This window comes from Notolabrus celidotus, chromosome 20 (genome assembly GCF_009762535.1).
Source record: "Notolabrus celidotus isolate fNotCel1 chromosome 20, fNotCel1.pri, whole genome shotgun sequence".
NCBI lineage: Eukaryota > Metazoa > Chordata > Actinopteri > Labriformes > Labridae > Notolabrus > Notolabrus celidotus.
In genome coordinates this window covers 6,893,614-7,028,858 of record NC_048291.1, presented here as the reverse complement: position 1 = coordinate 7,028,858, position 135,245 = coordinate 6,893,614, and the positions used below count along the sequence as shown (strand labels likewise).

The 135,245-nt window shown below is 39.8% G+C and overlaps 5 protein-coding genes, 1 long non-coding RNA gene and 1 other non-coding gene across 10 annotated transcripts; 2 read left to right on the top strand and 5 right to left on the bottom strand.

The window, feature by feature from the left end:
- Positions 1-14,619: 14,619 nt before the first annotated feature.
- LOC117831747 lies at positions 14,620-18,197 on the bottom strand. The gene is made up of 3 exons (XR_004635066.1): positions 18,120-18,197; positions 14,910-15,122; positions 14,620-14,792 (listed from the first exon to the last, which is right to left on the bottom strand). It is a non-coding gene; the product is annotated as an uncharacterized LOC117831747 (long non-coding RNA).
- Positions 18,198-21,469: 3,272 nt separating this feature from the next.
- trnak-cuu lies at positions 21,470-21,542 on the bottom strand. The gene has a single exon. It is a non-coding gene; the product is annotated as a tRNA-Lys (tRNA).
- Positions 21,543-22,839: 1,297 nt separating this feature from the next.
- copz2 (COPI coat complex subunit zeta 2) lies at positions 22,840-45,537 on the bottom strand. Of its 3 annotated transcripts, XM_034710540.1 has the most exons (10): positions 45,416-45,535; positions 38,030-38,098; positions 36,853-36,937; positions 35,949-36,040; positions 34,446-34,501; positions 32,654-32,731; positions 29,538-29,589; positions 27,668-27,706; positions 26,076-26,108; positions 22,840-23,924 (listed from the first exon to the last, which is right to left on the bottom strand). In XM_034710540.1, exons 1-10 carry the CDS (start codon positions 45,431-45,433, stop codon positions 23,877-23,879), a joined length of 570 nt encoding a protein of 189 aa, XP_034566431.1. In that variant the 5' UTR covers positions 45,434-45,535; the 3' UTR covers positions 22,840-23,876. The 3 variants fall into 3 exon arrangements, 2 of the variants coding, with proteins under 2 accessions (XP_034566431.1, XP_034566432.1); XR_004635062.1 differs by having other exon boundaries at positions 26,076-27,706; positions 45,416-45,537; XM_034710541.1 differs by lacking the exon at positions 26,076-26,108.
- A 3,726-nt stretch (positions 45,538-49,263) lies between these two features.
- On the top strand, positions 49,264-54,471 carry praf2 (PRA1 domain family, member 2). Of its 2 annotated transcripts, XM_034712198.1 has the most exons (4): positions 49,264-49,460; positions 50,978-51,195; positions 51,387-51,539; positions 52,023-54,471. In XM_034712198.1, exons 1-3 carry the CDS (start codon positions 49,282-49,284, stop codon positions 51,524-51,526), a joined length of 537 nt encoding a protein of 178 aa, XP_034568089.1. In that variant the 5' UTR covers positions 49,264-49,281; the 3' UTR covers positions 51,527-51,539; positions 52,023-54,471. The 2 variants fall into 2 exon arrangements, with proteins under 2 accessions (XP_034568089.1, XP_034568088.1); XM_034712197.1 differs by having other exon boundaries at positions 51,387-54,471.
- A 2,129-nt stretch (positions 54,472-56,600) lies between these two features.
- Positions 56,601-77,963, top strand: LOC117832862 (endoplasmic reticulum membrane sensor NFE2L1-like). The gene is made up of 9 exons (XM_034712167.1): positions 56,601-56,670; positions 59,286-59,589; positions 59,795-59,947; positions 66,617-66,760; positions 69,310-69,375; positions 69,461-69,601; positions 69,697-69,835; positions 74,105-74,746; positions 74,858-77,963. Exons 2-9 carry the CDS (start codon positions 59,308-59,310, stop codon positions 75,838-75,840), a joined length of 2,550 nt encoding a protein of 849 aa, XP_034568058.1. The 5' UTR covers positions 56,601-56,670; positions 59,286-59,307; the 3' UTR covers positions 75,841-77,963.
- Positions 77,964-80,189: 2,226 nt separating this feature from the next.
- LOC117832535 (trichohyalin-like) lies at positions 80,190-82,205 on the bottom strand. The gene has a single exon (XM_034711706.1). It carries the CDS (start codon positions 82,126-82,128, stop codon positions 80,269-80,271), a length of 1,860 nt encoding a protein of 619 aa, XP_034567597.1. The 5' UTR covers positions 82,129-82,205; the 3' UTR covers positions 80,190-80,268.
- A 3,806-nt stretch (positions 82,206-86,011) lies between these two features.
- LOC117832335 (chromobox protein homolog 1-like) lies at positions 86,012-97,370 on the bottom strand (the record flags this gene model as incomplete). The annotated part of the gene is made up of 5 exons (XM_034711426.1): positions 86,012-89,145; positions 93,253-93,347; positions 93,487-93,658; positions 94,004-94,299; positions 97,131-97,370. Coding segments are annotated over 5 exons (954 nt in total), but the record flags the coding sequence as incomplete, so codon positions are not given.
- Between the last annotated feature and the right edge of the window lie 37,875 nt (positions 97,371-135,245).

Sequence of the window (135,245 nt, the reverse complement as noted above, 5' to 3'; positions counted from 1 at the left end):
AGAAAATAAATAAAATAAATAAAACAACAGGACTCATTGGACACTATAAAAGTGTTTTCTTGTTGAGGTTTCACCATCTGCAGTCACTTTGGATGTCCTTTTCTGCTTCTGGGAAACAGACAGCTGCAAAGAGTCGACTTCTATCTTCATATAAACCTCTTTTCACAGATTCTGTCCATGGGTCTGGATTTAAGAATGAAAATTGCTCTGGTTTCCATTAGTAGAATTAGTACTGTCGACCAATCAGGGATCAGCAGTCTTTGGTGTGTGCAGGAAAAACAGTTTTTATGGAGAGCAAAATCCGACGGAACACAGTCCACCTTTCGCAGAAATCTGACAACGATTAATTTCTTTCCATAAACAGATATCTGCATGCAAGAGCTGCGAACAATCTGCTCTCAATCTAATATTTACACTGAGACACTAATCTGCTTCACACTGCAACCCTAAAGCCAATCAGTGTTTTGCTGTCCTGACTTCCTGGAATGCATCAGAAATGATGGATCCCACTTCCATTCAACAAACATTTGAAAAGGAAGACAGAACTGACAAAGCTAACAGTTTTGTCTCAGCAAACCTAAGACCTGTTAACTACAAAAGAAGTACAACAAAATCTGTTTCTTGTTCAGGTTGAAAACCACTAAAGTAAGCCAGAGTGAATAATCTGTGTCACTTACCATTTACAGTGAAACTAAGACTCACCCGAAACAGACGACACACTCACCTTTAAATAAACCCTTAACCTCTAGAGCAGGGGTTCCTAAACTTTTCAGCCCGCAACCCCCAAAATATAGGTGCCAAAGACTTGTGACCCCCACTGTCCCTCAATATTTATTGTGGCTTCATTTAGCTGGTCTGCAGAAATGTAGCCTACCTATATGAGCATGTGTCTGTGTTTCCTGTGCCGTTATGAATTAATCTACTGCTACTGATGCTTTTGATAATTGACTGTTCACTAACCCTAAACTTAGGAGTCATCTGGCCAAAAAAAGGCAGAAAACTGATTACATTTTCTATTTCCAAGGTTTTATTTCAAGTTTAGCTAACATTTCTGTCGATATATATATATATATATATATATATATATATATATATATATATATATATATATATATATATATATATTTACTATAAATTGGTACAATTTACTATTTTTAGATAACTTTTGTCATTCAACTTTTTTTATTGATTTTTTCAGTATTTCTTTGTTCACCAAGTTAACAAATTATATAAAAGTAATACAAAACCAACAAAGAAAAGAAAAAAAAAATACAGAAAATGATAATAATAATAAACAGATAATAATAATTAACAGTACAAACAAAAAGGAAGATACACATAAGAAAATGTAAATAAACAAAAATATATAAATAATAATAATAATAATAATACATATTTTTAGATAGATTTTTAATAATTCTGGAAGGCATCTCACGACCCCCATATTTCTGTCCCGCCCCCAAAGATGGTGCAAAAAAGCCAATAAACAGGAACTCACTGTTAACAGGGAAACTGAGACTCTTTCAAAGGAGATGAACAGGCGCGGCTTGTCTGAAAAAAAAAATCTGGTGATGGGTGCTCATCAGAGAAATTTTCTCTGGGGAAGTGATGAACAAATAAAAGATAGTGTCTTACTTTTTACATTGAAACTGAGACTTATTAAAAGGAGATGAACAAGTCGCTTTTGATCTAAACACGTGGTCGCTTCTCAAGTTACAAATTGGATTTTAAATGATGAATATAAAAATGTGTATTCTTGTACAAATTGTTTTCAAGTGTTCAGACTTAAGATATAATCTTTGCTTATCAAATTTGACAACAAACTGTTTTTTTGAACTTGTTCACACTGAATACCAGAACAGTTTTTGTGATTTAGTCCGAACAAAGTGCTAAGTCTGAATGTTGTTAATTATAAACCAAAAGAGACATAATTACACACGTTTTTAACTTGGGTAGATGTACAGCTGAGAGGAAAACAAATAAATAGGAACAACATCAGATCACAGGAAGTGAGTATGTAATTACTGCTAATCTGGAGGTCAAACACACACACACACACACACACACCCGTTCAAAGTTATCAGCCTTTATAGTGACATGTTAATGGATTAGCTTCATGTAACGCTGACAATGATAGGGTGGCGTGGGTGTGTGTTTGACAGACTTATTCTGTGTGTGTGTGTGTTTGTGTGTGCGTGTGTCTGATAAGCAGATTCAAATGACATATTGATTCTGTAGTACTATACAACTGTCAGATCATCCATTTGAGCTGTGTGTTTGTATATGTGCACACAAAGTATTGATCTCCTTTTTTATCTTTCTTCAAAAACATGATCATTGTTTTTAATCAAGACTGCTAAAGTCTTTGAATTAAAAAAACATATCTTCACTTAGAGATATATGTGACTGCCTAATGCAACGTTAATACAAAGACACAAATAGCAACAACACAAACAAAGAAATCCCACAATAAGATTTGCGTTTGAGTTGAATTTCTTATCTGAAGCTAGCTTGAGAAGGCTGGGACGCTGTGTTGAGTCCGACCACACTAAGATAATTCTGATGACCTAAAGATCAATTACAATAGTAATTCAAACTCTATTAAAAACAATCATTTTAAAGTTGTTTGCCTACCATCTTGCAGACAGACCTGACAAAGCTTGAATTTTTACTTTTTCACAAATCAGCATCCTGATGTAATTATTTCAGCATCCTTTCACTCGTTTATTGTAGTTAACCCTCCTGTTATGTTCGTTTCTTAGGGACAGCAATAATCAACTTGACCCGGGCATATTGAACGATCCAAGAGTGTCAGAACCCAAAAGAATCACAATAAGGAATTTTTAAATCTCGTTATTAACTCCATTACTAACCATTTAAATCAATATTTGGTGCAACAGTGTTCTTTAATCCTCACAGATCATGGTTCAATGAGGATAACTCACTCGTTTTTCATGAAAATTCATGTTAAAACTTTTTTTTATGTACATTGCAAAGACCTAAATATAAATAATTTTACATGACAGATTTTCGTTTATTTTATTAAACATTTTGAATTTTTTTTTTTTTAATGTAGTGATGTTGATAAATTAACACGAGACACCTCTTCTGTCACATGCTACCCAGGTTTGTATGCTGTATTTAGCTGGTTTGGACAGAATTTATTACCTAAGATGGAAGGAACCACTGAATACTACTAGCCTTTCATCCACAATATTTTTTACTTTTTTTTTTTTTTTAAACTTTAAAATGGGTCAATTTGACTCACAACATAACAGGAGGGTTAAATATATATGTTTGTTTCGGGTTCGTAGTGCTGTTGTAAGCCAGATTTCGGCCCCTTCAGTATGATTTGCTACATACAGTGAAACTGAGACTCAGACGGATAATCATGTGCTCTACAGCTGAAACAGAACACAAATAGAGCCAGGTGTGCATGTAGGTGCTTAATTTTCTGCAGACCAGCTAAGTAAGTATGAAACCACATTTGTTAACTTCGAGGGGTTTGCAAGTCTGGTACCTATTTTTGGGGGGTTGCGGCCTGAAAAGTTTGGGAACCAATGTTCTAGATGCTAGGCTCCATTGCTCTGCTGGACCATAGGTCAGTGGTAGTGGTAAAACACACCAATGCTGTGACATCCTTCTCTAGTTTCTCCTCCACGTTCAGCAAACAGTGCAGGTTTTGCCACATTGGAGAAATAATTGCCAGACTAAGTGGCATATCTTTTGTCCAATGTGTCCACCACTTTCCTGAAGTGCTCATTGCCCACAGTATTTGTAGGGTACATATCTTTGGCCAAATGATTGCATTAGTAATTTCAATCTGTTTTTAGGAGTTAGGTGTGTTGAATGCTTTGTTGTTGGTGTTACTGTTACAGATGTCTGAAGTTTTACTGAACAAAGACAGGGTGTAGCCACATTATCCCTTTTGGTTTTCATTCTCTCATCATACTGTACTTTGTGCTATTTTTCAGGTAGTTGAAAAAGTTAGTTGTGTTGCTTTAGGGTGCAGACAGGTTTCATGCACTCTTTGCTATTTTTTATTGCTTAGCATAACTAAAAACCTAAAAATGCCTCCTAACAACCAATGACAAGTCATTCCCCCCCCCCCCCAAGACATTTGACTTTTGTCCTCTTCCCCCCCACCAGTCCCTGTTGCTTACTCTTCCAGTTTCAACTACTGCTGAAAAATAGGCGTTCATGACATGACGGACATGTCAGCTACCCAAAAGCGAAGCCAACTCCTGGGGAGTGGCTGTTAGTTGATTTGATTTACAGCCAAGTTCTTTACAGACTGAACATGAAATTTAAACTAGCCAGTAATCAGATAAATATGAAGAGTTAATTTGCAAAAACAGATAACTCCGTTTTTATACATGTTCAAAAAACATATTTCTTTTTAGTACAGATATTTAATAAAGTTAAATTTTTAAGATGCCTCTAATTAGTAATGTCATTTTGACTTAGCCAAAGCCACCCAACTTCAGTTGATTGATAATACCTAGAGCTAATAATAGAAAAAAAATGTGTTTTTTGACACATTTTTTATTTATTTTTAAAAGTGAGTCATCTGTTTTTGCAAATGATCTCTTCATTTATAAAACCCTGGGAAGGGTGAATGTTTGATTAACTGTGTAGCCAGTAGGTACACCAGGGTACAAGCAACAGACACCCAACTGAACCCACTTAAACTCTCTTCGACGAGCTGAATACCACTTTAAAGCAGCGTGCACACCGAAAAGAAAAGCTATTTCTCACCCGATGTTATATCGGCTCCTTTACATGTGTGGGAAATCCAAACACCAACATGGCCAAAACATGAACCACCCTCTAACACAGCTCGATGAATCTCCCATCCTCCTCCATGAGATTTGTCTGGATGAACTTTTCAGCTTCTTCAGGCTAAGCGGTGCCCAGTTTGATGAGCTGTTAGCTAGGATCAGAACCAGGATTTCTGTTGCAGCTGTGAAGCACCCATCCATCAGTGAAAATCAAGCCTTTGTTTTGTTCACAATGTGTGACTTCACACTCAACATAAACACAGAATATAACTTCACAAATATGGAGATTTATTTGAACACATAAACAAATGTAACCTGGTTGAAATGAGATCCACAAATCTCTTTTCCATCAACAAAGTAACTTTTTCTCATCGTGTTTTTACTCACATGGAAACACTTTGATTAATTTCAATTTTTGAGTCACATTTTTTATCACCAACTTTTCCCAGACTGATCGAATACTCAGACAAATCAATCAATCAATCAAAACTTTTCTCCTCAGAAGAAAGCATGAGTGTTGTAGAGAGACAAGAGAGCATGTGTGCAGTCAACATTTATGTGCAGACATGAATTAAGACACACACACACACACACACACACATACACACACAAACATAGATAGAGAGAGAGACAGAGAGGCAGAGAGAGAGAGAGAGAGAGAGAGAGAGAGAGAGAGAGAGAGAGTAACTCTTATTAATGGCATCAGCAGAAGCTGCAGTGACAATGATGGATGGGGGTGGGACCAACTGAGGCCACTGGAATGACCTGTCGACCAATCGGAGGCCAGCAGTGTGACCTTTGGACCAATCACAGCACTTCCAGGTCAAATGTGTCCGCAGGGCGAGACCGTGACAATCTGTCCACACGGGCATGAATGGATGGAGGAGAAAATGGAACCAGGAAAATAAAAAGCTCCTCCAGATTATTTTATAAACTGTTCTATTTCATAATTCTTATTTTTATATCATACACATACTCAATGTTTACCTCCTCAGAATGCAGTACCTATCATTATTTTACACCTTTTTAAGCTTTTTTACATTCAGTTCAACCAACTTTATTAGTCCCTCAAGCAGCAAGGTTGGATCAGCTTTAGAAAAGTGTAAAAACACAAAATAAAAAATCATAAATTATACATAGGAACTAAAATCTGGAGTTTGGTCCAAAATAAAATCTGATATTAAATTGATAAATATATTTACAAACTAAATTAAAACAAAGGATCAGTCTTCTGTATTCTATATCAGTTCAAAAACCCTTAATAATTTATTTGCAACAACATAAAATCACAGATAATTATAAATTGGTCAAATGATATCTTTATATCTCTTAACAGAATAATTATGAAACAAAACTAAAAGAAAAACAAAGACACTAACAAGGTGTTACATGGCGCGTCTTTCCATGAAGAGAAAAAGTAATGGAGATGTTCACATTTATTCACACTCTGTGTTTCAAACCACTGAAACATGTTTAAACTAAAGATGATGGGAAAAATATAACTTACACTACGCTACACTTCAAACACCGAACCTCAGCTTTAAGCAGAGAAACAGCTCTGTATGATTTATTGAATGTTCCTAACACAGACTTATTTTTCTAAAATAATACTTCTATTATACTATAATCATTATATTTTGGATTTTTAAAAATGTGCACTAAATTATTTAAAGTTTTGGTATTAAGTTTTATAATTTTAAATCCATCCGTAGATTGTTTGGGCGAAACCAAAATTATTACGGCTAAGCGTCTGTACACTGTTCCTGTCGAAATAAACTAATAAATAAGAAATAAACATAAAAAGGTGAGGGAGACCTGAAGCTTTCTTTCCCAGCTCAGTTCAAACTTTTAGAATGACAATTTACATTATGTCCAAAAAGCAAAGTTTTCAATTATTTTAATCTCTTCAAGATTAAAAGAGAGGAAATATACGTAGTCTGGAGTTTTGTCCAGTTTTCCTTTATAAATGAAGACATACCAATACTTCAGCTGACACATACTTAAGCCTATCTAGAGATAGAACAGTGGATAGAGTAGGAAACTGTGAAGCGAAAGTTGGGGCCTCTGGTTGGATTCAAACCTGGGTTGCCAGCTTAGAGCATGGGGGTCACATTTTAACTGCCTGGCCAAACAGAGGAAAAATATTTCACATGAGTTTGTGCCTTTGCCTGAAGTCGTAATTCCCAGGCTGTGAAACCCTTGTTCTGACGTTGATGTTGTAATGATTTTAAAGCTGTTTATGGAAACAGCATGGATGCTAACGAAAATGCGCTTGCACATTTTGGAATCAATGCACATGACAAACACAAACTACTTTAACCCAATTACATCTGACGACTAATATTTGTGCAAATAAAGAAATGTGTGAATTTCATGTATGTCTCTTATCAAAACAACTCCATTACTTTTAGGTGTTATTTTTTTGCGAAATAAAACGTGCAGTTTGTCAACTCAAGATATTTGGTGTCGAAAATTGGCTTAAATTCAGTTTATGATCATTTAAACTTCATATTAATGCAGGGTGTGTGTGCGGGTGAGGAAAATAGCTTCACAATACAGCCATGTGTTAAACATTACAACCAATCAGAGAGGTTGACACACACACACACACACACACACACACACACACACACACACACACACACACACATACACAGATTGAGTAGGCAAATCATTGCATGTGGATCGCAAAACAGAGTGATTGATAGATGCCAGGACTACTTTCCTGCTTCTCATTCCACACACACACACACACACACACACACACACACACACACACACACACACACACACACACACACACACACACACATAGGTCTGTTTATTTACAGCTCCTGACTGCTTTCGAGATTGATTATAAATGAACACTGGCTCATGATTAGCTTGAACATGATGTTGTGTGTGTGTGTGCGTGTGTGTGTGTGTTTGTGTGTGTGTGTAGTATGACATAGAGGAGCTGCAGACCTCAGCCTCAAACAAGTGGTTGCAATTAACTTTATTTTGTTCATAAATTACACACATGTTCACACACTCACACAGCGGGACTCAATCACTCTGTCTCACTCACATCCACACAGAGCTGTCAGTCAAAGTGTCCATAACCACCACCATCATCATCATCATCATCATCATCATCATGATCTTGATCATCATCATCAGGCTATGGAGCAGCTCAGGTTTCTGTTTGCGTTTCTGTGTGGTGAGTTTATAATATTCTGGTGTTTCAAAAGATGTTTATAATTAATACTCTGTATCTCTGTGAGGGAAAGGGCTGTGTGAATGAAGTTATTACCATCATCATAATCCTTTCTTCTGATCAGATCACATGTTGCACCTACAGATGGAATTTATTGTTCATGTGCAGACAAATTTAATATGTTAGCTGTGAAGAATTAAAGTGTAAGCGTTCATAATAGAGAAACAAGAAAACGATGATAATGTCCAGCTGGTGTTTGTGTAGGAAGAGTTTAAAGATGTGTTCATGCTAAACTTGGATTAATTTCTAGTATGATAAAATTTCATCAGAAGATAAGAAAAGGACCCAGATTTACAGGTTCATGGTGTATGGGTTCAAATTTTTCAACAACAGCAACAAAATTTCCTGACACTGTTTTATCAAGGACAATCAGGGATCAGATTTCCCAACTTCCTTGAATGCGTCAGAAATGATTAAAAAACAAACTAAAAGGTGTTTCCTTCTCCTCTGGGGACAGACCTGACAACTTTAAATCTTACAAATCTGCATTATGATGTTATTAATTCAGGAAAAGCACAAGAAAATTATAATGTAGCCTCTGTGTAGCATACTTTTTACAGTGAAGGTGAGACTCACCAGGAACAGATGAGCAGGTGCTACTCATATAAAGCACAACACAGGTAGTGGGGTGCCAGCTAAGAAATTTACTCCAAAGGAATTGAGGAACAAAGAAACTACGATAACATACTACTAACAATGAAACTAAGACTCAACAGAAAGAGATGAATGGGTGTTACTTGTCTGAAAAAAAATGCTAGTAGTCAATTCCCATCAGAGAAATCTCTTCTGGAGGATTTGATGCACAAAAAAATGGCAGTAACTTACAGTTTAAAGTAGAGGTGTGAAAAATATCAATACAGCAATATATCGCGATACTTTGACCTCCGATATAACATTGATATTTCAACTCTTAATATCGATATTTTTTAAAGATAAAAATTCATATTGTAGCTGAGTTGGAACTAAAATACGACTTTAGTATTTTAAAAACAATAAAGTGGAAAAATTGTTTTCAATCAAATAGTTTTTGACTTAATTTGTCCTTTCAATTTTGAGTAATATTGTGTGATTTAAATATACACCATCTCTATTTTTTTCTTAGTTAACTTTAGAATATTACAATATGTCACAATATTGTGATATCATGATATATCGTGATACTATCGTATCGTGAGGTTCTTGCCAATACTCACCCCTAGCTTACAGTGAAACTGAGACTCACAAAAACAGGTGAGCTGGCACTGCTTGCGCAAAACAGAATGCTGGGATTGCATTCCCATCAGAGAAACCCACCCCAGGGGATGTGATGAACAAAGCAGTGACAGTTACCACTTTCTACGGTGAAACTGAGACTCACCAGAAACAGATGCATAGGTACTCCTCGTCTGAAACAAACCAGTGGTAGTGAATTCTTGTTAGCGTGAATGTCCTCAGTGGAAGTGATCAACAAAGAAATGGCAGAAGCTTACTGTTAACAGTAAAACTGAGACCCAACAGAAATAAATGAACAGATGTTACTAAACGTAATGGTCTTTTGTGTACTTCAAACCAACTTTATAATAGTTTTGAATTTCTTCTTAGTTTTAATTTTCATTTTGTTTTGACTTTTTTCATTTCAGTTTAGTTTTAATTTGTGTTTGTATGCAGTTGTGTTAAATTCAGTTTAACAGCTTTAGTGTAAGTTTTGGATTCTTCCAATATGAGATAGTTGTCAGGGGGGGATTGCAGATTGTTCTGGCTTATGAAATGTTACCATTAGAAAGTCTAGAGGCTATTTCAATCATTGTGAAGTTAATGAATGGTAGAAAGTTTTAATGTTAATTCAAGCTGTTTTAATGCAACAGTTTCATTTCAGCTTTGTTCTCAGAGTTTGACACATTTTCATCCTTTGTCACCCTGTCTGGTTTGTAACTTAAACACACATACACATATACACATCAACGGCAGACAGACTCCCACACACTCCACCCAGCTGCCATCACCTGTCAATCAAAGTCTGCAATGACCAATCAGAGCGGCCAGTCACTCCCTCTTTGTTCCACAGCCTTTGGTCATTTGAGACAAGCAGAACTGACAGCCATTCAATCCTGTGTGTGTGTGTGTGTGTGTGTGTGTGTGTGTGTGTGTGTGTGTGTGTGTGTGTGTGTGTGTGTGTGTGTGTGTGTGTGTGTCACCATTTGATCAAAGCTTCTGCGGGCTGCTCTGTTGTGGACAACACATAGCAACAAAACCGCTACAACAGTGCAGTGATGGATTTTACCAATTTTCTAAAAGTTACTCCACCTCTTATTAACACACACACACACACACACACACACACACACACACACACACACACACACACACACACACACACACACACACACACTGTTTAATGGTAAATAGACTTGTACTTATATAGTGCGTTTCTAGTCTGTCTGACTACTCAAAGTGCTACTATACATCATAGCCTTTTTTAACCCTCCTGTTATGTTGGTTTCTCAGGAACAGCAATAATGTTCCTGGGTCATTGTTCCAGAGCATTTTTAATTATCAAAAAGTGTCAGAACCCCAAAAAATCCCAATAAACATTTATTTAATCTCATTATTAACTCCATTGATAAGCATTTAAATCAATATTCAGTGCAATATTTAGTATTTGACACTTCTGAACCCTTTTAGCCTCCCACACTGCCGGGTCAAATTGACCCACAAACAGTATCTAAATCTATAAATGCTAGGGGGGCTGCAAATATGTGAAATCAACCATTTTCATTTTCATTTTAATTTTCATTTCACCTTTTAAGCCAAGCAGAAGAAGCTTCAACTTTAAAAAGGATCAATTTGACCACCAACATAACAGGTTGGTTAAATCCAGTTTTACTCCCTTGTTAACATCCAGAGAGTCATATACATGCTGGTCATTGTGCGAGGAAGCACAGGTCTTAAAGTAGAACAACAGTAACTTTGAGATGGTGGGTATCCCTCTTATAGTCGTCTGTACAACTTAGCATTGTACTTAAGTTTTTTTTTCTGTTTTGCAGTTAAAGCAACAGATGTGAACATTTTACAGACTGTTTAGATGTGCTAGAACAAAAGCAAACTAATGCTTTATGCTGGAAATAGACATGATCGACACATTTGGCCAAAATTACAGATATAACAATTAAATACACAGTGCATTGACAATTATTAGGTAGCTAATGACCAATACAAACATGTAAGTGTGTGTTAAAGTGTGCATGTTTGTGCATGTGTGATGTAATAAATAAACCTGAAGTACTCAGTTATTGATACACTCACATACACACACACACACACAGAGGCAGTGAGTGTTGTTTTTGGCTGTAAACTGGCTTTTTGCATCACCTGGTGGTTAAATTGAGGAAGTGCATAAATAACAAGAAAAACACAGATGCTGCAGTTTCAATGACCCATACACACTGATCTGATCAGCTAGAACATCACCATCACCTGCCTGATGATCACGTTGCCCCCCCTCTTCTCTGCTCAGGGCTGAAACAGTGTGGACTGGTCAGGACATGGGCTCCTCTAGACCTCCGAAGGTCTGCTGTGGTATCTGGCACCAAGATTTTAGCAGCAGATCATTGGGTTGTGTGGTGGAGCCTCCATGGATCAGACTTGGTTGTCTAACACATCCCAGAAAGGCTGGATTGGATTGAGATCTGGGGAATCTGGAGATCAAGACAACTTGTTGTGTTCCTCTAGAACACTTTCTTCCATAGCTCCAGTTCTGATGCTTCTCCATGCTCTCTGTTGTAGACGCTTTCAGTGGTGGACAGGGGTCAGCATGGATACCCTGACTGGTCTGCAGCTACACAGCCCCCATACACAACAAACTCTAATGCACTGTGTGTTCTGACACCTTTCCATCAGAACCAGCATTCCCCTCACTTTTTCAGCACCTTGAGCTCCAGCAGCTCTTCTGTTGGATCAGACCACACAGGCCAGCCTTCACTCCACATGCACATCAGTAAGCCTTGGTCACTTGTTGTCCTTTCCTGGACCCCATTTGGTAGGTACTGAACCCTGCAGACTGAACCCCCCAACAAAAGTTTTGGGGATGCTCTGTCATCATACCCAGTCCTCTAAGCATCACAGTTTGGTCCTTGTCAAAGTCGCTCACATCCTTACACTCACCTGTTGTTCCGGCTTCAACAAATTACATTCAAGGACAAAATGCTCACTTGCTGCTGAACATTTCCCACCCCTGACAGGTGACACTGTAAAGAAATAAGCAGTGTTATTCACACCATAAAGCTGCGCTGTTAAAAGCCTTTTAAAATTATAAATCAGAAGTAATAAAAAATTGTATCATCTGCAAATCTGGACATCAATGAAACAGTACACAAATGATTTAACATGAATAAAGTGACTACATGAAGATATTGAACTATTCTAACTAAAGAAAAGGTTAAATATGGAGTCTAACAGTAAGCAAACAGAAATGAAAGTATTTTATATAACTTACTTCAACTCTATTTCTCTGCTTATAAAGTGAAAACTGAAAAAGTGTTGAAATCTGAAATTTGAACCCTCTGAGGCTTTCCACTTAAAACCTATTTTTGATTGAAAAAGTCATAAAGTTGATCTCGAGCACTTCCCTGCCCTCCGATTTAGCCCTCCCTCTCCTCCCCTCTCCTCGTTTTTTTTTCTCTGACTTGTCTCCACATGTTTACCTTCTCTCTGCGATAAATGGCTTTTCTGTTGCTAATTGCGGCGGCGTGTTTTTCTGTGGGGCTGGTTTTGTGTTTCTCCAATCAGAGCTCTGAGATCCTGCACGGAGCGCGTTTGTTTTTTCAAGCTGGAGCATCATTTATTATGTGTATGAGAGTGTGTGTGTGTGTGTGTGTGTGTGTGTGTGTGTGTGTGTGTGTGTGTGTGTGTGTGTGTGTGTGTGTGTGTGTGTGTGACCTGTTTTTCTGTCTCGTGGGTCTGTAATGTACAGGCGGTCCAGAAGAATTATGACTATTTCACAGACCTCTTACATAAGGTTGGAATTACTCTCTAAAATCAGGGTAAATTTAGCGTTTTGGTCTTTTATCAAGACAACGTTTAAAGCCTGATTTTATCTTAAACTTTCTCATAAAGCTATAAAAGGATGTAAAATGTTATTTGTAGCTATTGGAAGCAGTAACTGTAAAGTTGGATTTTGATATGAGTGATTCATGTTGAAGAAAACAGATGATTTCTGGCCGGTTGGTGGCACAGGAAGCCTCTCAGTCTGCAGCAGGACCTGTTTTATATTCATCCAGTTTGTATTTATTTGAAAAGGAGGCATGAAGCCCAGCGGTACGAAGGCCATGTGCTGTGTTTCTCTTTCTTTGCTGCATGAGGGATGAAGGTGTTCGGCTATGAGGAAAACATTTTGGCTCGTTGGTTTGTCTCCACTCTGTGAAGGATCTGTTCCTAACTCATCTGAGACCTCAGAGCTGCTACAAGGGTGAACAAACCCATAATCTGATTTCATACTAGTCTTCTTCAGGTTGTTTGAGTCTGTTTCTGTGTCACCTTCATCTACACATCACAGTGCATGGAGTTTTGAAGACTCTCAAAAAACTCCTAAAATCTGCATGTATATATATATATATATATACAAATATTTTCAGCCTGACTTTAGCTGGACATTTCAACACCAGCTCCCCAGTAAAATCCATTCAAGCAAGCAGGCGGGGTTCATGACATTAATATCTTGCGATCAGTGTGAATCCTGAAAAGTGACACCTAACAGGATGAATAAAAAACATCTGACGTTGAAGAAGGAGAATCTTTTTCAAGATGAGAAAAATTAAGTCTGCACATTCGTCTGTGTACACGTAGCTGTGATATACTGTAAATGTAAAGACTGTCATCATTGTGTATGTCTCTGTTGCTTCATCCTCCATCATGGAACATTTCACTTTGACTTTTAAAGCCTTCAAAGATTTATCTCCCGTCCCTCATTGGAAAGGGAAGACTTCACGCTGCGTGGAACATGTGTGAACAAGCAACGTTGCAATTTCAGGGCCTCCTAGAATTTTGGGGAAAATTTCAGGAGTGCATGTGAGAAGATGCTAAAGTCTTCTATTTTCAGTAACTTCCCACATGCAGAGCCAGCCCTAACCATTTTGGTGCCCTAGGCAAGATTTTAGCTGGTGCCCCTTGTATTGCAGTCAGGTTCAACACCAATCAAAATATTCATAAACTTCAACAAAAGTTGCATGAAGAATAATAATTTACATATTTTTTAAAATATTTTAAAATGAAGCGTTATTTAAAAATAACTCTGAACAATCAACAATAAAATGTCAATAACAATAATACTTATCCTGGATAAATAAAAATAGAATAGAGCCTTTTTGAAGTAGTTCTGTTTTCTTGTCTTATTTTGTAACACTGTTAATTAATACCACAACATTTATATTAGATGAAATAATAGTCAATAAAGTGATAGATAAACACATTTTCTTTTTTTTCTTCTTCATATTATTATATTCTTAAACTTTTCATCCTTACTGGCGCCACCTTCGGACGGACGGAGCCCCTAGCATTTGCCTACACTGCCTATGCCCTGCCCACAAGCACTCATTAGAATTGACAGGAAGTTGTAGGATAGACTGTCCCTGCATTTTTCCAAAGGTTTCCAAGGTTCTTACATGTCCTTCACAGTCTGACATGCTCCCCATCAGAGCAGAGTCACACTTTATAAGACAGTTGTTGTCTTTGTGTCAGTCCTGTAACTGGACATATTCACAGACTGAGTGGAAAGGAGCACACTGAGGAGCAGAAAAAAGTATGAAGTGACTCCATTACAATCACAAATATCATCAGTTGACGATAAAAACATGAGGATAGCATCAATCACCAACCCTCAGTCAGGAAGGTAGACTCACTTCTCCTTTAGTAAGCTCTCTATGGTGGGCACTTCCAGAGTCTCTCAAGGCTTTCAGATGTTTGGTGGTCTCACGGCCCCTCTGGAGGTTCCTGCAGGCCGTGTCTGCCGGCTGTCGCTGGCCGTGACTCTTCTGCTGTCACTCCTCTTCTTATGGTGTCAGAGGATTTGGCGTTTTGAAGTTGCTAATTAATTCATACATGCAGGCGTCCAGCTGGAGCATGCAGCAGAAAAAATAACATCATTACGTGACCACTTCTCATTAAAGGTGACGGTTTGCAGACAGAACGCTTGGCTCTGCAGAGACCGGCTGAGTGGAAACCTAAAAACGTCACCTAGACACTGAAATGTTAGACCGCAACTCTGAGAAATACAAGTCATGATACAAGACATTACAGAATCACAGCAACAGAGACACAGCAGAGGGGAGCACTCTGTTGAGTTGTTAAATCCAAAACTACAATACTTAGACTTATCAGATCTGGACTAGATTATCTCAGAGAGTCCACAGAATTTATAAGTAATCTATGCAACCAGAAGTGCTTCACATGGGAACAGAAGGAGCAGAAATTCATGATGATACAATAGAATGTTGAATTACAACTAACAAAATTCAAATAATTAAATGTTATAAATTAATTCAAACTGTAAAGGTTGAATAATTAGACTAAAACTAACACCATGTGAAAAAACAAGACGAGAAACTTTGACTTTAATGCCGTAAGATTGCTACAAATGATGATGTTTTGCTATAACATGCAGCTTTGTTAAAAATTTGAGACCTCTCGGGGCACCGGTGGCCTTGCAGTCTAAGCGCATCCCATATCCAGTGGATATAGTCTTCATTGTAGAGGTCACTGGTTCGACTCCAAGCCATGATCATTTGCTGCATGTTGTTTCCTGTTTCTCTTCAGCTGTCCCGTCCATTAAAAGCAAAAAAAAAAAAGCCCACAAATTAAACTTAAAACAAATTGGAGACCTCTCTGAACTTCTACTCAAAGCAGCACCTCTACATGCATGGAAGCAATTGTATTCTAGTGTCATTTGAATTCAATTCAGGCTATTCAATGAGGTGCTGACATGGGGATCACCTGACCTGCCATCAGACAAAGCTGAGGTGTTTGAATGTTGTGCTAAGAGTGGTATAACATCACCCAACAGCAGCAGGGAGACAAACTGATGCAGGAGATGCAGAGATGCATGACAGCTGTGATTAAAACTCAGGGTTACCTGTTAGTCTAGACCAGGGGTTCCCAAACTTTTCAGCTTGGACCCCCAAAATAAAGATGCCAAAGACTCGCGACCCCCACTGTCCCTCGTAGTGATTCAATGTGGCTTCATTTAGCTGGTCTGCAGAAAATGAGCCTACCTATATGAGCATGTGTCTGTGTTTCCTGTGCCGTTATGAATGAACCTACTGCTACTGATGCTTTTGATAATGAATTGTTCACTAATACTAAACTTAGGAGTCATCTTGCAAAAAGAAAGGCAGAAAACTTATTACATTTTCTATTTTCAAGGTTTTATTTCAAGGTTAGCAACTATTTTTATCGATATTTTTTACTATGATGGGTAAAATTGACTACTTTTAGACAACTTAAAAATCAAAAAACAAAACCCAGGGGGTCCCGACCCACACTTTGGGAACCCCTGGTCTAGACAGACTAACAGATGGAATGATTATCTTTTAAAGTGTAAGAGTTACCAGATCTTTATTATCAACTAACAAAGAGACATTATGTAATTGTATTCTCATCTGTGTTTTTTTAAATCTATTTGTGTTTATTTGTTTATTTTCAATAACATTAGTTTGTTGCAATTGTATTTGTTTGTTTATTCATTTTTCTTTATTTACTGTTTGTTGATTGAAGCAGATACACAATATTTTTTTTCTGTTTTGTGCGTTTATGAAATTTTGTAAATATATGAATGATGCAAAAAGATGAAAAAGCAGTACAATTTTAAATCATAAAAAAAATAATAAATCAGGGTCACTCCCCAAAATACTGAGAACTGAACTCTCCCTGAGTTCAACATCAACACTCTGTTCTTTATGAACTTTTTTTCTGTTTTGGATAATTCACAACTTCAAAATAATGCATATTTTTGTTTTCTTTACTGGTTCTCATATTTTGCAAATAAAAGACCTAAATGGGGATATGTTTTTGGAAGCTGGGAGAAATGTTATGTGCAATAAAACAAAACAAAAAAGTTTAATTTTATCAAAACACAATTCAGAGAAAATTCTATTTCTGCAGTGGTGCCATGGATTTTTATGGAGCTGCTTTTAAATTCTTACATAAAACGATTTAAAAAATAATAAATCCTGCTTCATAAATGTTTCAATAATATGGTAACTCAGGATCAGATGCTTCAGAAGTAAATAAAGGGATGAAATCAGAAAGAAAGTCAAATATCTCAACTCAGGGGGATTTTTCATGCAAAAACAAATGTCAGTCTCAGTGCCTGCTTCAGAAGTGGTGTTATATGGCTAATAGGGAACTATTCAGATAATTGGTTGTTATGTACAAGGCGTAGTAATTGGTATTGTGCAGATGTCAGTCTGCAGAGATGTTTTTGCAGCTTTATCGTGAACATATTTCATCTCAGATCAAACAAACAGCAGCAAGTGAACCATCTGTAACAGAGCGCTGTATTTATACTGCAGGGACAATGACTGCTTTGTGTAAGAGCCTCCCTCTCTCTCTCTCTCTCTCTCTCTCTCTCTCTCTCTCTCTCTCTCTCTCTCTCTCTCTCTCTCTCTCTCTCTCTCTCTCTCCCCATGTAAGGTCTGTGTTGCTCTATCATTTCAACCCCACCCACATTCTCTCTCTCCTCTCTTTCTCTCTTCCTCTCTCTCCCAATCTCTCGCCAAACCCACATCCAGTGACATCACAACTTAATTACCCAATCATCAGGCATCCCATCAGTCACTGTCACAGCCGTGGCCAATCAGATGCTGTGGGATAATCCTCCCAGCCAATGGTGTGAGGGTAGCCCTGCTTGTGCTTTATATAAACGTTTGAGGAGCTCAATCTGGTAAAGATAAGACTGATACACCAAGAAAAGAACTGTCCACTTTTTGAAGCGTAAGGAGCTGTGTGAGTCATGACTCATGACATTTGAATGACAGGTTGGAGAGTAAATAAAAGCATAAACATAATTCACAAAACTGGCAGGGCTGCAGGTATATTTCCCTGATCATACACACCTGCTCTGATCCTGACCAAACAATCTGAGACAAGATCTTGATGTTGAGTCAGCAACAAGTCCACAGCCAGTCATCCCATCACAGTCCTCCTGCTGCCCCCACTTACTGAAGTAGAAGTACGGATAGCCGTGTTAAAACAGAGTATGGTAAGAGGAAAAGTAGACCTGTAGCTTGTTTTCTGCAGTCAAAGTTTCACATCCATGCTCTGAAATATCCTCTCAGTCTCAGAGTAAGAAGTGTCCCTCTGGAGGTCATCTCTATAGTGTCTGTTTGGGAACTAAGCTGACAGACACTCATATTTAGAGAGTAATACACTGCAATCATTCTAATTTCAAGTCAAAGAGCAACAGAGGGAAAATAAAGAACATTCACTTTGCTCCAGTAGATAATTCAGTTGGATGGAGAATGCAAAGTCTGTATTTTTGTTCATGCATCTGAAGTTAAATTTCCAGAAGAAGAAAATGGAGAATAAAGAGGGGGTGACTCTTTTGGTGTAATGAAAGCTTTTGACCACCAGAGGGCGACAGATAAACCCTCTTTCCTTCTCTCTTAGCAGAAATCAAACTCTGTCTCAATCCAACCAAAACTATCATCCTCACTCTCATCAGCATCATTAAATGAATAATATGGAGTGAAATAATCAATTCAAGGTATGGACAGAAACATCCCGGTGCATTTTTGGGAGATACACACACGTGAACCATTCAGACTGATGTTTAAGACCTCTGACCTCCTTGCAAACAGACACTGAATATCCATCAATGAAGACAGCAGCGTGAAGAAACAAACATATGTATTCTCTTACAGAAGCATGTATTATGCTCCTGACTCGGCAGCAGCAGCAGCAGGGCTCAATTTGAACTGTATAAAGGCATTTTAATCACATTGCCTGTCACTGAATATACCTTTAATCTGACAGGTTAAAACAAACAAACCTGAGATTAAGACTCTGATGTAATCTCAAATATAACTGTTATTATTGTGTGGTTGCTGAGTGAGAACTTCACCTGTTTGAGACCAGACCTGTCTTAGAAAAGCAATTGAAAGGAACTATAGGTTATTTTGGCACCCCCTGTAGATAAGTGTTACTGTTTCCCAGCTGTATTACTGCACATCTTGTGTCATTAATGGTACACCACAAAAAACTCAAAGCCAAGCAAACCTTTTGTTTTATTCCTAGTTTATAAAAGGTCTTATGGGGCTTAATATATAAGCCACAAACACCAGAAAAGTCCAGAAAAATGTCTTGTTTGAGATATTACACTCCAAAAAGACCTGAATTACTTGTAATGCGAAACAAAAATCAGCCAATGGAATGAAACTAAATTCTTGTTGAGTTTCTTGAAACAAGAATAATGTCTTTATTCAAAAAACACAACAATGTTGAATAAAGACATTTTTCTGTACTTGTGGCTTATATTTATTAGTCTACTGATGCATTTTTATCCAGAATAAGACAAAAACACTTGCTTAGATCTGAGTTTTTGAAGTAAATTATTGTCATTTTTGTTTAATGCTCCTGAAGGGTCAAGACAGAACTACTTCACATGTGACTTCCCGTTGGTCAGGTTGAACACAAACTCACTGAGAGAGTGCAGAATCAGATGGGTGAAGCTGCGACTGTGAGCCTGTGTGGGCTAGTCACCCACTCTTTGCACTTATTGCTTCAAATCACCTCATAATCTAATATTCATCTGCTATCCAAAATACCCACATCCACTAATTTAGTTTATAGAGAGACACCAGTACCACCAGTGTTAATTGAGTCTGTTTATTAAGAGATGAAACTTCTCCCAGGAGCCTCAGGTCATGGACTGGTGTCTTTTGCTCAGGTATTTTCAATGAATTTCTTTTTAGGAATAAAGCAGAATAAGTTTGATACTCTGCTTTAAATGGAGTAGTTTCAGTCTTGTCATCAAGGGCCGGCCCTTGGCATAGGCAGTATAGGCAAATGCTAGAGGCGCCGGCCGTCCATAGGGGGCGCCGCTAAATGAGTGAGGAAGAAAATTTGAAGATAATAGGAAAAACAATATTGTTTTATCTAATTTAATGTAGGATTAAATTGTGATGTCTGAGTGATGTCAGTAAACATTTAAAAGCTTGTGATTCACTTTTGGTTTTAAAAATAATGGTATGCAAAGCAGCTTTTGAAGTCTTTAAGTGTTCTTGATTTACTTGTTTTTGTTTTGTTTTTGTTGTTTTCTTTAAACTTTGGAAGCTGTTAGCTTAATTGAATAGAAAATGTAGGCTAGGCTTAAATAAGCATTTTGCTTCTGGCTTTTCAGTCATCACTTAATACATGACTGTTGCTTTGTTTAAAGCAGGGGTGTCAAACATGCGGCCTGCGGGCCAAAACCGGCCCGCCAGAGGTTGCAATCCGGCCCACGGAACGACTTTGCAAAGTGAAAAAATTACAGATTAGACATTAACTGCAAATTTTCAATAAAAGTAACTACTATTTTAAATTTGTCCTCTGAGGGTCGCATACAATCATAGTGCCGATGGAGCGCACCTGAACAGCACTTTTTCCCGGGACTTTTTTCTCAAAGTGAGAAAATAGATTACTTGCTGTTTGCATAATCCGGTTGAGATTCATTAAGTCTTTTTAGAGCACTATAAGATGATCCACTAACTACTAACACTAGCACAACACCCCTGCATACAACACTGTCCAGCAAGCAAACAGTTCCTTTCGGAGCTGAGGGGTCCAGGATAGCCAACTTCAGATCAACTTGGGCTGTGTGTGGCCCCTTAACTGAAATGAGTTTGACACCCCTGGTTTAAAGTGTCTGCACTGTGAAAATTATTGTGTTATATAATGACTGAATAAATTACTACTACTAATACATTGTTTATTTTGAAATTGTACAATTATTTTCCTGCTAATTAACAGTGTTATTACCATTTTATTAATGTTCTTTTAGAGGTCGTTTTAATTTTAAAACAAAGGAAACCTGTAAAACATAATGCTGGATGTCAGTTGTCTTTCAGTGTAAATGTTATGTGTTGTTGGTTGAATTGGTTACAATACAAGGGGCACCAGTTAAAATCTTGCCTAGGGCACCATGTCGGTTAGGGACAGCTCTGTTGTCATCACACAAGTTCAAGCACTGAACAATGAAATGTAGTTTAGTGTCTTACCTGAAGTGCACCAAAGCTTTAATGTGCTGAGTAATGCAGTGCCTGATATAGCCTGACTTCACAGTAAACTGTGTATCCAAATGACATCATGTGTTTAAGGAAACTAAACTTAAAATCTGTCTTGAGTTTAAAACAGTTGTTTGCAAAGATTAATATTTTATTACAGTGGGAAAGCATTTGCGTCCGTAACAAAGCAAAAACACTTGTCGCGCCCAACGTGGGGCTCGAACCCACGACCCTGAGATTAAGAGTCTCATGCTCTACCGACTGAGCTAGCCGGGCGGTGTAATGCCTGGAGTATTTCTACCTACCTGTAGGGGCGCTGTGGTGTTTTATCTATTTGGTTGATCCATTTAAAATGAACATAGAATATAAAGATTCTGACGTGATGAAGGATGGGCGCGTTTTCTTTTGCTACAGCTTCTCCTTTGACTGACTATTTTTCCCTTTCTCTCCTCTTTTTGCACCGTCAAATTGAAACCTGAAGCACACTCACCGCCTGACACTTAGAAAACACACATTCAATGAAAGGCTTCAGAGAGAAGATGAAAACTTACCGTCGTGGTTCCCAAAATAGAAGGGGGCATTTTTTGAAAACTAAAAAGCAATTGTCCTTTTCTTTTTTATTTTAATTGTGTAAATTAATTAGCATTGTTGATGATGAATTTTAAAATGCTATTGAATATTCATTTTATTTGTGTCAAATAATGGACACATATTTAGAAAATTTAAAAGTATTTCTTTTAATGCAATTTAGTATTTTAGATTTGCCTTTTCATTTTAATTTTGGTACATATATGCTTCCATACTCACCTGTTGAGAGATTAATTGCTGAGTTGATCGTTTAAATGAAAACAGCATGAACATGGTTTTTTGAAGTTTGGAATCTGGGATGAAGAAACTTTTTCTTCTTTTACTATCAAAAAAAATAATGAGCCAAATAATGCTCTTACAATAAAGGCATTTGTGTCCTCCTACAGCCATAATAACTCGCTCTTTAAACTCTGACACTGATAATAATGTCAGATATTAAAACAAGGTGTCTACATTAGAACTGAACGACAGCTTTGTGAACCTTAAATGTTTCACCATGATCTGGATTTGAACCCGGTCTCTTGTGTTCCTCGGGCCTGTGTGGGAGGATCAGATCCCTCAAGCCTCTGTGGAGGATGAGACAGGAGCCAATCACATCACTAGGGAGAGAAACCAGAACGAACCATTGGCTGGAGGCTTCAAACGACGTCAACGAATTCACACCAATAACATCTCTGACCACACCCATGGCCTATGGTGACATCATGTAGCTCATTAATATTCATGACAGCCCAGGATTTAAATCCTGATTGGATGAGAGAGGAAAAGATATGATATTATGTTTTCGTTTCTTTTACCTCATTTTTAAAAGACATTCGTTTATTTATCTGTTCAAACTTATTTCTTGTATAGATTGCCTCCTGATTTTAGTTCCTGTATCAAAAAAGGAAAATTAAATTAATTAAATAACAGACATCAATAAAAACTGCACAAGCCACAAATAAAATAAAGGCAGAATTTGACATTAACAACACACTCTCATTTTAGGATAAATAAACAAATTTATTATCTGTTACACAAATTATTGACAAAAAAAATCTATGTCAGTTTGACAAACAATCAAATGTAAACAATGTAATTATTTAGTCTTTGGCTTCTTTTCCAACTAAGAAAATATTTAATGTCTATTAACATTTTTAAACTCTGAAAATAGGAAAATATCTTGATTTATTCTCCGTAACTCATATTATTTAAGTTTCTTTGACTTTAAAGATTATATTGTATGTGCAGAAGTTTGATTTCCTTCATGACGTTTCAGAAATAATATGGTTTAACAGAAATATTTTAATATACCTTAATGTACAGTCATTAAACAATTATGGAGCACAATAAGATTAAACAACTTTATTAAGCTGAGACATTTAGTGCACGGATATTGAAAGAGTGTTTTATAAACACCATCTTTAAGCTGCAGTAGTGTTTGTTTATTGATTTCCTTTAAATTCCTTTAAATAATTAGTTTTGTATGGATTCCTCGTACCAGTACTTAAGGATAGCTGGACACACTCATAAAATTGCAGAGGAGTTCAAATTAGATATGTAACAGGTTTTTTGGGGGATGAAAGTTTTCCTTTTGTAAAATAGTGTGATATTTTTTATGTACAAAACAGCAAAAAAAGAAAACAACAAAATAAATCCTACAAAAACACTCTGCTTATAGAGGCAACATGAGGGGAAGATCCTGCTCCGCCAAAATAAAAGTAACAGATTATCAATCAGTATTTTAAAGATTAGTTTCTAACTCGCTGGTCCTGCACAGCTGGAACTTTTTGTTTTGTTTTCTGGTGTCTTTTGGCCTCTTCAGTTTTTTCACTACATGAGTAACATCGCTCTCAAGCTAAATAAATTAACAACAAGTCTCACACAGCGTAACAAAATACCACCACACACAGATTAAAAGCTATTACTGGCTTGTTAAATGCTCCATAAACCAGCGTGTGAAGTCTTTCCCTTTAGTTTGGTAAGATTTTAAAAAAATGTTGGGACTTTAAGGAGAAAAATCCTTAATGTTTTTGGCTTGAGTCATTTCAGTATGGACCATTTGATCTGCTCCTTGGCCGTCTGCAGAACCTGGAAACAAGGAGAGAGATGAAGAAAGAAGATATATTTTAACACATGTAAAACGTAATTAATAAAAATGACCTATAAAACAGTATCATCTACACAAAGAACAGCTAGATTGCTATGTGCACAGGTGCAAATCTCAGTATTTCCAAATTTCCTCTGCATATATAATAATACCTTTAATTAATGATATATATTTTTTGGGCAGTATATGCAGGAACATCCTTGTATAAAGTATCACATTATTCATAAAATCTCATGTCTTTCATCACCTCATGTTTGCAGTATTCAATTTATCAACCATGCAGTCATCATCATAAGTCAGTTTATTTTATATATACATTGAGACAGATTTCTCTCTGTACTTTTTTTTCCAAACATTTTAAAATGAATACTCAGGTTCTTGTTTTTTTTTAGTTTTTTTCTCACAAATTAATTTTCAAGATTACAAATTTTTTTTGAGTAAGTCTTGTTTCATTCCTTTAGAGCTTTATTGCAATACCACTGCTTAACCACTAGATGTCAGACTGAGTACACAGTGTATGTCAGAGGGATTGGATTTGAGCAGCTGAGTTTATCATCTGTTGATATAATATCTCTACAACGAACTAAACCCACATTGATGCTTTAGATTAACACATATCCTTTATAACAGAAAATGTTGATGATTAATAATCTTTACTATAACTTTACATCCTTTTTCTTTTACATCCTACTTTGTCAAGCCCTTCTGAGAAATCTGGGCATTTTGTTTGACCCTCTTTTCAAATAGTATGTCTCAGTCCTGCCTTAACAAAGTGAGGTACACTGGCTGCCAATTAAATGCAGATTGCTTTTTTATATATACTGAATTGCTTTTGCAGCATTGCATGGCTTAGCCCCTGTTTACATTGCAGAGCTTTAACCCCCCCCCCCCCCCCCCCCTGCACTGCAGAACAACCTCTCAGGTCATACAACAAGAACTAAGCATACAGGTGCAGCCAATCAGACCGATGTCAGTGGACAACCACATCACAAAAGCCAAAAGAGCACTATTTCTGAGTGTGCAGTGTGGAATACTAAATTCAAGAAAGAAAGAACTATAAATGCTTGCTAAATGGGTGGCCTTCATTTGATTTCCAAACCATGACACTGGAAGACTTGCTTCACATTTTAGATATAGACTTCTAAACTATTTTGAAATCTAACATTTTGAACATGCAATTTAAAATGAGATGACATGGATTTTAAAAATGTAGGATTCGACAGCTCTACTACATACCTTTTTATTTTGGATTATTGCACTTTTTTTGCAATAAGCTTTTCATCTAAATCCCAACAGTGTGAGATGTATTGAAGGACAAACTGAACGTAGATTTCTAAATTACTATAAACACAATACAGATGAACTCTCTCTAAGGCTGTCTGAATTTATTTGGTCTTCAAAGGAAACCACCTTTTTACAGACTAACATCACCCTAAAAAATATCTAAAACATATCCCAATTATGAAGTAACATCTCAAATATGTTCATAAGCATAGAAACTGTTAGTTCATACATTTTAATTTTTCTCATTTGAGTGGCCTTCTAAGAGAGTAAGTTCTTTTTTTAAAAAGCAAAACCAACTTTTTCAGAGATTCTGTTTGCAAAATACCCACAAATTGTTATTTTTCTAGATCTTTAAATTACTTTTTTCAAGAGGAACAATACTTTTCACAGTTTGCATAGTCTTAAACCCTTCGACTTCAATTGGGACTGAATCTGAACACTAGGATGCATCCTTCGTTGTAACAGCAGGGGGCGCATGGAGCTCAGGTTTATTTAATGTAGTGTAGAATCCAGAGAAGTGCATATCTGCAACAGTTTAGTACTCCTTACTTTAAAACAGTAGCAAACAGAAGCTTGGCAAGTAGTATTAGTTGCTCTGATTTGCAGTTCTGCACTTTCCAAAGCTTTTTAAATCCGCGTTTCTGTTCATTTGACAGTGAAGTACTGCTGTTTTCATTCACAAAAACAAAAAGGACCAGAGGGGTGAAATCTCAGCACTCTTTGAGGAAATCTGGTGCACTGATATCTAGATATATTGACTATTTCATGTAGCTTTAAGAGTATTAATAGAGTGTATTATCAAATTGCAGTGGAAACAGGAATAAGCATTGTGTGGTTAGTAGACTTACGTTAGTGGTCAGAGCCAGTTTCTCTGATATGTGCTGTCAGGGTTAAAGCAACAGAGAAAGAGAAGCTTAGAGTGTGAGTACACAAGCACAGAGCAATGCACGTTACGAACACCACACTACAGCAGAGAGAAGAAGGTTCACCAGAAAAACAATGGATGAAAAAAACTGATCAGTGACAGTTTCACATCTGTCCTTTATTTAGAGCCCCAGTGCACTTTAATGTTAATCCAACTATCCATTTATTAATCCATCAATCCATTCATTCACAGTCGAGCCTATTAGCGCTGGCTGTTGCCTTGGAGAGGAAGCCAAGCTAGCTGCTAGCTAAGCATGCATAATGAACAGCGGGTGAATTTGGAGACAGATGTCAAACTGCAGCTGATCGTTGTTTCCATTTCGTGCAAATAAGCTGATGTGTGTATAGTTTAACCTGGATGAGTTAAGATCTGTCATACTGGAAGCCAACAGTTTAACAGAGAAGCAGCAGGGTGGTTTTAAAGTTAGTAACAGTGTAAGTAAACATGCAACAGCTTAATGTGTCCCTATAGGATAGCTTAAAGTAGTAAAAGTGAAAATAGTTAGATTGGCTTTCTGTTTCTCTTTGATTACAGTCTTTATGTTAGCTAAGTTAACCAACCGGTGTCTGTAACTATGTATGAGAAGAAAGTGAGGTGTCTTGACCCTTATGTGCATCACTGGTCTATTTTATGCTTGGTGTTGGTCACTTAAAGCTCCTGTGAGGATTTTTTAGCTGTTTTAGCAGGTCAGCAAACAGACCGAAACTAATACTGATGTCTCTTTATGACCTGCAAAAACAAATAAGACCATCAACAACAAGACTGACTTGACGTCTGAAACCGCTGGTGGGGGGTAGGTGTCAGCTGAAGGAAGCCCTTTAAACATTTTACATTGCAATGACTTTGGGTGAGTCATACATTTACTGTTTAAATAAAACATGATGACATTTTCATTATAAAAACACTATGCACATTTGTACAGGACAAAATCAGTATAGAAATAAGAGGTACTGCTTTGTCCACCGGGGGCACCAAAAGCAACACAAACTAAAAGTTCCTCACTGGAGCTTTAATTTAAAAAACAGTATCCTATTTTCCTCCAGTTGTTTTAGGTCTTTATGTTGAATGTAATTTTATATAATTGTGAATGTATGTAGTTTTTTTGAATATCTGATTTGTACCTTTTTTGTTTTCTTAACATATTTACACACAAACACAACAGACACAAGACACCATGAAAAATAATAAAGGCAGGGTGTTGCAGATCTGAAAGACCCACAGATAGTCCTCAGCTGCTAACAATAGCAACATCTAAAAGAAAAGGAAGGCTGCCTCTGCTTTCAGAAGATCCCTTGGTCTAACAAACATTACAAAGAACACCAAAACATAAATAATAATATAAGTGTGGACACTACGTTAATAGTAAAGAAAAAAAAATATGACTATCATGTCTTTATGAGAAGCATATTCTGCATTAATTATTGTGTTTTCAACCAAAAATTTAATTGTGTTTCTTGAACTCACTGTATGTGTCTCTGTGAGTGTAATTAACATGTGTGTGAGTGTGTGTGTTACCTGCGCCACGCTCTGTTCAGATAATGGGTTATCATCCACCTGTAAAGGAAAAAAGACATTGAGTTTATAAGAAAAAAAGCTAAAGTGATGCAAAACACTTAAAACACACTCAGATCACTGCAAACAGTATTAAATCTGCAGAAATGATAACAGAGTGGGTCAGTGATACTCAAAGCATGAAGATTAGATTATAGACTGTTTTAAAAAGTGGAGTGTACAATGTCCAGCAGGGGGCGACTCCAAAGCAGTCTGATTTTATAGAAGTCTATGAGAAAATGGTCCTACTTCTCAGTTTGATTGATTCCCTCAGTAAACACTTTCCCGATGAGTTTACAGTCTCAATCTGTAGTTTTATGTTTTCTTCAATACAGCATGATGTTCATTTAGTAAATGATTGAACCGTTTAGAGTCAAAGAGACCAGAGAGCAGGGGAGGACTCAGGGCAGGCTGGACCACAACCACAGAGAAGGACAAAGGAAAGACAAAGTCAGCTGTTTTCTTTCTGGTATGTTTTGTTTCTTGCTAGCTATGATTCGCATCCAGATTAATATCCCAGTTTCAGTGCTAGCTTGTTGATTCAGACTCCTCCTTAAAATCACTTCACTTTTAGCTCCAATAAAGAATATGATAGGTAAACGGCTCTGCAAATCACAAGTAATGTTGAGATTTGTAGCGTGGTCTACATCTCTGGGCCAAATTCATTCACCTTGACCAGTCCTGGATTGTTTTCACTGAGATTATCGTGATTTCCAGGTATCAGTACTTCAAAAGCAATCAGATTGGATCCATGCTGGACTGGATATATCTTGAAAATGTGTTGTTGTAAGGTAAAAGGATTATGAGATCTTTGAAAGCTCCAATTTATGTAACTTTGATACAGAAAATCTGGATTATCCTGATCCCAGCAGAAGGCTGAATTCACTCTGGATTACAGGATCAAAATGGAAAAAAGGTTTTAAACTAACATCGATACTTTAGACATTTGTAAATCATGTTCTTGAATTGTTGTCTCTACAGAGATAGAGAAGATAAGACATCATGGAAGACATCATGTTGTGGAGATTAGAATATTGTCTACATAAAATAATACACTGAATAACTAGGATTACAAAGCATGGAATATTTGTGGACAAAGTGGACAAAGTATGGCATAGTCCCATTTAGCGCTCTAGTAATCCAGATTTTGTAATCTTTAAAAGTCTGATCAGGCTGATCTAATCCACTTTTCTTTGAAGAAACAGGTGAAAAGTGAACTAGATTACCTCATCCGGGATTTAATAAAGTGAATTTCCAGGTGATGATATCAATGTGGTGATTCCTGACTCTCCTTGTAGCGCCACCAGCTGGCCATAGTGTTCAAAGAAAAATAAGAAAAAAGCTGGCTGTGTTCCTCAGACCTCTCTGTTAGTCAGCGTGCTTTCTCACCATGCATTTACCTCATCTTCCTCACTCATCCCTCCTTCATCCATTCATTCTCTCTCTCTCTCTCAGTCTCTCTCTCTCTCTCTCTCTCTCTCTCACACCCTCTCACTCTCTCACTCTCTCACCCTCTCACCCTCTCACCCTCTGTCTGTCTGTCTACAGCAGCTGGCTCCTGTCTGTTTGTCCCTCTAGGTTACCGGTGATGTAATCAAAGAGGACGAAGCCATAGGCTGGCTCAGACATTAGCTGACACCAATCAGAGGAGAGAAGGAGAGAAGGAGAGAAGGAAAGGTGAAGCAGGTAAGAGGAGGCAGGAAGCAGACGAGAGCAGAGAAAGGCTACCAGGCCAAACAGGTGCTTTAAATTTAGTATCATTTCACTTTCTATTCATTCAAATGATACATTATTCTTATGTTTGGGAGTTGGGATTGGTCGACGGTTAACTTACCCTGTAGTTGACCTTCTGTAGGACCTGCTGGGGGTCACTCTCCAGGATCACACTGGAAACAGAATAAAACAACCAATCAAGAACGAGTACTCACGCAGGGTATCTCCATAAACTTGAACTGGTCCACACAGAGCTCATATCTCTAAAGCTAAACTGTCTTGTTTCTATCCCAACATCGACCCGTACTGAGACAAATGCAAGAATGCAGAAGCATCACTTGTTCATATGTACTGACAATGCCTTATGGTGCGTTCACACCAAACGCAAATAGAATCATTCGCGCGAATTCAGTACATGTAAAGTCAATGCAGAGGCGCGAGTAGAGGTCTGGCGGCGCAAATCGCGCGTATTCGGCGACGCGAATGGCGCGATACACGTGAATGGCGCGATACACGTGAATGGCGTGAATCATTCGCGCGAATCGTGCGCATTCGCGCGTACAACGCGTATGAAGCAAATTCATTCGCGCGAACGATTCGCGAGAGTTGAAATATCTGAACTCAAGCGAATGATTCGCGGCGCGATAGCCAATCGCCGTGCAGATCCCCTGGTGACGTGTGTTGTGTGACATATGGACCAGCGGAGATTCCAACGGGGATTCCCTCATCTGGAATATATGGGACACTTTGATTCTATCACCGTGCAGCTTCCCCAAACTCTGTGACACTACCTGTTTTTATGGGATGAGGAATAAACAGGAGATAACTGTGAGGACAGAGAGGGAGCAGGATTATGTGGTGAGTTGTGAAAAACTTTGTCTGTCAGCTATCGGTTGTAGTAGTAGGAAGTTATCTCTGCCCACTTTGGTATAACCGGCTCAACCTTGTTACTGCGGTCAAGCCAGCCTCCACTTCAGAAACGAAAGTCAAGCCAGCCTCCACTGTCTTCTATGTGATGACAACAGACAGCTGTGGCGTGGGAGCCCCCCTTCCTCTCGCGTATATTCGCGTCTTGGCACTTGTTTACACGCGTTTTTTACGCGCGAACTGAGCGAGTCATTCGCGCGAATTGAGCTAGTCATTCGCGCAAATTGAGCTAGTCATTCTCTCAAATTGAGCGAGTCATTCGCACGAATTGAGCGAGTCATTCGCACGAATTGAGCGAGTCATTCGCACGAATTGAGCGAGTCATTCGCACAAATTGAGCGAGTCATTCGCGCGAGTAGCGCGAGTAGCACGAGTAGCGCGAGTAGCGCGAGTAGCGCGAGTAGCGCACAAATCATTCGCGCGTCCATATTCGCGCGTCCATATTCGCGCGTCTAGCGCGATCGCTAGCGTTTGGTGTGAACACACCATTAGTCTTAATAAATACTGGACAGAGGTATTTCATACTATATCCAAGATAATCAACATTGAATTCAAACCCAATCCTCTTGTTGCTGTGTTTGGGATCACTGGAGGAGTGGTACAGTTATCTGCACAAAAACAGCAGACCCTGGCCTTTGCTTCCCTCCTGGCCAGGTGTGCCGTGCTGCTCAGATGGAGAGATGCTATCCCGCCCATGCATGCACAATGGTTTGCAGATATTATGGCTTGCTTAAATCTAGAGAAAATAAGATTCTCACTCCAACATTCAAATGCACAATTTATTGAAATTTGGGGACCCTTTCTGAACCCTGTACACAACCTTTAAAACCACGATTCAGATGAAGCTTCATCATCTCTCTCTTTCAGATGTGCAACTATGTCTTTAATTGGACTGGGGAAAGTATTTCATGTTATCACTGGCAGTGACAGGGTAGGGACTGTTTTATAATCGTTGTTGTTGTTTTGTTTTTGTTTAGCTTTTTGTTTACCTTGATATTTTCTTTAACCTAAAAAGCAAAACAGTAACACAGGCTGTTGTTGTAGGTCCAGGCTTCACTTACTTACCATTTGCAGTTAATGGTTCTTTTTTTCCCTTTGCGCATGTCTCTCACTTTTCCCATGTAGATGTGATTGCTAACTGTGTTTGGTGTTTATTTATAACATCCTCTAATATCAGGGACTGATCAGCACTGCGCTTCATGTATACCTTGATTGAATATCAATAAAAAGATTTTGACAAAAAAAAAAAACTTCAACTGGTCCAGAACTCAGCTGCCCGGATCATAACCAGAACCCTTCACATCGAACAAATCACCCCTGTCCTCCAACAACTTCCCTGGCTGCTTGTCAGATACTGCAGCCACTTCAAGATCCTTCTTCTTACATTCAAGGCTCTCCATCACCGATCACCTCCATACTTCTCTGATCCCCTTCATACCCACACACCTACCCGCACTCTCTGATCTTCTTTCTCCATGCTCCTCACTGTGCCTCATGCTCGTTTGACCTCCATGGGATCTCGAGCACTCAGCCATGCACCCCCTCTTTGGAACTCTCTTCCACAAACCATCCTTATCTCAAACTCTCTTCCCAGTTTCAAGTCCTTCCTAAAAACCCTCCTTTTTTAGAACTGCATATTCACTGTAAACACGTCACATGTGCCTTTTATTCAAGCGTTAACCTCCGGCCGCGAGAATTGAAGCCAATTTGGAAGTGTTAAAAACTGCAGTTCATCAAGTATTTGCTTCAGGCTGGCTCCAGAAGTACCGGAAACCACATACACATCAATTGAAAAAAGCCAATCTTTACAGCAGAAATAAACATGTTTACAGCCTGGTTCAAAAAACGAGTGTAGTCTGGATTGCTCATTTCTCCATCTGCACACACAGGGGTGTACAGGGGATGATTTTTTTCATAAAACGGCAATTTCGAAGGTATTAAGATTACGAGTTTTCCATTACGAGAGGCACAGCTGACTTGATTGACAGGCAGGAACATTGTAGCAGATATGTTTAGTTCAGCATTTCCAATATGGCTGCCGCTGCCGATTGGCCTCAAAACAGCGCTTCAGAAACAGATGGGGGACGTCACAGATACTACGTCCATTATTTGTACAGTCTATGCTTTTATTGCATTAACTTTGTTCTTTTTAATAGTGTTTTTTATTTGTTTTATTACATACTGTCGTTGTTGCATTTGTGACCTTGAGTGTCTTGAAAGGCTCCCTCAAATTAAATGTTTTATTAGTATTTATAAAAGAGCATTTTGTTTTTAACCTCTAGTCAGCAGTTAATCTTCCTTCTCTCTTACCCTCCATCAATGATTTCATCCACAACCAGGAACACTCCCTCCATGTTGTCCAGTAAACACCTCCGCTCTACGTTTTTCCTGCAGAGAAACACGATTCAACAGTTAGCCACATGCAGCCAGGAACACTCAGGATACCCCAAAATATAATTCACAGGATTATTCTCCCAAAAAAGCAAAGTCACATAGCTCTGCATTGATTTAAAGGCACAGTGACTCCTGTAGTCTTTTCAGATAAATACAGGTTGTTGTTCAGGGAGTCTGCTCACTTTGAGGGTAGAAATGTAACTCTTGTTTCAGGTGGGATAAAAATGAGCATCTCATTGTCAGACATTATAAAAAGGATACTCTTCATGTACAAAAAAAGAAGACTATTTCATACTTTCACACATTTTAAAACTGAAAAACTCAAATCTGAACATTTACATATTTCACTGTGAAAGTTATAATAGCCGATAATCTCCTCAAACTGTGTGATAATGTCTCTGTGTCTCCAGCGCTCACACTCTGCAATACTACTGCATCTGTTCCCATAGCAACCGCATCAGCCGCTGTCTGGCTGGTAATGTTCCAGTCAAAAGTGACACACACACACACACATGCACAAGCACACTGAAACACACAACAGCTTTACAAACTAATCTTTGTGCTCTGCAAAATGATAAAAACCTAAAAATGAAAACCAGCTGTCTGAATTCTGCTGCTCTGTTTGTCAGATACGATTTTTCAGATTGAATCCTGATTTTCCACCAGTTAAAAAATGCTCACTACCGTTTTATTTTACACCAAATTGATCACTGTGACTCATTATGTCCCTGAGCAGCTCGTTCTGTGTGCAGAGTAGCTCTGAGGATGCCAGTGCTACATGCAGGAGGAGGCTACAAATTCATGATGCCTTTTGGAAAAGGTGCATCTGATGAGCAAGACTGTGGTTTGCCTTTTTCATTCTAATACAAATTGAACCAGTTATTTGTTTATATTTGTGTACATTTTTCATTTTTAATGGATTTTTTAGCATTACCATTTTGTTTGTACAATAATTGCAGCTGCGAGTTCTTCTGCAAAAACAAAAAGGTACATCTAAAGTAAGAAACAAGCACAGAAAAAGAGACTAATAATAATGATAAGACATTATTTGACTTAGTCGTCGGCAGGTAAAGCAGATCGAAAAATGCAATACTTGAAAATCTTAAGTGCTTTTGCATGGGCAGGACAACCTCACCTATACATATATATATATATATATATATATATATACACACAAATGCACATGTAGTTATTTGTATATAATATAAGGGAAATGTTACTGCCTATGGAAAAGTTGAGGCAGATGGCTGTCTAACATGAGTCTGGTCCTGCTCAAGGTTTCTGCCTGTTCAAGGAAGTTTGTCCTCACCGCTGTGACTTGCTAAATGCTGCAAAGTGCTCTGCTCATGGTGGATTAAGATGAGATCAGACTGAGTCCTGTCTGGAAGATGGGACTGGATCTTATCCTGTCTTGATGTTGGGTCTTTGTTAATAATAGAACATAGAGTATGGTCTAGACCTGTTCTGTTTGTAAAGCCACTTAAGATAGCATTTGTTGTGATTTAGCGCTATATAAATAAATAAATTGATTTATTGAAAATAAATGGGGAGACCCTGTTGGAGTTTGTGTAACTTTCTTCAGCTTAACACACTTGAATACAAGAGCTTGAGATAAGTTCATTTCTAATAACTATTCCTTCACTCTTGCTTTGACTCATGACACCTTTAAGACCTGTTGAACTCTGTGAGACTCCATGAAGGGACGTACCTGAGGATCTGACTGAGCGACTCAAACATACAGTTCAGGACGGACATCAGCATCAGCTGGGGAGAAAAACAAAACAGCAGCTTTAAACTAACAGAATCTACGTTTGGTTCAATCTGTTTTTTTATTGCTGTAAAATGCAAGAACAAGGTAATAACTTGACATGGGGCCAGGCAAGCTATAGGATAGGAAAATAATCATGCCAAAAGGAACAGACATTCATAATCCTTGAAACTGGCTGGGGAAAGATAATGCACTTAGATGAAGACCTAAATGTTTGGTTGTCATCCGTTTCTTAATACAGTGCCTGTAGTTTGAATAGATTTGACCCAACATACCCCTTATTAATAACAACTAAAAACAGCTCCAATTACATGCATCATCTGCAGTTTGGGAGATATTAAAGGTACTATAAGGAAAGTACAATGTATATGGATTTTGGCACCCCCTGTGGACAAATATACAGCTGATCACTTCTCTGATCTAGTCCTTTGCATCCTTTGGTTTTTCCGGTTAAAATTGGACCCTGCTCTCTTTTAACACTCAAGTGCATCACTCTCTGTGTGTATAAGCTGCTAAAATGTGAATAAAGGATGTTTCTTCAGCCTTTGCATTTAGAATAATGTGTAAGAATTGTAGCATTCCACGCTAATGAAGCGAAAAGATGCATCCAATTTTGCATAGGCTTTGTTGTCGAAACTGAACAGGAGTTACCAGGGACTTCCACTAGATCTGTGTCCGGTCAGTCTCTGATCCACTGCGGTCAGGCTCCGTGCCCTCTCATCCGTCAATACTTACTGGTTGTGTATTTAGAACGCAGCACCGAGCAGGACCACCAGACAGCTGGAGCCATGTGACCGAGGTTTTCCTGCGTCAATTACTGCATTAACATTTATATCCGACTCCTCTCCTCATCCATGTTGTCTTTCTGGTCCTCTCTGACCTTTTGACTTCAGACCTGGCTCCGCTCACCATGACGGTTTGTTGTTGTAGTTAAGTGAAAAACGATCTGGTGATAACACAGTGTTTTATTCTGAAAATCAACCGGATGTTTTCATTTTGTTTTGGTGCCTGACTTCCTGTCCTTCTAGATCTGCTCTGTTGAGATTGATGCATCATGCTCCGGCATCCAGAAAAAATAGAAGTCTTGTGTATCTGAGACGGACCGGACACGGATCCAGTAGAATTTGGCCGTTACTGAGAGCTGTAGCCAATGCCAAAACAACAAACCTGCAGTGCATCTGTCTGAATCTGAACGTAGCTTCTCTCTCAAAGTCCCACAACACAAACACACCAGCTGGACGCACATACTCGCTTTTCTACGCTCTCTCCCAATCACAGGTGTGCTATCTTGCACAGGTAGGTATCAGGGCTAACTGATGGGCTTAACACTGCGATCAATTTAACACATTCACATTCATTAAGGAAAACTCAGTGACCATCATTGCAGTAACTTTCTGTAAGCAAACACCATGTGACCCAGTCTGTTCAAGTTTGTTTCCTGACCTCGTTCTCCTGAGCGCTTCCCACCACGTAGAAGAAGAGGTCTATACTGCTCTTATAGACGATGGTCATCCCCTCCAGGAACGCTATCTCATCTGCAGGGAGAGACGGAGAGAGGGATGAGGACAGGAGATGGAGAGAAGGATGGGCAGACTTAAAAACTAAAGTATATAATTTATTTGTTTTGTTTCACTTCTCCAGAAAGAAATCCAGATGTACATTTAAACGGAACAAAGGCAAAGAAAAAACAGAACTTTTCTTAATGTTGACATTTACTTTGTATTACTGTATGTTTTCTCTATGACCTCTTAAAGAGGAACTGAAAGAAGGGAAAGCAGTTTTCAGAAGAGAGGAAATTTTAAAAAATCTTGAAAGAGAGACAAAATGGAGATAAATGAAAACAGCCAAAAGAAAAGAAGCAGAGGTGGTAGAATAAGGATGAAGGGAGGGATGTAAGGAGATGCAGAAGGGTGAGAAAACAGAGACGCTTTAAGGAGGGGGGAGAGCAGGACAAAGGCAGAATGAGGAGGGAAAGAAGGAGAGGGAGATAGGATGACAGGGGAGAAGAAAGAAGAGGAGAAAGGAGGAATGCAGGAGGAGTTAGGAACAAAAGGAGGAATATACGGAGGAGTAAGGACTCAGGTGTCAGCTGTGTGAAAATCTCAATGTTAAACTTTATCTGCAGAATAACTAACAGCAGAAAAAGAAGTGTCTTTTGTGTTTCAAAGAGAAAGACAAATGTGACTTCAGTCTAAATTTTCCAGCTCTCAGTGTCTGACTAAATAATTTGTGTTGATCGTGTTAACCTGAAGTGTACAAAACGCTTCGGGCTGGTATCACCTGTGTGAGAGGAGACACTGGAGATGTGTGTGAGTGTTTCATACAAAGTAAAGAGAGGGAAACTTACTGTCTGCTTTGTGCGTCTTGTTGAAAATGTTCCTCTCAAAGTTCTTCTGCTCCTTCATGGACGGGTAGAGCTCAGGGTCGTAGTACTGAAACAAAACATGTCAGAAAAGGAAGGAAGGGGATTATTTGACTCTGCTGAGGAACAGTCAGAATCAGTTTTAGGATCTGATGCTAAGTAGATTTTCACACACAAAAAAATTGTCTTCAGCCCTTTTCACACATGCACTCCTGGAAATATTCCTGAGCACTTTCAGATTCCTCACAACCCGAAAAGAAATTTCCTTGCAGTCTTTCAGGTAAAACAGGCAAGGTAATCCACTTATCGAATACTTTTGAGTTTTAGGACAACAAACTAAGACACTCAATGTTAAATTTAGGGATAGACCGATTATCGGCTGGGCAGATTAACAACTGGGCAGATTATCAGCTGGGCCGATTATTGGCGCCAATATTTAGCATTTTGATGCATATCGGCATCGGCTGTTTTTAAAAATCTGACGACCAATAAGAGATCAATTTAAAACTGGGCTTTACTCAAAATTTACTATGTCACGTGGCAGAAATGACAATATCTGCAGAAACCGTAGCCTAGCTTGCGTTCCATTTCTACCTGCAGTTTCTCATTACAGGGGACCAGCTGAGCAGCATCCGTTGTGGCCCCTACAATTACTAGTTATTTAAAACTCATACAACCCCACTTAAAAAACTGAAAAACCCCCATAAAACAAAGATAAGTGAAAGATTAACATTTCAGTTATATTCACATTTTGTGAATAGGCGGACTTTTGCGAGCTATTTATTTGTTTAAGTTTTCATTGAACTTTATGAGACATGCTGCTGAGCCTGGGAGCTCCCTGCACTTTTTATTAGAATTTAAAACAAATATGTCTATTGTCTAAGATTAAAAAAAACCTTTAACATCTTGCAAATCCGAAAAGCTGTTTAAAAAAGGTCTTAAAGCCATTTAAACAAAGTTAAGTGTTGGAGTTTGTATTATTCAAAACTTTGACGCCAATATTTCCCCTTTTACTGCAAATTAATATCGGCTCCAAATATCTGTTATCAGCCTCCTTGACTACTAATAATCGGTGTCTGCCCTGAAAAAAAAACCATATCGGTCTATCTCTAGTTAAAATGGCTGAAGCATGTAGCATCATAAATGTGCCACTGGATTTTACCTTCGACAGAAGTCTGTTGCCGTCATTGTCCAAAATGAAAAGAGCTTTCACTGTGTAGAGTGAAGGTTCCTGCAAAAAGAAAGAGATAAGGACTTAGATATTTTAGGGAAACACACTCTAACATGTCATAGCTAAATGATTCCTCTGACACCTGGTTGTGTGTTTCATTAACATTTATCAACAAGATAAAACCTTCTTTACATTCATCCTGGATTTGAGTCCAACCACAGACTGACTCAGTTTGTTTTGCAAAGCTGTCTCATTTTATTCTTGTCATTTTTCCATGTTTGGTATTTTAGCTGTTTTTCCAGATGTGCAAACAACCAATGGAATCGTCCATTCTCCTGCAAACACTTCACACATCCCTCTTTTCTTTCACATATTTGTCTCTGAGAAGACTTTCAGACCCGAGACAAAGTTCTGTTATGCACTGACTAGCATAGATTCACAGTCAGAGTGTATCACAGAACTTAGACCAGGAACTTAAAACATCCGCTGTCCTATATTCAGGACGATGTGATGAAAACAACTCGGGGTTGGATTGCACAGCTGGTTAACGGAACACAAGAAATTAAGAAAAAAGTGAAGCCAGTTTCTCCCTGCTAAGTAAACACTGTTATTTCTCAGTTTGTCATGCTCGTTCATCAGTTTCTGGCGAGTCTCAGTTTCACCGTAAATAGTAAGCTACAAAGAGGCTTCACTCTGGCTTACTTCAGCGTTATGAACCTGAAAAAGAACCGTAATAAACTATGTGACTGTCATTTATTTGATTTCTTTGATTATACCCACTACCAGAGTTCTGTTTTGAGTAAATACGCCTATTCACTTCCTTTTGAAGTCTTAGTTTTACTGTAAAAAGTAAGTCCCCGTCATTTATTCGTTTATCACACTCCCAGAGACTTTCTCTAATAGGCACCCATCCACAGCATTTTGTTTCAGACAATGCCTGTTCATTTCCTTTGAAAGAGTCTCAGTTTCACTGTTAACAGAAAGGTATTATTTGTTCATGCCATCACCTGAAGAACATTTCTCTGATAGGAACCCACAACCAGTTCTGTTCTGTTCAGTTCTGTTTCAGATGAGTCTGCCTGTTTATTTGTTTCTGGTGAGTCTCAGTTTCACTGTAAATACTAAGTTACACATAGGCGTCACTCTGGCTTACTTCAGCATTATAAACCTGAATAGGAAACAGAATTTACTGTGATTTCCTTGTAATTAACGGGTCTTAACTTTGCCGTACTAACAACATCATGATGCAGATTAGTTTAAAGTCCAGTTTGGTTAGGTCCATCCTCAAGAGGAGAAAATAACTTTTAAAATGTTTGTTTGTTGAAAAGAGGTGGGATCCATATTTTATGATGCATTCCAGGAAGTCAGAAAATCAAAACGCTGATTGTCTTTAGTGACACAGCATCAAGCAGATGTGTCTTAGTGTAAATGTTTGATCTAGAACAGACAGTTAGTAGCTCTTGCAGGCAGATATCTGTTTAAAGAAAGAAAATAAACCGTTGTCATTGGGAGCCATGTAGTCATTACGGTGGATCATGTTGCGTCTGCTTTTTGCTCTCCATAGAGACCATTTTCCCAGCAAACACCAAAGCATGCTGATACCTGATTGGTCAACACTACTCTACCAATAAAACAAGAAGACCAAAACCCAGTCCCCTGGAGTACAGATGCTACATAAAAAGATTAATCGTTTATTTATCATTATTTTTAAAAAATGGATGGCAGTGTTTTTATGGAAAGGAGATTCAAGCTCTTAACTCTAGAGAGGATCCTTTACACTTCTCTAACTGTAATATTTAATTTCATTAAGCACAATTGCATCAAGTGTCCAGTGAGAAATATCGATAACATCTCATACAACTTGTTTTTCTCCTCCCTCTTCAGTGTTTGTATAATAGCATGCATTAATCCAGGCAGGTGTGCATCTTTAAATACGTCAGTCTAAATCTTTTAAATACAACAAGTCAATCATGACACAGGTATTTGTCATGGTGCAACCAGTTTAAACATAGCAACACTTAAATCCACATTGTACTGAACAATAAAACTGGACTAAATCTGACCCTACACACAGCAGGTGTAACCGGCTGCAGGTCGTGGTCCTGCCCTGTCCTCAGGGAGCCGCTCTATGCACAAAATGATGGATGATCCTGAACACACCTCATCACTGAAACTACGGAGACGAACAGCTTAATAAGTGTAACATCAAACAGTAAAGATGAGATGATAAGGAGGAAATCAGAAGGACTGGGTCTGTGCTTTGTTTGTGTTCTACTAAAATAAAATTAAAGCAGAAAAAAAGTCAACCATTAAAACACTTCATGCACAAAAAATGAGAACGCCTTGGTCTCCATAAAAGCCTGAACACAAAGGAGGAAGGCGTATTTCCCTGACTGTAGGTCTGGATCTAAAAGTCAAACACAATGATTTTCTGTGTTTGTAAGTCAGTCAAAGATTCAGACAAAACCAAAAGACAGATTTAGAGGTCTGGAGACATTACACAATAAAACAACATCAAAGCTCTGAGTAGTTCGGATTTGGCAATCCTGTCTGAATTCTTATTTTTAATTTGCTTTTGAATTTTTCCAAGGACACAATGTGACATTTAGGGAAGCATACTTTAAGTTGATGCTGTAAAAAAGAATCATTGGCAGCAGCTGAGACCAGTATGTGTCTAACATCCATAAAAGAAAAGAACAGCATGTGAAAAAGACTTTCAGACTGACTCTCATTGCCAAACACACAGAACAAGATAATTAAAAGGTAACCATTTATAAAAATAAAAATGAAGGAAAGAGCCTATGCTTTTGGAGGAAGCCTTGCTGCAACAAGATATAGCAGCAAGAATTTATGGAAGCAAACACAAAGAAAATGCACACAATTTAACTTGTAATAAAAACATTTATATGAAAAGAGCTTGATGAGGGTGTAGGACCCAAACGTTGCAATTAAATGTATTTTTAGCAAGTAAGTGAGCAGCAGTTTTGCATTTTTGATCATCTTACTCCTCTCTTGTGCACCTGTCCTATGAAACAAATATGTCAGGCTTTTATTCTTCCATGACAGCAAACTTAAAAAAAAAAAATCTTGAAAAAATCTGCAATTGACTTATGAAACAGTTTCAGACAGATGCTTTCTTTTTGCTCTTTTTCCCCCAAACATAATCATAGCATGAGCCAGAAACCACTTATTTCATGCTGGCCTTGAACAAAACAACCGAACAATTCCGACGTAGTTATTGTTATTTTGTTGTTGTTGTTGTTGGGCGTTGCAGAAAGCTTGAATGTTGCAATAAAATCACAAGTTTTGCCAAATTTAAAGTTGTCTAAGTGCACCCCATGTACAGGGGCTGTCGTCATTGCCGCGGTGGTCGCTGGTTGGACTCCCAACCTCGACCTTTTGCTGTCCTCTGCCCCCCCCCATTTCCTGTCTCTCTTCAGCTGTCCTATCAATAAAAGCAAAAATCCCCCAAAATATAACTTAATTTTTTTTAAATTAAATCTCCTGTGGGAAACTTTTTTGTTGGCGGCAGTTTTGGGCCCCTTGAGGACAATTTTACCTCTTATCTCCAAACTGATTTTGCCAAACATAATGTGTCAGTAGTATCTTTTAAACAAAAAATCTCCTCTTGCATTTTGTTCACATACAAACGTCACTCATTGAGAATCTTTGCAGAGAGTATTATTTCAGAAAAAAATTCTTTGTAGCATGCTATTAATCTGTTCAATCGACACCTAAAATATTGATACGACAATGACCTCCGATATAATATCGATATTTTAACGCTTAATATCGATTTTTTGTAAAAAGAAAAATTCATATTTTAGCCGAGATGGAACTAAAATACGACTTCAGTATTTCAAAAACAATAAAGTGGAAAAGTGGTTTTCAATCAAATAGTTTTGACTTAATTTTTTCCTTTGAATTGTGAGTAATATTGTGTGATTTACATATACACCATCTCTACTTTTTCTTAGTTTACTGTGTAGAATATCACAATATATCACAATATTGTGATAACATGATATATCGTGATGCGTGATGTATCGTGAGGTTCTTGCCAATACTCACCCCTACTACCCTCTAGCAGCAGTGCTTTCAGGCATTCGTAAAAGCTATAAAGAAATAGATAGTTTCATGCTGATGGTCTTGTTTGCTTTCATAGTTTATAGAGAGTCATCACTACGTATTTCAGTCTGTTTCCTAACAAGATAAAAACTCCTCACGGGAGATTTAAGGTTTGCTCAGAGAATCATATTCTTTTGGAGAAGGCTAGAGTCTGAAAACTCCTGTGAGGAGTTTTTAACTGGTTATGAAACAGATTGAAAGTAACAGTGATCTCTCTTTATGACCTAAATAATAAAACAACACCATCAGCAACAAGACTGATGGTTTCTAATGGCTGTGACTGCTGTGAAGAGTAGGTATCTGATAAGATTATTTATAGCAGACTTTTTTTACACCTACTCAGAGGGAGCGATACATTTCAGTGTTATCAGAAATTATGATGAGCAATGTTGTCAGAAAACACTATCTACACATGCATGCATGCACAGGATGAAATTGGCCAAAGTGTAAGGGGGACAGCTATATCCAGAGGGGGCGCCAGAATCGACACAAACAGGAAGTTCCTCTCAGGTGCTTTAAATCTGACGTTTTCCTTTCTTTTTAATCTTCTATTTTCTTTCTATTCTCAACATCTCCATACATTTCTGTTTCTCTTATTTTCCCGCACTGCTTTAATGGCTGAGTAAGTGATGAGTGAGGGAGAGAGGAGAAAGGTAGAGAAAAGCAAAAAGACAAGAGGAGAGGTCAGTGGACAATGAGGGAGTATAAAGAGAGAGGGAACCTACAAAAGCTGCACATGCCAAAACCCTTAGAAGAGGAATATGAGAGGCTAAGAGGTCGGTGGAGAACGACGTGTAAAAATGATTTAAAGGAAGCTTTACAGAAATGTAAAAAAACCCAACATAATTAAAGCCAAGTTGCACATTTTCCCCTCAGAAACAGGTGTTACTTTCATTTCTTTGACGCCATCAGACTCCGTATACCAAAACAGCTATTTTACCTAACAGGAGTTGCTGGTCTACCACCACTGCCTCTATCAGTTTGTTGTATCCTTCTATGTGTTTGGAGTTTTAAAGTGTTAACCCAGAGTAATTGACAAGTCCAGTAGGCTTGGGTTTTAAAAATACTGGTCCCAACTTGGAACCAGTGCTAAATTTCAGAGATTTGTGGATAAGACATGAATTTCTGCTCTGCTTTTCGGCTGCTAACACCAACATTTATCTTTTAGTAGTGAGACTTTTGCACCCTCAAAAAGTTGTACGTATCTGGCAGGACCTGATGTGCTAACGTAACTTCATTTGGGACGCAGAACATCAATAAAGTTAGGAGAAAAGGATCATGGTGGATTGCAGCAAGCGATCAAGTTTGGCTAAGCTTCACGAAAAAATGACAAAGTGCAACTAGTGTGGCAAAGTCATTTCGTGTAAGGAAGGAAACATGACAAATATGACAAAGTATTTACTTCAACACGGTGTCAATTTGAGAAAATCTACTGCATTCGATGTGCTGCAGTTGAAAACACCCTGGCCCCAGCTGACAGCAGCTGTAGCAGGGGGGTCAATGTCACACTCAAGTCCAAAACACAGTTCACACAGTTCCTAAATGTCCCAACAAGAAAGGCAGGCTAACTTTTGAACTTTGAATATTCATTATTTTCTCACTCTTCAAAAACGAAGGAATCAGAATCAAGAGTCAAAAAGGAGTGGAATCAATAAGAATTGGAACTGGAACTGATAACGTTGAAATGGTACCAAATACCGAACTGGCGGGGGTAGAGCAGCAACTCCTGTATTAAGGCAATAATGTTTTAGTCAATGTAGCATCTTTTTCTGATTAATAATAATAAGCAACTATGGGGCACTGGTGGCCTAGCGGTCTAAGCGCCCCATGTATAGAGGCTACAGTCCTCGTCGCAGAGTACGCCGATTCGACTCCTGGCTGGTCGACCATTTGCTGCATGTCTTCCCCCTCTCTCTACTCCACACATTTCCTGTCTCTCTTCAGCTGTCCTGTCATTAAAGGCAAAATGCCCAAAAATATAACTAAAACAAAAAATAAACATCTACTTCATAAATGAAAAGGCTTAACTCTTTAGGAATCCTTTATAATGGTGTCAGACACTTGAAATAACAATCTAAACCTGCAGTGACAAAACAAGAACTTTTAGTGGACCTGCTTTGGCTTATTTGGCCCCCTAATACACTGCAGCCATAACAGACAGTTTCATGGCTGCAGGTTGAAGCAGCTTAAGTAATGGGAAAGTTTCTGTACCTTTAATTTGACTCCAAAATACGTAATACTGGATTCCCCTTTAATTTATTTTGAAGACTTAACTTGAGTATATGAACTCAGTAACTTTCCATTCATTTAAACAAACAAGAGAATGACCCAGAATGGGTACGGACACCGATGAAAGAGTGAGGGAGAGGCTGACTGAATGGTGCGCGAGGCAGAAAGAAAGAGAGAGAGAGAGAGAGAGAGAGAGAGAGAGAGAGAGAGAGAGAGAGAGAACGGTGGACGTGGCACCTACTCTGCTCTACACGTCAACGATCTGTGCACATATGCTCAACACAAGCTGGATATTTAACTACACACACAGACCTGCTCTACCGGCACACACACACTCATTTCTTCTACTGTGTCATATGAAAACACACTCATATACACACACACACACACACGCGCACACACACACACACACACACACGCACGCAGTCGGAGAATCGAGTCTCTACAGGTGATCCTGCAGGAGCTGAAGCTTTGGCTCTGACTGTTTAGTCCTGTTGCGCTCTGCACGGACTCACAGTGTTTGCGTGCGTGCGTGTGTGCGCGCGCGTGTAAGTGGATCACAGCTGTGTCTCAGTCAGTCTATTGTAATGGAGTTAACTTAACACCCTGATAAGTTGTCGCAACGCGGCCAGCTCAGCCGATCTGTACTATTTATACACGCGTGGACGGAAAAAACTGGCTTTTTAACGCGCTGCTGCTTCTGCTGCTGCATGAAAACACTGCGCTCAGATCAGGCCTGCGCGTGCACAAATACACAACATGACGAATCACACTCTCACATTAATGAACACAAGAATCCAACAACCTGTTTGACATACATTAACAATCTGCAGCGAAGCCCCCCTCCTCCTCTTCCTCCCTCCTTCTCCTCCTCCTCTCCAGAGAAACTGCCGTAATGCAACAAATGTCCCGCATCCTCACACAAACAGTACAAAAACACAACACAAACTGCGGAGCGCACAACCCCACAGGTGTCCAAATGTCGGTTCTGGGCCCAGGTGGACCGGCGCGGAGGCTCACCAGAGACGAGGAGTCCATCGCGGTGCCGTGCTCGCCTCTCCGATGTGTTGACGTGGACAGCTCTGAGCTGTCACACCGAGAGCGCTGCTTCTCTTTTTTTCGCGCACGGAGCCGCCCGGGCGCGCTCCCGCTCCCGCAGCATTCAACCGGATAGAGCCACTGAGCCCTTGGCAGAGCGCGCTCCCGACACTCCTTCACAATAAAAGTCTTTGAGTCCGTGATGTGGATATATATGGAAGTCCATTTCTGCCCGTGTGCTGAACACATGTCCATTCTGGTATAACAAACACCACGTGCCGTTAACTAATAATTACAGTCTTAAAATAATGACCGACTTACCATTAATATGAGACAGGACATGATGAGTCTTTATTTTGAAATGCAAAGTTCATTTCTGCCTTTATAAGCTAAGTCATTATTTTGAGATACTACTGAGTCAATAAATGTAGGTAGTCAGACTTTGAGATAATATTGTTTTGAGAGAATAACTCTTTATTTTGTGACTCTGACTTTTCATGTTTTGGTTGTTGTTGTCTTAGGCTTATCTAATATCTAAGGGGTTATTTTGGGGAATAAATACACACACACACACACACACACACACACACACATATATATATATATATATACACATATATAAATATATATATATATATATATATATATATATATATATATATATATATATATATATATATATATATAAATTATTTTATAGTAATGACGAGGTATCTGAAAATTATGACTTAGTACTCTAAAAATAATGTACCAGCATCTTGATATATAAATCAAAATGCTGGATTGTAAATGTTTTCTAATATTTTGTCATAATTAAGAAATTAAGTATTTTTAAGGAACTAAAACATTGTTTCAAGATATTTTGTCATAGTTGTGAGATACTAAGTATTTTTTTTCAAGATAGAATGTCTTTATTTTAAGATACTTTGTACTTTTTTGGAAACAAATCTCCTACTTTTAGATACCTTATCATTACTTTAGATATTTTGTCAAAATTTAAGTTATATTTTTGAGAAACTATATCTAAACTGAATGTTTTGAGATACTCTGTCATAATATTGAGATATAACAAATGTAATTGATTCTTTGATATTATTTTGAGCTATACTGTGATTAAATTTGAGAGATACTAAGTTATTTCTTATATACTTAGTCATACGTTTGAGAGACAGAGTTTATTTTAAGATAGTAAGTATTTTCTTTTAAAGGTTTTTGGTTATTATCTTGAGAAACTTTGTCATCATTTTAGATACCATCTCATATTTTGGATATATTAAGAGATGACCTTGATAAACTAACACTCTTTCTGTCCTGTAACAGTCAGTATTAGCAGAACTTCTCATGATTATATGTCAATGCACTGAGCATCATTTTGAGGTAATTAGGACTTTATTTTGAGAAACTTATTTTAACATACTGATAGTCATTATTTCAAATGAGCTTCCCCATTTTATTGTAACACTATCCCTTTAAAGTAACTCAGACAATCTTCTTTTTATCACTTTTACAGGATTGGGCTTCCTTTTGAACTACATTTGTTAACATGCCAGTGTCAGTATTTTCATTATTTCTTCATCATTTTCACTCTGTTGTTCTTTGACTTGAAGTTAGAATGATTTCGGTTTAATAGTTGACTTATAGGAGGGGAGCTCCTGTTAACTTAGGAATGTCCTTCAGAGGGAAACTTTTTACTTTGAGACTGTGAGGATAGTTCAGAGCCTGGTCACTAAACTTTTACTGCAGGAAACAAGTTTATAGGATTAATAAAGCACAGTCTAAAGAATGAGTGGGCTTTCAAAAACCTCTTGTTTAAGACTTTTGGTTGCAAATCTAGCAACACGATGTCCATTAAATATGAATTTGATTATATTAAAATAAAACTTCTATTAGTTCTGAGGTTTTATCAAGCACAGATGTGATGATAACGGATCTTTGGATATAGATGTGTTCTCAGCAGTACTCCCCATACAGAGTTCATATGAATCTGAAATAGGAACGTTGTAATATCATTATGATATTAACAAAGCCTGAGGGTTGAGCAGGGGTAAAATGCACATTGATGTGTCAGCATTGATTAGTCGCTCCACAGAGTGCTTCTGGAGAGGCCTGACCCAGTTCAAACACCAGTTTATGGTTCTTTTTGCCTCGAGGTCACAACAGAGGGTCATTGAGCTAAATGAACTAAACCAGATCAAACAGAGAGGTGCTCTGTGCGTTTTGGTTACTTTGACTGACAAAATGCTCGTATGGAGTCTGCAGTGGTATTTAAGCAGTAAGTAAGCATTAAAGCTGCTACCTTTGGTTCTGAGAAATGAAGGCAGTTCAGTGTAGTGCCAAAAACTGCAGATCATGTAGTGTCCACTTGAGGTTGGGTCAAAGGTTGGGTCATGAAAAAGCAGAAATAAACATGTTCACAACTCCACCACAAATAGAATCTCGTTCTGTGGGAGACAACATGGTAAATAAACTAAATCTCCTGAGAATGAACAATAGTTGTAGAGTATAGCTTCTCATAACTTGGCACTTGCTAACCCCTGCTCTATCCTCCCCTTTCTTTTCCAAATTAGGGATGTGTTTTGTCCACTTAAGATAAGATAAGATAAGATATATTTAATTTACTTACATGGTTGAACTAATTCTTTATATTTTCATCATTGTTAGCCTGAAACCCTGGTCATATGTTATGTCTAAGCTGTAACGCAGCCACCTGCCACTACCCAGGGCTGTAGCTCTGTTAATGGTTACTATCATGATGCTCTGCTACCCGGATTTAAACAAACACCGATGACAGATGGCCTCCTGTAGCACAGAAAGATAAAGAGGAGTTAAAGTTGTATGTAGGCTGTGTTTGGTTGAACTGACCCACTGAACCACTCGACCAGAGCAATGAGTAACCAGCACCGGCATGTTCAGATTAACCTGCAAGGAGGACTGACGGCTGATGGTGCTAGCTCTGCTCCATAGACTGTATAAAATATGGACATAGTATCCGTGACATCACCCATCTGTTTCTGAAGCGCTGTTTTGAGGCCAATCATCGGCGGCAGCCATATTGCTGCTGTCTAGCGATTGTGGTGTAAAGAGGCGGGCTTTGAGCCTCCTAGCCAACAGCCACAGTGTTCCCGCCTGTCAGTCAATTCAGCTGTGCCTATCAATGGAAGACTCGTAATCTCAATATCTTCTCGAAATTGCAGCGTTAGAAAAAAATTCACCCCCCATACAATGTGTGTCGATCGAGAAATGAGCTATCCAGACTGCACTCGTCTTTTGTACCAGGCTGTAAACATGTTTATTTCTGCTGTAAAGATCGGCTTTTTCAATTGGTGTGTATGTGGTCTCCCGTACTTCCGGAGCCAGTCTCAAGCGGATCCTCGATGAACTGCAGTTTTTAGCACTTCGGCATTGGACTCATGTTTTTTAGATCGGAGGTTGCCGCTTGGTATAGACAGATTAAATTACAATGTCATCAGTTTTGACTGTTTTCTTACCTTAAGGCTTCTTTGTTAGATCATTTAATTTTCATTTAAAAACTTGTAAATTAAGAACATCACTAATCAGATGATCCTAAATAATTAAATTACAAAAACATTTAATCGAAGATCGACATTATTCAATTAAAAGTCCTGAAATTAGTTTTAAAAAACACATAGTTAATTGAAAACAATGAATGTTCTACAGAAAAGTACTGGAATTGATATTTCAGTTGTAAACTCACTGTGGCACTAAATGCGCGTTCTCAATTCTCGCGCACGCGCCACGCCAGAAAGTGAGCGACCCTCCCCCTTACGTCCTCCCTTTTCCCCAAGTGTTGCATTCTGGGAAATCAAGTTTATTATCGTTCTGGAAAGATGGCAGACGTGCAGCCGCCACCCCTCCGCAGCCTGGATGACTTCCTCTTGAGCTCGGCCCGGTTCGCGGTGCCGGACGTGCGGGATCTGGACCGCTGGAACAACCGCATCATCAACAACCTGCTGTACTACCAGAGTAACTATTTCCTGAGCGCTGTCATCCTGCTGCTGCTGGTGGGGTCAGTTTCATTCCTCTGACGTGGTCATCTCTCCCTCCCTCTCTCCCCCCTTCCTATCTCTCTCTGTTTCCTTTCCTGTGAACTTTGATTCCTTCCTTGTTTTCCTGCAGGTTTGTTATTTCAGTCTTTTTCCCCAGCTGTCCTCTATAAGCATTGCTGTGAGGAGCATATGACTGATAGTCTTGTGCATTCGTCACACAGGGATACATTTCTTGATATTTAACACAAGAGAACATCACTCTTGTTTCCTCAGCTTACAGATAATATGCATGCAATCATGAGTTTGCTGCAAGCTGAAAAACATTGCCACTGCAAGCATCCTTATTTCTGTTTATCCCAGAGGGGTATCAGGGCCAGGAATAAAGGTTAAAAGATGTAGAGGAAGAACAAAGCAAAGATGCTTAGAATGAAAATGGTAATGTTGAGAATTAAAGTAATTATTTTTGGAACAAATTCAAATCCCAGAATGGACACATGAGCATCACAGCTGGATCCCAAAGCAATGGAGACGCATGGTCTGGAGGAACACATCAATGAGTTCAAGGTGTTGACGTGAACTTGAACTGGTCTTCAAATTCCTCAGATCTCAATCAAATCCAGCCTCTGTGGGATGTGCTGGACAAACAAGTCTGATCCACGGAGGCTCCACCTCACAACTTACAGGACTTACAGGATCTGCTGCTGACGTTTTGTTGCCAGATACCATAACAAACCTGCAGACTACAATAACTATAGACAGGTCGAGTGGAGTCCACGTCTTGACGGCAAACGTGGGACCTATACAGTAGCAGACAGCTGGTCAAGATTTCATGACCATAGACTGTATAATAAATGGACATAGTATCTGTGACGTCACCCATCTGTTCCTGAGCGCTGTTTTGAAGCCAATTGTCGGCGGGAGCCATATTGGTGATGCTGACTTAACCTAACTGCTGGAGGGCTAATGTGAGATAAAGAGGCGGGCCTTGAGCCTCCTATCCAACAGCTACAGTGTTCCCGTCTGTCAATCAAGTCAGTCTTGACCTTATTTGGGCAAAACTTGTAATCTTAATATCTTCTGAACTGTTGTGTTATAAAAAAATTCACCCCCGGACAGTACAGCTGCAAAGATCGTCTTTTTTGAATGGGTGTGTATGTGGTTTCCTGTGTTTCTGCAGCCAGCCTCAAGTGATTGCTCGATGATCTACAGTTTCTAACACTTCTGTATGGGCTTCATATTTTGAGACCGGAGGTTGCCGCTTGGTCATGACTGGTTGGTGTATATCCTCTCTGAACTGGGAACACTATAGGATCTCTCCAAAAGAGCTGGGTCCTACAAAATCAGTGACAAGATGTTCCAAATAAAGCCTTAAATGTTCAGATAATCCCAAAGACAGGGAATATTTTCCGAGGCAGATGAATCTACTTGAATCCAGCTTGAGTGAATATTTGTGGCAGTAAATGGAGCAATGAAAAAACAGGAGTCATGACTGGCTTTGCACATTGGATTTGTATTGAGAATGTCTCTCTCCTCTCAGGTATTTCCAGCCCTTCCAGATGTTCATCGGGGCAACTGTGGTCACCTTGTTGTTCCTCGGTTTCGTCTGGGCTGCTGAGAACCAGGCTCCCATTCGACGCTTCCGCAGAAACCACCCAGCAGTGGCAGTGTTGGGCATCCTTCTGGGCAGTTACCTCTTCATATCGGTGATAGGAGGCGTGGCCGTGTTCCTGTTCGGGATAGCCTTCCCTATACTGAGTGAGACACAAATACTTAAGTCCCAAAACATAAACTAAATATTATGTTATAAACACACATTTTATGACTTCCCTATGAGTGGGAATTTCAGACAGCTGACAGTTTTGGTTAGAATTTGCTTTGCTGACTATAGGTTATACAGAAACTCACCAGTAGTTTTCTCTTTCTGGTGTCTCTCTCTACCCTCTCAGTGGTTTTTGTCCACGCATCAGTGAGGCTGCGTAGTCTGAAGAACAAGCTCGAGAACAAACTGGAGAGCATCGGGCTGAAGAGGACACCCATGGGCATCCTGTTAGAGGCTCTGGGTCAGGAGCAGGAGGCCGGATCGTAGAGAGGAAGAGGAGGTGTGCAGGGAGAGGGGGGGAGTTAAGTGCCATATTAGAGAAATGAAGGAAAAATGGAGGCAAAATAGAGAGAGGGGAGAAAACGAATGAGTCAGGAACAAAAGTGCAGGAGTGATGTAAAAAAGAAAAGATTTAACTTGAAGTTAACAGTGAAGGGAGAAAGAGCAGCTCTGTGGTCCAATAGGACAATAAGAAAATACTTCCTAAACCTTTCACACATGTATCCCTGAAATGTTCTTGAAATTTTCCAAAGTTGCTTATTTACCAGTCCCTCACAATATGAAGTCTTCCCAGTTAGACAAGAAACTAGATTAATTGGGAGGTGTAATATTAAAAGAACACTGCGAAAACCACAGTGTAATGTTTACAACATGATGGAGGACAAAGCAACAGAGACCTACACTATGATGACAGTGTTCTCGTCTTGATTCTCCTTCTTCAACCTCAGATGTTTTTGTTTATCCCGTCACGTCTCTCGACTAGGTTCCCATCCATCACATGATACAAACGTCACATTTGCCCTCTCTAGGGCTGACAGGAAAAATTCAAGGTAAAAAAATCAGATGTTTGTTTACATATGCAGCACCCCCTGAAAATGTCAGGAAGTTTTCAGGAGTTTTGAACATGTGTGAATTCAGCTAATCTAATTATCAATGACTTGTTTTGCCAAATCTTGCACTTTGAAAAAGTGTTTGTGTTTACTTTGACACAATGCATTTCTTTCTTTGCACTTCATACTGTTAAGTGTGCATAGTTGTGCATTTAGTTGTTATCTATGAATACACGGTGTAGTTATATATAGATGCACACATTCATAAGGAGCCTTTATAATTACATTGTAAAAATTTGGCAGGAGATCAGATGTGGCCACAGCAGAGCAGCAACTTCCATGTTCAGCTGATGGAATCTCGTGCTTTAAAGAGAGAGATGTAACAGCTGTTTGTTGTTAAAAATATCACCTTCCTCTAACAAAAGGTTTATCTCTGGAGTGAATCCAATCTGTAATGTTGTCAGACACTTAGAATAACAATCTGAGCCTGTCAGTGACAAAACAAGAACTTTTAGTGGAGCTTGATGGACCATTTTGTCATTCCTTTAAAGAGGTTAAACCATGTCTCTTCGTTTGGCACTTAAATGTTTCAACAGCATTGAAAAAACAGACATTATCGCACACTGAATTTTAGAGTAAGGGCCTGTGTCCATTCACACAGTTTTGTGCAGGCAGGGCCTGTTCTCTACACAAAACTGCTGCAGATCAGGGTTTGAGCTCACAGTGTGCTAAGGACAATAATGCTTTGGTGTTAGCTGCTTTTTGCTCTCAGATGAAAACAATTCAATAATTCTATTCTCTGTCAGCAGCCAATTAAAATCAAGAAGGGGCGGGACTTCTGATAACAACAACATTGGCTGGGGGTTTTGTACGGAGGAGAAGCAAACCACAATTGTTGTTTTTTCGGTGGGTAAAATTTCCAGGTGTAGAGCTGCGGATAATGACACGACATGATTGTTTTACGTTCTCTTTGTGAAATGTCCTTGACTAAAAGAAAATGTGACTCATACACAGCAATTTAAAATACACTCAATGGTCTCTTCTAAAGGAAAGTAGGCGCTGTTGAAAAGCGCTCTGAAAGTGACGTTGTGAGCGCTGCCTGAGCAGCTGTTAGTGGACACAGGCCCTGATTGGCCTTTAAGTATGGCAGGTAGAGATGAATTAGTATATAGGTGATGTGATGTTAAAGCAACTTGACTTCAATTGAATTCCTTTTTCATGAAGGGCTTTTCATCGTGTGTTACATTGTAAAGTGACTTGAATAAGATGAAGTTAGAAGGAAATATGAGGTTTTATATGAAGACGAAAATACATTCCCATGCTTGTATTAATCCAGAATAAAAAAACTCCACTCGTAGAGCTGCTCAGTCCTCCCCTGCTGGTCAGTGGGAGCCGCACGGTCTACTAATTATCGAAAATGAACATTGTTCATCTTTAATGCTTCTGATTGCTGACCATCTTAAACCACTTTCCAATGAAGTTACTGTCCAAGTTGTCTTTATGGGTCTGTAGTTTGCATTCTTCTCATTGTGGTTCGTTCATTTCTCTGCACACTTTTGATGCAACCAGAGGTGTTCTAAAACAAACGAATGTAGTGGCTGTGGGTTTGAAATTTGGTTTGGAAATGTACGGTGCCAAGAGGGGGATATACTGATTCTAGTAATTCTTTGAGATCTCCTCCTCACCTCCTCATCTCTATTCTTTGAGGACCAAAACAAGAGATTCATGAGCTCAGATTCTAACATGAAGACGGGAGAAATCTGTTCTCAATATGTGGTAACCTTTTTATTTACAGCCTATGGTGGTAACCTACCTCTGCATTCACTATCTCCTTTTATTTTCAGTCCTCTGAGGGTTTCACAAACATTCTACATGTTTGACCCAAACTTAAAAGCTCTGCCTGAACTTTACTCCACTATAACACGCCTCTCTGTCCAGATCATCGATTAAGATAGAGATAATGTCAACTGGGGTTTGTATGGGCGTATTCTTAAGCATTTATATTGAGTATTGAAGACTCTGCAAACAACAGAGTCACCCAGGAACAAATAGTAATTGTGTTGAAATGTTTTTCTATGTGTATGTGCCATTGTATGCTTTATTTTTGCCTTGAAAAGATGTATTTCAGACATTTAGCTGATGTGCTTAAACTTGTTTCAAAAACTAAACATCAGTCATGAAAAACACTAACATGTGATTATAGAGAACATTTTGATCCACTTCATCTCTTTTTTACAGGCGGTGACTCTGAATGTTTAGTGTTGCCTTACATTCAGCTAAATGCTTGCATTTTATTTCACCAGTTCCACTTATTTGACTGTTTGTTGGTAATAAAATGTATTTAAACTTTTCTAAATAAATGAATAAAGAATACTGCCATTTTGTGTATGGGTGATTTATTGATCCAAAGATGTTTGAGTTACAGGCTACTACGGTGGCCCTGAAGGGCAAAACAAATTTACAAAAGATGAAACACTTTTACAAAGTTGGAGACAAATTTACATTTTGGAAAACATTTTTACATTTTATAAAAACAAAATTACATCTGCAAAACACTTTTACCAAGGACAAAACAAATTAACATTTAAGGAAACAAATTTACAAAAGATGAAACACTTTTGTCATTTCTGAGACAAATTAACATTTCATTTTTAAGGAAAGGGAATGTACCAAATACTGGAAGTGATTGAGTGAGGGGTCAATTAGTTTGTTTTGATGGAGAGAAACCAAATGGAGATGGACATGTTTTATATATTAGGACATCCTCGGGTCTCAGAGAGAGGTGTCAGACCTCAGATGATAAAGCATCATGTCTCCGGAAAAGCTCCGTTATATCTCAACAAAACCTTCATCATGTGTCAGAATTCAGACAAAACGGCCTCAGACCACATAGCCTCAGGCTAAACGGAGTCAGACCAAAAGGAGTCAGACTTGACAGTAAAAGTGTTCCGTCATTTGTAAATTAATCTCCAGCTTTTTAAAAGTGTTTCATCTTTTGTAAATTTGTTTTCTTAAATGTTAATTTATTTTAGCTTTGGTAAAAGTGTTTTTCTGATGTAATTTTATTTTATAAAATGTAAAAATGTTTTCCAAACTGTAAATTTGTCTCCAACTTTGTAAAAGTTTTTCATCTTTTGTAAATTTGTTTTGTCCTTCAGGGCTACCGTAGACTACAATGCAGGAGCTACACATTCACATTTACTCAAAATTAACTTAAGACAAAAACAACCGCCTGTAGGCGTACCCGTAACATTCTGACATGTATTGGTAAGATTTGTGACTGATGTTGCATATGCTTGGCTGTGATTGGTCCCCACCTTGTTAAGTTAGCAGTTAAGCCTGCTTGTGTTATGAGCTTAAGGCATGCCCCCTAACCATAAGCGGGGGGCCGTGGGGGCAGAGGGTGCGGCCGCCACAGGGCCCCCGTTCAGGGGGGTCCCCCTACTGAGCTACTTTTTTGACAGGACCGGAACAGCCGATGTCTGTCCCTGTCCACAGGTTATGATTAGGGATAGGGTTACTGTTAGGGTTAGGGTTGGGGTTAGGGTTGGGGTTAGGGTTAGGGTTAGGTTGGGGTAACGGTTGGGGTTAGGGTTGGGGTTAGGGTTAGGGTTAGGGTTAGGGTTGGGGTTAGGGTTTAGGGTTAGGGTTAGGGTTGGGGTTGGGGTTAGGGTTAGGGTTGGGTTTAGGGTTTAGGGTTAGGGTTAGGGTTGGGGTTAGGGTTAGGGTTAACCCCAATATATCGCGGTGTAATTTTGCCCCGCAATATATTTTTCGGGTCATTTTGACCCTGTGACATATTGTCGGGTCATTCTCCTTTATCACATCGTCTTACCTTTCTGCTTCTTCTTCTTCTTCTTCTTCTTCTTCTTCTTCTTCTTCTTCTTCTTCTTCTTCTTCTTCTTCTTCTTCTTCTTCTTCTTCTTCTTCTTCTTCTTCTATGACCTCTTCTTATTTCACATTTTCTTTATCTTCTCCCTCTTGTTTTTGTAACTTCATTTTTTAACCTTGTTTTTTCCTTTCTCCCTAATCACTAGTCTCCAGTTCCTTTCACTGTTTTTTTTTTTATCTCTATTTTTGTTTTTTATTCATTCCGTCCATCATTGTCCTGCATCTGTTTTTCCCTTTATTTCTTCATTTTAATGTCTTAATCAGTTATTTTTCTCCCTTCTCTTTTCTTGTCCTTTTGCATCTTCTCTACTTCTTTATATTGCATTTGTTCTTTGTTGTATTGTATGTGTATTGTTCTATCTTTGTTGTATTCCTTTTTTATGAACTTTTTCTGTCCTCTTTCACATTATAACAGACACTCTTCATGATGGCTTTTGGTGTCATTGTTGCATTTATATTCAATAAATTCTATTTTTTATATTTCTCATACAATTGAGTAAGTCTTGCTTCACACAGATTCACTCTCACACAACACATAAACACTTGTGTTTTTTTATGGGCGGGGTTAACCTACGTCACCACGCCGTGTCCCATTAAATAGACTCCGCCCTCCCGGTGAGATCAGAATAGAAACTGAAGCCGGGAGAGTCAGACCGTGAGAGAAACACTGTGAACATTTAACAGAGTCTGGTAGGACACTTTAACATTAAACTTCATGCTTTTATTTTCCTGCTGTTAAACATTAGTTTTCTCTCTCTACTCTGACTTTATGACTTAAATGATTTATTGTCGCTTCTGTGTTATAATGTTCTCTGAGCGTGTTAGGGAAACACGTTGTGTAATATTTTTTGTATCTCCCTGACATAAATGTGTTTCAGATGAGAGTTCAGTGTGTACTGGATGAAAACATTGTGTAACCTGTTGCTCCAGATCATCTGCACACGGATTCGGCGTCATGTACACGCGCACAGACGGGAAACAAACACATCATACCGGGAAGCAATATGATCGTTTATTCAGCTTTTAGTGTAGGCTTCTTAAAAACAAAACTGAGATATTTCTACTTTTTATAAATATTTTAATGTTATGCTGCGTCTGCTGCGCTAAAGTACACAGGTACATATTGTTCTTAAGCTTTGTTTGATATTTCTGACAGCTGAAATGACGGCCAATTCAGGACTTCATATAAAAAAGGAAAACGTGTGTGAAATATGCTGCACAGACAGCAGTTTTGATTTGCTTTATTACACTATTAGGTAGACTGGAGAGAAAAAAGGCTTAAAAATCACACTGAAAATGAAAGTAGCCACAAAAAGTGCAAGTAAAACTGAACCAATGAGTCATTTTTTGAAGCATAGAAGACTAAAGCAAGCAGAAATCCAACAACAATCCACTTCAATTGTCAACTTTGTATTTATTTATTTATTTTTAAGATTACAGTTAATCTTAACTCAAGATTTGAAAGACAAAATAAATGTCCACATGTTAATCTGACTCTGAGCTGTATCCCAAATGCACATAACAACACTGTAAAGTAGACAATAGATCTGCTTTGAGGTCATATGCATCCTACAGGATCATTGTTGTTCCAGACTGTAAACATGTTGCAACACTGAGACCTGATTTACCCCAGACCACATACAGTACAATGCTATACTTATAGACCTTGTATTAGTCTGTTGTTAAGTGCACTGAGTTCATTTTATATCCCTGTGTCTTTTAAGGTGGTATTGAGTAGTTTAAATTCCTGCACAGTCAGCTGTTCCACTGCAGCTCCTGTAAACAGGTTACCATAGCATGAAAGTAAACCCAGAGTGTGTCAGAGGGAGGAGACAGAGAGGGTTTTTCCAGGCGAACTCTTTCATTATTACATCATGTGGCTGCTGCTGCTGCTGCTCCTGCAGGAAGGCAGGTGGTTACCAAGCCCTTTCTAGACTGTTCTAGAAGTAGGTCGAAGTGACTGAGAGTGGGTTTAAAGGCCGTCTGTTTTTCCTTATCTCCTCACACAACCTGTCAAACCTCTCAACTGCCTCCTCTCTGCCGGCCACTCTGACAATGGAAGATATGCGATGATAAATCAGGAGCCGTTTTTGTTATCATAATATTATCACTGGCAACCTGTGGCGAGGCAGAAGTTCTTGCATTAGCAAAAAGTGGCCACTGTCATAAGAAGTGAATTGAAGTTACAAGCAGATAATAGCGAACACTTTTGACAAAAAATGGTCACAAAACTGATAATTAAGTTAGTATTGGTGATGTAAACTGTCAGAAGTAGCTTGTCAAAAGTGTAAGATAATCCTAAAAGCTTGCTTTAGCTTAGCATAAGAGCTAAAAACTATATAAACATAGTCATGGTTGTGATATTTCGTAGTTCTAGTAGTAGTTTGGGTATCAGTAACATTTGAAGACAGTATTTTTGTTTTAGCACTTGTTGAAACATTCTCAAAAGGATTTAAAAAAAGATAATATGTCAGCCGCAGTTGAGTGCGTATTTAGGTCGTTACTGTTGGCAAAAGTGGTTGTTAAACTAAGTAAAGAACTACAAAATGTCTAGCCAAACTTAGCTTAAAGAATGAAAACTGTTAGTTACATTTGTCAAAAGAGTAGAATTTGTGGATCTACCATTACTTGAAATATAAGTGAAGCGGCTAAGATTGAAAGGTGCCGCAGAGACAAAGTGGGCTCGTGTTTGTGAGGTGTCTTGCCATAAATCAAAATCAAAGTCCAAGGAAAGTTTCCTATTTATTCACAAAACAGTCAAAATAATTCAATACTAAAAAAGATCTAAATAAACGATAAAAATGACGATGACAGTGGCCGTCAACAAAAAATATTGAACCCCACTCACCCTCTTTGTATGCTCCCCACCACACAACTGAACAGGTACTTAAAAAGTAAACCAAACCCATAAACCCCAAACCGAAAATTAAGTCAACAAAAAAAGGAAATAATCATGATTAACAAATAAGACATGAAAATCAACACTATGGCCCCTACAATAAGTAATGGCAAATCTTTATTTCTGGACGTTGTTTTTTTAATCCAAGTCATCCCAGAATACTGATGAACTCCCCAAAAGTCTTTTTCATTTGGACATAACTATAAAATACAAACAAACTAAACTAGTATTCTAAGAAAGACAGGGTATAGAATTATTTCAAGGATTTTTGAGAACTTTTGCATCGTTGGATGGGGAGGGAGGGGGGATTTGGTTCTTTGTGCGCAGCAGTCCTTCCAAAGCAGGGTCTGCAGACAAAAGAGATTCTTTCTACTGGTGACTCAGCTTTGACTTGTACCCTCTGTAGGTCCTCTGATGTACCAAAGACAATGCTGTACCTGAAGAAATACTTCACCGAGGGCCTGATCCAGATGGCCATCCTGCTTAGCCTGTGTGGAGTGAGGGTGGACGTGGGACTGGAAACCTACCTGCCTTCCTCCTGGCACGAGAGGATTCTTGGCCCAACCTCAGCGCTGACCCAGACACAGTTCCACAACCTGAGAAACCGCCTTGAGGATGGCCAGGACCTTCACCCAAAGAGTGTAGACCTGGATGAGTTCTTCACATCACGGAGGCTGCTGGGTATTGTCCGCTCTCTGGACAGACTGCAGGTAGGGAAACATATCAATCTGCACTCTTATCTTTATTTTTTCATTAAGGTAGAGATAAAAAAAAAAATGATCTTGAAGTTGTTCTTCAAGGAATCTAACACCACAAATTAATTGTTAAAAGTCTTCCCTTGTTCCAAATTTATAAATGCCCGTCTCCCCCTTGATGTTGCGAGCAATTCAAATTGTTTTACTTCTGTCTCTACAGATTCCTAATGCTGAGCTGGAGACCTGGCTGGTCCAGCGAGAGCCAGATCCTCTCCCTGTGGTTTGTCCGGACCAGGCGATAAACCGACCTGCTCCACCAGTGGAACCCAGACCTGGAATCAGTACCCTGCAGGATGAAGAAGAGGAGGAGGAGGTATGATTGTTTCTTTCATGCTAATCCTCAGAAGCAGCCAAGACTGACTCTCCCTTCAAAATTCCCACTTTGATTGAGATACTTACTCTTATTTATTAACCTTTAGCTTCTATGGTTTAATGTCAGTTCTCATGAAAAGAAACACAAAGGCTTCAGATTTGTTTTAGGTAATTATCTCACTAGGTGAGAGATGTCTTAACAGTTTAGTACAGATAAAAGATGACGCTATCATCGGTAATATCTGCTCACCTTTGTCCAGGTCATAATCCTGTGAGGTTATCATCTCTAAGCTGATAAACAGTGAAAAAAACAAGCTAGTTTGTTACTCTCACCTCCTAACTCTTGGGTAATCACTGACATCATTTTGCATGCTGGTCAAATTGTGTTTTTTAAAGTCAAGTAATGTTCAGATGAAAAGTGTTGCAATTTACACGAATTGCATAGCACAAAATCAATGTAAAAACAAGAGTGGATCGAAATTCTCATGAGTTCAAAAGTGAACAGAAGCTGGTTTAGATGGCGTGTCAGGTACTAGGAGTTCAGCAAGACAACGTACAGTTATGTGTCAATTTTGTTTTCAAGCTAGCTTCAAGAGCACAAAATTCTGATTATCAGGCTGCATATCCATCGCAGGAACTTTCACCAGGGGCTAGAAACTATAGGAGGTACTCTTTATGTTTTTAGTGCAGGAACCAATGTTTAGTTAAAGTTCCAGGAGCTTAATCCAACCACTCAGAAGGTCCCAGCTAGGGGTGGTATTTTCTGAGGTTACAGGGACTTTTCTTAATTGTTAGTACTAATTTACTGTTGGCCAGAAGAACCTTGTACTCCTTTAAAAGTGTCCCCCGTTTCTATAAGTCCCTTTACTTTTGGTGCAAACGTGGCTTCAGCTTCTTTGAGCTTGTTGTAGGATGATGGCCAGAAAGCCAGCAAGATTATGCAAATAGCATTTCTCGGTTTGTTTGTTTGCACAGGTTTTGAAGTCTAATCAGATTTTTAAACAGAACTGATTCTAACTTATGAAACAGTTGTTTCTAAAAATAGACATTATGTTAGTTTCCACAGCTGAACTGTAAGGTCTGAAACTCCCCAAGCCTGTTATAAGAGGACCAGACCACCAAACTCCCTCAGAGGCATCAAATATATTTATTAACAAACAGAAGATTCTGAAATTTATTAATAGATTAATTATATAAACTGGTGATGTGGACAAGAGTGCAGTTTTTGTTTTGACTGTTACCAAAACTGTGTGTTATGTCATGTGATATAATGAGTCAGAGTTAGATGAGTCATCAGGAAACCTCACCTCACCACATGCATATGACCTCGCCCAGTAAATGAAGCAACACAGCCACTAAAACTGAAATACTCCATAACAGTAGAAACACACTGCTGGGGACAAAACAACTTTTAAAGGGGGATTTCTAATCTAAGACCATTTACCATGTTTGGATATGTTAATGACTTGAAACATGGACTGTGGTCTTGATCTCAGTTAAGTCCACAAATAGTTGTTGTTTTTATCACTGACAGGCTCTGATTGTTTTTGTACTTGTCTGGCAACATTACAGAGAGGATCCCTTCAGAGATAGACCTTTTGAAGGGAATGTAAGATCCTTTATTGAACCAGAAAGAGATGCTTTATCGCTCTCTTACAGGGACCAGTTATTTTACCTTTCAGAACACTGTGGCTTTTCTTTCACGACTGCTTGGCTGTGTTAGTTATATTGTGTAAGCACAGAATGGAGTTTTTAACTGGTTTTCCTACACTGATGAGTGTTCTCAGACACTTAAAAAAATACCAATCTGAGCCTGTCAGCGGAAAAAACAACTTTAAGTGGATGCACTCTGATCTTTGAAGGACCATCTTGCAGCCAGTACAGCCTGTTTCATGGCGCCGACTGAAGCACAATTATGGAAAAAAAAAAAATTAGGAAAAAAATAAGCGGCAACCTCTAACCATGAGAATTGAAGCCAATGCGGAAGGGTTAAAACTGCAGTTCATCGAGTGTCCACTTGAGGCTGGCTCCCGAAGTACCGGAAATCACATACACACAATTTCAAAAAGAAGATCTTTACAGCAGAAATAAACATGTTTACAGCCTGGTACAAAAAACAAGTGTAGTCTGGATAGCTCAATTCTCGATTGGCACACACTACTGCGAGGCAATTTTGAAGATATTAAGGTTACGAGTTTTCCATTACGGGAGGCACAGCTGACTTGATTGACAGGCGGGAACACTTCACTGTTGGCTAGGAGGCTCAAAGCCCGCCTCTTTACGTCACAATCGCTCAACAGCAGTTAGGTCGAGTTCAACATTTCCAATGTAGCTGCCTCCGCCAACTTACCTCAAAACAGCGCTTCAGAAACAGATGGATGATGTCACTGATACTACATTCATTATTTATACAGTCTATGGAAAAAAACCAATAATTTCCCTTTATAAAAACACACATACATGGATCATTACAACTATCCAAAAACAGTGTTTTCTTACATTAACAAATGTAAAATTGAACACATGTAAACAGTGAGAAAAAGTGAGGATGCTCTTTTTCTGTGCCAGAGAACCATTGTTGACTGAATTCTGATGGGTCACATGACTTCATGTTGATGCCTTCGTAAACATTGAGCCATGTTTATTTATGGCAACACCTCAGACGTGCCTGGTTAAGCACTGGCCCATAGCACAGACAGAGCGCATACATTGCCTGGACAAGTGACAGACTCTTGCTCTGATTATGAAAGACTGTTAGATCACCCCACAGCAGATACTGACATGTTGAAACTGAAAATAATCTGTACTGCACGTTATGTACACAGGGACATCTAAAATAGTTGTTGGCCCTGAGGCCTCAAGTTCAAAGTCAATCAGAAATCTTTTCAACAGTCTGAGGCAGTTTGGGAGGATTTACATATATGTCGAAACGCAAGTGAGCAGGCAGGGCGATGACATTTGTGACTGTTATGAACTCAGAACATCTGTGTGTTAACACCAAGTAGCAATCTGCTTTGTTAACAAATGAGGCCATGGAGTGCAAAAAAAACGCAGTTCCTCGAGTGTCCACTTGAGGCTGTCTACAAAAGTAAAGGAACCCACATTAGGGTCATTCAAATGTTCATTTTGACGCCAAAAAAACGTGTTTACAGCCTGGCCAAAGATGGTTTCATTTATTTATCCATACACGCTGTAGGGGAGGGATTTTTCCTTAATGCATCTATTGAGATAATGGAAAGGGTAAAGGGTGCATATACATTTGCATATTTGGGGGCGTGGCTGAGTTGCATGACAGGTGGGAATGTAGCTGTTTCGCCAGGAGGCTAAAAGACAGTCTCATATCCACCCGGTTGTCTGTGTCTAGATTGATGTCGGTTGAGGCAGCATTTCCGCAATGACAACTTCCATTGTTGGACTTTAGAACATCTTTTCAGAAAGCAATAAGTGACGTCCCAGAGACTATGTCCATGTATATTTCAATGTATGGTTTACGCATAGCACTGATGTAAATGCTTCGTCCTTCATCGTGTTATAAACATTACACTGTGGATTTCAGAGACTGGTCTTGTGTCATATTCTGAATCTGTTGTTTATAACAATTTTTCAAAGCCGCTTCGCTTCGTCACTCTGTTCAACAGCATGAAAAATAAACTTCAACCTTTAATTTGACTTTGACTGAAATTTTAAAGCAGCAGTCACAACACTCTTATCAGAAAGGGAACTTTCATTATTTATGTCTCTAGCTAAATTAGATCATTTACACAGCCATTCATTTTTCCTGTTTTCATATTAGGGTGTAAAACAACAGCGTATATTCTCTCACCATTTGATTTGAAATAATAATAATTTGGCCAATGGAAAAACATGAAAAGATGTGTTTTAAAGGAAAATCTCTGAATATATTGGACTTAATGTATTTGATATTCGGTGGTAAGTCCAACAACAAGCTACTATAATATTACATACACTGTCTTACATACACAACAGCCAAACACTCAGAAACACACTGTAACGCACACATATGAATTTGATATAGCGCACTGATTAGGAGCCTGCTACTCATCAAACTGGAAGTCAATGTGACAGTGTTTATTGAATTCTCTCCATGTATCAGATGGCAAACACACACATAAACACACACACAGTCCCACACACACTCCATACACACACACTCTAAACACTTTATTAGCTTCCTGGCCTTGTGACCGTCCGGCTTGTTTTGAAACTTGATCACTGGTATGTTGAGTTCTGACACACATCCAGTACTCAGTTTTGCAATCCCCTCCTGTTTACTGCACACACACACACACACACACACACACACACACACACACACACACACGCACACACGCACACACACACACACACACACACACACACACACACACACACACACACACACACACACACAGACACACACACACACAAAGAACCAGAGGCGTGCAGGTCAACAAAGATGAGATATTAAGGAGGATGACACATAGGAGGAATGAATCCAGAAGTCTGGCTGCCACTTTTTTATTATGTCATTCAGTTGTGCCTCCATTTTTTGTGCATAATCAATTTGTTTTTTATTATTTTATGAGTCAATATATGGATTTACACAGGATATAATGGCGGTATATTTGTGCCAAACAGCAGCCCCCAGGGCTGAGAAATGAAACCATTGTGAAAATGCTAAAAACTGCAGTTTCCCAATTGTCCACTTGAGGCTGTGTCCAAAAGTGAGTCATCCCCATAGTCCCATGATAAAATGTCCAACTTCACAGCAGAATGCAACATATTTACACCCTTAGTTTTGTCCATCCATCCAGCTGCAATTGACAGTAATGTCAATAATGAACAGAGCAATACACACAGTGACAGATATTATATTATTACTACGAATGATTTAGGGTTTTGGGGGAAAGCAAGACTTAAACCTGTGTTTTATTAGTATGAATGAACTAAAGTGAGGGCTGTTTGCACAGGCTTGACCAACATGTTAAAACCCACATGCGTGTCTTTGCTTGCCAGCTGCTGAGGGTCTTTGGGTTTGTCTGTAAGCCCCTCAGACCGGTCAGGAGAAGGTTAAAGTTATTCTGAGCCCTGCTGTCTGTCTCTGGGTGAAACAGGAGCCTTTATGTTCTATAGCTATATAACAGCTGGTATGGTAGAGAAGACAGTGCCATAATAGCTTAGCTTAGCATAAAAGACTGGAGACAGGGGGAATAAAACAGCTTTTCTTTGCACAAAGGAAACAAAATACATACACCCAGCAGAAGCAGCAGCTGTAATGTAGATAAGAGGATGTGTAATTGACCACGTAATACATGGGCGTAGTCTCTGTGACGTCACTCTTTAGTTTCTGAAGTGTAATTTTGAAGCCCATCGTCTTCGGTCGCCCTATTGGAAATACTGACTCCACCTAACTTTTGGTCGACCTAGCATGAGGCAAAGAGGTGAATTTCAAGCGGGCCATTAGCCTCCATACTAACAGCTATAGTGTTCCTGCCTGTCGGTCAAGTCAGCCGTGGTTCTAATTATGCTAAACTCAAAGGCTTTACACCCAAAAAAATATAAAGTTTTTTCAGTCAAAATCTTTTTATTGATATTCAAACAAGGAATACATGAAGCACAGTGCTGATCAGTCACTGATATTAGAGGATGTTATAAATAAACAGCAAATGCAGTTAGCAGTCACATCTACATAGGAAAAATGAGAGACATGCGCAAAGGGAAAAAACAGAACCATTAACTGCAAATGGTAAGTAAGTGAAGCATGGACCTACAACAACAGACTGTGTTACTTTTTTGCTTTTTAGGATAAAGAATATATCAAGGTAAACAAAAAGCTAAACAAAAACAATAAACAAAAAAACCCCAACAACAACCATTATAAAACAATCCCTACCCTGTCACTGCCAGTGATAACGTGAAATACGTTCCCCAGTCCCATTAAAGACCTAGTTGTACATCTGAAAGAGAGATGATGAAGCTTCATCAGAATCATGGTTTTGAAGGTTGTGTACAGAGTTCAGAAAGGGTCCCCAAATTTCAATAAACTGTGCATTTGAATGTTGGAGTGAGAAGCTTTAAGCAAGCTATAATATCTGCCAACCATTGTGCATGCATGGGTGGGGTAGTGAAAATATCAAGTTTTTAAAAATTCACACCCATACAGTGTGTGCAGGTAGAGAAATTAGTTATTCAGACCAAAACCGTTTTTTGCACCAGGCTGTAAACGTGTATATTTTTTGCTTTAAAGCTCAGCTTTGTTGTATTAGTGTGTATGTGGCTTCTGTTGCACCTGATGCCAGCCTCAAGTGGACGCTGGATGAACTGCAGCTTGTAGCACTTCAGCATTGACTTCATGTTTCAAGACCAGAGGTTGCCGCTTGCATTTGCTCTATGACTGACCCGAATATATGATGATCTTGATTATAAGATACCCCCTTTCAATAGAAAGAAAAAGAACAGATCTTGTTCTTATAAATAAATCCATTCTAATTGTCAATAATGATAAAAACGAAGACATTGAGTAAAATGAAACAAGTTGTTGTCTTAAACACATTTTATATAAAATCATATGTCTTTTAAATTTGAATTTAAATTGTCACATTTAAATGTAATTGAATATGGACTGTTAAGATTAACAGTTCTGACAAGGTTATTCATTATTTGTCTCCAGGATAGAGAGCATCATATACTCAATCAAAGAGGGGAGGACGAGGAGGATGAGGAGGAGGAAGACAGCGCATGGCTCTACAGGAGGACAGAGGAGGGAGCAGCAAGGAACAACAACAGAGAACTATCCCAGAATGAAGTAGACCAGGTAAGACTTGGAACGGATTTAGAATAGGATTAGCATCGATTTAACATGAAACTAAAATGCCTCACATGTGTCTTTTGTTAGGGATACAAATATTAAAATCTCACAAATGTGCAAAGTGCAAAGTGAAGTCAAATTTAGCCAAGGCTTGGCTTTGAGGAGACCACAGGATAACTTTGTGCCCCATACGAGTAGATACAGAAGGAAAGAAGTCACAACCTTTGCTGTCAATATGACTGATTTAGAATCTGTATCACAGGACCATGCAATAAAACCACTTTAGTACCAAGTATTGGACACGTACTGCAAAGACAGATCAATTTGGAATCAGATGAGCAGGAAATAGTGACTGAGTGCACCTTAACTCTGGTTCAATATGAAACTTTAAAAATGCTGCATGTTCAGAGCTTTCCTGAGGCGTGGACTGTCTGTAAAGTTACGCTGTGTGAGGTGATCGAAGCGTCCGTCATGCTTGGAATCGGAGATGAATGCCTCATCTTTGAACACTGGACAGCTGCCAGCTCGGCAGAACAGAAAGTGTTAGTGACACACTTTAACAGCTGCACCCAGGGGTGCATGTTACACCCAGAGTATGTTTCTGACATGTTACACTCACAGGTCCATGCGTGACAGAGTGGAGATAAAATAGAATTCAAGTTTGAACAAAGGGCTTGTTTTAATTTACCTCTGGTATTTTAAACTGTTAGGAGCCTCTGGTAAAATGAACCATCAGTGCATTTATTGGTATTTCTGCCTACTGAGATCCATTTATTTGAGTAATTTTAAGTGTTTTATATCCTGATAATCTGTACGAGTAATTAAAACTGGAGACAAAATCGATTTTGTGTCATACATGGGAAGAGTTCGGAAGTTTTTTTTTTTTTAGGTTAGATTTTTGGCCTTTTTTGTATAGGACAGCTGAAGAGAGACAGGAAATGCAGGGAGTAGACAGCGGGGGAAGACATGCAGGAAATGGTTGACCGGCCGGGAATCGAACCAGCGACTCCTGCGACGAGGACTGTAGCCTCTGTATGTGGGGCGCTTAGACTGCTAGGCCACCAGCGTCTCACAGAAGTTTTTTCTGTCAGATTTGTGAATGAATGAAACAAACATACTGATGAAAAAGAACTATGAATGTAGAGACAATGATGAAATATTCCTACACTCCAACATCAGTTCAAACAGTATTAGTTATACCATGCTTCATTTATACAAGGTAAAAAGTAGCTACTAAAAACATAATAAATGTGTTGTGTACACAGCACTTTGGGGTTAGGAGATTAGAAATATTCCTTTAAAAAAAAACAATCTGTGGGCTTGTTGGCCTAATGGTTAAGTCATGTGCCCATAAAGCGGTTGGCCAAGGTTTGATTCCACCCTGCAGTCCCTTCCCCACATGACACTTCCCCACTCAGTCACCCAGTTTCCTGCTCTATCCACTGTCCTATCTAAATAAAGGTGTAAAAGCCCCTAAAAATATAACTTAAAAAACGCAAAACAATCTGTTACCCTGAAGCCACCATTTCCACTGAGTGTAGGCAGCAGGTCAGAGGTCAGAGGTGAGAAGCATTTGATTTATGACAGGAATTTAGTGGAGAAAGAAAGACTAAACAGAGCTCTCAGAAGTCATGTGGGTTCAAACCAAAACTAGCCCTGACCCACATACAGGTCCAGAAAACATTAAGAGAAAATGATAATACCAATTCTAGTCAAACAAAGCTGAGTGGCTTCAAATTGTATGCCAGGAGTGACGTAACATCACCTGACAGCAATGTGAAAGACTAGATGCATGGAAGCTGTGATTTACAATCAGACTTTTTCATCCAAATACTGATTCCTGAACTCTTTATAAGTTAAAACATTTCTGTTCTGTTGTTTGAAACTATTTAAAACCTGCTTTCTTTTGCATTATTCACAGTCTAAAAAGTACTGCAACTTCTAACCAGTCGTCCTTTTCTGCAAATTAAAGACCATGATGAGAATATTTTGTTTGGAGGTTGGGACAAGGGCTAAATATAATACTGTGCTGCCAACAAAACAACCTCAGACCCTTTTGAAGCATACAATATAGGCTTTTTAAAGTCTTAAACCATAGCCCGTCTCAAACCTTAAAAAAGGTTTAATTTCTTCAGGATGGATGAGACCTCAGTTGTGTTGATTTTGGCGCCCCCTGTAGACAAAGCAGTACCTCTAATCTCTCAGCTGAACTTGACTTTAACATGTGGGAGTCGTCAAACGTACCAGTCATTGTGGATATTTGCTGAAGGCTGTTTCCTCTGCGTGCCGTAAATTGTCCTGTCTGACACTTACCTGTTAGCAGCAGATACAGACGTGAAAAATGACTCCACAGGAAGAATCAGTCGAGTTGCTGAGGTCTGAAGGATCAAAATGAATGCCAGTTTCATAACCAGTTTAAGACTCTTCACATGAGCCTTTAGACAATAACTGAATATTTTTGTTTATATGTTGTCAACGAATGCTTTTGCAGGCCACCATCTAAAACCTGCTGTAAAGTCATACCTAAACGCTTCTCTCCCTCTCTCTGTTTTTAGACTTCCGTCTCCCTCCAGGAGTGTCTAAGGCTGCTGCAGGATACGTTTCCCTTCACAGAGGAACAAGTACGCCCTCTACTTTCTCTTCTCCTCTGTCCGGTTTCTTTTCTTGAGCAGTACTTCTTATTTTTCATACTTTCTTTCTTCTCAGTTCATTGATGCTGGCGCCAGAGGGGGAGACCAGGAGAACCAGCCCACAGCCAGGGAGACCCTGCGTCCCTCCCCCACTGGAAACCCTTCAGTGGACCTGGAGCTGCACTGGCAGGACCTGCTGGCTATCATGGAGCCTGAGGTGACTGAGCGGGTGGAACTAAATTAAAAACAACAATCTCCATGTGAAATCAGACGTGGTTTTATAAATGAGATATTTGTCATCCTTCCCTCCAGACCAACACAGATGTTGACATGACTTCATCTGATCACAACCAGAACCAAAGAGCGACTGGGAGCCTTCAGGGTGTCGGGTCTGGAGCTCCTCAGATAAACTCTAATCACCAGGCTGATCCAGAGACCCCCCTGCAGCACGGTAATTACATTCAAATCTGACAAAAACTCATGAAAAGTGTCCGTACAAAGACTCCTCTGATTTGAGCGTGATCATTCAGTCCTGTCTGCAGGGACTGGACTTAACTGTTCATAAGGTCAAGCTGTTTCTGAAGCTTTAAACCAGGCTTAGTGCTTTTCCTCAGTGGAAGGAGTCTTAATGCGATAAAGAGGATGGTTTACAAAATCTATAAAGGTTATTTAATGAGTACTAAACCATGTTCATTATGACTCAGCAACACAGAGCCTGTCTGGACTAATTTAATTAGGGTGGCCACACGGGGGCACTGACTCATACATGTGTATGTGTGCTCACACAAATGAATAGCATGTGTTACCCTTTCTATCTCCTCTAATGAAATCTACTCTAACTACCAGCATTTAGATGATATTTCAAAAGATGATATTTCACAGCCTCAGGTGTTGCACACAGATACTTTGGTAACAGAACAGGAATGTCTGGACTGAAACTTCTTGTCCTGTGTGAACTGTTAAGTGTTAAGAACAGCAGAAACTGTTCGCTACATGTCCCTCCTGTGAAAATAAATCCCCAAATCTTTTTATTTTAAACCCTGTTCCAAAAGTTGTCAGTCAACACTCCTGTGCCAACAAACGATTACTTAAACCAAAAAGCTGCTATTCTAATATAATAATATAAAAACAAATAAATGTATTTATATAGCCCTTTTCTTAATAAGTTTACAAAGTGGCTTCTCAACAAAAAAGCCGAGAATTACAAAGCATAAAAAACGGTGCAAACGGGAAGAAAAAAGACAGAAGCAAAACAAGACATCTGAATCCAGAGCAAATTCATGAATCAGGGGTGGAGAAATGCCTTCTTATATAAAATGTTTTTAGTGAGGATTTAAAAGCAGTTAAGGTTGTGAACTGTTTTATTGTCAGTGGCAGGGAGTTCCACAAACTTGGAGCTCTGATTGAAAAGGCCCGGTCACCTTTTGTTTTAAGGCGGGATCTTGGCACAACCAGCAGAGATGCATTCACAGACCTGAGGGGCCGCCCAGGCACATAGGGGGTTAAAAGGTTGCTTAAATAGTTTGGAGCCTGTCCATTTAAAATTATTATTATTATTATTATTATTATTATTATTATTATTATTATTATTATTATCTGCTGTCAGTAGTTTTTTTTTTCTGCTGATACAAACGGCTGATAAGGTGATGCATTAATTTTATGCACACCATGTTAACTCCTACCAATAACAAGCTTTAGCATGACGGCTTGTAACGGCAATTTCTTGTTCAGGCTATGATGTCAGCGTGATAGATGAAAGAAACTCAGGGAGAGACAAGTTATTGTCTTTTGTTAAGTTTTATTATCAGCACTCTTTCCAAAGAGGGAGAAAACAAGTGAACTTCGCTCAGTGGAAGTCAGATGTCTTCTGCCCCCAGAAATGTGAGTTCAAACAGTATATAGAAAAGAATCAAAATAGGTGTGGTACATTGAGAGGAAGCTTCTTCCAAAAACAGTAACATCCTTTGGTCTAACAAAGATCATTGATGGGTAGAATATGTCATCTGCAAAAGAAGGAGTTATGGGAATATATGAAACATAATTTCTTATCAAACAAAAGCCTTCTGTTTACAACCTTAGAGAACTGCAACTGCAACAGTTCCAACCAGTCTTACAGAAGTACAGAGAAAACAGAAAGCAACAGTTTATTCATTAATTTTCCACCACAGGCTGTATGGAAGTGTTTTGAAGTGTCAGACACAGATTTTTGTTTTTGAAAAATAATACATTTATAATTTATGGAAGAATTACAATCTTTGCTTTTTTTATGACTGTTTATGAAAGAAATAGTGAATTGTAGTACAGGTGAGACTTTGAGTTCTTCACAGTATAAAAAAAAAGGTATGAATATATGGATCTGTATCCAACAAAATGAGTTTGAAAATATAATAATAATAATAATAATAATAATAATAATAATAATAATAATAATAATAATAATAATAGTAATAGTAATAATAATAATGCATTTTATTTATAGGTGCCTTCTTGACACTCAAGGTCACCTTACAACATTAAATCAAACAGAGTTTAAATAACAAACAGTAAATAAAATACAATTTAAAAAGTTGTAAGTGAAGGGACAATGGAGTTGTGGTCAAATGGAGTAAGCCAGTTTAAACAGATGAGCTTTGAGTTTGGATTTAAAATGTGGGAGTGAGTCAGTATTACAGAGGTCAGGTGGGAGAGAGTTCCAGAGCTGGGGAGCAGATCGGCTGAAGGCTCTGCTCCCCATGGTAACAAGGCGAGCAGGGGGGACAGTGAGGTGGATGGAGGAGAAGGAGGATGCGAACGGGTGTGTCAGTATGGAGGAGGTCAGAGAGATATGGAGGGGCGAGGTTGTATATGGATTTGAATGTGAGGAGAAGTATTTTGTAGTTGATCCGGTCTGTGATGGGGAGCCAGTGGAGCTGTTGCAGGATGGGTGTGATGTGGTGGATGGAGGCGGTGCGTGTGATGATACGGGCAGCTGAATTTTGAACCAGTTGTAGTTTATGAAGGGTTTTGTGGAGGAGGCCAAACAGAAGGGAGTTGCAATAGTCCAAACAGGAGGTGACGAGACTGTGAACAACTGCATGTCAGATATCAGCCAAAATCTAATATTATGCATCCAGCTCCTTCTGACTCTGCAGTTATGTGTACATACACAGTGGGTCTCATTGATGAAACTGGAGCAGCAGAAATTTGTGGGTAAAGTGTGTGCAGCAGAAATTTCCGCGGATTTCCGCATTCATCAATCTTTTAGTAGCGCTGATCTGTGAGTAACTACTCAAAAAATCTACATCTGCTCCCGGTTGTGTGTAGCGCTTGTGTAAATGTAGGAATACACATAAATACTGCTTGTGACTGTCGGAAATTACAGTTTTAATACGTACTGCTCTCTGTTATGTGCACAATATGCAGATGCCTTTGAGACACGTAATTTAAACATGAAAAAATATTAAGCTTTGAGATCTAGATTAGGTTTATTTAGATTGTGAACTACTTGTTAAAAACCGCACAGGCTAACTGGAGCCTAGAATCTGACGAGGCCAACTAGAAGAAGCCACGCCATACCTGCACATTTGCAGGTGCTCTCCGTGCTGGGGTTCTTAGCCACAGGGACCTTCCAGCGGGAGATGGCAGATAGATCTTGAATCTTCCAGCCATCGATGAGCTGCATTTTTCCGGCAGTACTTGCCGGCATTAATGAATTAAGGCCGGAGTATATTCAATTCCTCTATGGCGCACAACGACAAATCGAGGTAAAGGGGGGTTTAGTGCGCTGGCCAACATGCCAAATGTCATAAGCATCAAGGCTCCATCTGATAATGCATTTGCATACATAAACCAGAAAAACTTTAATTCCGTGAATGTGCAGCTGATATGTGATGCAAACTGTGTGTTGCTCAACGTTGTGGCACGGTGGCCCGGTGTGACGCATGACAGCTTACTGCGTTGGCACCAGTTTGGAGAATGGAGCTGTGAGAGACGGCTGGCATGTCGGTAAGAATGTAGTCTTCTATACAAATGCATGTTTTATATGTAGAGACTTACCATATCCATAGAAAATAAAATGCACTTCCTACATTCCACTTCACCCAAAATCATTTCAATCTCCACCTTGGAGAAGTTTTTTTTTTCGCTCTCTTTCCTCTTTCCTTGCGCCATGATTGCAGGGAAGGCCGACCAGATGCACAGGTCTGTGTCCTTATATGGTGGTTATTTGCTATTCATGGGCGGGGATTTATGCTAATTGATGATCACCGGGAGCGCGCTGTCAGTTTACAATGGGTTGGCATTCCTGATCTTACACGCGTGTTTACGTTCAAATCAGAGTTACCCGCGCCGTTCATGAATCCGGAGTGGAGTTTTAGCAGCATGAGCTTTTATGTGCAAATCTACACACAGATTTAATCACGTTTCATGAATGAGACCCAGTGTGTTTAAGACTGTGTGCTGAACAAGCACCTGGAGTGGTGTTAAACTTTTCACAGATGTATGTTGGGCAGTTTCCCAAAGCTCATCAGGAATACACATCCTTTTTTTTGTCGTTAAATGACTTTGTGTCACATTGAGGATTAGAATTTATTTTTGGGTTCTTATGACTTCCCTGGCAGATTTTTAGAAACTGTTGAATAAGGCCCAAAAATAGCCGTAAGAGATAAGAACTTCGTATAACCTGAATGGACCACCAACAGTGATCTTTCAGTTTGTAAAAATGTCCTCTCTTCATCTCTAGGTCATTTCAGCCTATCAGAGCTGGAGTCACTCATCCCAAGTGCAGAGCTGGATGATCACAGATTGGCCTCGGACACAAGGGGAACTTGGGAAAATTCCAACAGGAATCCCTCGCTGAGTCCTCCACACCACACTGAACTGCTAGCGGAAGACTTCAGCCCGGGACTAAACCAAGAAGACAACTCAAGACCCTTCAACTTGCTGACACAAGATCTTTTGGATGTGGAAGGCAGATCGAGTTCACAGTACCCAGAAAACCTTCAAAGCTTTGACAACTTTCATCCACGTGACATGAGGCCTTCCAGTTTCAGCTCAGAGCAAGAGGGGGACGATATGACCCAAGACCTCAGGACGTCTCCGTCCTCGTCCTTTCTGTTTGACGAAGGGGTAAACGTTGAGGATGAGGATGGTCTTCTCCCCCCACTCCGTGAGCTCTTGGAGGATGCCTCCATCCTAGAAGAGATTAGATTGTTGGACTTGGAACTTGGGGGGGGCTTCAGTCCTGAGATGGCTGCAAGGCTGGAAGAGGAGGGCTACCTCAACAGTGAAATGGCCAAACAGGACACCAGGAGATCAGAAGGCCAGTCAGGCTCGAACACAGAGGTCATGAGAAATCAGGATCAACCAGGGACACACCAGGAAGGTAATTTAACAGTCAATCGATCGTCTTGTGTTTGAACTATTTCTGACCAAAACTGCATCAAGCACTTTTGAAAGCATAAGCACTCATCATTGTCTTGTTCTCTTTTTCTAGACAATGTGGAGGAAGCAGACTCAGACTCTGGTCTTTCTCTGGACTTCAGCCACAGCCCTGCTTCACCATCTGCTTCTGAAGCTTCATCTTATTCCTCTTCCTCCTCCTCCTCTTCCTCTTGTACGTCAGCTGCGGGAAGTCCTCTCTCTGAGGACGAGGACGCTGAAGAAGGGTCAGTCGGTTCGGAAATGGAGGTTGAGGTGATCATAAAGCAGGAGGAGCTGGATGAGGAGGAGATGGGTGCAGTCGGAGGGAGTTATCCTCCAGATGTGAAAGATTTCTCTCTGAACTACGGGGATCACAAGATGTTCACTGGCTTTCCTTGGATGGAGCATGTTGGCCATGATCACACGTACAACCAACCCTGGTCATCCCCCTCAACTCAATCTGCTGGAAAGATGCCCACCAAACATCCCAAATCTTTCTCTAGACATGACAGAGCCAAGCCTTACCGCAGCTCCTCATCCAGACACATCTCTGATTCCAAAATGCGGAGCCGAGACGAACGGCGTGCAAGAGCTCTGAAAGTCCCTTTCTCCAACGACCTCATTGTTAATCTGCCAGTGGAGGAGTTTAATGATCTGCTGGCCAAGTACCAACTCAATGAAGACCAGCTAGCCCTCGTCAGAGATATAAGGCGCCGCGGCAAGAACAAGATCGCCGCTCAGAACTGCAGGAAGAGAAAACTGGATGTGCTCTATGACCTGAAGGACAACGTCTCAGGTTTGAGGCGCTACCGTTCGCGGCTGGTCAGAGAGAAGCAAGAAGCTCTGAGGAGTCTGCAGGAAATGAAGCGGCAGCTGGGCGTTTTGTACGAAGAAGTCTTCTCCAGGCTGAGGGACGAGGAGGGGAGGCCGCTGGACGCCATGGAGTACCTGCTTGAGTTTGAGCCTGATGGTGGTGTCACTGTGGCTTCACGACAACAAGGGGCGGCGCGTCCTCTGACGAAAACCAGCAAGAAACAGAGGGACAAGAAGAAGTGAAGACGTGGAGGAGACTTTTAGAAATGTAGGCATAAAAGAGATTCCTGACCAGGACTGGGATCAAAACCACGAAATAAGAGCAATACTCACGCTGTGGTGAATGAGGGAACATCGGAATATTTCGTAGGAAGTCAAAGGAAGATGCCCAAAGGATCTTTTCATACACTTTAACAGATAGTCTCATTCAAAGGATTGGTGTCTGGCTTGGTTGACGGAGCAAAAAAGTTCCCTGAAAGAGGACGGGATCATTGCTGAGTTTGATTCGAAAACCTCCACTCTGGGATAGGTTAAAAGCTGATTACGTTTTTGGCTATAAAAGTGTACACACTGGAAAAGGACTCAAGCTCAACCTCAAACAAGTCTGGGGAAAATCCACTTAGATCAGAGATAAACAGGGACCAGCATTTAAGTACTTCTCCTCAACATCAGGTGCCTCAGGACTTCAGTCGTTTGCGCTGAACAACCCAGCAGACTGACGGCAGGCTGGATCCTGGCTGCAGGATGATAAGGTCAATTGCGGACACTACAATGACTCCAGACCACCAGGGAAGGAAGGGGTGTTTGGAACCGGGAAGGGAAGGCCGGATCTGAAGTTCTTGATCTGGTTGGGATACCGAATCTTACTCCAAGACAATCAACTTTGGGTTAAGGGTGTCAAAATTGGGTGTCTTTAGTTCCCAGATGATGCAGAAACTAGAGGCGAGTGTGCTCCCTAAATGATTTGAGCTTTTCACCAAAGCTCTAGAGCCATCTCTTCATAACTATCTTAAAAATGTAAGCAAGAGCGGATATCATAAATCTGGCAGTAAACTGACCCTCGTCCACATGGCAGATTAAGCAAGCATCACATTTTTGGTAAATATAAGCTGTATCAGGAAGTGGCAACACTTGTAATTGAAATGTATTCACTGTTGTTTGGTTCTCAGAGATCTGTTAATCGTTGAAGGTGCACAGATAGAAAATATGAACAGCCTTTTGTGTTTAAAGTTGCTCTTCATGAACATGGTGGACTTGTGTGTGATAGTGCACTGGGGCCACTCATGATTCAGATGTGAAAGTGGAGCTGGTGGGAAGAAAAGTGAATTTGGTGGATAGGGTTCTCTGGGTATGGCTTTCAGCTTTCAGCATCCACAACGTGTCGGAGTGGACTTCAAACCACCAACATTTTGAACCCTACATGGAAGGTATGGGTGTAGTGAAGGAGTGACTCCTTTTTTACTGAATAAGCATTGCCTTTTTTTACTTTGTACATGGAGGAAGTGGGTTTCACCTGTGCCTTTGTGTGTTTTTATGTATTTTTTACTCATGTGGGTCTGTGAAGCTGTAGAAATGTTCATTTTTAAGAGGGTGGTGTGAATTTATGACTCAAATGTATCCAAGGCCTCACCCATGACCTTGATCTCTTGATGTCATACACAAGAGTGTGTAACCTGCTATCACGTTATGCACATATTGAATACACCAGGGGAGCTCAACATACCATCTGACATGTGTTCAGAATTTGCAGTATACAAACCAGCATCCTTTTTTGCTGGTCTGACCTGCAATCCTCTGCATGTGTCACAGACTGCCATAGGATCAAATTCAATGCATAGTACTATATCTCAGGTGTATGCATACTACATGAGTACATACTTTTAAGAGGCTGTTCTAAATATGGTAGAAGTTCGACCTCTTGATAGTCAGGATGTTGTATTTACACATTAAATAGAGCATGTTTGGGGATATTTGCACTTCTAAATGTAATATGTGCAGATTCAACTTCTCCACTGCCAGATGAACAAACTAGATAAAGAAAAGAAACAATCAGAGCAGATTTTTTTAGTTTTAGTATCAAACTACTGTACGTCTCTATGTCACCCTCAGGTATCTTCGCAGTATGACACAACCATCTCATAATAAGACCCGCCTCTGTAACAAACATGCAGAGGTACAGTCTGAGTGTGTTATAATCTGCATATGTATCACTACCACTGTGTTTGTTTGTTTGTTTTTAATTGTTTTTGTTTTAATACCCACTGTGCTTGCTGGTATTCAAGGACCTGGGTCTTTCATGTGATAATGAAAAAGAAAAACTGAATAAAAATCCAAATAAATGAACTCTTTGGAGTCAGCTGATTTCTCTTTTTTGTGTACTGTAGACTTTTTTTTAAACTTATCAGGCCTATGACAAATAATTTGCAGCTCTTCATTTCAATTCAGTCTGTACCATAGACCAGGCATGTCCAAAGTACGGCCCGGGGGCCAATCGTGGCCCAAGGTCCATTTAATTATGGCCCCAAGCTTCCATCTTAAAATGTGTTATTTATAGCACAGATATTAATCACATTCTGAATCATGCGTACATTTGCAGTTTCTTTCAAGCGCACAAACAAAACTAAAGTCAATCCAGAAACGTCTCAAAAAGCTTCATATGGACTACTTGTCTAAAGCCAAAGCTCTGGATGTCCTGCAAGAATATAATTAGGAGGAAACACAAGAACTCTTTAAGTAGACAGGTTTTGTGAAAAATTTCTTGATGAACGCTAAAAGTCCAGAAGACACAAAAGAGGACACAAGACAAGATCAAAATTATGAAATTGTGCAGAAAAGGCAAAATTTGTTGCATAAAAATTGTTCAGAACATAGGAAAATAATTTAGTTCTTAAAAATGTTGTCTGCTGGTCAGAAAAGTCTTAAAAACAACATGAAAAAGAAGTGTGATGAAATCCAGATCGTGATCCTGCCATAGAAAAAAAATGATACAATATTTTTCCCACATTGCCCGACCCTAATGAAAAAGAATTTTCCTCCAGAAGAAGATAAAGTTTTCTAGTGTTTATGTGGCTTGTGGAGAACTGAGGACTACCTGATTTATTGAGAACAAATGTAAAATAATTGTTATTAAATAGATATTTCATGTATAACTTAAGATTCATAAGTCTCAGTAGGAGCCAATGGCCTTGAAGTATTCTGACAACATCAAATGTGGCCCTCTTTGAAAAAAGTTTGGACACCCCTGCCATAGACTGTAGAAAATATGGACGTAGTATCCATGACGTCACCCATCTGTTTCTGAAGCACTGTTTGAGGCCAATCGTCGGCGGCAGCCATATTGCTGCTGTCGAGCCAGTGTGACATAAAGAGGCGGAGTTTGAGCCTCCTAGCCAACAGCTGCAGTGTTCTCATTGGAAGACTAGTAATCTCAATATCTTTGAAATTGGCTATCCAGACTACACTCGTCTTTTGTACCAGGCTGTAAACATGTTTATTTCTGCTGTTAAGATCGGCTTTTTCCCATTCATGTGTATGTGACTTCCGGTACTTCCGGAGCCAGCCTCAAGCGGATCCTCGATGAACTGCAGCTTTTAAAATAAAATAAAAATAGTTGATTTCTCATATTCGCAACCCCCTGCCCCTGCATGTTTATAGATATAGATACTGTTTGTGGGTCAATTTGACCCGGCAGTCAAAGTGGAGGCTAAAGGAGGTTAGAAGTGTCTCTTTCTTTGCAGCTGTGTGACATGTTTCACACCAATCTCACACGCACACACCCCTTTAACATGTTTTTTCATTAAAAACGAGTGAGATATCCTCATTGAACCATGATCTGTGAGGATCAAAGAACACTATTGCACTGAATATTGATTAAATGGTTAGTAATGGAGTTAATAATGAGATTAAAAAAATGTTTATTGGGATTTTTCCGGGTTGTGACACTTTTGGATAATTAAATATGGCCCGGGTTAAATGGACCCAGGAACATTATTGCTGTTCCCGAGAAACCAACATAACAGGAGGATTAAGAAGTGAGTTTGTATTCATGAGGCAGCTCAAGAGTCTTCTGAAGCATTTTTTGGAGGCAAAAATTGTCTCTTTTTGACCACTGGGTGGCACAAATATTAACATAATGATAGCGCCATTATGATACCTGCTGTTCTGTCCATCCCATTAAATAGTCTATAGTTAAAAACTCAAATGAGACACAATGTCACTTCAATGATTTGTTTCATGAGTACAATTACCTGATGCATTTCTGGATGGACTGTGTGTAAAAGGAGTGACACATTCAACATTTTTATCCAACACATAAAAACACTCACTGTTAAATATGTTTAGAGTCATTATTTCCAGATTGATATAGGCTGATGAATGTTAGTTAACTGGATGATACTCATTTTAAAAACAGGACCACTTAGCTGCATACCATAGAAAATATATAACCAAAAGCTTTTAGTGCTAATATAACTCAATGCACACTAAAATGTTTTTAAATGATGTTGAAATGTGTGTCATACAAGGAGCATGCAGCCTAGTTATGCTTTTATTTTGTATTTAATATTTAATAAGCAAGTCAGTTCAGCAACTTCTTAATTGTTTGATTTTTTTATTTATTCATTATTATTATTATTGCATGTTTTGTGTTATTGGAGTGGTTTAGAGATAGAGTTAAGAGTGAGGAGTTGAAGGGTCTTTGCTGAGGGTGTCAGAGGTAGGAGAGGGAGTCCCGGCATCTCTTCTAAAGAACTTCAGGAACTTTTTCTTGAAGGACTTCTTCGGTGGTTTCCTCGCCTCCTCGACCTGAGTCTCCAGGTTTCTCAGTCTGTCCATTAAAGTGTTTTCAGTCTTGGTTCTGTCTTGCTCTTCTTCCTCCAGAGACTTGTTGATGACATTTAAAGTCTCCCGGAAAGAGGCCTTCTCCTGCTCCCACTGCAGCTTTTGTTCTTTTAGCTCCTCTTGGGCTTTGTTCAGGGCGGTCTTTATCTCGAGAGCTTCTTTCTGCTCTGCGAGGAGCTGTGCTCTCTCCTTCTCCCACTCACACTTTAGGGTATGCAGGTCCATTTTTGCCTGCTGCATCATGATGGTCTCCACCTCACGTTCTGCCAGGAGACGGGACCTGTCCTCCTCCCACTGTTCTTGATTTAGCTTTGCCTTTTGTGCCATATCTCTGAACAGGAGCTTGGTCCTCTCCTCTGAATCAAGGGAACACTGGGTTTTTATCTGGGCTTGACGCAGGTCAGCCTCCAGCTTGGATGTTGTCTCCTTCTGCTCTTTTAAGAGACGTGACTTGTCCTGCTTCCACTGCTGTTGCTGTTCCCTCAGTTCTTCCTGGGCCTGGTACAGAGCAGCCTGCAATTTGTTGGTTTCTTTTTCTGAGAGAAGGGTTGATGTGTCCTTCTCCCACTGCTGCTTCTGTTTCTTCAGGTCTTCTTGGGCCTGGCAGAGAGCAGCCTGTAACTTGATGGTTTCATCATTCACCAACAGCAGAAAGGTTCTTTCCTCTTCCCACTCTCGGCTTTTGTTCTGTAGTTCTTCCTTGGCCTGGCTCAGTGCAGCTTTCATGGTGGCATTCTCCTTCAGAGTCTCGGCCAAGAGAGATGAGTCTTTCTCCTCCCTCTGGTGGTCCTTGTTGGTGGTCACCTCCACCTGGAGACTGGGCCGGTCCTCTGTGCACTGGCGCTTCATCATCTCCACTGCCATGTTTGCGTGGTACAGTGCGTCACGCAGTCTGGAGTTTTCTTTAAGGAGAACGGCTCTGTCATATCCCCACAGTAGTGACTGATTATGCAGGGCGATGGAAACGCGAGACAGTTCAGCCTGCAGTCTGGTCACCTCTGTTTGCTGGGCTGGATGTTCATATGTCACGCTTGGCTCCTCCTTTACAATTTCAGGGACAGCCACCTCTGCTGTCTCCTGCTGGTTGGAGACCTGTGTTTGACAATCAGGCAGAGTGATCACCTCCGCGGGGAGGCTAGACTGGTCCTCTGTGCACTGACGTTTCTGAATCTCCAGGGCCAAGTTTGCATGGTAAAGTGCATCACGCAGTGTGGCGTTTTCTCCAAGGAGAATGGCTCTGTCATAACCCCACAGTTGTGATTGATTCTGCAGGGCCATGCACATGCGAGACAGTTCAGCCTGCAGTCTGATCACCTCTGTTTGCTGGGCTGGATGTTCATCTGTCTCTCTTGGCTGCTCTTTTTCAATTTCAAGGGTAGGCTGTTCAATTTGGCATTCAGACTCAGGGATCTGAACCTGGACCTGAACCTGGCTGGGACCTACACCGTCTGCTTTCAGCTCCTGCAGAGATTGCCGTTTTAATGGCTCCTTCTGCAGTGCAGGAAAGTCTACTGTGTCTACCTGTTGGACCACCTTCACTCCCAACTGCCAGACTGGGATGATGGCATCCTCCTCGTCCTCAAGGTCCGCAGGCTTCATATGCGTTCTGAGGGCGTCCGCTTCCTCAGTCCACACCTGCAGGACAGGGACGGCTGTCTTCCTGTTCTTTCCTTTCTTTGTGATCTTCTTCATCTCGATGATAATTGTGGATGTTCTGGTGAAACTATAGTTTAACAATTGAAGTCAATTCAATGTCTGTTTGTCTCTCGCTCTGGTGGCTCGAATGAGAAGTTTGCAGGAAAGTCTGATCATTTATAGACTTTTTTGAGGAGACCACTGTGACATCATAGTGTAGCAATAGAATGTGACAGTGAGCTACTGTATCTGTTTATAACCGTTTATACAGGCTGTGTTTGTCTGCTTTATAACATTCAGTAGTATGAACTTACAGTTTTTCTCAATTGTTTACACACATTTTCTGAAAGCATGCCTCATACTCTCAGAACCGTACACACAAATCAAAAAACACAAACACATGGGGGCAAAAAACCCTCAGTTCTCCTGCAAAACGAAACTTTACATTCAAAACAATGTTATTTCTCCTCAAAATGGTATTTTGTTTTCAAATGACACACATACCAGCTGAACACTGATGTGCTCAATGTAAAACACTGATGAATGGAAAACACTTCTCCATTCATCATGACTTAGACCTTTTTTTTGTTCAGTGTTACACTCACTACAGACAGTACATACATACAGTTTTTCTCAATTGATTACATAGAAATACTGGTAGTTAAGACACAATGACCACAATATGTAACCCATACACAAACCCCCTGAACCAATTCCTGCTTTACGCTCAAATTGCAGTTCTAAGAAACTTTTTTCAAAACACTACACACAATCAGGGGCACTGCCAGGGATTTTGGGCCGCATGAAAAAACATCACATTGGGCCCCATATATGTCTTGTAATATACCATTTATAATTACATCGTAATCAAAGTTACAACAGTCTTTAAAAATGAATGCACAACAGAAAAGAGCAGCACTGAATTATGCAGAATAATGGATCTATAATGCTGTTCTGTATCAGCAACGCTAGATTTGATACTTTATTGTGTTCACGTTTATCAGATCAAGTTTATTAATTACAATTATTAAGAGGTTAAAGCTTCTTAAACAAATTGCCCCTTGAGGGACCGCCCAAAATTCAATCAGCATCAAAATATCTGATTTGAAGGTATTATTTGAGTAATCTCTGTGACATTAAAACAGACTAAATCACTCAGTGCTTCAACCTGCCCAGCATCCAAAACAGACTATAGGCTGTAGCTTATGTAGCTTAGCTATAGCTTTGTTTTTATAGGCTTTTGTAATAGTACAGATAGAGAGAGAAAAAAGAGATTCCCACAGACCCCCTTCAATAATGCTAATTGACATGCTACGTTGCTCACCTTCTTGTTCACTGGGTTGAGGATAGTTGTGGGGAGACAGTGCACCTGCTGATATATCAGCTGCTGAGTCTGGTAGGGAGGGTGGGGAAACCCATTTAGTATAATTACCTACAACGTAGTTCATCTCATTGTGGACATAAAACTAGCAAACAGGTGGATTTTAACCACTCAAAGACTATACCAACCTTTCCTGGAGAAAAACTGGGTGACATACTGTCGCCCTTTCTTCTCTCTCTCCTCTCTCTCCTTTCTTTCCCTCCTTTTCTAGGACCCAGACTTTGTCTTTCCAGACCAATTCTGCTAAACTACAAGCACAATTCCTGCTTTACACTCAAATTCCAGTTCTAAGACACACTTTTTTAAAAACACTACACACAATTCTCTGCATTCGGCACAATTTTCATGAAGAAAATCTCTTGTTTTCACAACGAACACAGTCAATCAAAATCTAAAGTTAATTGCCCTACTATGCACACTGACTCATCACATGGGCAAACACCTGTCACACAGTTTTACAATTAGTAATCAGATCTTTATTGGGCTGCTTGGTCAGGGAAAACATTGCTTGTGATGTGGATGAGGTGCTGTGTATCAGAGAGACCACACTGAGGCAGAGCTGCAGGAGGATTCAGTTGGGACCAAGCGGCAACCTCCGGTCTCAAACCATGAAGCCCATGCGGTATTGTCATAAACTGCAATACATTGAGAATCTGCTTGAGGCTGGCTGCAGAAACACTGGAAACCACATAGACATGAATGGGAAAAGACGAACTTTGCAGCATTGAACATGTTTACAGCCTGGTTCAAAAAACGGCTTGGCTCTACGTAGCCAATTTCTCTATCGGCACACACTGTACGGGGGTACATTTTTTTCTAAAGTGACGGTTCAGAAGATATTAAGATTCTGAATTTTTGCCCAAATAAGGACATGACTGGCGTGACTCCCGGTCAGGAACACATAGCTATTGGCTAGGAGGCTCACACTACGTCACACTCTGCCTGGTTGAGTTCCGCATTTCCAATATGGCTGCCGCCGCCGATTGACTTCCAAACAGCTCTCAGGAACAGATGTGTGATGTCACAGATACTACGTCCATATTTTATAGTCTATGGTTGAGACGGACTCTCTCGCTCCGACTACCTGCCCTGTTTATAACCGTTCCTGTGTGCGTGAATGCCCAACAAGCAAGTTGTGTGTCATGTTATTATAAAGAGACGGAGAACTGACTTTTTCCTGTCCGCAGGCATTCATGTGTGTTAATTGATAAACTCCCGAAAGAGCAATGAGACGCCATGAGCACGTGTCAGCTGATATATCTAATCACATATATAATCCTGTTTCTGTTCATTTCATGTTAAATGAAAAAATATGTTAAATTTTATTTTTTTAGATTTTATTTTTAATCAAATTAACATTTATTACCACATAAACACACAAAAGTACCGAAAATTGGTACCGTTGAGTACCGGTACCGATTCCCAGGTACCGGGTATCGGTACCGTATCGGTTCAAATGTGAAAGGTACCCATCCCTACCGGAGGTTGCCGCTTGGTCTATACAAGCTGAAATACTACAGGTCAGAACCATCTTTCTAAGTAACACAATACTGCCTATGATTAAGAAATATTGCAGACACTTCTTTTAACCGCTGAGTAAGCGTTAGTTTATAGTGAACAGGTGGTTACATAACGGGAGCAGGACCCCAACATGAAGCTGAGCTTTGCAGCTCACACACTTTTACACTTAAATAAGGCAAGTGTCACATCTTTGAACATTGATGCTGTTATTACTACCCCTTATTCTAAGTTACTTTTAAGAGCTCAGCGAGTTACAGATGCTCTCACCAAATCTGCCGCTGATGTTTGGATTGTAGCTCCACTTTTTCCAATCAGAGCAGTGTTAGCAGGTAAACATATTTGAAGGTTGGATTTCAAATTTAACTACTCTTTTTCATAATATTTTTTACATAATTGTTGAAATGTCATTTTAGATTACTTAAAAAAAAAAAACGTTTTGGACGACATCTTGCGACCCCCAGAGGGTCCCGACCATAGACTGTAAATGAAAATGGACAGTGTTGCTCCGCCTCTTTCCGTTGTACGGTTCTGAAGCCAAAAAATCCCACCCCTGGGTGCAGCCATTGTGCAGCCAGAGCCTGTGAAGCCACTGTAATAAGCTCCGCCCTACAGCGTAGCGTCACAAGACGCTGTGAGTCCTTTGACGTTTCCCTCTATGGCGGCTGTGAATTAAAGCAAACCCTGAAGTAAAACCCCGTTTTTTAAACTCTAATAACTAACAAAACAGTCAAATACTAACTACATATCACCACAGCATACGAATGAGAGAAACATTCGTAAGACGTGTATTTATTTTTTAAAGTTTGATTGCTCCCCCATTCAAATGAATGGGGGAGACAGGTTTTATGACCTATACTGCAGCCAGCCACCAGGGGGCAGACGCTCTGCTGAAAACTTCACTTAGAGCCGAGCGAGATGCACCCCTTGTCCGGACCCCCACTTTGGGAACCCCTGGTTTAAGTCATTGCGCTTTCGCACAGCTTGAAGCAGTTACAGAGTCGATGTTCTTAGACTAAATGAGACACCAGAGAACAAACATTTATGAAAACAAAAAATCTTTATTGTCAAAACAGACAATTTAAAGAAGACCAGCCATGACGGTGACAAACCAATATACATGCAACAGGACAACACAAGCTAATCCACTAAATACAGAGAAAAGTTTAAGACACAAGATAGAAACGCTAAACAGGCAGACCCGGTGCTGCTAATTTCAATCCCGTACCTGGCGAAGGTGAGCTAAAAACAGAAGGCAGTCAGAATGATCTGAATACTGATGAACCCGATGCACGAATAAGACAAACCCTCAGTTTTACTCAATCACATTAAACTGTGTCGAAGTCGAGAGCGTAGCTTTAATAAAAACTGAATGTCCACTGGAGGAGTCTTTATGCATGAACACTGTACAGATATTGATGCATCAGAGTAACAGAAACTTTTTTAAATCCTTTATTATCTGACTAATCCCCCGCGGTAAAGAGTAAACCAAAAGAACTAGCTCTGGGATTTTAATTAGCCCGCCCCGGTCTGCCAACACAGGTAGCTACGACTCTAGCGCTAATACAGAATACTTAGAAATAAGCACAGCCGAGAAACATTCCAAACATGACACACTGGAAAGTAGAAAGCAGCGGAGGAGTAGCCATGTTATACATGCTGAATTAAAAAGCGTTGTCAGTTTTGTTCTTTCAGATTTTCAGACAAGGGTTTAAAAGAAACGTTTTTAAAAGAAAGACTAAAAAAGCTCTGTCATGTTTCGAGTGTTGCTCGGCCGGTGTAAGCTAACATAATACAGCTTTGAATCCACACACTGAGTGTGTGAGGGTTAAAAACAAGGTGGTGGAAATAAAAGATTTTTAAAACATACTTCTCAAACATCTCCTGTAGCAGTGTAACAAAGGTGTGTGTTTTTATGGGGTGGGTGTCAGGGAACCAAAGTGGTCCTTTGTCTTTTTAGCCAAAAGAAGAATGCAGACAGACTACAGCTGAGGGTTCACTGATGGACGGCTGGGTGATCTCCACACTGTTGAGAAGAAACATCACGGTGCACAAGAAGTGGTTTACAGAAGAACTTTTAAGAGGACTTCGCTTCTACTTGTAACACTGAGGCTCAGCTGCACACTAGTGCATCTCAAAAAAAGGGAAAAAATGATCAGAATTTCATGGAAAAGTTGACATAGTATAAGTATTTTTTTAACTTTAGTCCATCATTATCAATTTTACAGTATAAAAATACCTGAAATATTTGAGGTTTGAGTCTGAAATTCATGAGACTTTCACTTTCTAACTCAACTCATGTAAAATATCTAACCTTTTCACAATATTCCTTCATTTTTACATTTTTTAAAGATGCACTAAGATATGCTGCTGAATAAAAAAATCATCCAGTGTTTGTCTCTGCAGCAGTGTGAGAGATCACATCCAGCCGGCTGATAATTCAGCTTCTGTTCATGCGTTCAAGCAGCCAGTGCAGGTCACCAACCAGACCCTCAAAGAAGAGAGCCCACTTAGGAACAGGAACTAAACTCACCGATTACAGATCCATGGAGAATAATATTTCCACAGAGTTCTTCTACATCATTTTGGATTGAAACGAACTACATGATGCAACACTTCATCAACCATGGCATCATTTTCTTTGTTTTACAATAAGCGTATATTTTGAAACTAATTCCAACTAAAAGTTCAGACTCTTAAAAATGTCATCTGAAAAGTTTGGGAATCAAACCAGCCAAAGCAGCAGGGTCATTAACTGAAATCAGTCCACCAAAGTATGGTTCTCTTCTTCTGAAACCTGGCATCCTAATTTACAGTATTCACTGCCGACTCTACTCACCCCATGCTACTTACTGTGTTAGAGAAAATACTTAAGCAGAGAGAGAGAGCGGCATCCTAAAAATGTACCTCAAATCTAGAACTAGTATGATAGGAATTATGTGGCTAAACATTTTGAACGTCACCGCAAAGAAACCTCTGAACTTCACAAAATGAGAACTAAGCCGTCACAGATATCTTGATAAAAAACAGATTTAGTCTAAATTAAAAAAAATCAGACGGGGAGTGAAGTCAAAGTTTTTGGTAGGTGCAACGTTCACGGCTGGAATGACTCAAACTTTCTAAAAACGTAGCAGAAAAGCGGCTGGTCGGCGACTGCACTGGCTGCTCGGTCACACGGGGTCACGTCTGTTCTCAAGTGACCCCTCTGTGTAGTGTGTTCATGTTGGAGTGACATGTACGGTTGTCTTTTGGCGTTTGAGAGTTTTGATTACGGAACAATGCTACGTCAGCAAGAATGAGAACTCAGGGTGGCACAAAGAGAACAGATATTGAATCCTGCATCGTTTCCTTCCAAAAGAAGATCCCTCCCATGTATCCCGACAGAGCGGGAGGGAAGTTTGTGCCCTCTGATCAAACCGCCAAACCTCCAAACAGAACAAAAAAACCACTTTGTATACTTTAGAAGAGGAGCGAAGATTTGTCAGGGGCAAACTTTCCAGCCACAGCCAAACATTCACACACAAGTTAAAAAGAGGTAGCATGACAGCTCGTGTTGTTTTTCCTCTTATTTCCAACACCAGGCACCTGTCACCGAATGTATGAGACAAACACTTTCACTGAAATAAGTTCTAGATTCTGGCTTCTGATGCCAAAAAGGAAAACTAGCAGAACAAAAGGCACCAATTCCCATCAGGCGACAAGTTCTTGGTGAGGGAAAACACGAAGATAAGGATGTCAACATACCTCTTAGAAAAGAAACAATACATTTTCAGTCCAGATACAGGTGGGAGCATCTTTTGAGGGAGGGTGATGTCTCCTTTCAGGGCAGGAAAACAAACTTCTTTTCCTCTCTCGCAGCTACGTCGGCGGTTTAATCTCAGCCGTGTGGGGGGTTTCCTCCACTTCTGCTGCCAAAGTCGCTGCTAGAATCAAAAAAACCTGGACAACAGTTCACCAGCATGTCGTTGTTTCCCTGCCCTGCGCCTTCCTTCCTCTCCTCTTTTGAACCTCTTTCACCGCTCATCTAGTCCTTTTTCTCCTCTTCTTTCTTCTCCTCCTCCTCGGTGGGGTAGGAGTGCCAGGTGAGGCGCTCCTCGTAGAAAGAGATAACCACCTGGGGACATTTGACGTTGGCCTCTTTGGCGGGGACGAGGTCGGCCTCGTCAGAGTTTTTCCTGTTCATTTGGATTTTAGAGAAGAAGAGGAAGAAGACAAAGAGAGAGGAGGAGAAAAGGGGGACAAAAGAGAGCAGGGTCAGACAATCGGCACAGTCATTCTTTTCTTTAATTAGCACTAACTAAAATGTTTGCAGTTTTATTTTCTAGGACAGCGTGTCTGAACTAGAGTCTCATTTCTAAACGTTGCACATGACACCCTCTGGAAATGCAAGTCTTGTGGGATCTTAGCCCAGAACATCTGGAATTCTAGATGCATCTGGAATAGGGATGTATATTCTAAGTATTTTCCGTGATTGATTTTTGGAAATGTTAACGATCAATTATCGTTTAATTGATAAAAAAACAAAACATTATTATTCTTACGTCAAAAAAAAGGCCAAATACGTTGTCTTCCCCATAAATTATATTTTATATAGCAACAAAATGCATATCACTGACGGGATTGAATACGGGTACATGTTTGACACGCAGAATATCAACGATCAGGCTCATTAAGATATTCTACGTGGACATAATCTTATAAAGTGAAGCCTGAGACTAACAGAAAATTACTTCAGACTCGCAGTGTCCAGTTTTCTGTCTACTCGTTCTTATTGAGAAAAATAATCATGTGTATTCAATCAGGTGTCAGCCGGGAGCGCAACCGGGTCACTATCAGTCCAACTGGAGAAAAGCCCAGACAGATTTAATGTTGCTGGTCTGCAAACATAGCGTACCTGAATTTCCCACCTGTCTGTTGCCTTCGTATGCAAAGGTTAAAATGTCCTGTTTAAAGTTGTCAACCTTCGTGCCCGTGTTGTTGTTGGCAGCAGTTGTGTATTGGTCCTCTTTAAAAAAGTGCACGTGCAGACCTGACGCGCAGCAGCAGCCCCCAACTGAGCGTCTCCGCTGTGCGCAACACCTTTAACAGCTGATTCACATCAAAACATGCTTTCAACTTAAAACACCTCCCTGATAGATGAGTGTAATATGAGACCACATGATGTTTGTTCCTTGGATAGAAAATTGATAACAAAAATGCGTGTTTCGAGTAATTTCTTAACAATCAATTAATCAATAATCGATTAATTGTGGTCATCCCTAATCTGGAACAATCACATCCCTGCTAGAGTTGATACTTTAAATCTAGGATGGGCGGATCATGTAAAAACAGCATCTTTGCAGCTGCCGTTTTGGAGTTATGCAGTCATTTTTCAAATTGCTTACAACTTGAAGTCCCTTAAAGGTGACATATCATGCAAAATTGACTTTTTAATGGTTCTTTACCTGAAATATGTTTCCCTGGCATGTCTACAAACCCCCCGAGAATGAAAAAATCCATTCTGCCCCTGTTTTGATTTCTCCACCTTTGTGTAAATGTGTGTGAAACGAGCCGTTTCAGACTTTCGTGTTTTTGTTACGTAACAACAATATCCGGTCTGTCACGGAGTCAGAGCTCAGAGCTTGTTCAGCCCATAGACTGTATAAAATAATACTGAATCCCCCCTCCGTTTTTCATTACCTGCACAAATGTGTGGTAACAAGGAGCTTAGGAGGGAGGCATGCTAGTTGTAGGCTGTCTTAATAAACACAAAGGTCGGTTTTACTCCCCACGTCTGCAGATTTGAAGATCTAGTGGATGATTTTTATTTATCATGGATAAGTGCTAGCGCTAGTTAGCATAGCCACATAGCTACATGTTCGTAGCTGTGTACCAAGACACACGTCTACATACTGATAAATAAAACAACAAGAAACACTAAATCTGTGACCAATCGTTCAGAAAGGTCTTGCTACAGGCGCCTCTCCGTCAGGATCAGATTCTGGATCAGATTCAGAGGGTTGAAGTAACGCTATCTCTGAGCAGCCGTGTATATTCAGCCAACATGTAAACATTAGATCAACGTGCTGGACAGCCGAGGCCCATCCACTTCCTGAGAGGGCGTGGTCAGAGGGAAAACAGAGTGTTCTGATGAGGACTGAAGAATAGGGCTTTTCAGGCATGCCAAAATCTGATTTCAAAGTGGTTTTTTTAGCATAAACGTTTTGGGGACCTCTTAAACCAATATATATTGATGAAAAAAGCGTGATATGTCACCTTTAACCTGATTTTATGAGAACTCTTACCTACAATTTTCCCTGTATGCTTTCTGTCAAGAAGTAACATCTAAACAGGGAGTGTATGAAAAAAGAAATGTGTACTCAAGTCTCTCGTGATTATTTGGAGTAGGGATGTTCACAATTAATCCAGTATTAATTGATTGTTAAGAACTTACTCCAACACATTTCTTTGTTTCGATTTTCTATCATGTGGAACAAACATCATGTGGTCTCATATTTAGTTCAGCTATCAGGGAGGTGTTTTAAGTGTAAAGCATGTTTCGATGTCAATCAGCTGACTAAAGGTGTTGCGTACAGCAGAGACGATCAGCTGGGGGCTGCGGCTGAGTGACAGGTCTCTATGAGCGCTTTTTTAAGCCGCCGCGGGACTGATTCCAACCCGGTTGTGCTCCTGGCTGACACTTGACCACGTACTAGGGCTGTCGAAATTGCTCCAAAATGACGTTCGAATATTCGCTCTAAAAAAATCCCATAGGTTCGAACCATTCGAATATCTATATTTGCGCATTATGTCAATGACAGGTGGACAAACTTGTACAAGGAGATTGTATATGTATTTTTATTTCAGATTTAACATGCCTAAAACATACCTATACATTACAAAACAAGTAAATGACTTAATGGTCTATACCGAAACACTTTTAAGACCGTAGACCTCTCGGTTGCTCGCTTGCCCCGCCTCCCCGCTATGTTCGCAATGCACTGAGTGAGTGCTGAACAAGACTTGTGCGAGCAATTAAAGGTCCTGACTCTTGTCCCTAATATAGGCAGGCTTCATTCAGTGATTGAAGCAAATATTAACATTAATTGAGGTTAAAAGAAAAACGAAAAAGTAGTCCACTCACATTCGTTGCACTTGTATAAAAAAAAGAGAGGAAAAACTGCATTCTATCCCAGTGTCCCTGATTGTTGGGCTCTTTTAGTCCACTGTCAATGTCGGGTCTTAGGCCAAAAACATGAGACAGTCCACATGTGAAGAGGCCAGTGCAGATCTCTTTTTATTCACTATGTTCCCAGCGGAGGAAAAGATGTGTTCAGAGCGCACTTAGGATCCAGGGACAGAAAGAGAACTCTCTGCCGTCTGCTTCACGCTGTGTATGTGTGACTCCTGTGACCTGTCCCTGACCCGTCATGCAGTGCGCCCACTCGCAAAGCAGCCGCCGATGTGTTTTTTTTCCACAGTCGAATATTAATTTTCAATAGAATCTCTGTTTTTTTTTTTTATATTCAAATATATATTTGAATTTAGAATAATCGTTGACAGCCCTACCACGTACACGTGCTTATTTTTCTCAATAAGAACGAGCTGACAGAAAACTGGACACGGTGAGTCTGAAATATGTTTCTGTTCAGTTCCCTTGTTGAAGTCTGAGCCTTCACTTTTAGAATTGGAGATTATGAGCCTGCTCCACATGTTGATATTCAGTGTTTAACATTTTGAACACCTCAATATGATCCATAGCTGTTTAATACTGTCAGTCATATACATTGTGTTGTGAAGGAAAAATGTGAGTCAGGGGAATAACGCATTTGGCATTATTTTTGACATGGATAACTTTTACGTTTTTTTTTTTATGATTAATCGATAATTGATCGTTAACATTTCCAAAGATCGATCAAGGAAAATACTTGAAATTTACATCCCTAATTTGGAGCCAAAAAATGTCTCTCAGTGAACTCTAAATACGCCTCAAAGGAAGACTAAAGCCTGGTTTATACTTCTGCTGTGAATCCAGGGCGTGGCCTGCATGTACCCCGTCCATCGGCCTTACATTTCATCTCCTCTCTATTCTTCCCTGTAACCATTGCTGTATGATAAACAGCAACACGTATCAGCTCTAATTCAACATAATACGTTCAGAATCGCTGTGAAAAAGAAAAGGAAACAGACGACCCGACCATCACAAAGACCACACTGCCTTTCAGTTTAGAGTATTTCAGAGCGACACAAACCAGACTTTAGAGACACCAAAGTTTATGTTCATAAACAGAGTGCACACCCACCACTTCATGAGGAACATCAGCTCTCCACTGGAGTCCGTTGCTCCGATGATCCTCTCCGGCTGCAGACCTCTGCCGAAACCTCGAGCCTTCTCCCCCTGGAGACATTAAGGAAGAGCGTTACTGCACCTTTACGTACACCACCTGAATGGATTCATTTCATTTTTTCTTTTCTTGTCGTCTGTCTAACTGCTGTTGGGGGTCTTTAGAGTGGAGAATCTTCTCTCCTTCACTCACCTCCTCCTTCTTCCTCTTGCTCCCTCGCTCCTCCGGGTCTCCAGAGGCCTCACTAGTAACTTTCCTCTTGCCTTCTTTCTTCTTCTCCTCCTTCTCTCTGTGTTTCGTCATGTACTCTGCGATGAGGTCGGGGCAGTCCAGGTTGTCCTGTGGCTCCCAGGTGTTGTCCTCTCTGCAGGACGGGACACAAATTGAAGACATTAGTGAAGACTGCATCACTTGGACTGAGAAAAGTGTAAACCCATGAACCAATCTCCATATTAACAAGATTATTATATTCCCAAGGCCTCCCTGAAAGCAACAGGACCCTGTACCAGGGCTGACATGGAGGTAATGTGCCACTGGGCAAAGCCTATAATGTTGCATTAGCAGCAATATTTAACAAATGAGGCATCATTAATCAAACTCGTGATTTTGACTATTAAGTTACTCAAAAGGGAGATGTGTTTAAAGGAAAACCGCCCCACAAGCACCAGTTTTAAACACAACCTGCATCCAGACCTAGACTTGTACTCACTCTGAGAAGCCCTTCCATTTCAGCAGAAACTCCACCTTGCCCTTCACCACTCTGCGGTCGAGAACTTTCTCCACCACATACTCCTCCTCTTCTTCCTCCTCTGCTGCTGGTGCTCCTGGTCCTCCTGCTGCTGCTGGAGCTGCAGGTGGTGCTGCCGGCGTTGCTGCTGCCGCCGCTGCTGCTGGTGCCGGTGCCGGGGCTGGGTCAGCTGCAGGAGCTGCAGGCTGCTCCTCCTCCTCGGCCTTCTTGCCTTTCTTTGCTGCAACGGTCGCCAGCTTGACGTCTGCTGAGGGAGCCTGTAGCGGAGGGAGAGAAACAAAATAAAGGATTGATATGTAAGTCATATGTTGCATGTTTTCTTTTTTTAATTTTCTGTTGGTCCAGACAGAGTGTATAAGTGTCCTTAAGCCCTGTTTTAAAACGTAGTCACGATGGAATGCAGACGCTAAGAGACAATTCTAATATTTTAAGTTTTGCCAGAACTGAAAGTAGTGTAGTGTGTCAGACTTCTTGGACTTGGTCTGGTTGAGTTGACCCTGTGCAGACAGCCACTCACCTGTCACCTACAGAGGCCACGCCCCTACATAATAGTTTCTCAACTGATTGTTGTTATTGATTGCTGATAACACCATAGACTGTATATATATATAATAGATGTAGTATCCGTGACGCCACCCATCTGTTCCCTGAGCGCTGTTTTGAAGCCAATCGTCTGTGGGAGCCATATTGGAAATGCTGAACTCAACCTAACTTAAGGCGGATTTATACTTCTGCGTTGAATCAATGGCGTAGCTTACACCGGGGGTCCGCATAGCTCCCGTATCTACACAGATGCCTACGCACGTAGCTGACGTGTACCTCCGCCAAAATGTAACTATGCGAAGAATCAACGAGGACCGCAAGCCCTGTGATTGGTCCGCTCAGCGGAACTGTATTTCACGCATTTGCAGCACTTCTGGGATCTCCACTGAAGGGCCGTGTATTTCATTTCATGTATTTCATTTCAAAGTAAACAGAGATCGTAGCCGGGCTGGAAGACGGTGACTGACTATCAGAGAGACCACATTGCCCTCAAGTGCTTCAGCGGAGAATTGCTGTGCGTATGTGGTGCTCATGTCCGCGTCAGCCCCTGCTGCGTAGGGCCGACACAGAATTATAAATCAGCCTTCAGTGTGACTTAAAGAGGCGGGGGTTGAGCCTTCTAGCCATAGACTGTATATAAAATGGATGACATCTTGCTCGGCTCGAAGTGAGGATGCCACAAAAAACTGCTCCCCCTAGTGGATGGCTGCAGTGTAGGTAAAAACTCTGTCTCCCCCATTCATTTGAATGGGGCTGCAAGCAAACTTTTAAAAAAGAATACACATCATACATCACATCTGTATGCTGTCGTGGCTGTGGTGATATGTAGTTATTGTTTAGGGGTGGGCCAAAATATCGAAACTACGATATATATCGCAATATTTCGTCTTGCCATACGTTATCAATAAACTGGCGCCAAATATCAATATTTAAACAATAAACATACAGCCTTTCTAAACAGATTCTCTCACAAAAGCCTGCTACAATTTTGATTTACAGAGTCACTACTTCAAGCCTCCACATGATGGCGCTTAGCATGAATAAGAGTGGGTACTGCGGTAGAGTACTCTTTGAAAGGAAATAAAAAGAAGAAAAAGAAAATGGTGCAAGGTGGAGGATTAGCAGCAGTGAAAAACACGTGAAAGATGCACCGGCGAATTTCAAATCTAAAGTCTGGGCCCACTTCAGCTTTTACTGTACCGACATTGGAACAACACTTGATAAAGAGTTCGCAGAGCTTGCCGTGGAGGAGAGGACGGTTCACAACGCTAATGCTAAGGTTTCTGTAGGCCAGCTGAAGTTTCTTTTTCGTTAGTTATTAGAGGTAAAAAAAACAAACGGGGTTTTACATCCTTGTATACTTTGATTGAAAGCTGCCCTAGAGGGAAACTTCGTAGGACCTTGTAACGCTACGCTGTAGGGCGGCGCTTGTTACCGTGGAAACACAAATTCCCTACTGCGCAGACTCTGGCTGCAGAAAATGTACAAGATGTCTGCTTTCTGGGACGGGATATTTTGGCTTAAAAACCATACAATGGGAAAAGACGGAGACACGCTGTCCATTATATTTACAGTCTATGCTCCTAGCCAATAGCTATGTGTTCCTGCCTGTCAGTCAAGTCCTTATTTGGACAAAATTGTAATCTTAATATCTTTTGAACTGTTGCGTTAGAAAAAAAATTCACCCCAGCACAGTGTGTGCCGATAGAGAAATTAGCTACGTAGAGCCAAGATGTTTTTTGTACCAGGCTGTAAACATGTTTATTTCTGCTGCAAATATCGTCTTTTTTGAATTGGTGTGTATGTGGTTTCCTGTGTTTCTGCAGCCAGCCTCAAGTGGACGCTCGATGAACTGCAGTTTATAACACTTCTGCATTGGCTTCATATTTTGAGACCTGAGGTTGTCGCTCTGATTGGACAGTGAATCCATCAATCAAACCGAGGTGGGTGGGATTAAAGGTCCCAACATGAGCACCGCCCCTCTCTGCAGGCTGCAGCCCCAGTACACTTAAAGGCCTGTCCACACATGGTGGAATATTAACTTCACTCCCCGTGGAGTTTCTCCAGGAGGAAACATTCCTGATAAACAATCAACTGTGGAATTGTGTCTCCTTCTTAGTTTGCTCTGGTTAGTTCGGTGTAGTGTGCTCTTGGAGAGTGAGGGAGAAAAACGCCCCCTTTCATCATGACTGCGAACAACAGCGTGATTTTCAGCCTCCATCTCCAAAAAAACATTTTCATGGTTTAATGTTGGCAACATTACGCATAACAGCCAGTGCAACGTTACATTAGAGAACGTAAAGGAACCAGCGTGCTGAGCACAGTTTAACATCATGCATGCACGCTGTCTGTAAGCCTCGCATGCATGGATTAGATCCACGGTAAAACTCATCGGGCACATTTATTTCTCTTTCTTTAAATATTACATCCAGCAGATAGAAGATAATCAAACCCGCAGCACGAAGACGACCCAGGCGGCCTGCCCCCACGACCAAAGGGCAACATGGCTGGCGTTCCCTGCACAGCTAGCTAACACGAGCCTTACCTTCACAGAGAATGCTTCAGGGCGCTGTAGGAGGCGGAGGGCCTGGAGCTCGACACGGAACGGGGTCGGGTCGTGTTGGACGCGTGAACCGGTCAGCGGTTTCACGAAACTACCAGAAGGATGGGCGGCGGGCTGTGATTCGACTTCTTCTTGATGTGCTTTGCAATGAAATAACACAATGGCCTCAGCGTCACTATCAACCAGGAAAGATCCCGTTCTGCCCGCCAACACCACCGGAAGTTACGTCACATTTAGCGGTTAGTTTGAAACAAGGGATTGTGGGAGATGGAGTCTTTGTCGTTAAGAAAATGCAAGGTGGCATTAAAGCTGGGGTTGGTAGTCTGATTTAGATACACTTTTTGTTATACTGGTTAAATTGATTTTTATGTCCTGATGGTAATCAATACATAATGTGTTACTAAAAAAGAGGGGGGAAAAAAGCTCCTATCTACAGCAGGAGTAAACCTGGGAAAACACAGACCAATCACTGTTTTTGGGTCCCCAAAGTTTAAACAAATCAAATCCCGTTCTGCCGTTCTGCCCGCCTCCTGCGCGCACATTTCCCCGGCGTGCGCTCCCCGTCCCCTGCCTCTGCTTCCCCTGACTCTACTGACTGCCCCTCTCGCTCGACCTCAGGCCTGTCCCCTCTGACCCAAGCGGCAACCTCCAGTCTCAAACGATGAAGCCAATGCGGAAGTGCTATAAACTGCAATACACCGAAAATCCGCTTGAGGCTGGCTGCAGAAACACCGGAAACCACATAGAAATGAATGGGAAAAAGACGATCTTTGCAGCATTAATAAACATGTTTACAGCCTGGTTCAAAAACCGGCTTGGCCCTATGAAGCTAATCTCTCTAATGGCAAACACTGTATGGGGTGAATTTTTTTCTAACGCGACGGTTCAGAAGATATTAAGATTACCAGTTTTGCCCAAATAAGGACATGACTGACGTGACTCCCGGTCGGGAACACATAGCTATTGGCTAGGAGGCTCACACTACGTCACACTCTGCCTGGTTGAGTTCCGCATTTCCAATACGGCTGCTCCCGTCGATTTGCTTCAAAACAGCTCTCAGGAACAGATGGATGACGTCACAGATACTACGTCTATATTTTATACAGTCTATGCTCTGACTCGATGAGGTGCTGTGCTCAAGCTGTAGTCCGGATCAGAGTCTAAAAAGCTCTCACCACGGGGGCTCTGAGAAGCAAAAGAATTAATGACATTTAGTAAGTCCTACAGAAAATATATATGTACTGTAGCGTCCGTCCGGATGCTGTAGGGATGACGAGCCGATTTGTGAACACGTTGATCTTTAATAACCGGTCACTGTCGGCCGTGATCACGCCAACCAACAAAACAACAATCAATGTTTGAATGAACATAGAACTTCTCCTCTGGTCTCTCCTCTCTCCCACTCGCACACTCTACACCTTAGTCTCCTGCTGCCTTTACTAACTGTCAACACTGTAGGAATTAAGAGCATCTACACTGAGCACGTTTAACAAACAGTAGAGCTGTTACAGTATTATATGTGTTATACATTTTCTCCTGATATTGTGTCACCAGTACAACTGGATAATGCTAGCATGACAGTTGTGAGTACTAACAGCAGCCATGTTTGTTTGTGTTTTTAACTTTCACTATGATAATGTTTTGGTGAGGACCGGTTTTGAATCAGTCACGATCATATGGTCGCAAATCAGCGGCGCTCGTGCACGTGAGCGGGGGGGCGTCGTTTTGGAGGAGTTCCGAGGGGAGGGGGGAGGAGTTAGACGGAGTCCTGAGGAAATGCTACATTCAAATTCATGCTAGTTTTCTGAAACTACCAACCCCAGCTTTAACTGCTCTATAAAGAAGAATACATTGTTGTTCAAAATGCTTTATTTTAACCCTCCTGTTACCCTCAAATTTTCTAACATCTTTTATCCGTGGGGTCAATTTGACCCCAGCATTTTAAAACTCCAGAAACTGATTGTTACCCAGGTTTATGTGTCAGGTACTTTATGTTTCTTTGTTGACTATCTACATAGCCTTTAAATAAAACATATTTCAAGCATAAACATTATTTAAAGCATTTAGAAGGACTTTATTTGTAAAACAGAACATCAAACTGCTGCAAGTTTCTCAAGCTCTTGTCGGCCCTGCCTTGTTTCTATTTTAGCAAAACGTATGACACAGGACACGTCATTGGCGTTTTTCGACCGGAGGAACTTTACCCCGGAACCTACAGACTTTACCCCTGAACTACGTGCGTTTTGACCAGTGGAACTAGGGTCTAAATTTAGTTCAGGGGTAGATAACCTCCCCCCTAAAAAGCCCCTGCTAAGTGGGTAGTACTTCTTAAAAAGGCCCAGGGCTTTTGGGGGGAAGGGCCTGTAATGCTGAACGTGTCTGATTGGTAGATTAACCGCAGTGTGTAAATCTCTAAAAGTAGTATGGGAGGTAGAACCTTCAGTTACCAGGCCCCTCTCCTGTGGAATCATCTACCAGTCAGGATCCGGGAGGCAGACACCCTCTCCACTTTTTAGAGTAGGCTTAAAATGTTCCTTTTTGATTAAGCTTATAGTTAGAGCTGGATCAGGCTTGGACCAGCTTTTGTTATGCTTCTATAGGCCTAGACTGTCGGGGGAACTGGCGCCCTGACACACTGGGATCCTAGCTCACCCCCTTCCCCCCAACCCCCTCATCACTTACTTTAACTCTCCCTGTCCCATTAAAGTTACTAACCATAGACCTTTCTGGAGTCCCTGAGTTCCATTGTGTCGTAGGTTCCTCTGAGCTGCCGTAGGCATCCTTCTGCTGCGGACGTTCTGGACTCCAGCTGATACTGACGTACTGGACTCCAGCGGCAACAGCTTCTACTACTCGTCTCATCACTATCACCTCTCTCTCTTCCTCCCCTCTATCCCTCTTTCAAGACCCAACTCGGTCGAGGCATGATGGCTGTCTAACATGAGTCTGGTTCTGCTCGAGGTTTCTGCCTGTTAAAAGGAAGTTTTTCCTCACCACTGTAACTAGCTAAATACTGCGATGTGCAATGCTCATGATGGATTAAGGTGGGGTCAGACCGAGTTACCCTGTCTTGATGTTGGGTCACTGTTCATAATTTGACATACTGACTTCACTTGAGGTAACGTTTGTTGTGATTTGGCGCTATACAAATAAAGGTTGATTGATTGATTGATTATTGATTTTCAAAAGAAGAAGCTGTGATTCTCTTGACTTAGCAGCTTGTAACAGTAGTCTTCTCTCAGCCCACCGTGAATGCGTCTCTCCCGGTGTTATGGTTTTGTGACCCTGTAAACTGGAGACCTTCAGTTCAACGTAACAGTGTTTGTGGAGTTTACACAGCTGTTGAAACACAGAGGGAGTTTTGGTGGCTGGAAATATTATATCTCAATCTAAAGTTAGGCGGTTCGATCCCAGCTCCTGCAGTCACATGCTGAAGTGTCCTTGAGCAAGACACTGAACCCCAAATTGCTCCCTCTGTTGTTCAGAGGTGTGTGAATGTGTATGAATGAGATTAGCTAATACTGATGGTCCCTTACTATAGCAGCCTCTACCGTCAGAGAGTGAATGTGGTGTGAATGGGTGAATGTGACGAGTAGAGTAAAAGAGCTTTGAGTGGTCAGAAAGAAAAGAGGTATAGAAGTACAAGTCCATTTACCATCTCAACTGCTGTATATCCTTTTGAATTGATGGTGTTATGAAGAGCTCAAATGCTGATTTGTATGTCTTGGACATGACTGACAGCATATCTGGTGGGACCTGGAACACTTTTGAATATATTAGCAGTGCTATGTCTACCCTCATGTTCAGGTGGGGAGACAGACCATAATAACTTTTGTTATTTGGAAGGTAGCATGTCTGCTGGTTGTTGAGAGTCAACAGGAGGGTCAACACTGAGTGTCTCATTCTGAGAGGAAGATGCCTCAATATCAGGGTCCTCCTCAACATTATCCTCTGTCTCAGACATTTTCTACTATATGTCACTTTCAGGGTCTAAGAGCTGCGACAAAACTTCACTGCGGAAAACATTTTCTTAGAATTCATTTTTAATTGAGAGAGAGCAGAAAGGGAGAGCAAAGAGATCAGCAAAATAAATGTTTAGAGGCCGCTGTGCTAGCTCTTAAATATTAGCTCCACCCCGTGGAGTCTTCACATGAACCATTATTTTCCTGACCTATGGCATGGGAAATATCATAGTTCTTGTGGGAAAGACGTTTTCCCCCTCCCCCATGTTGTGTGAACTATCCGGAACTATCAGTGGTTCTCCCAGTACTACAGGTATGGTTACGTTAGGTTAGAGCTCTAAAGCAGAGGGAGGCTTTTTTAGGTTATAAACTTGTAAGTTATAGTGACCTCAATATCATCTGAAACAACCAAAACAAATGAGTGTAAAATGTTGACATTTCCTATGTTTTATACAGCTAAAACAGCCTGGGGTCAAATTGGCCCAAAGGAACACTGATGCGTAATTTTTTTTTTTTACAGGAAGTTGGAACATATCAACATTTACATTTTATGTTTTCCCAGTTTTCCCCATTATATTAGGAAAAGTCATGAAATATGAAGCCAAAAAAATATTTTAATCATTCATTTAGAGGCGTTAAACATTGAATGGAGTCCAATTGATCCCAAGGATGATAGGGGGGTTTAAGACATATTTAGAAACATTTAGATTTATTTACAAGCTTGGAGTCAAAATGTGGAACAAACATGAATAAAACCACTATAATGTGTTGTAGACTAAAACAAAGGAGCTGCAGGCTAAAGACGGGTATGATCGAACAAATAAGCTTAACCATGTTTATCTGTACTTATTACCTGGTTTTCTTACTAATCACCTGGCTGTGTTATGAAATAGTGATTTGTCAAAACCACCTGACAACATCTTGACATTGGTCATCTTCCAATAATAAAGATCAACACTCAGCTGATCACAAGACATTAAAGGTGACATATCACGCTTTTTTCATCAATATATATTGGTCTAAGAGGTCCCCAAAACAAGTCTTTAAAGTTTATGCTCAAAAAAACACTTTGAAATCAGATTTTGGCATGCCTGAAGAACCCTCTTCTACAACCCTCCTCAGAACACTCTGTTTTCTCTCTGACCACGCCGATGTGCCTTGGCTCTCCAGCACGTTGATCTAATGTTTACATGTTGGCTGAATATACACGGCTGCTCACAGATAGCTTTACTTCAACCCTCTGAATCTGATCCAGAATCTGATCCTGACGGAGAGGCGCCTGCAGCAGGACATTTCTGAAGGATTGGTCACAGATTTAGAGTTTCTTGTTGTTTTATTTATCAGTATGTCGACGTGTGTCTTGGTACACAGCTACGAACATGTAGCTATGTGGCTATGCTAACTAGCGCTAGCACTTATCCATGACAAATAAAAATCATCCACTAAATCTTAAAATCTGCAGGCCTGAGGAGTAAAACCGACCTCTACCAGAAAGGCAGCGGGACCTTTTCTGAAGGATTGGTCACAGATTCTGTGTTTCTTGTTGTTTTATTTGTCAGTATGTAGACGTGTGTCTTGGTACACAGCTACAGCTACGACATGTAGCTATGCTAATTAGCGCTAGCACTTATCCATGACAAATAAAAATCATCCACTAGATCTTCAAATCTGCAGACGTGGGGAGTAAAACCGACCTCTACCAGAAAGGCAGCGGGACCTTTTCTGAAGGATTGGTTACAGATTCTGTGTTTCTTGTTGTTTTATTTGTCAGTATGTAGACGTGTGTCTTGGTTCACAGCTACAGCTACGACATGTAGCTATGTAGCTATGCTAATTAGCGCTAGCACTTATCCGTGATAAATAAAAATCATCCACTAGATCTTCAAATCTGCAGAAGTGGGGAGTAAAACCGACCTTTGTGTTTATTAAGACAGCCTACAACTAGCATGCCTCCCTCCTAAGCTCCTTGTTAGCACACGTGTGCAGGGAATGAAAAACGGAGGGGGGATTCAGTATTATTTTATACAGTCTATGGGCTAAACAAGCTCCGAGCTCTGACTCCGTGACAGACCGGATATTGTTGTTACGTAACAAAAACACGGAAGTCTGAAACGGCTCGTTTCACACACATTTACAGAAAGGGCTAGAAATCAGAACAGGGGCAGAATGGATTTTTTTCATTCTCGGGGGGTTTGTTGACATGCCAGGGAAACATATTTCAGGTAGAGAACCATTAAAAAGTCCATTTTGCATGATATGTCACCTTTAAGAGTTAAAAGAATAAACGGTTCTGTGGGTATGATATCACTTACAGGGATGTGGGACACAGAAATGATCAAAACATTTTGTGAAAATGATGTTAATAATTAGCAACTCAACTTCTCCCTCTGCCCCTTTTCCCTGTGGTGGCCACCAAGGTTCCATACTCAGTCCAATCCTCTTCTGCATCTATTTGCTTATACTAAGCCACATAATTAAAAAACAACATTATTTTTTACTGTTACGCAGACGATACACAAATCTACATCTCCCTAGATAGAACCTAACAACTACAAAAGCTGTCTTCAAGACAATAAATCATGGCTAGCTGCACATGTCTAAATGAATAAAGATATAGCAGAAGTGATTTGATTAGGACCAGAGTATTTGATCGATAGTATATCTCGTCATCTTGGCCTACTGCAACCCTCCATAAAATCTCAGACAAAAAACTCATATTCGATTTAGGATGAAATTTGACAAGCAAGCAAGTATTGAAAATAAGCTTCATGCAGCTCCACACATCTCCAAACTCAGATCAATGGTAGGTTTTTCTGATATGGAAACAGTCAGCCATGCATATGTATAGTCCCACATTGATTATTGCAACTCTTTGTACTTAAGTATCACCCAGTCCTCTTTGTCTTGTCTTAAACTGTACAAAATGCAGCAGGACTAGAGATGTGAAAGCCTGAAGCTATACCTCTGAGTGTGCTTTATTTGGCAGAATGAGACTTATACACTCCTGCCATCTAGTGGTCGAATTAAACAGGTGCAGATTTCAGGTCAAAGGTCAGTCTCCTCTATATTGGGGCTAGTCTGCATTACATTCAAATATCTTCAGAAATAAAAATGTAGGAATACAGCTTTAAATGAATAATTAAAAAGGAACCCAGTCATTTTAAAATGAGTGTACATTTTTTGTGGAAGAGCAGAATTATGGAGCTTTTTTCATCCAAAGCTAGAATTTTACAAAGCCCAGATGATAGTCTTGGTAACTGAAACCAACAATTTATATTTACCCACAATTCTCTCTCTTCTGAACACTGAAACTGATTTTTTTTTTTTCGCAACATCTATGACGGGTTTAACTTCTTTACTTAGAAAGTGTGCGTGTGATTGTCCTCATCTGGTAATACAATACTGCCACCTGCTGGTCGTTTTTCATAATTTTGAAAAAACTCAGAAATACAACTTTACATTCCTTTACACCCTTATATCTAACGCACTTGAGATAGAAAATATGCTGTAGAGGTTGATGATCATTACTTTGAGTGTTATAAGGGATGATCATTTATATTCCTTCATATATTCTTTAGTATTTTTAGAGCTGCAGTTTCTGAAATCTTTGAAATCTTTGAAATCTCTTTGGTCTTTGAAAATATCTTCAGGCTTTGAAATTATCTTCAGTCTTTGAAAATATTCAGAACTGGTAAACTTAAATCATGAAATGTCTTTTACAATACTTCATTTCTATTAGAATATATTTTTTTTTGCATTTTATTTTTGAGTCCTTGGACATCGTGGACGTGAGGTTCTAGGTCTGTGGGATCCCTCTGAGATGAACACTGAACTCAATATGAATTATTTTATCTTTAATTTAGAGACTACGTTGGAAAAAAAATCGGAGGTGTAGTGAGGTGTTCGGGTATATTAAGTCAAATAAATGCCTTAAAATATAATGAAATGTAATGCATATGTAAATACAGATAAATGCAGAAAAAAAACTATTCATTTATTTTCTCACTTGTTTATTAATTCAATTCTGTTAATCCATTGATATACTTTGACATAAATACTTAAATGTCATGCATGTAGACTCCTTATTCGTTTACATTAATTAAAAAAAATATTCTCATTCATTTTTCATTAATTCCCTGTCATTTTTTTTTGCATTTCACTTTTCTTGTTTTGTTATTATTGTTTTTGTTTAACTTTGAGTCACTAAAGAAAAAAAAGAACTACACTTTAATACACAAAACATAATATACTCTTACTCAAAATGTATTGTGAAATGATTCTAAACACAAAAATGAAACGATATATGTTATTATACAATGTTTATGTATGTATTCTTTTATTTTCTGCCTAATATTTAACATTAACTTTTCCTAATTAAAAAAAAAGTATTTAATTATATTATCTTGTTTCATTTCCATGTCAAAGCTAGTTATATGAACACTATATGTAACACAGTGGTATCACCCATGCCTTTTATAATATTTAGTATTATCATTATATCTTTTTATTATCATTATTATTTTATTATTATTGTTAATTTTCACTGAAGATATTTGATGTGTGCATTGTGGCTTTAGTGCGTATTTTAACCATCAGATGGCGCTTGGGAGTCACTTCAGCTTCCATATGTCTCCGTATCATTACGAGCATCATTCACGTTGAGACTGCGAACTTCTGACACCAAAACCATCACAACCAGCAGCTGCAGGACTCTAAACTTAAACCAACACGTTAAGTATGAATATCAGAGAAGAGTTTTATCTGAATGCTGAACACTGAAGGACTGTGAACTGTTTTAGGGGTAAACAGATGTACTGAGGACATGTTTAAAATGTGTAAAATGTTTAAAGAACATCACAGACTGATGCTGTGTGACAGTTATAGATAATCAGCAGCACAAAATGAAACATAAAAAACCTGCATCAAATATTATAACAGCTTATATAACAGCTTTTCAAGTTTTAAAACATTGGAGGGGGTAGGTATTTATTTATGTGACAGCGTGTGTGTGTGTGTGTGTGTGTGTGTGTGTGTGTGTGTGTGTGTATTTTTGCATTTATAAACAAAAAACAATTTCAACAAATGACTTTGCTTTTCATAAAGTCATACTATATATATATTATAAGTGTTAAATGTATAAACCACAGTATTATATTCTGTTTACATTCTTGATATTGTAATAATTGTTACATTTACACATACTATCGTTTACTTCGAACTTTTGGGGGTTTCACTATTTAAAATTCATAGGATTGTATTTTTATTTCAGAATTTTGAAGCAATATCAAGTAAGGAAACACACTTTGAATCTATGCTCTGCATGAATATTAAATTCATTGTTAAGATTTGTTTTTGTATATAATCAGAATAATTTACCCACTTCACAACCGTGACATCAGTTTTAATATATTTCAGTGAATATTTGTTGGTTATTTCGAAAGAAAAATAAAATCCAAAGTTAGTATTTTATAAAGAAACACACAGTATAACCCCGAGAACACACAAACTAATTTAAAATCAGAAACACTTGAACCCTTACATTTAGAAACTAAAGATCACATAAAACACAGCAAACACATGCAAACACAATCATTCTTAGATTACAGATTCATTTATAATTAATTCACAAAATTCTAAAAACAGAAAAGTAAATCCTGAATGTGAAATTGTGCTTCATGTAAGTTTAAATGAAAGTTGCAATAAATGTAACACGGAGTGACAGCAGAGTGATGTAGTTCCATTTTCTGCCAGCAGAGGGTGCAGCGGTGCAGAGCTATTTGAGCGTGAGTCGAAGAAGGAATAGAAGAATGTGGTCACAGAGTATATTTGGAAAAATAAAAATGAATAAAACTGTAAATTAAAACATTTACATTATTTTTTAAATACTTTAAAATTATTTAGAAAATATATTTAATTCATATAAAAATATTTGTATGTCATATTTTTTCTTTTACATCTTACTTTGATTTATTAATATATTAAGATTAATGTAATGCACTATTCAATAACTTGTTTTCGTTATTTCTTTTGCTATTTCTTGGAGGTCAGAGCTGTCTGTCATCCAAAGCTTTGTGCAAGTCTTATTACTCCACTTTTATAACAATTTTTTAAAATAAGGAGAAAAGTTAAAATTCTAATGCTGAATTTAGACAAAAAGCCAGAAATATGATTCTAGATTCGCCTCTGTAACTTTATCATCTCATTCATTTTTATTCTTATTATATTTCAATGTATTTTATTTAAGACTGTTATTCTTATATTTATTTATCCTCGTTTATTCTCTTTCATTATCTGTTCCCCTATTTTCTTGTAATGTCTTCTATTTAATTTTTTGTGTTTTTAAGTTTTTTCTATTTTTTGCACTCTTGAGACTCCAATTTGAAAAAAATATATGGAGGGATATTAAGCAAAATTCAGTATTATGTAAAGAAAAAAGGAAAGGAAAAAAGGATTTACACCAGCACATTTTCATCAATCTCAGTCAAATCTCAGTCTTATCATTCTTACTTAACATATACATGTAACAGTCTGAATATAATCAGTTTGAGTGAAAGTCTTGGATGTTCTTCATCTGACCACAGCACTCACTTAGTATGTATGTGTGGTTCTGTTTGTTTGTCTGTATGTTGATGTGTAATTGTGTGTATTATATTCAGAGTATCACTATAGATGACTTAACAGAGGAGCTGTGGATCTCTTGATCTGAACTCAGATGTTACAGCTGTCAGCAAAGCATTATGCAAGATAGAAAGGAAGCAAGCTTGGTCACACTGAAGCCCCTCAACTGCAATAATATTTTAATGATATTGCGGTTATCAGGGAGGATTTTTGGATTGATCCTATGGGAGTTACAAATTCAATGTTAGGATTTCTTCTTTTTCCCTGTAAATGCCCAAAGGTATATGTTTTACATACTTCAAGTCAGAATAGGTTATGATTTCTGAGGCACTTCACAGATGATTTACTAAAAAAAAAAGATTAATCTTTAAAGTCTGAAGAGACATAAAAACTGATGTTTGCTGTCTGCTGCAGGCCAGTAAGAAGTTCCTCCAATAACCTAGGGGGCTTTGCTGAGAACCTTGGCTGAGAAAAGCCACCAAAGCAGAAGTGCCAACAACTGCAGTTCCTCCAGTGTCCACTAGAGGCTGTTTCCAAAAGTGAGTCAGTCCCTATAGGGCCCCATGTTAAAATGTTTAACTTTTACAGTTGATAATAACATGTTAACAGCCTGAAACAACAAAACAGTCTATTATTATTTTCTATTCATGACCACCTTATGGTTACAGGAGAGCAAGACTGAACACACTGGGGAAGAAGGCCAGCTCAGACCTGGACCCAGTGGAGGTGGTGGCTGACAGGAGAATTATGGCCAAGCTGTCGTCTTTTATATATATATATATATATATTCTTGTTGAAATTCTTGTACTGTACACCTTTTTGTTTGCTGCTGTAACTCCATGAATTTCCCCGTTGGTGGACGAATAAAGGAGTATCTTATCTTATCTTATCTTATGGGCTGAAATATATAAACTCAACTGTTTAAATTATAGTATGGTTAAAATGTAAGCAAAATTAGAGGCATGAGATTTTTGAGTTACAGGTGGGAGATGCTATCTGTCTGCTTCACTGGAAAAAATGCCCCTCCAAAAACAAGAAAAAAATTTCTATTATTATTAATATTTCAAGGTACTTTTACCTTTTACTTTTAAAAATATCTGCCAATAGAACAACTGAAAATTGCTTGGTAAGATTTCTTAAAATAAGACGTAATATTTAGAAAACTGTGATCTTAAAATTAACAGGAAAAACTTATTTTAAGCAATATTGTACCAGTATTCTAAAGCTTAGTGTCTCAGAATATGCCAGGAATGCTAATAATTAGTATTTTTTCACTCAAAAAAAGATTTTTGCATGTCAACTTCTTCATTTGAGATATATTCACCTTAATTTCAGTTGTATTATAGCGACACTTCTCTAGCTTTAAGACCATCTTGTACTTGAAATAAGATTACAAAGTTTAATTTGAGCATTTTGAGATATAATGTCTTCTCATAGTCAGCTGGATATACTAATATTCAGCCATGTTGTTTTTTAGGATAAGCCAGCTATGCTTTAAAGTAGGTGTTTCATTGTGTGCATGTAGTTTGAGGATGTATATTTTGATCTGATTTAGAAGAAACAGTGTCTGAAAACTGTAACCCACCCTTAAAAAAACTACTTTTCTTTCTTTCTTTCTTTTATCAGTGGAGCTGTTTTCTGATAGATTCTCCAATAAAATGCATTGACTTAAATCAAGAAAAGTGTTTGTCTTAAAACAAGATTATCCATCTTCTGCAAATAAGATATCAGCTTTAAAAATGTATAAGATGTGAAATAAACCTTGTTTCTCCTAAACTACAACAAAAACAAGAACATTTCAAGATTGTTTGACTTCACAAGATATTTAAGATGCATTGTCTTAAAACAAGTCCCTCTGTTTTGCTCAAATGTTACTTGCTAAGTAAATTTATCTTAAACTAGAGGGATAAGACATTTTGACTAAAAATGAGACAATTTCACTTGGTAAGATTTTGAGTTTTTGCAGTGTAGGTGTCACCTCAGCTGATTCGGCCACTGAACCTCTGCTCTGTGTTTGTGGTGTTGGAGCCTTTTGGAGATTTGTTCATGTAAATAATAGACTAATAATCTGTCTTGCTGTACGGTCGGACTTGAGTTACAATTTTGAGGAGTCCAGTTTTGACACTCAGTGAAGTTCTGGTATCACATCTCATTTATATGTTAGCAGGTACCTGTGTCTGTGCTCACCTTACCCAGCTTGTAAGCTCGTTCAGAGTTGGATTGATCTGTTCGTCTGTTTTGTCACCGAGCCAGTCTTAAATACATAAACATGGAGAGATCACCGAAAAGCTTCAACGGATGAGGTGGGCAGGGCGTTAGGTACACAGGAGAAGAAAGCACTGGGAAGGTGATGGAGGGATGAGACAGAGAGATAGAGAGATAGAGAGAGGGGGAGAGAGATTTTCATCTGTAGTAGATAGGGCTCCTCATTTTTCCTCCCGACCTCACAATGACCTGACATGGATTGAAGAAAAGGGGAGAACGAAGAAGACAAAGAGGTAGAGAGAGGTAGACCCTGCAAGAGAGAGAGAGAGAGAGAGAGAGAGAGAGAGAGAGAGAGAGAGAGAGACCCTGCAAGAGAGAGAGAGAGAGAGAGAGAGAGAGAGAGAGAGAGAGAGAGAGAGAGAGAGAGAGAGAGAGAGAGAGATCACGATAGTTATTGTTTGTCATTTTTCTTACCAATTTCCAAACTAATGAAGACACTCATTGGCTGAAGAGGAAATGTGTGTGTGTGTGTGTGTGTGTGTGTGTGTGTGTGTGTGTGTGTGTGTGTGTGTGTGTGTGTGTGTGTGTGTTCGTCTTTCACAGGTTACCATGACAACACACGTGATGTCATGTGTTCGCCTTGGGGAGAGGGTAACTGTGTTTGTGTGTGTGTGTGTCCGTGTGTCTGAGCTTATTATACTGCGCATGTCTGAGCTTCTGAATGTGTGAGTCCACTGGTTTTCTCTGTACCCGTTTCAAATATTGTCAGTAGTTATCAAAGTAACTTAGAAATGTACCTTTCTAACTAAGCTAGCCCCTTCCCTCCTCTATGTGCTATTTATCAGCTCCATAAACAAGATGGCGACAGCTAAATTAATGGACTATAAAGGCTTCAAAACTATTTCAGACAAATCAGTGGATGACATCGTAGTGGCTATGTCAACTTTGTTTACACATTGTAAAGAACAGTAGGAAATAGTCAATAAAAGGTCAGTTTCTTCTTTCTCCTGGTGTTTTTTAAGAAATTCCAAAGAAGTAAAAGATTAAAAATATATGCGAGTATTAAACTCATTGTAATTGCTTTCATGTGAGATGAAATTGTTAGCATGCCCACTTATGATAGGATAGGATAGGATACGACACGATACAACATGATACGATACAGTATGGTTTATGTCATGGTACTATAAGATACAATACAATATGATAGGACACAGTATAGCATTTTACGTGACGGTACAAAATGATTCAATACGTTTCGACTTGACCTGACCCAAACTGAACTAATACGACAAGACACGACAAGACAAGACACGACACGAAATGAAACAATACGGCAAGGTATGGTACGATTTACGATACGGTTCAATAAGATACAATACAATGCGACCCCATAGGACAGGACATGATATGACACAGTACAGTATTCCACGTTACCATACTTCACGACAAACCCGAACCCGCACGACACGACCATAGACTCTTTAAATAATGGACGTAGTATCCGTGACGTCACCCATCTGTTCCTGAGCGCTGTTTTGAAGCCAATCGTCGGCGGCAAACATATTGGAAATGCGGAACTCAACCAGGCATAGTGTGATGTAAAGAGGCGGGGTTTGAGCGTCCTAGCCAATAGCTGTGTTCCCACCTAGGAGTCAAGTCAGTCATGTCCGTATTTGGGCAAATGGAGCACCGCCTGCAAGCTAGTTCAGGCAGACAACTCGAGCCGCGCTCATCATACTGACACGTCACCACCTCTCATCAGCTGATCTCAACATCCTCATTCAGCGGTCTATTTAAACGTCAAGCCTCCCTGTCTCTGCCTCTGCTTGCAGTGCTCTGCTGTTCTGCTCAGTGCTGCGTGAAGTTGTCCCCACCTCCTCCCTGGCTTCCACCTGCGGGCTCCGAGGGGGGAGCAATGAAGTCGGAGCCCACACGCCAAACACAATACTGTATGCTGCAATAAACTTATTAAGTAAACGTGAGTTGTCTGACTGAAATACTTAATATCTTCTGAACTGTCGCGTTAGAAATGAGTTCACCACCCTGTACAGTGTGTGCCGATAGAGAAATTAGCTACGTAGAGCCAAGCCGTTTTTTGAACCAGGCTGAAAACATGTTTATTAATGCTGCAATGATCATCTTTTTTGAATTGGTGTGTATGTGGTTTCCGGTGTTTCTGCAGCCAGCCTCAAGCGGATTCTCGATGAATTGCAGTTTATAACACTTCCGCATGGGCTTCATATTTTGAGACCGGAGTTTGTCGCTTGGACACGACCTGAACCGACATGACACGATACGATAGGATACGATAACACAATATGACTTCCATCCTACACAATACTATAGAATAAGATAGGATCAAGTATGTTGTGTCATGATATCACATGATACGATAGGAAACGAGGCGAGCAAGACAAGACAAGATGGTGCTTCAACATCATAAGGAGAGCAGATTATGAGTGGACCATAAGATTGTGTGTTTTCAGACACAGGTCATAGGTCTGTGTTTTTCAGACCACAATCAAAGGACTGGGTTGACCTGGTTTACTGGGTCTGTGGAAACTCCAGATAACCATTTATAACCATATAAATGCAAACATACTAAGAACCTGAGTTTTTCATATGTTCCCTGTTAAAAGATGAAGTCATGGAGTCTCTTCTAGATGCTTTGAGAACATCATACACTCAGTTTTTTTTGGTGTTCATCAGAGATATGATTTGGTGAGCCAGTCTTAAACGTGGGTCATCATTGGCTTCTTTGCCAATTTTAGCCTGAGAAGAAATTACCCAATCCTCTGCGAAAATTTGAAAGTTAAATATGAAATAAATATTGAGAAGATCATTAATATATTAAGAAAAGAAAATTTGTCCGAGTATGGCGCCTTGTTGGTTAGGCTTAGTTTAAAGTAAAGCTAAAAGTGAGCAGAAAAGTGGAATAAAAAGTTGAATCTAGCCAGCTTAGTAATTTACCATCAAGGCAAATGTTCTTAGTGATTTTTCTTTCTAAAGAATTTGGCTGTTTTACAGCATTGGGGCCATATCTGGTCAGAGTTAGACATTTATTTTTCTCCTTTTTTTCCCTCTTGTTTTAGTTATTTTCCTTCTCACTTCTTCTTCCTCCTTTTTCTTCTTCATCTCATCTCAACTTAACAGATTCAAAGGAATCAGATCTATTCATTGTACCAGACGTGTTTTTTTTCTCTGCTATTTTTTCAGATCTTTTCCTGTTTCTTTCCTTTCTGTCTTCATATTTCTCCTCTTCGACTTAGAGCGACCAGAAGGTGCTCATTTGGTTTATCTGCACACACACTAACACATTTAATGCATGGGGGCATGCTGTGCTGCTTGCCCCCAGGGTCTTAGTGTGTGTGTGTGTGTGTGTGTGTGTGTGTGTGTGTGTGTGTGTGTGTGTGTGTGTGTGTGTGAGTGTGAGTGTGTGTGTGTGTGTGATTGAGAATAGGAAGCGAGTCGTTGCCCTGCTGTTGAACCCTCTACGTTTCTGCCCTCCTCTTCCATCTCTCTGTCGTCTCTGATGTACACCTCTCGTTGAACGCAGCCTGAAACCTTTATTTCTGCATGGATTCATTTCAAAACGCCAGAATAAACTGAAGGAATTTATGGAATAAAGAGAAGTCCTTTCTTTTTCCTGGTTTGTGTTTGGCTTTGTCTCTCTCTCCTGATGTTAAAATGTTTGTCTGAATTGCAGCGTGTCCCTCGCCCTGCTGTCCAGATAGTGATCAGTATGTCAATATGCATCTGTAAGTTGACACACTGCAAATTAAGTTTGTTCAAAGCATGGACCCTCTTTTTGTCTGTATTTTGGTGGCCCTGAAGGGGAAAAAACTCTCAACACTTCACTTCAAAATACAGCGGTGTTCCTGAAAGTATCTGTGTTTTGTAAAAAACGCAGTCTGAAGCTCATGAACAAGATATATGGTGGTGTAAGATAATTTTACCTTTCTTTATAAAACCAGTTTTTAGTCCCAAACTATTAAACAATCATGCTGTTCTATAATAAGTATCTGTGTCTTAAAGCAGCTAACAATCCAGTCTTATTATCAGCTTTCTAATTAATCATCCAGCTAAATACTTGATTCTGATTGGTCAGAACCCCATAACAACAGTAATTAATTCTCAACAGCAAAAGTGCCCCAAGGGACAACCTGATCACACACATATCAACACATTAAGGAGTCAGGTACATTTCACCTCTGCCTGTCAGGTACATTTCACCTCTGCCTGTTGACACTGTGGCAAAAACATTAGTTTCCCTCTCAGGCTGGTTTTAATGACAGTTAAACCTTATTATATGCTGTAAGTTTGCAAGCCCTACACCTACGCAGAAGCCTACGATATGCATCATCTCAAAATTATATATATATATATCTATATATATATATATAGATATATATATATATATATATATATGAAAATCAGCTATTGCATTTCATCAAACTGAAGAGACAGTAGTTTCGGTGGATTTGAATATTATTTTTGTTGATGCTCTGACTTTGGACAGTCATCTTCATTTTGAGTCCTTACAGAGTTCAGTTCAGCAGATTTAAATGTTGAAACTCTGTCGAGTTACATTTTTAATGTTAACATACCAAAATGTAACATTTGTTAAATTATTTTATAAAAAGAAGTTAAAGTAGATGTGATTATTGGCAGTACCCCTCCTAGGTTTGGGGTAAGCCCCTAATGTTTTCCATGCCTGGCCAACCCTTCCACAGTCAGTGCCCCAGTTTGGCCACCCAAGTCAAAACTGTGTTGCTCCGCCACTGCTTGTGTCTAACAACGCAGACCACAAGCTCTGTGATTGATCCGCTGCGCTGGGTATCTTCATATTTCTGCATTTACAACATTTCCATTTCTGCTGCAACACTTTGTTTTGCAGGGATCAGTCTAATGAATGGTATAATGACAATGATAAGGCCACTAACAAGTTCATCTGAAAACGTATGAAATAAGACCTCAAATTCAGGAGTTACAGGTATGAATATGTTCAGTTTCATCATCAACGAAACTGAAGATTTTTTTTCTTTTTCTGTCTCTTAGTTTTCTTTTATTAAGTCTGAGTGTTTTGCAAATGCCTTTGTTGTCCTCAGTCACCATGTTTTATATTTTGGTATTGCCAAGTAATTACAAGGTTTATAGCAGGGGCGATTCTAGGATTGGATGTTGAGGGGTGCTGAGCCGGGCAAGATAAGTTTCACTGTTTTGTACATTTTGATGCAATTTCATTCCCATATTTGTGAAAGAAAAGTACAACACTTTTTGGGAAACTCTGTGACTAAACCATCAAATCTGATAAAGGTTGTTTAAATGCTGAGCCACAGCAAAAGAGAAATGGATTGGAATCATAAAAGAAACGGTAACCCTTGTTTCTGGGGAAAGACAACTCATTTTGATACAGCAGCTCCTCAACATATACATAAACAGTATGTATGTTTCTGGAGTAAACCAGCCCCCTATAGTGAGTACCAAAAAATACCAAAAAATTGACATTGGAGTTATTTTTTTGACTTTCATTTGAAATGCAATGTAAAACGCCTTGGAGCAGTTGTATTTTTGTGGTTAAAATATTACGTTTCAACCAAATACTGTATAGTTTTGAAATGTTTCTAGCTTGTTAAAAAGAACATACAGTAAACATTTTTTAAAAAAATCTCTCAAACTTTAGGGTTGCTGGGATTCAATTTAGAGGTGCTTCAGCACCCTGAAAAATGGGCTAGAAACGCCTATGGTTTATAGTATTTAAAAATTTTTCATTAAAAAAAGAAAAAAACATGGACATGGTGCCTTTTATTTTTTAAAGCACAACCTAAAGGGAGGAGCTGTTTCCAAAATTCAATAAAAACTACAAAGTTTATTCATCTTTTGACCTCTGATTTACATTGTTATAAAACTATAAATCAATTAATGCATTAATAAATTGCATACTTTTCTCCTTTCATTTGTTTTTACCTGACAGAAGCAACATTTTTTTCTCATATGTGTTTGATAACAGTTCTTTTATTATTTTGTTTTTGGAAAAAGATTTGATTTAGATAAAATGTGCACGCGAGATAAAAAAATCGAAGATGCACAGGATAAAAAGACTTCGGCTGGATTTCAGGGGCTCTGATGTTTTCACATTTTTGCATGACAATAAAGAAACGTCGATAGTGCTTATTATCTCTTTAAACACTTTTGAGGAAAACGACACTGCAAAATGTACTTTTTTATTCTATTTATCTCTTCTGCTTTAACTAACATTAAATCAACTCAAATATCAATTCAAGATTTTGGAAGCCATGAAAATTAATCACTTTTTTACTCTTCTTTTTATCTGACAAAAGCAACAATTCAACTTTGGTTTTCCTTGTTTTATTTTTATTTTTTACTGTTAAGAGCGGTATAAAAACAATTATTTGTGGCATTATTGTAATTTCACATTTTAGTGCAGTTGCGCTGAGAGTCATTTTTCACTCCTTCCTTGAGGAAGCTGTAAATCAAACAGAAACATAATGTCTGAGCATTAACAAACAATAACTTTAAATGATTATGACTTTCCTTTAATCAGCTCTTTACAACAGACAACGAGGTGACCTTTGACCTCACACTGCAGAGGACTGAGTTTGACCCTAGACTGAACCCGCCATGACCCTGCAGGATGGGAAGCGATGACGGTGTTTGCATAAGACAGAATATGTTTCTTTATAAAGAGCGGGGCGGAGATCAGAGAGGACGACGTCGTGGGTTTTGAGCGTTAAGATGGCCGACACGGTTTTTGCTTCTCTGCGTTAAGATGGCTGCTGCTAAGGACGTGTCATGTCTCTTAAAACATATGTCGTCCTCGCTTCCCTCCCTCATTTTATTTCCTCGCATTTCTCCATGCAACTCTGGTGGGAGGGATTCAGACGCAAGGAAAGGATGCAATTGAGGGATGCATTGATGCAGTTTTGGAGACGAGATGTGGCCGGTGTGTGATGATGATGCATCCTGATAAGCACTGATCTTCTGCTCAGTGTTTTAATGCTGCAGACCTTATTTACTGAGGGATCCTCTGTTGGTTCAGATCCTTGATTTTCCATAAGGCTCTGGTTGGTTTGCCCCTCCTTCCTGTTCCAGCATGCCTTTCTATGTAAAGTCTGTGAGTGGATCCCGATCCTCACAGCATCTTCCTCTGTGAGTTCTCTCTGAAGCCCCTCTCTGGACCCCAGACCCTGCAGGAGCACTGGCTGCTCCTCACCGTGCTGTTCCTCTCAAACACTTCAAACAGCCAAAACCATGAAAAGGAGATCTGTATCCAAACTGTGCAGCGATCACATTTACTCTGATACTTTTTTTTATTATCTGTACATCATGTGAATATATTTTTGAGGCTGTATTTATTTATTTTTTTCTTTTTGTAAGTTATATTTTGGGGCTTTTTCACCTTTATTGACAGGACAGCTGAAGAGAGACAGGAAATGTGGAGAGTAGAGAGTGAGAGAAGACATGCAGCAAATGGTCGACCGGCCGGGAGTCGAGCCAGTGACCGCTGCGATGAGGACTGTGGGCTCGATGTGTGAGGCACTTAGACCGCTAGGCCACTAGCGCCCCAAACTCTGTAATTTTAAGTTTAATGCCGTTGTTAAATGATCAAAGATGACCTCATTGAACATTTTTAGTGTTTAAATCAGTTCTTCTCTCTGTTTTCAAAAAGTCCTGTCCACACAGAGGTGTTTAAGAATGTTTCTCTGTCTCCACAACAACGCAGAAACAGCTGAAAATGCCATCATAAGCATGCCGGGCCAGTAGCTGGTGATCAGGTGTAATCAGTTTGTCATGTCAATCACTACAGCAGAACAATGTGTGCATGGTTATTGAGCATCATCTTCGTGAACAACAAATGTAGACAGTGGAGAGTGAAACTGTGTACAGAGTTATACCGCTGTAAAATGATGAAGTAAAGCTAGGTTTCCTTCTTAATGTGCAATTAAACCTAACAGTACTGAGCAGACATAAACTGGTAGACGCCATCTTGGATTTATGGCTAATAATGTGTAATAAATATTGACAAAAACTGCCATGTGCAAGTTGAGGCCATGGCATCAGTGTCCCCAGAACCTCTGTTTCATCTGTCCCGCTAAAACATACAAAATAGAGTTTTCAAAAATCTCCACCTTGAAAGTTGTTTTCCAGAAAAATGTTTTCAGTGACCAAGAAAAAAACTCGTGTGGAGACGAGAGGCCAAAATACAGAAAAAAAAAATGCACTTCCAAAAAAAAACCAAATACCTGTGGACGAGGCCTAAGGTACGAGGAGGGTTGTCTGACCACATCCCTTCGCTGTGGAGTGTACTCACTCACACTACTAAATGAAGCTCCCTCCGTCAAGGTGGAGGAATCAGATACAGCTGCAAGCTTTAGGACAAACTCATAAAAACAGGAACTCTGTGTATCAACAAAAACACAGGTGCTGCTTTCAAGACTATAAAGGTGTTATCGAGATTCTGAATCTATGGTGAACTTTAATATTTTTACATCTTGATGATTGCATTATTTTATCTTTATAAGAGAGTTCATGTCTGTTGCAGTTATAACACATCTTTAATTTACAGAGCGTCTCCCATGGCATACAGTAAACAGTGTTATACCTGGTCAGTAAACTAGCATCCGTGCAGGCTCGCTGTTGGACAATACTCTAATCTAACAATTCACTCCTACTTGACACTATGAGGTTTTGGACGCCACTCACCATGGTAAAGCTTCCATGCAAGCACGAGGAGTGGAAGAGTGAGGGGAGAGGGTGTAGAGGGTGGTGTGAGACAGACGTATGGAAACAGCCTGTTTATAATAAAGATACCAATTGACAAATTCATACTCTAGATAAATGCTGAAATGTAGCTTTCCTTAGTTGGAACAGAACTTTCTTTTTTAATTTTTAAATAATCTTTATTAGTGTTCATTATATTAGTCTGACTGAAGTAGACAGCCAGGGATTGTTCCTTTCTGTTAAGATGAAGAGTCAAATGGTGTAAATTTCCCCCTTTAATGTGAGCGTGCTCAGAGCCTAAAGCACAAAACCCAAATTAACAGAGGCGTTTCATAACCAGCTTCATGACACCCTTTGATCCAAGGCTTTAGATTTGGTCACGCCAAATTCTGTGTACACGCTTTCTTTAAGGTGGAGCCCTCGTGTTTGAATCTATACTACATCCCTCTCAGCCTTAATTTAACCTTAGATAATCTCATTTACTGAAATCTAATCGTATTACTTGAAAAAGTTGATCAAAAGAAAATAAAACAAGCTAAATTTGTCTCCTCAAACTGTCAGATTATTGTATTAAACAAACCGCAGTACCTTCCTCCTGACCCTTCCATGAACCTGCGTCCCGTGCTGCCTGGGAGCCGACCTCAGGCTGAACCAAGCTGGGGTCAAAGGTCAGGGTTGAAGGCCGGGTCTCTGAGCCTGATCAGAGGTGCAGAGTTGAAGGCCAGGTCAGAGTCCTGAGGAGGAAACGTTGTGTGCCCTGCAGGACAAAATAAGATGCTGCAGTCATGATGCTCCAGCAGTGTTCCCTTCATTTCAGTTTCATTTCTAATTAAAGCTTTATTTTTTCCTGCGAGCCAAACATTTAGAACAGTGTGAAGTGTAAATTTACATCTTCAGTGTGGAGTAACTTAAATGAAGAGCTGGCCTTAGAAAAAGACAAGCTTTTGTAGAACACATTAATGTTTGGTCCTGCTCCCAGAACAATAAACTGGTATTAATAAACAAACTGCATGTAAACAGTGCTTAAGAATTGATAAATTAAAATATAATGCACTTGTATAATAACTTGTTTAGGCCGTGTGGCCACTCTAAATGTCCACGCTGTAGACCCGTCAGCATTCACACACACTCGCACGGCGAGGGCCTTTAGTCTTCTAGCCGAGGTCACCGTGGACCACAGGAGACCGGGGATCAAACTACGGATTTTACAGCAGGAGGAAAACACACTCCCACATAATTACACATCAGAAATTACAAACAACTCCACTGACTCATAACTTTAAAAAATATTGATTATATTTTCTCTATGATTAATAACAAATTCAATCTGTGTGGTTTTAAAACTTGGAAGGAAATTGTCTGTGAAGCTTCTCAGTCATCCAGGTCATGGTAATCCAAAGCTTGATCCGTATGGCAACTGGACTGGAACCAGTTTCTACCAGTCCAGTTGCCTTATGGATTAAGCTTTGGATTGGAAGGAAATCACTAAGAATGTAAAAATTAAGTACAGAGTCGCCGCTGCCGTCCCATAAAAGAAGAAAACTTCTAACATATAATACAAAAATATAGATATATAAAAAGGCATATATAGATAAAAAAATCTTGAGAAGTGTCAAAACTCAGAGAAAAATACAAGACTTTTAACAACGCTTAGGTTAATTATAAAAGTAGAAGGTGATAACTTTTTGCACAAAAGTTTTTTATTATTTTTTCTTAATACAGACATACAAATTTTATACACTTTATCTGATCTACTTTTGATGAATATTTAAATATTAAAATCAATTTGTTGAAATTTTCACCTTTTTTCTTCATTCTTGTTCCTGTATAATTTTCCTAGCCTCATTTTATGTATGTTTTTTTTTCTACATTTAGAGGGAAAATATTTAAAATGTAAACACGTGTGCCAAATCTAATCTACTTGTAAAAAATATAGAATTCCTTTTGTTAGTGTTACTTGTGTACATGATATAGGAAAGACCATATATCGTCAAGCTGTTAATTAATTTGTAATCATTAAGATATATAAATATTTTTTGATATATGAGAAAATTTCAATATATAAATAATACATAAATATACACAAAATTAGATAAAAAATAACTTCAATATTTCATTTTTATTCATGTTTTTTTTCTTTATATTTTCATATCAATATCTTTTTCACTGTTTCATCTCTTTACTGCTTCCATTTTACTTATGTATATTTTGACTGATTATTTTCCTTATTTAATCCTTACTTTTATCATCTCTATTTTTTACTCTATTTATTTTCTACCTTAATCTTTTAATTAATATACATTCTATGATTCTGTAACGTGATATTTTTGACTTTTTTTCCAGATAACTTGAGAGAAAGCAGCTGGTTACATAAGGGGCCAGGAGCTGTTAGCTAAGAGAAGAGCGCCCTCACAAGGACAAACATAGAACAGCAGAAAAGATGCAGTTTAGGCAAATGTTGATGGAAACAGAATGTGAAACAAAAATGCGTAAAAAAAACAAAAAACGTCTGTAAATGTAAATGACTTCAAAGTCAGGACATTTAGAACATTTTATTATCTTCATCATATCAGAAGTGTTTGTGTGTGTTTGTGTGTGTGAATGTGTGTGTTAGTTTTGTCCAGTCTCTGCATTTGACCCGTCACTGACCCCAAGGCTCGAGGTCTGACCGCAGAGTGACTCTTTCCTCGGTTGCTGTGGAAACAAAGCGACCCCAGACTGACCCCCACCGGCTGACCTCTCCTCAGGGCTGCTGACCACCTCTGTGTATTTGTGTGTATTTAAATGGTGTGTGTGTAGACGGGTGAACAGAGCAGCTGGTCAGGAGTTCAAATGGTAGCTGAAGAAGGGATATAATCACAGAGGGGGAGGCAGAGAGTTCAATACAGAACAATTAGATGCTTTTGATTATTGATCATTTATTATTTCTGCTTTTCAGAGGAAAAACAGATTAAAGCACTCACTGTAGGCCTGCGGTATCAGATCATGTGACCTATCTCGTTCCTCCCGAGGTTCCACTTAAGATTAATTCTTTATTTTACAACAAGTGTGGGAAAAAAAACAATTTCAGTGAAATGGTAAACCTCTTTGGTTGAGATTATCCTGACGTCCTGAGATTGCAGAAATGGCTTAACCAACCACAATTAAAAAACATGCAATTTTAAAGTTGTTTGCTTGCCATCTTACAGACAAACACGAGGACTCATGCATTTCAGTCTGTCAAAAAATAGCATCTTGATGTAGTCATTGCAGCATCCTTTTAGTCTGTTTATTGACATTAAATCTCAGTAAAGTCTGTTTAACTTTGGCTCAGTACTATGTCAGATTACAGCTGGCTGTAGTGTGACTTATTAGATACAGTGAAACTGAGACTCAGCAGACACGGATGAACGTACAATCCACAGCTGAAACAAAATGCCTGTTGGATGTTTCATCAGAGAAATCCTGGTACTGATTCTAGCTAAGAGATCATTAAACTGGGCACTAGTCAGCCTCATGTTTCCGGTAGTCAGATCTTCACCTAACGATATTGTGGACGAAACATTTCCAGATAACTATATTATTGTGATATTTATGGCAAACAAAAGAACAACGGCAAGGAAAGGCAGGAGGGTGGAGAGACAGGTTACTTCATCAACTGTACTGATAAAATAATAATAATTAAAGTTATTTTTTATCTGCATACCCAGCCCTTTGACAGAAACGTACACTTGGTTTGTGAGACTTCTTCTACTGCAGATTCTTTTTCATGCAATTTTTTTGTGTTGCACTTTTTCCTCATGTCTTGTGTAGTGTAAAAATAGCTATTCAGTATAACACTTTTCAGCAGGGTGTATGCTCTTCTGGGTCCACCGCAGTTCTCCATCCAGACATATCGACACAAGTCTTCTTTTACTGTGCTTTGGAGAGGAAGCAGATATTTCCAAACTGTTGTACTGTCCCTTTAAGAAGATGAAAAGAATGATTATCGTTGTGAACGAATGACCCGACGAAGAAAACAAAAGAGAGGAAGAGAGGAGTGTGGAGAGTGAGGGTCGGACGGAGAAAGTGAGACTAATGAGGAGTCACAGGACAGAGGTCAGAGAAGAACCTCTTTATGTGTGTGTGTATGTGAGGAGGGGTGTGCTTTGTGACCTCTGACCTCTGGACTTCCCTCCCTCATGGACAAAGTGACTAAATACACATCAAGACAATATGGCTGACTCTAGTGTGTGTGTTTTATGTTTTCCGCCTGAAACAAACAGCAGAATCATCTTCAGTTCCTTCGTTAGACAGAGAGAGTATGAAGGAGAAAGGTCAGGGGTCACCACATGATCATGAAGGATGATGATGATGGGTCAGTTTGTTGTTTTTTCTGCCACCAGATGGCGTCAGGGAGTGGTAGGGAAGTGGACCGATTTTTATATTATTTTATTGACTTGTATTGTTATTGTTGTGATTTTAATAAAGATTTATAATACATAGATTGTAAAGTTTGAAACAATTATTTTACAGTGATTCTGCAGTTCATCAAGTGTCCACTAGACGCTGGCCTCAAAAATGAGTCAATCCCCAAAGAGCCCTTGTTAAAGCTTTACAGCGAAAATAAACATGTTGACAGCCTGGTACAAAAAACATTTTGATATCTATTACTCAAAAAAAAGACATTTGCCTCTTGTAGAATGATTTCTCTCTTTTGCCAATTTATATCATAAGGGTCGGGCTGAGGGTTTGGGCTTTTCGACTCTAGTCGAGCTTTGAAACACATTTCAGATGACTAAATTCTGTCACATTGCTCTTTTAAACCAGGCTTCTATATCTTGGGCTGAGAAATGAAGCTTACTTCGATGTACCAAACCTGCAGTTCCCTCAATGTCCACTCGAGGCTGTCTCCAGTACTAATTCAATCCAATAGACTGTATAAAATACTGACGTAGTATCCGTGGCGTCACCCATCTGTTTCTGAGGCGCTGTTTTGGGGCCAATCAGCGGCAGCAGCCATATTGCTGCTGTCGAGCGATTGTGACGTAAAGAGGCGGGCTTTGAGCCTCCTAGCCAACAGCCACTGTGTTCCCGCCTGTCAATCAAGTCAGCTGTGCCTCTCATTGGAAGACTCGTAATCTCAATATCTTTGAAATTACCGCATCAGAAAAAAATTAACCCCCTGTACAGTGCGTGCCGATCGAGAAATGAGCTATCCAGACTACACTCGTCTTTTGTACCAGGCTGTAAACATTTTTATTTCTGCTGTAAAGATCGTCTTTTTTTAATTGGTGTGTATGTGGTTTCTGGTACTTCCGGAGCCAGCCTCAAGCGGATCCTCGATGAACTGCAGTTTTTAGCACTTCTGCATTGGACTCATATTTAGTCCGGAGGTTGCCGCTTGTTCAATCCCCATAGAGCCCCATGTTAAATTGTCTAACTCTAAAGCAGACGTAAATATGTTTGAAGCCTGGTAATAAAAAAAAATGTTGGTCTCTGTAGAGGAAGCATTTTAAAGTGCTACCTTCATTTTTGCAGCTTGCTTCCTTTCTTCTCATATCTAAAATAATAACTCTTGTTAGCTACCAGAAACAAATCTCCTGCTGAAGGTAAACACTATCTGGCTGATTAGCAAGCTAATAAAGTAGAAAAGCAAAACTTTGACAACTTAGCAGCTCCTTTCCAGCTCCACCTTCTTAACCAAATATGTTCACTTCTGGCTGCAGAACACCAACATGGGAATGGCACAAATGCTACACTTAGGGCTTTAAAAAGTCGGTCAACAAACCAGAGGGTAACATCATGACGGTTAGGTCCATTCTAGTGAAATGGGTTTTCAGTTACTATGTAAACAAGCTGTGTAAAAGGCTCTGTAGTGTCCCTGCTCGTCACATTTCAGAGACTGATAGATACAGTTTAAAAGAGAGAAAATATAGTTCACTGTAACTTTAGTGAAAAAAAAAGCACATGTCCAGGAGGCAGAGAAGGAGGAAGGAAGGACAGAGAAGCAAAAGAAGGTAAAGGAGGAGGAGAGAGATGAGAAACAGAGGGAAGATGAGATGTAATGATGGAGAGAGGAGGGAGAGAAAGAGGGAGGGGGAGGAGGCGCAAGGAGAGCAGATGGATGATGCTATTGGACAGTATTTCATGTCCGACTGTGCCGCCTGCCACCGGGCACGCAGCAGGGTGTGTGTGTGTGTGTGTGTGTGTGTGAGAGAGAGAGAGAGAGCGAGAGAGAGAGAGAGAGAGAGAGAGAGAGAGAGAGAGAGAGAGAGAGAGAGAGAGAGAGAGAGAGAGAGAGACAGAGCATACATGTTATCCTTGAGTTACGAAATCACAAATGTGTGTGTGTGTGTGTGTGTGTGTGTGTGTGTGTGTGTGTGCCCACTGTGAGATTAATTTGGCCCAATTAATTAGGTTGAGATTGAAAATGAGACGAGGACACAGCTGAGCTCATCCCTCCATCTTTTTCGTCCATCCTTTCCTTCCTTCCTTCCTTCCTTCCTTCCTTGCACTCTTTTCTCCTGCAGGTTTGCATTTTTCTTCAGTCTTTACATCATTTATTTTTACACACACACAAACACACACACACACACACACACACACACACACACACACACACACACACACACACACACACACACACACACACACACACACACACATACGGTTGGTGAAATAAGCTTTTAGTTCAAAATGCCTTGAGATGCTGACATGCAGAGAGAGACGAGGAGTGCAGAAATAATAACAGATGTGGTGTGTTTGTGTGTGTATGTGTGTGTGTGTGTGTGTGTGTGTGATCTTTGTGTGCATGTGCTCTGTGTTAGAGTGTGTATGAAAGTGTGTGTGTTTGTGCGTGTGTGTATAAATGTGAGAGGGATATAGAGTGTTTAACAATGACCTTTTCCAACAAGGAGATTGAACACTTTAACCCTGATGCATCAGTTGAGTGTGCATGTGTGAGTGTTGTTTGTGCAAGTGTGTGTGTGTGTGTGTGTGTGTGTGTTAGTGTGCGTCGCTGCAGGGTGACACAAAGAGTGCTGATTGGTCCTCGGTCTGCTGAGCAACTCAATTATTCCCGTTAATACCAGAAACACCATGACACCTCAAATAGCGAGCCTATTAACACACATGCACACGCACAAGCGCACACACACACACAATAGCACACACACACATATTTTATCATCGCAAACCTTAAAATACACACATAAACAGATTCATGTACATACAGGCATAAAGATGCTGACACACTCTGTGTTTACATGACTGATATTGAAGAGACGACCAAAAGACTTTAACTGTGTCTTAGCTTTACAGTCTTCTCTTATTTTGTGTTCATAAATGGGTTCACACCAAGCAAAAACCTCCAGCCGTGAGAAATGAAGCCAATGCAGAAGGGGTATAAACTGCAGTTCCTTGAGTGTCCACTTGAGGCTGGCTACGGAAGTACCGGAAACCACATGCACACCAATTCAAAAAAGCTGATCTATACAGCAGAAATAAACATGTTTACAGCCTGGTACAAAAAACGAGTTTAGTCTGAATAGCTAATTTTTTTATTGACACACTGTATAGGGGGGAATTTATTAAAACTCAGCAGTTTAGAAGATAGTAAGATTACAAGTTTTGCCTAATGAGGGCACAGCTGACTTGATTGACAGGCGGGAACACTGTAGCTGTCCGGAAAAGGCTAAAGGCCCACCTCTTTAACTCACACTAACTCCACAGAAGTTAGGTTGAGTTCAGCATTTCCAATATGTCACCCGCCAGCGATCGGCTTTAAAGAATGGCTTCAGAAACAGATGGGTGATGTCACGGATAGAGGTGTGAAAAAATATCGATACAGCAATATATCGCAATACTTTGGCCTCCGATATAATACCGATATAATACAGATATTTCAACTCTTAATATCGATTTTTTTGGAAAATAAAAATTCACGTTACATGTTGGAACTAAAATATGACTTCAGTATTTCAAAAACAATAAAGTGGAAAAGTTGTTTTCATTCAAATAGTTTTGACTTCATTTTTCCTTTCAATTTTGAGTAATGTTGTGTGATTTACATATACACCATCTCTATTGTTTTCTTAGTTATATGTGTAGAATATCGCAATATGTCACAATATTGTGAAATCGTGATATACTGTGATTCTATCGTATCGTGACCCAAGTATCGTGATGCGTATCGTATCGTGAGGTTCTTGCCAATTCTCACCCCTAGTCACGGATACTACATCCATATATCAAACAGTCTATGGTTTACACTGACAAATAAGACCAAATGTAGTTTATAATATGTGGGTAGTGCACTCAAAATTGTAAAGAAAGTTGATGCTATAACTTTTAACGCTTCTAGGACCTTAAACAAAGCGTAAAGAGACATGGCAGCAGCTACGAGAGCCAGGTTTCCCAACACCATGGTCTTTGGTTGTTGGGTCTGACCTGGTTCACAAGCTGTCCTGGCCCTCAGGAGGTGCGATGACTCAGGCCTATGTTGTGAATACTGCGGCTATTCACCTGCACTATGTACTCCCTGCATGAAGTGGTGCTTCGGACTCTAGACCTCCTTCTTCATGCTATCAGAGAATCTAACACAGGCCGGTCTGGATCACAACCTTCGAATCGAACAACCAGAGAACTTCCTCTCTTGTTGCACTCTGAAGCTGTTTCCAGAAGAATCTTTACTTCTTTACTGTTGTGGGGAGCTGTGGTATCTGGCACCAAGACGTTAGCAGCAGATCCTTTAAGTCCTGGAAGTTGTGAGGTGGAGCATCCATGGATCACACTTGTTTGTGCAGCACATCCCAGAGAGGCTGGTTTGGATTGAGATCCGGGGAATCTGGAGACCAAGTCAACACCTTGAACTCAGTGTGTAGGTCTTCCATTGCTCTATTGTCCAGTTATGCTCATTTTAGATGCTTTGAGTAGTGGACAGCATGGACACCCTGACTGGCCTGCAGCTACACAGCCCCCTACACAAAAAACTGTGTGTTCTGACACCTTCATCAGAACCAGCATTCACTTTTCAGCACATTGAGCTCCAGCAGCTCTTCTGTTGGATCAGACCACACAGGCCAGCCTTAACTCCACATCAGTGAGCCTTGAATACCCAGGTTTCTATCCTTGGACCACTTTTGGTAGTTATTGACCCCTGCAGACGGGAGCACACCACAAGAGCTGCAGTTCTAGGAGATGCTCTCACCTAGCCATCCTATTCGCTCACATCTTCACGCTTGCCCATTTTTTCCTGCTTCAACACATCAACTTCAAGGACGAAATGTTCACCTGGTACCGAACATAACCCCACCACTGACAGATGACACTGTAAAGAGCTTATCAGTGACATTCACCTCACCTGTCAGTGGTCGTAACGTAATGGCTGATAGGTGTAAAGGGAGCTCATTGGGATGCCGTTACTGTCTCTGCTTCTGCACAAATAAAATGTACCGGCAGGGGATCATTTACTGTTTTCTATGTACAGTACTCCAGTTTGATGTCTCTGTATGTTTCTACCATACTTTTCATTCCATAAATATTACAGTCACAATTCCCGTAAAAATGGGATCCCAAGTTGGGGAAATATATTTTTAACTCATCCATCCTGCCTCTGCTTTAAACGGATAAAGGCTGAGCTGTAGGAGTGAAGTGTAGAGCAGTGAACTTGAGAAGTTTATTGTTGTAAGTTCTGTGTTTAACTTTTGTCCCTCTGAAAGTGTTTCTTAGAATCTGTTCATTTCCTTTCCCCACATGGATTCATAATTCAAGCTAAGCTATTTTTAAAACAGGATTTTAAAACAGAGAGTCAGACTCGTGCACAAACGGGATCCTGAAGGAAAAAGCTTCTGCCTGTAGATTAATCACTGAAATATGGATGCTTTTGCTGCATGAATGTTTGTGTGCTTCGCTGGGGTCAAGGGGTCAGACGGAGGAAGACGAGGGGGTAGAAGGAGGAGGGATCCCTGTGGAGGAGGACAGGATGAATGGATGGCTGGATCGCACGCCACAGAGAGGAGGGAGGGAAGCAAAGGAACGCAAGACAGAGACGAAGTTAGGAATGAATGGGAGGCTGTGTGTGTGTGTCTGTGGAAGGGCAACATCCCGTACACTTTTTTATGGCTTGGGAACTGGACCGCACCCTCTACCACACCCGCTAACACTCCAATACACTCACACAGACACATACACACACATCAATGATCAAGAAGACAACAGAATAAAAACTATAAATAGCTTCTCACACCTGGTCAGGCATTTATGTGTGTGTGTGTGTGTGTTTGCTCCTGTTGCACACACACATACCATTGACAACATCACAGGAATAATATGTTCCCAGGGTGGGTTGTAAAGTACTGTAGACAACACATGACTTTCAAGTATTGCAAAATCAAATATTTGTGAGACTCAGCAGCATTAATAATCCTTGATATCCTATGCTAATGAGACAGACGGTGAGCTTGTTTTCCTTGTGTCTAAACATCTTTAAATTGCTTTGTTTGTGCTGCCAGAAGACAGGGAAATGCACACAGCTACATTTCACTTGCAAAAGATAAGGTACTCCCTGAAAGGTTCTTTAAATAAGTTTTACCAGCAGTGGAACCCCCTCTTACGTTATATTGACTCCCTGTCTATTTACGCAGAAACTGACAACTAACTGAGCACATTCTTCCCTTTCCCTTCATTTTGTTTTATTATGTATCTAGCTTCAATATTTTATTTATTTATCTTTATTATTTTTATTTTTCTGATGTTTCCATTTATTGAAAACATAATGTCACTCTTATGTCTATGCCTCTAAAGCCTAAATGGACTTCCCCAATGCACTAGCCTGTTTTCAGGTAATGATCACCTATTTCTGTATGATCTTGTTTTCTCTAATGTATTTACAATTAATGTTGGTATGAATCATAGACTGTATAAATAATGGACGTAGTATCCGTGACATCAACCATTTGTTCCTGAGCGCTGTTTTGAAGCCAATCAATGGCAGCAGCCATATTGGAAATGAAAAACTCAACCAGATCCGTCTCTTTAGTATATTGTGTGCCGAAAGAGAAATTAGCTACGTAGAGCCAAGACGTTTTTTGAACCAGGCTGTAAACATGTTTATTAATGCTGCAAAGATCGTCTTTTTTGAATTGCCGTCTATGTGGATCTCTGGTCTTTTTGCAGCAAGCCTCAAGTGGATTCTCCATAAATTACAGTTTATAACACTTCCGCAAGGGCTTCATAGTTTGAGACAAGAGGTTGCTGCTTGGTATGAATGTGAGGTGTGTGTGAAGTGATCAGTGTTCTGGGGTGGGTGGGATCTCGATGGTGTTTCTGTTCATTAGTTTTGTAACATCAGTCATAGAACTCTGTTCCTACTGTTATGTGTCACAGAACCTACTTTGTAATTGTCTGTGCATAAAAAAACAAACAATAAAGAAACCTTGGAATAAAAACATAACAGCAATTTGTGCATGACAAAACTTTAAAGTGCCTGTGTGTATTTTGTGTGCACCATTAAATGCTTGTGTTTTAGAGGGCTTTATTCCTTTTTTTATTTCAGTGCATGATCTTTGAACATGTTGAAATGCAGAACCCTTCCCTTGCATGCAAATACCCCCTGCATGTGTTTGGATCAGCTCGCACTCAGAGATATTGTTTCTTGCACAAATGTCTGTCCTTCCTCTCACACATTGACCTCCCCTGTTCGCTTGTTAGGGGTCTATTCTTAATCTCCTGCTCTGTTTTTTGAGTCTCCTGCACCAAGGACAATACTGCAGACCTCTACCCTCGTTATAATACAATGTATATGCCAGGCATTTGCTATTTGAGTCTTAATATTAGTGCGCATCCGATGCAAGTAAGCTTATTGCTGAGAAATCCTATTGAGACTGCAGCTGTTTACAGAGATGTTAAAGTCTAACATGGCCGCCTGAGGAGACATTTAGTCACCCAGAGACGGTCTTCACTCTTCCTCATGATGATCTGGTGTTCATTCTCACACTGCATGTTAGGCAGAAACAGCTTCAGCATCACTTTGACTGATGTCAGAGTGATAATGTGATACTTTAATGACACCCAAAGGGGAACCCGTCTCTTCTCCTCAATGAGAGACAGAGAAGAGACAGACAGGAGGACGAGTCAGAGAGAGAGAGAGTACGCTGCAGAGACGGATAGATATGTGTGCTCGCTCGCTCGTTCGCCCACTTGCTGCGCAGAGCTACTGGTGTGTGTTTGTACGATTCTCACGGTGTGAAAAATGTTCCCGGTGTCTGAGTCAGAGGAGAATTATAGTCACGGAAACAACCTTCCTGACACCTCAACTCTGACCTCTGACCTCTGGGAGGAGTGAGGAGTAGTGTGAGGGGGGTCTGAGGATATGCCTGTTTCCCAGAGAGACAGTTACAGCACAGCAGGGGCCCAGAATACTCCCTGACTAACTCACACATGAGGAAAATACTGCAGAAATACACACACATCATGCATGGAAAAACATATATATACACAATCTAAACAACACACACATCCTGGGAACTGCTGCAGGGACTCGTGAGGAATGACTGATTTCCATTCGCTGACGTGAAAACTGTGTGTGCAAATCTGTGTTTCACCACCACAAACTGTAAAATAATTAAATGTTTGTCCTAAACCTTGAGAAGAAGGTTTCAGGTTGTCAGCTAAAAAAGAGGAAGGATGTGTGCAGCATCTCAGATTTTTAGCAATGAGTAGTGAATGGATCTGCTGTAACATCACCCCTATGATTTGTCGACTGTGTTTTTAAAGCCTTGAGTTGGGCCTTTTGGCCATTGCCGTGTTGTGTTTTCTTGGGCCAGAAGTGACCATATTTGGACAACAGGGCGGAGAACAGTAAGATATTATCTTATATCTATAGGAACAAATAAAGGTTGAGTTCAGGGACTGAATTAGCTGAGGTGACACCCAGCAGACAGCTAGCAGCCCCCACCTGTCACACCCGTAATTATACATAACTTTAAGGTTTAATATAATTTAAACAGGTGAGTTATATATATAGGGTTTGTTATATTAACATACATATATATTTAGCCCTGTGATAGGTTGGCGACCTGTCCAGGGTGTACCCTGCCTTCCGCCCGAAGCCAGCTGGGATAGGCTCCAGCCCCCACCAGGATAAGTGGTCAAGATAATGGATGGATGGACTAATGGAACAATGGAATAATAACAATAATAATAACAACAACAACAACAATAACAATAATAATAATAATAATAATAATAATAATAATAATAATATCCATAATATCTATAATAATAATTACTTTTTATTATTAATATTATTATTAATATTATTATTATTATGGGGTTCAATGGGGATTGACTCACTTTTGGAGCCAGCCTCTAGTGGACAATGGAGGAACTGCAGTTTTTGGTACTTTGAGTCAGCTACATTAGTCTGCCTCAAGGCTGATTTAGACTTCTGCATCGTCCCTATGCAGCAGGGGCTGACGTTGGACAGGAACATCACACACTTGTGCGTCTCTGATAGCCGGTGTTATATTAATCTACAGCTGATACATGTTGCTGTTTATCATACAGACATGATCACAGGGAAGAATAGAGAGGAGGAGATGAAATCAACGGCCGATGTTCGGCCGATGAGTGGGGATCCCGGAAGTGCTGTAAATGCGGGAAAGCAGACCAATCACAGGGCTTGCGGCCCGCTTCAATTCTACGGGTAGTTACATTTTGGGGGAGGTGCACGTCAGCTACGTGCGTAGGCCTCTTTGGAGGTACAGGAGCTATGTGGAGCTTCGGCGTAGGCTACGCCATTGATTTGACGCAGAAGTATAAATCAGCCTTCACAGGTGGGAGGTGCTAGCTGTCTGCTAGGTGTCCCCTCAGCTAATTCAGTCTCTGAACTCAACCTCTGGGCCGTGTTTGTGGTGTTTCAGCATTTTGGCGATTTCTTTATGTAAACATCAGACATATAATCCGTCTCACTATGAGCTTTCTGTGACTAACAGACTGTTCAAAATGATGGACACACGGTATTTACAATGTGTCAAATCCTCACATTATTTTCTTTATACGTTGCATAAACTATCAGGTCTCTGTGTCTGTACCCACCTTACCTGGTTTGTTAGTTCATTCAGTGTTTGTAATGGGACTTAGGACTGTTGTTGGCTTTTCCTGCAGAGATGCAGGAAAGTAAATTCCACAAGCTCTGTTAGCTTCTGTAGTGTGAAAAATAAACAACTTTGGTCTGCTATCACCTCAAATCAAACTCATTCTGATATAATTTAACTGGTTAATGAATGCTATGGGCATAGACTGTTAAGCTTCAATAACAGCGCATGCTGACTCCTCCCTCCTTTTAAGCTCCACCTTCTCGTCCAAATATGGTCCCTTCTGTTTAAAGCAACATGGCTGCAGTCAAAATGCCAGACTCCAGCTTTGAGAAAGGAAGATGACAAACCACTGAGTTACTTAAAATGAATATGTCCATTATTTTAACCACATTCATTTCACCTCCATTATTCTAACAGCCTCTTTGTGTTGGGCAGCTTGGATGATGAAGAACAGCCGTGTCACAGACATAACAGCACAGACATGCTGTGTCAAATCTGTCACAAATCTTTACTGAATCACATAAAATACTGTAACGTGCAAAGACTATTGGTCCTTTAGACAATGAAATGATTCGAGGGAGGAGTAATTGAGGTGAAGATGGAGTGGGTGAGGAAAGGAGGAGAGGGGGGAGGAGGAGGTGAAGTGAGGGAGGAGAGGAGAACAGACTGTTTGAAAGAAACAATTTGATTCAATTTTCCACTCAATAAAATACAACCATCAGCTCTGCATACACACACACACATACACACGCACACAAGCTCACATGCACACACACACACACACACACACACACACACGAACACACACACTGTGTCTGTCTCCAGAGTGGTGTTTTAATTGAAGCAGGTTACGGTCGTGTCTCGATGAAATTGGAAAAATTAATCAGCTGGAAAACGGTGTGTTTTCTTCTCTCCAACTCTCCAACTCTCTCTCTCTCTCTCTCTCTCTCTCTCTCTCTCTCTCTCTATCTATCTATCTATCTATCTCCCTCTCTCGCCTGGTCTAATATGACACAAATGAAATCATGGAGCCATCTCAGTGAAAGAGGAGGTTTGTTTTGCGGTGTGTGTGTTTGGATAAAGTGTAGATCTGTTTGTTTTGAATTCTGTTAATCAGCATCTGTGTGCTTTGTGTTGCCTGTCTGTATGGGCCTTACGTGTGTTAGTATGTGAGTATAAGCTCAACTGTGTGTGTATTTGTGTTGACTATGAGCTCATTCAGCACATACCTGAAAGTCGAATCTGACTAATCACCAGAAGTTAACAAGCCGCCATTACTGCAGGGGCGTCTCCCTCAAACATCTGCACGTTTGAATGGAAGGTGTCCTCAGAAGTGTTGAACTTTTTACTTTTATTTGCAGTCTACATGACTTTACTTTAGGAGACATAATTTTATGATCAAATCTTCCCTTTATGAAGAGTCCTCCTGCCTGAATAGACTGGATCAAGAATGTTACAGTCACTAGTAACTCCTCTCTGAGTAACCTGGTGGTTGGATTTTGTAGTTCATCATCATGGCGATAACTGAAACGATCTCGTAACGTTCCTCTACTAGCTTGCAATCTAATCAAGAAGCTGCATGTAATTGTTCCAGTCCAGTCGCTTTGGCAAATAAGGAAATTAAAGCAGATGTAAACGCTGACTCAACCTGCAGCCCACTCGCTATAATCAGGATTTAACTTACCAAACATCTTGGACCAAAGGCCAAATTCAACCAGATCCAGGTCTCTGATATGTCATGGAACCGGATCAGATACCCATGACATCTATTTTTGCCGGATGCCGGAGCACGAAGCATAACCCTCAACAACGCAGATTGAGCAGGGCAGAAGTCAGACACCAAAACAAATAAAACATCCGGTTAATTTTCAGAATAAAACACTCTGTGTTATCACCAGATCGTATTTCACTTAACTACAACAACAAACCGTCATAATGAGCGGAGCCAGGCCTGGAGTCAACAGGTCAGAGGTTTTAAGAGGCCGATAAAGACAACATGGATGGGGAGAGGAGTCAGATAATCGTTGATTCAGTAATTACCATGAGAAAACACGGCGTCCAGCTGTAGTGCTACGTTCTGAAAATGGACCAGACACGGATCTGGTGGAAGTCCATTGTTACCGTTATCTTGCTGACAGTAATGTAAGTAAAGGCCCTTTTCCACCACACAGTTCCAGTCCTACTCTACTCGGCTCTACTCAACTCGACTCTACTCAGTTTGGATACCTTTTCCACCAGCCCGAGTACCGACTCACAGTGGGTGGGGTCGTCATAACACAGCTTCGCAACCTCCTGGTAAACCTTTTCCTTTCTGGTAACTCCGTACAACTCCCGTAGGATCCGTTCGTCTTCCACTAGACCCAAAAAAATCTGGACCTGGTCAACGGACCACAGAGAAACTTTGCGTGCAGACGTTGTACTGTACTGATGTCGTTTTTAAAAAAATGGTGGGTTTGATTCCTGTGTTGGGCGTCGCGCTCATGACTCTTCGGTGATGACATTCTCTG

Excerpts from the sequence above, each read along its gene's own strand:
- LOC117832862 (XM_034712167.1), top strand. The coding sequence starts at position 59,308 with ATGCTGTACCTGAAGAAATACTTCACCGAGGGCCTGATCCAGATGGCC. Across the intron at positions 69,376-69,460 it reads TTCCCTTCACAGAGGAACAA|TTCATTGATGCTGGCGCCAG; the intron begins GTACGCCCTCTA and ends CTTTCTTCTCAG. Across the intron at positions 69,836-74,104 it reads AGAGACCCCCCTGCAGCACG|GTCATTTCAGCCTATCAGAG; the intron begins GTAATTACATTC and ends CTTCATCTCTAG.
- praf2 (XM_034712198.1), top strand. The coding sequence starts at position 49,282 with ATGGCAGACGTGCAGCCGCCACCCCTCCGCAGCCTGGATGACTTCCTC. Across the intron at positions 49,461-50,977 it reads ATCCTGCTGCTGCTGGTGGG|GTATTTCCAGCCCTTCCAGA; the intron begins GTCAGTTTCATT and ends CTCTCCTCTCAG. Across the intron at positions 51,196-51,386 it reads GATAGCCTTCCCTATACTGA|TGGTTTTTGTCCACGCATCA; the intron begins GTGAGACACAAA and ends CTACCCTCTCAG.
- LOC117832535 (XM_034711706.1), bottom strand. The coding sequence starts at position 82,128 with ATGAAGAAGATCACAAAGAAAGGAAAGAACAGGAAGACAGCCGTCCCT.
- copz2 (XM_034710540.1), bottom strand. Across the intron at positions 36,938-38,029 it reads GCAACAGACTTCTGTCGAAG|TACTACGACCCTGAGCTCTA; the intron begins GTAAAATCCAGT and ends GTTTTGTTTCAG. Across the intron at positions 27,707-29,537 it reads TACAGAAGGTCAACTACAGG|GTGGATGATAACCCATTATC; the intron begins GTAAGTTAACCG and ends TTTCCTTTACAG.